The sequence below is a fragment of the Caretta caretta genome, chromosome 5, assembly GCF_965140235.1.
Source record: "Caretta caretta isolate rCarCar2 chromosome 5, rCarCar1.hap1, whole genome shotgun sequence".
NCBI classification, from domain to species: domain Eukaryota; kingdom Metazoa; phylum Chordata; order Testudines; family Cheloniidae; genus Caretta; species Caretta caretta.
In genome coordinates, this window is record NC_134210.1 from 121,974,880 (window position 1) to 122,096,775 (window position 121,896).

Below are 121,896 nucleotides of genomic sequence, written 5' to 3' on the forward strand. Positions count from 1 at the left end.
ACCTTTTAAATGCAGTTTATGTTCTCTGTTGTTTTAATCACATAAAAGGATTGGTGCATCTGTTTGTCTCTGTGGCATCTGGTGTACTGGGGAAGTATTGAAATATTGCTGAAGCATAATTTTGCCGTCCATTGGCAGATTTTCTTAACTGCCATTCATTTGCATCACAGACAGGGTTGGTTCAGGTTTTATTTATGTTTGTGTGTGTGTTTCAGGCAATTGAAAAGGAATTGTAAATTTCACATCTGGCATTAAAATGCCTACGATGACTTAGGATTGGTGGCACATTAGAAACACACTGCAGAATGGAATTTCATAATGTTTGTTGATTGGCTATAAACTTGTTTAAAAGGCAAATCAGAGAATTTGATAAACTATAGCCTGATCTTTGGATTTTGGGAAAGGTTTATAAGATTGATTGATGCTGATTTATGCCCCCATGTCTGGTCCCCCAGGCCACTCTTCTCATTCAGGTTTCTCCTTGGGGCTCATCTCCTCCATAGTGCCCACAACAGGAAAATCATCTCTGATATAAACCATCATAAAAATCAAAACATCCTGGAGTAAGTTACAAGGAGATGTTCAAAGGCATGAAGTGAAATCCAGTGAAGTCAGGTGTCCAAAGCCCATTTGTGCCTTTGAAAATCTCCCCCGGAATCACCACGTGCTCGCCCCCCAACCCAAATGACCATGATCTTGTTGCTTTACCCTTCCTTACCCAATCCCATCTGCACTTGTCATTTCCATGTCTAACATTAGATGGTCCCTGCCCCAAGGGGTTTACAGCCTCTCTGTGCTGTGTGTTGCCTAGCACACCTTTGGGCACCTGTACAATAATAAGATGGGGATAACAGCACAATGTATTTCAGATTTGTGTTTTTCCCCCAAAATTAAATCACCAGGGGATATAAAGTATGAACAACTGCAGCTGAAATGTTTAGACTATGCTGCCTTGGACTTAGAAAGTCCCAGTAAAAAGTCCCCTTTGCTTGCTCAGTTTAGAACCTGCATGAAACATTTACTGAAAACAAGTAACATGAATTTGGAAAGTAGGTCTGGCCCAGAGAGTGACTGTTTGTTCATGATGGTGCAAGGTGCCAAATTTCCTAACCCTAAAAAGGGAACCCCTTGGCCTGTCTCCAGATGGGTACTGCATGAGCGGTGTTAGCACAAGCTTCCTCCTCACACTCCACCAACCCGGTTCTGGAAGGACCATCAGAGCAAAGCGGCTATTTCCATTTCCGTGTTGTTCCGAGCATCACAGCTCACGTTGCCAAGAAGAGTGTCAATGGTGTAGGTGGTTTTTGTGATGCAGACACCTGCTCCTGTCCAGCAGGAAGAACAGTGAAGTCACCAACTAATTTCATGGAGTCTGTTCAGATGCCTTCCAAAGATGACGTTGCCTTTGAAAACTGTCTGAGCATCATACCACATCTAGGTTAATCATAAATGGTATGGCACAAAGACTTTTATAATTTCCCAGCAATGCCGTGACCAGGAATACAGTAGAACCTCAGAGTTACGAACACCTTGGGAATGGAGGTTTGTAATTCTAAACAAAATGTTACAGTTGTTCTTTCAAAAGTTCACAGCTTTGAAACTTTACTATGCAGAAGAAAAATGCTGCCTTTAGCCATCTTCATTTAAATGAAACAAGCACAGAAACAGTTTCCTTACTTTGTCAAATCTTTTTTTTAAATTTCTCCTTATTTTTTAGTAGTTAATGTTTAACACAGCACTATACTGTATTTACTTCTTGTTTGTTTGTTTCTGGTGCTGCCTGATTGCGTACTTCCAGTTCCAAATGAGGCTTGCGGTTGACCAGTCAGTTCGTAACTCTGGTGTTCTTAACTCTGACATTCTACTGTAGAAAGATTTCTAGCTAGGGCAGAGTTCATAATCCCAGAATTATCTGTACCTCTGTGCCTGACCTGCTTCCCCGCCAGCCACAAAAGGCTCTCTTCTAATCTGGAAATCTATTACAGTGACATAGGAAAGACCACAATCCCTGATTGCTAAATGTCATTGTGACCATTGTGCGCTTGGAGGGATCACACTGAGATTGCTCTATCAGGGAAAACTGCAAAGAATGGGGCAGATGATCCCACAAACTGGTGGTTATTCTAGTAATTAGATTCACCAAGCCCAGCCACCAAACAGTTTCTATAATATCTCACTGGTTATCCAGAAGCCAACGACACAGTTCCCTTAAAGCAACCCAGCCTTGAGCTCCCATCCAGACAGCCAAGTCAAATAAGGTGAGGATTACTGAAAGTCTTGTTCATTATGTGTGAAGTTCTACCAATCCCAAGGGATCGGACACATTGCCCACCAGGTCAAGGAATATTTCAGATCTTACCCACATACATGCTTTGCAGCCAATTCTTATTAATTAAACTAAGTTTTATTAAAAAGAAAAGAGAGAGTACTGTGATTAAAAGATCATTAGACATAGTAATATAAATAAAGTTTGTAGGTCAGTTTCATAGTAGAGACAGTGAGCTACCAAGTTGCAAAAAGTTCTTTCCAAAATCAGTTCTTCAGGTTATAGTCCAAATAGGCAGTCCATATAAATTATTCCATGAGAAACAGCAGGGTAATCCAGACTGGCACTGGCGACCTCAGTCATGTGACTCAAGCATCCCCCGTCCACACTTAAGCAGATCTGAGATGTAGGACTGGGGCCCTAGAGTTCTTTTACAGACCTCTGGCAGGCTACTACAGCATCTTGACAGTACTCAACACAGCAGACATTTCTTGAATGAAGAAGAGGTAAATCACATCGTTGCTTTGGAGTAAAAATCCCTGTTTCCTGTGTATACACAGGTAAACTAAACTATCCGTTCAAACTATCAAGGTATTTCAATAGGGCACAGATAATTTAAGCTGAAGGTAATGTAAGTAATATTATTTTCTGCAAGATCTTACATCTTTGACCTTAAGGTTGACTGACCCATCCACAAGCATACTATAAGGTAATTAAGACATGAAAGTGAATGAGCATCCACAAGCTAATGTGGTTGCATGGTTAACATCTAATGAGATTCAAGTAAACACATATGAATGCAATTAGTTCTAATTCTCTAACACAGGTTTGCATTTCAAAGCTTTAAGTCTGTCTAGCATGGCGTTGTTAGCTATTTATAAGGAACGGCCCTAATGACCATTTATCTACTTTTCTAATATGGCTTTAAAAGTTGAATTTGGGTCATTTAGCCTGCTAGTTGTTTGCCCCTTTCTGCTCAGTGTCACAGGCAGCAAATTACACTGAAACTTATGGAAACTGTACCCTGGCATCTGTTATGGTGGGGTGTTGGGTGTTACTGCAGTAGTCTAGATTTGGGGGATATTGATGTAACTCATAAGACTTTATACCATTTTTTACTATCTCCACTAATTCTAGTCGCCAAGATAATGCCTCACTTGAATTTAGAGACAGGGCTGAATTAATCCTCCAGCGCACAAATTTGAGGGGAGTTTGAACTCTGAAATTGGATTTGAATTTTGGTGGCTGTCTCTGAAACAAAGTAACGCAAAAACTCTGCAGCTGCTTGTGGGATACCTGTGGGTGAAATCTGCCAGGCGTGCTGTCACACACCAGGGCTTCTCAAACTTCCTTGGTTTTTAATAAAAAAAAAAAAACAAACCAAAAAACCAGGTGACCCACTGTATCACACTGTTCTTTGCTGTTGCACAGGATTATGGGATTTTGATCATGACAAGAAACAAGGGGTGTGTTTTGGGTGCTGGGGCTTGTGGATGCCAGTGGAGGATGGTGAGGGGAGTAAGCCTGGCCTGATGTGTTGGAGAGAGAGAGCATGCTGGCTGCTTAGATGACATGTGGATGAGGAATTAATGGTTGTGGGATAGAGGGGCTGTCTGGCTGCTGGAATTGGGGAGAGTTGTTGGTTGCTATGTGGAGGGCTACTGGCATAGGGGTCAGGAACTTATGCTGGAGCTCAGCTAGAGTCCACTCTATACATTATGGCCCAAGGTGAGAATGGAAGCCAGGAAATCTCAAGATCTGGTACAGAGACAAACAATGTCTCTTGGACAATGCTTCCAGCTCTCCACTTGTGTAAAGCAGAGGTTAGCTGAAAACCCATGCTTCCCAAGACATCATAGAACGTACTTACTTCCACAACTTTCCACCGATGTAAACCTCCTTTTCCTCAGAATGCAGTATCTTTAACCGGCAAAGCTGTATTTAGTAGTAGCACCCCAAGTATAGCTGAGACCTTCCAGACTTTTCTATGTCTCTGAATTGTTGGCTCTGTTACACCTATAATAAAGAAACCCAACTCACAGGCATGCCAGTGAGCTATGGCAGAAAGTATTAAACTTGAATCACTGAGTTATGATCTGACATTTAGTCACAATAGCTCACATCAATGCTAAAGTTTTACAACAGCCCACACGAGATGCCTCTCACATAGAGAAGATAGAAATAAGGTAACAGGGTAACTACAAACCATTTGTTATTTGCAGCTTATGACGAAGAGGCAATACCTTATTTAAAATACTCTTGCAGTGATGCAAGCATATGCACTGCAGCTATACCAAGCATCTTCTTAAAACACGGTAATGGAGTTTTAGAAAGGAGTGTTGTAATCAGGGTGATCTCAATGGGCTTTAATCTAATTGGGATCCAAGATTATAGCACATGGCCTTAATGAATAGGAGAGTGGAGCTCATATCCTGAGTATCAGATCAAGAGATTAATTTAAAAAGATGTGGCAAAAAAAACCATTAAGCATTAATCATTGGCAAAAGATAGTGAAGAACCGATGGGAACCACAGCACTGTGGCATATGGAATTATTTCAGGGCTATCTTTGGGGCTATCATTTCCTTTTTTAAAAATACCAAATATTCAGCTAAAACTACTTAATTGGAAGGTTAAAGATCAAATTTCTGATTAAATATTTGTCAGTGTAAGAGCACAAACCCACTTAATGGAAGCCTAATTGAGCTAACCTTCAGCTATCATTAGCACCTTACCCAGATCAGACTTGCTTCACTCAGCGTGGCTATTTTTACAACACACAGAAGAGTAAATATGTTGACTCCAGATTCACATGACTGTATCTGGCAGACAATGGTCCTTCTCGGTGGACCTTTTTCAAACTTATTTTTAGTATGTATCTCATCATTTATTTTATATTTTGGCTAAGCAGAATTAAATATAATTTTTCAGGTTTAAAAGGTTAAGAAAACTTCAGAGCAATTTAAAAATGTTCATGAAAGAAAGGCTCCAAAATCAGAAGGGATTTATGAATGTATGGAAAACTGTCCGACAAGGACAAGGGCTAAATTTTGATCTTATTTATCTGCCCCCCCCCCTCGCCCCTCCAAGTTTAGGTGAAGTTTCAGTAGAACAGAAGTGAGAAGCATTTACAGGAGTGAAGAACCGTTGCTCTATCCACCAAAGGAGCTTTATAAAATTCTTGCCAGCTCCAAGTAATTTCTTTTTGGCATACAAGTAAAACAACATTTGTTTTCTCATTATCTAGCCTCATGGTAAAAGACAGATGAGCAGATTTTGTACTTGGTCTAGGAAATGGTCATGCCAGTTATGCAAAGCTGAATTAAAGAGCACATTGCTTCCATCTGATAGACGTTTTAACCTTTGCTATAGTGACTGAAAATTATTTTAGTGTGTCTGGTTGATTTTACCCCTCATACTCATACTTCTACAAAAGGGTAATGTGTGGCTATTCCCTTTGAGATTCGCCACCAGATGCATGGACAGGTGCCAGTCAATTAACCTGTCTCCCCTTGGGAAGCCCCAATGCCACCCAAGGGCAGGGTAGCGGAACCCACAAGGTGAAGGAAATGTCCCCAGAGTAGTGGATGAGCCACACTATTGGGACCACATCCATCTTGAAAAGGCGCAATTGTGCACATGATAAGGTGGGTGCTTCCTTCAACTCGAAGTGGGGTTCTGGCTAGAAGCTGCAGCAGGCCTGTTCGAATGGTCTTGACCTTTGTCTTGCAGTTGGAGTTCTGTAGTCCCTGCTGAGAGAAAACGTGGAGGGCCTATGGCAACCCCTTCCTTCTTTGTTTTGCCTCAGCGTACATGTGGAAGGTCTGTGCTGGATGATCACTCGTCCTGGTGGGGAAGGACCCAGGTGTTCGGTAGCAGCTCAGATGTCCAAGCAGCCCTATTTAGGGGTGGCCTGCTTACCCCAATTCCGGGAAGGCTGTAGAAAAGGTGGCTAAAAAGCTCCCTTCCAACTTCTTCATCTTACCTCACGTGTCTGGAACAACAAGCTGCTAACCCTGAACACAAAGGTGTCTGTTTATGAGGCTTGTCTCCTAAGTACCCTCCTTTCCTGCTGTGAAACTCCAAGCAGGAGCGGAGACTGAACAGCTTCCACCTTTGCTATCTCAGAAAAATCCTTGAAGTCACTTGGGACCAATAGATCACTAACAACAAGATCCTTGAGAGAACTGGCCTGCAGACTATGCAGGCTACGCTGGATACTCCCAGGCTTCGCTGGCAGGGACACATGGAGCATATGCCTCAAGATCCTCCGCCGAAGGCTGTGCTTTATGGCCAACCCAAGGACTGCCGGCAATGCAGACGAAGGACAAAACTCCGATACAAGGTCAAGCAAGGTCTCAGGAAATTCAGCATTCCCACTGACAACTGGGAGAGCTCTGCCCACAACTCGTCAGTCTGGAGAAGCTGGGTGAAGGCTGGTGCAGTTATCACGGAGAGTCATCAGAGAGCCCAGGCTGAGGCCCGCAGGCGAGCCAGGAAGCAGCGTGTGCTCCAATCTCCATCTGGCAAGTGGACCCGTAGCCACCGTGGGAAGGTCTGCCGCTCGCGCATTAGGCTCTTCTCTCACACTACTGTCAAGCACCATTGATTGACTGACTTTGTCGTATTTCCTTTCATCTGTCACAATGTTGGATGGCTATACATACAAAAGGGCAAAAACCATGAGATTTTTCCTTCTTTCAACAGATATTCTATGGATGGAACATGCTTCCAGCCTTGTTGCACTCTGGTTATTCGCAGGAGTAACAGGCCCCAATCCTGTGAATTGCTATGTTCCCACTTCTGCAGTAGAAGTCATGATGATTTCAGGTTGTGCGGCACCTTACATGACCAAGCCTATAGAAACTGGGTAAATATTTATAATCGAGGAATAAACATTTGCATGACAGTAGTGCCTCATCAACAGATCAGGGCCCCATTGTGCTATGTACTGTTCAAACACAACGTGAGAGACAGTCCCTGCCTTGAACTGTTTAAACTTTAAATAGACAGAGAGAGGTGACATGACTTGTCCAAAGTCACATGGGAGGCTAGTGGCAGGTCTCCTGATTCCCAGTCCAGTGCCCTATCCACTGGACCATACTGCCTCTATGTTCCTGATTCTGCACCAATGAAGTCAATGTTAATTTATCTGTTGACTTCAACAGAAGGATGCACGGTTTCTTTCACAGTGCACTCCGGGTCTTTTGGGAGCCTAATCTGTGACAGGCTGTTCAGTGAACTCCCACTGACTTCACTATGAGTTATGGATGCTCCAGCACCTCCCACAGGATTGGGACCATGGTGAAACAAAGCAGAATTTATACACATACTTTATGTAGTATATATTTTCATTCATTTTGTTCTTAATTATCTTCAGTAATGGAAAAGATCTCTAGGGTTTGAGTTAAATTTAAACAAAATGCAAAATGAAGTAACAATAATGCAACAAGAATAATTAAGCTCTTCTGTTCTTAATTAGTGAAGGAACAAATTACCAGCTCCTAATCTGTGGCACAGTAAAGGAGTTCTTATTGAGCTGCTGATGGTTGGAGACTTGTTACTATAAGGGCAGATTTTGAAATGTTTAGAGATCTTTAGTTAAAAAGGTGCTACCAAAATATTGCTATTGCAGGTGTGAACTGATCTGAAAATGTTTACTGCTGCGGGAATTCTGCACCACTGCGCATGCACAGAATTTAAATGTCACCCGCAGATTTCTTTGCTTCCCCACAGAAAAATGACTTTCTGACGGGGAAGCAAAGGGAAGCCACAAGAGCCGTCATGCGACCCTCCCCAGCAATACGTTTTGGGGGCCCAGGGCAGCCAGCAGAGAAGTAAATCACTGTGGGACAGGGGGTGGGACTGGGGAAGACCTGGCTGGTGGCTCCTACCCTGCCCTGGGCTCAGTTGTTAGTCGTGGCTGGGCTGGGGAGGACTGGACTTCCTCTTCCCCTGCACAGCATCCAGGGCCAGGTCAGACCCACCCCCAGATTTCTCCCCCAGCTGCAGGATACTCTGCAAACTCCCTCTCCCTACACCCATCACTCCTTAGCTGCAAGGGGAGGGATCCCTGTACAGGGAACTACTCCCCCATCCGTCCAGCCCCCGTGCATCTAGACCCCCTCATGCCCAGATCCTCCCACAGAGCCTCATCCCACATGCACTTAGAACCCACTCCCATGAGCCCCATTTCCTCTGCGCCTGGACCCCCCACTGAACCCCCTATACCCAGACCCCTGTCAAGCTTTATCCCCCCATACCCAGACATTCTCCCCGCTGAGCCCCAACCACTTTCACATTGATCCCCCTGCAGAGTCCCATTACCATTGCACCCAGAACCCCCCCAACAAGCCTCTGCACATCCAGATCTCCCCCACACCCGGATCCTCCACTGAGCTGCCCGCACCCAGCTTGCCCCACACAGAACCCTCTCAACCCACACCTGAATCCCCCCACACTAAACCCATCCACACTAGGATCCTGTCTTGCTGAGCCTGCCTGCTCACACCTGGTGCATGTGGCATGGAGGGGCAGGGCCCTGGGGTGTTTCTGGGGCAGGCCTGATCTTTGTGCTGTATCAGGATTGGGTGCTGAGTCCATGTCCTGGGGTCGGGAGCTGCATAGTGATCTCCCATCTTTGTGCAGCCTGTGCTCCCCAGTGCCATGCTGGAGCCTCCACATTTATTTGACAAATAAAATTTGCAGAATTTTAAAATATTTTGCCCAGAATTTTTAATTTTTTGGCGCAGAATGCCTGCAGGAGTAGAAAATGCACCACTATCCACAAGCTGAGAATAAAAAGGTTCCCATGTCATTTTCAATTGCAGTTTGCCTCAGCCAGTAGCAACAGACTCCTGAAGTCTGTAATACTTTACATTTTAAAATAACCTCTTTTAGTGCTAAAAAACAGCACAACCAAAATTGGAGATAGTGTGACTAAACATAAAACAACCTGCAAAGAATGGCCAGAAACTATGAAAACAAACAAAAAGATTAATGTACACCCTGATACAGAGTACGGAAGCAAACATCAACCAAAACCAGTCATAACTTGGAAAAACAAGACAACACAGGGCTAAAAACCAAGATCTTTTTATTTCACTAGTTAGCATGATTTTGCTATCATTCTGGAGTGACTACTGAACAGGAACTGAAGTAAAATCAAAAGTACTTGAAACTTTCTTATACAGGAAAAATTCACTAATCCTGAACACATCACAGCAAATTGGCTAATTTTATCCATATCAGGTTACATTAACCAGATGTTACATTAAACAACATGTGATCTTCATGATTCTCCACAGCTGTAAATTATGACAGAAGTATAGACATGAAATAAATTATAGCTGAAGACATGTAGCTCCTTATTTAAAAAAACCCCACAAACCATTAATGTTGCCCAGTTGATTAGCACACTGCACTTATGTCAATGTTTTATAGGTGCATGTAGTATTTTGTAGGTTATTTGCAGTCATCCATAATACCTCCTGAACACATCTGTTTGGTACACACATTTAAGTGCAATTATTCAACTCTAGAACACTTTAAAACTTTTTACTGAAGCTAAACTTACTTTTAATTGATTGAGCTTTCTATTTGGTCATGCAACAGCTGCTTTTTGGTTTTATCTTGTGGGGGATGGGGCTAGTGTTCTCTCACATTCTAAAACAGATTATGGACCTAATTCATTTTCAAATACCAATTTGCTCCTTGAGTAATCCCATTGAAATCAATGGGACCATTCATGGAGTAAAGTTTACTCATTGGAAGGGTATCAGAACACTGTCTGGCCTTAAAAGAATTTTGTTCTTTCATTTGAACTATATATTACTAACTACAACAACGTGCTCCAAGACAGCTGTTATACCAGGTACCCACATTTCTAGGAGGGTTAAAAGCCTTTGGCCTGTACCTAGAGGCTTGGAAATGTCCTTGTGTGTTTTTTCTGACATACACACCTTGGTGAAAGTCCTAAACTGCGCTAAAAGTAATGAAGAAAATCAAGGAATGTCTGAGCGTCTCACTTTCCACTTCAAACGCCAACTGTTCATGTAGTCGTTGGTGTAGGGTGTGCAGATACAGTAAATGGCAGTGCAGTATTGATGTAACAAACAGATTCTAGATTCTCTCTCCTTCTGTCTTCCAGGCAAATGGGGGATGAATGCATTACAGAAGAGACACACTTTCAATCTCTAGGAAAGATGATGCAATCCCCACTCCTGCAGCATCCATGGTAGTCTCATAGGATACTCCTTTGGCCAGTGCAGCTGGAGGTACATGAACTGTGCTGTGGAGATAAGAACTGGTGAGGGAGAAAGGAAAAAAAAATCTAGGTAAACAAATATGCAAATAAGAATTGAAGCACAGAACTTACAGGAGAACTAGTTTCTATTTAGAAGATAAACAGGCAAGAAGGTTTCTATACAGCTCTGAAGATGGGAGGCACTATATAAATGCTAAACTTTCCTACTATTGTATAGTATTAGAAGGAGCGTACTCTAAGCGTGGAAATGTCCTGTAAAGAGCATGGCCCTAGTTTAGCCTTGGCACCGACAGAGCTCAGGTACAAACCCAGTTTACAGGAGTGCTGCAGTCTTGCCACTGAACGTCTATGTCCGTATGGGAAGCCCAATGTCAGGAGTGAGTAACAGATGGAGGTGAGGGAAGTACAGGAAATTCTATTAAGCAAATTTGGGCGAATGCATATTTTAAAGTTATTTTTGAAAAAATAAGGTATATATTCTCTATGGCTGTAAAACACCCCAGAGTTCAAGGTCTCTTCCTGAGCCAGATTTGGAAAGCATTTACTGCCATGGGTGAGAAGTTATTCAGATGAACAGCCCCAGTCAAGTCAATAAGCAGCTTTCAATATGAATTCAAAACCTGGTCCGCTGTCATTCGGTCATTCAGACACCCAAGCCACTCAGCACTTACATGATGATGCTGGCCTACATTAAAAGGGAGCTCTCTCTGGTGTTAGAAGCCACAGAAATAATAACCCAACTGGTGGGATTCCCTCTGACACCATTTCCAGAACCCCTTGTCCAGTTCTGGGAGAACACTTCAGTTCCACTCTGGATTTAGTCACTCGGGTTCCTTTATTTGGCACACAGCAAAGTTATGCTGAGTTGATCAGACTCAAGCATAGGGGATAGGTATACGGGGTACCACACATCCAAATTTACACAAACTCTTCCTTTATGTATATTTACACATCAAATTGCATTTGCAATTCTTTACACTACACACATTTTTGGCTTGGCTTGGTTACTTGCAGCCTGTACAGCATGCTCTGTCCATGTGCTGTTCACATGTTATATTCTGTGTTTATCTTGCCAACAGTCCCTAACATCCAGGTGTTGCTGCTTATTTTAGCTAGCACAGACATCCTCACTCCAGCATATTGTTTGTCAAGCCCCTGTTTACAACTTAACCTTCCTACAAATAACCTTCTCAATTACGCCCACTAAGAAATGACGCAAGTTACTTATGTCAAGCCAGGCCTACACCAACATCAAATGAAGGCTAGCGACAGAAAAAAAAAATCACACAAAACGCTCATTTGCTATATGAAATTAGCCAGCCCTGGTATGCTTTCACTGCTTCTATTGCTGCACGGACAGCAAAATACAAGGGTTACAGCTGTGGCAGACTCTCTCTGCCTCAAGCTGACCTGCTCCGTCTTAGCAGAGAGGAAGGACCAAGCATTCGACGGCAATTGTTGAAAAAACGATTACCTGCCTTTCGTAACTGTTGTTCTTCGAGATGTGTTGCTCGTGTCCATTCCATACTAGGTGTCTGCGCGGCCGTCGGAGATTTTTCCCTTAGTGGTCCCCGTAGGGCCAGCTGTGGTGCCCTCTAGCCTGCTGCATTCACACCGCGGTTTATCAGGCACCGCCGACCCACGCCCTCTCAGTTCCTTCTTGCCGACAACCCCAAGAGAGGGGCAGGAGGGTGGGTAATGGAATGGAGATGAGCCACACATCGTGAAGAACAATTACGAAAGGTAGGTAACCGTTTTTCCTTCTTCGAGTGCTTGCTCATGTCGATTCCATTCGAGGTAGTTCGCCAGCCACATCAATGGAGGCGGCCTCGGAGTTCACCGTCACGCAGCTTGCAGCACAGCTCTGCCGAAGCCAGCGTCGTCTCCCGCCCGCTGGGTCAGCGCGTAGGGCGACGCGAACGTATGGACCGAGGACGAGGTGGCGGCCTCTAGTGCCATGAGCTGTCATGATCACTGGCGGGGGCACTGTTGCCAGCTCGTAGCAATGGCAGATGCACGCCGTGAGTCAAGACGAAATTCTCTGGGCAGACACTGCGCAGCCCTTCATCCTGTCCATGACAGCAACGAACGATTGCGTTGACTTACGGAACGGCCATATTCTATCGACGCAGAAGGCCAGCGCCCGTCTGACGTCCAGCATATGCAGCCTGCACTCCTCATCTGATGCGTGAGGCTTCGGACAGAGGACCAGTAAGTAAATGTCCTGGTCCGTGTGGAACTGGGAAACAACCTTGGGCAGAAAAGCCGGATGTGGGTGCATCTGGACCTTGTCCTTGTAGACGATATAAGGTGGCTCAGACGTGAGTGCCCTGATCTCGGACACCTGCCGGGCCGACGTTATAGCGACTGAGGAGGACACCTTCCAGGAAAGGAGCAGGAGGGAGCAGGAAGCTAGGGGTTCAAAAGGAGGGCCCATGAGCTTTGACAGCACCAGATTCAGGCCCTACGGGGGAACTGGGTCTCGGGTCGAGGCGCTCTAGCCTGTTCAGGAACCACACTGTCCTGGGATGGGCAAAGACTGACTTGCCATGAAACGGAGGGTGGAACACAGAAATGGCAGCCAGGTGTACCTTGACTGAAGACAGCGACAAGCCCTGGAGCTTCAGATGCAGCAAATAGTCCAGGATGTCCTGCAGCGAGGCCTCCTCAGGAAGAACGCTTTTGTCCAAGGTCCAACATGCGAAGCGCTTCCACTTTGCCACCTAGGTGGCCCTGGTGGAAAACTTCCTGCAGCCCAGCAGGACCTGTTGGACTGTCGCGGAGCACTCCCGCTCGTCCGTGCTTAGCCACGGAGCACCCATGCCATCAGGTGCAGCAGATTGCTGTGGTTCTGGGATAGCAGATCCAGTCAGAGAGGTAACTGCAGTGGGTCGGCCACTGAAAGACTCAGCAGCATGCCAAACCAGAGCTGGCAAGGCCGCACCGGGGCTATGAAAATGACCAATGCTTTGTCTTGCTTCACCATTAGCAGGACTCTGTGGATAAGCGGCACTGGCAGGAAGGCGAACAGCAGCGTTCCTGACCACAGGATCAGGAAGTCGTCTGACAGGGAACCCTTGTCCCTGCTGTATTGGGAACAGAACATGCCTTGATGCAAACAGGTCCACCTGGGGGGGTCCCCCACCGTTGGAAGATCAGGCTGCCCACCTCTGGATGGAGGGACCACTCGTGGTGAGAGGAGAAGGCCCTACTGAGGCGATCTGCCAGGACGTTTCTGGCTCCAGGTAGGTGAGCGGCCACCAGGTGGATGGCGTTCTGCACACAAAGGTCCCAGAGGCTGAGTGCCTCTTGACACAGGTCCGAGGATCTGGTGCCGCCCTGCCTGTTGATATAATACATCGTGGCTGTGTTGTCTGTGAGGATCTGCTCCACCTTGCCTTTCAGGTGGGGGCAAAAATGCCTGGCAGGCCAGGCGCATCACCTTGAGCTCTCTGACATTGATCTGAAGAGTTATGTCTTGCTGCATTCAGTGACCTGGGGGGCTGAGCTCGCCCAGGTGGGCTCCCCAGCCCAGATCGGACACGTCCGAGACCAGGGTGAGCAACAGTGAAGGGGACACAAAGGGAACTCCCCGCAGCACTGACTTGGGGTCTAGCCACCAGTTCAAGGATGAGAGGACGCAGTCCGGCACCGTGACCATTCGGTCCAGGGGGTGCCTGCTGGGAAGGTAGACCGTTGCCAGCAACGTTTGCAGGGGTCATAGATGAAGCCAGGCATGCCTGACCACGTATGTGCACGCTGCCATGTGGCCCATCAGGCGCAGGCAAGTGTGGGCTGTGGTGATCGGATGTCTCTTCATGTGAGCTCACATGGAATCAAGAACCACACCGATAAACTCTATGCACTGGACCGGCGTTAACGTGGACTTTTCTGTGTCTATTAACAGGCCCAGATCATGCAGGTGCAGCGTACCAGATTGAGACCTCTCTGCAGCTGTCCCAGAGACCTGCCCTTGATGAGCCAGTCGTCGAGATATGGAAAGATCTGGACCCCGCGACATCTGAGATAAGCAGCTACCAGTGTCACACATTCCGTGAACATCCTGGGGGCCGAGAACAGGCCAAAAGGTAGCGCCGTGAACTGGAAGTGGTGCCCTGCCACGATGAAACACAGGAACCGTCTGTGTCCTGGGACTATGTATACATGGAAGTAAGCATCCTTTAAGTCGAGAACCGCGTACCAGTCCCCCGGATCCAGAGAGGGGATAATGGAGGCCGGGGAGGTCATTCAGAACTTCAACTTCTTGAGAGACCTGTTGAGGCCACGCAGGTCCAGGATGGATCTGAGGCCCCCCTTGGCCTTGGGGATTAGGAAGTATTGGGAGTAGAATCCTCTGCCTTTCATGTCCCGAGGAACTGCCTCTACAGCCCCCAACTGCAGGAGTTTGTCAACCTCCTGGACCAGGAGTTGCTCGTGAGAAGGGTCCCTGAAAAGGGACGGGGAAGCAGGGGGGCGGGAATGAGGGGTACCCAAAAACTGCAGTGTTTTGCCCCAAGCTACTATGTCCAGGACCCAGCGGTCCAAGGTAAGCCGCGACCAGACTGAGCGGTACAGAGGAAAGGCGGTTGAGGAAAGGATGGGCAGGATCTGTCCGGATGACTGGGGCGTCGCTCTCGAACGCACCCTCAAAACGATCGCTTTTAGCCCCCAAGGTTCTTAGCAGGTCCGGGCTGGGCTGGCGAGTGAGAGGAGGTAGGGCGGCGATGGCTAAACCCAGCAGTGTCCCTTCTCCTTGCAGATCCCTGCTGGGCTTGCCAAGGCCGCGATGGGGGCGGAGGCCAGAATGGTTTTCTGGCAGACTGCAGGGTGTGCATGCCCAACCAGCGAAGGGTAGTCTGAATGTGCATCTCCTGGGAGAGGCCTGCTGTTTGGAGCCAAGAGCTGCGTCACATAACCACTGCCGATGCGACCACCCTTGCTGCCGAGTCTGCCACATCCCATGTCATTTGCAGGGAGCATCTGGTTACAGCTGTACCTTCCTCTACCAGAGTGCCAAACCCTTGAGCCTGACCCTGAGGAAGGGAGTCCTGGACCTTCTGGAGGCTCTCCCAGAGGTTAAAATTATAGCAGCCCAGCAGGGACTGATGGTTCGCCACCAGGAATTGTAAACTGGCTGTTGAATACATTTTTCTGCCAAATATATCAAGTTTTTTGGCTTCTTTGTTCTTGGGGCAGAGGCGGTGGGGACCCGCTTGTCCTAATCGTTGGCCGCCAACACCACCAGCAAGCCTGGGGGAGAGTGGGTATACAGGTACTCAAAACCTCTGGCCGGCACAAAGTACTTTTTCTTGGCCCATTTCAGGGTGGGCGGGATGGAGGATGGGATCTGCCACAGATCCTTAGCAATCTTAAGGACCCCGTCATGTACAGGTAGGGCAATCTGGGCAGGTGTGGAAGCAGAGACGACATTGAAAAGGGTGACCTCCTGCTTCGCCATCTCCTGTACTTCCAGGCCCAAGTTCTTAGCCACCCGCCTGAGAAGGGCTTGATGTTCCTTAAAGTTACCCAGGGGGCTGGCCCTGGAAGGTCCTGCAACCGACTCGTCCAGGGAAGAGGCCGTGGCTGCTGGCGGAGGTGCTGAGGGCTTGGCAGCCGCTGGAGAGGGAGGTTGGGGTGTGGGCACTGGATCCTCCACCCTGACCTCAGAGCGAGCTTCCAGTACTGGGTCTGTGGGGCTGTCAATCTCTGCTCCAAAGTGGCTACTGAAGCGTGCTGCAAAGGGGGCACTGCCATCACCAGAATGCCCCATGCTCCCCAATACAGCCTCTGTGTTGGCCACTGGCCTTGCTGCCACTGCGGTACTGTGGACGGCAGAGAAGTTTCTGGTGCCCAATCCCGTTGTGGAGACTGAGGCGATGGGCTGAACTGGGCCTCCATGCCAGAGGAACCACCCTCCAGCAACCAGGCAGGAGCCGTCAATGCCTGGGTTTGCTTGCTGGTCATGGCTACTGGCGAGCGCCAGGAGTACATGACCAGTGGCTATACTGAGGAGAATGGTCCCAGTGCTGGGGAGATCGGTGTCGGGGGGAATGATGCCACGGAGACCGGTAACACAAGGGGGAGGAGTCCCACAGCGCCGGCAACCCAGACCGACACCTAGACGCAGATCGGGAAGAGGGAGAACGATGTCAGTCATAATATGGGAAGCGTCAACCCCGCACTGGGGAATAACGTCTCAGTGGCCTGGGAGAGAGTTTGGGCAACTGATGACATGGTTGTGACCTGCCACAGGATTGCTTATCCAGCGACTGATGGCTCTCCCCGCCCCTGCAGGGATCTTAACGGCTGGCTTGCCCTCTCTGGGAGCCTTAGCCTGGTCCTGTGCACCGGAGACATCACTGGAGCAGGTGGAGACCTGTGCTCTCTCTGCGCCTGGGCTTGGGATGACAACAGTGTAGGCAGGATCGTGGGTCCCATACCACCCACCAGAGCCAGTGACAGACCTTTAAGAGGGCTAATAGCCCCAGTCGCAGAGGCACGCTCGCGCTGCTCCAGAGAAAGCTGGCAGGCAGGCCCGGGTCCTCTACCAGATGACCCCTGGGCCTTCTTGCTCAGTGCCAGCGAGCGCTTCTTCACCTCCGGAGACAGGCTGCGCACGGAGGCCGAAGTACTTGGGCTCGGAAGCCGGGCAGAGAGTGGACTACAACAGGAGGACCCTGAGGCGAACGTCCGTCTCCTTCTGGGTGCGAGGCCGAAAGTTCTTACAGATCCGGCAATGCGCCTTGATGTGTGACTCGCTCAAGCACTTAAGGCAGCTGTCGTGGGAGTCACTCACAGGCATAGGCCTGCCACAGACAGAGCAGGGCTTAAACCTGGGAGCTCTGGGCATGCCTCATTTGTGGCAAAGTCCTTGCTGGGACCTTAGCTATCGGTCAACTAGCATTTAACAACTACTTAACACTAACAACAATCAAACAGAGGCCCGAAGGCCTGAAGTCCAATGGAAGAAACCGCTAGCTCTTGCCAAGCAAGAGAGGCACTCTGATGACCACCACGGGGGTAAGAAGGAACTGAGAGGGCATGTGCCGGCGGCATCTGATATACCGTGGCATGAGCACGGCAGGCTGGAGGGCACCACAGCTGGCCCTACGGGTACCTCTAAGGCAAAAATCTCTGACAGCGCGCCCACCTAGAATGGAATCAACATAAGCAAGCACTCAAAGTAGAAACCTCGTTACTGTGCCCAATCCTAGTGTTTGATTTTCTCCCAGGAGATAGACAATGTAGTAGACAGATACTTACAAAAAGTAGGGATATTTGGTACCCATGAACATGGGGACTGTTATACCCAGAGGTGGGGAGGGTATCCAGGACAGAAGGGATATGGGGTTTCCACTCTCTGTCCCTCTCAGACATTCCTTTGGGAAAGGGCCAGCCTCAACCTCTGCCAGGGGCCTCACGAAAACAGGCTGCTCAGGGAACGTCAGGGGATTCTCCAGCTCCCTTGACCTACTCTGGTCCACTGCCCCGGTGGAGAGACACCTGCTGACTCCTCGTTCTGCCACAACACCGCTTGGGTTGACTCTCTGCTGCAAGTGGCCCCGCTGTCAGAAGGCAGCACAGATCCTGGAAATGATTCTAGCCCAGTTTACCTGGAAGATTGGTTTAGGCCCAACACCCTTTTCCAAAAACATTAAAAAACCTGCAGTGAAGTTCATCATAATGCTTTGCTGCCAAGGGAACGTAGCTATCGCTTTCCTCCTGAAATACTGCCAAGAGCACAGCCAGGCTTTGGAACCTTTGCTGTGGAATTTAGATCACAAGAATCTAATTAAAACGTAGCCAACCCCAAATAATCCCTCTCCCTTCTGCTCCCCATCTCTTTATGAAATGAAACTCTCTCTCATGCCATTCTATTTCTGAATGCCAAATAAGCAGCTTAATTGATCAGAGCGCTGTATCTCACCACACAGAAATCGCCGGCAACTGGCCTCTCATGTGATACAAAGTGAGAAGAATGGCAAATTCCAGAGAGAAAAAGGTTTGGGCAAAGATATATTTAGAGCTACAATTAATTTTTTATTAAGGAGCATTTTATCCATAAACCTCCCCCCGCCCCACAGGATTACAGAACAAAATAATGTGTTTTGCCTTGGACGAAGGGCAGTTTTAACGCTGCTGTACCTGCATGAAAGCCCATCTCCAGCCCATGTTCCAAGCAACCACTTTAACAATCTCCCAAGATTTTACCATAATTTTTGTTCAACCTTTCATTACAGGCCCACCTCTAATAAGCAACTGAGTTTTACTATTCCTTTGGATGGTTCCTTACAACAAAATCAGGATGTTTTTAATGGTGACGGCTGTAGGTGTACCAATAGGCCATAGGTATGGAAGGGGCAGCAGTGTTTCCATGAAGCATGGCTACTTCATTCTCAGAACAGCACCATTTATCTATCCGCCATTCAGCTGACACCGCTCTGATCTTAATCTTTGATGAGAACTGCTTTCCCATTCCCTCTTCTAGTTAGATGAACCCCCATTTTTGCTGATGCTCCCCGCAAAACTTTGAGGATAAACGGGCTTGGGCTTGTACTTTATCAGCTAGTCCGTTCAATGAAAGGATCTCTCACAGCACAGGGAAGGTGGGGAACTCCTCATGTAGCTTCTTACCCCCTGATAAGCCCTAAACAAAGGAGGCTGGTTGAGAAAGACTGGTTGATAAACAAAACATGTATCCCCTCCCCGCCAAGAGAGCTACAAATTTAAGTTAATAGTTAATGTAACATACCGTGCTGCCAAGAAGGACAAGAACAGTATAAGGCAGATAGCAGTGACTGACCCTAATCCAGCAAGAGTCATATGTTGCAGAGTGGGTGATAAATCTGAAAAGAAAACATCAAACAGTTCAAGACAACAAATACCAAAAATGTTACCATGGTGCAGCAGTGTCTTGTGATTCACTACCTAAATCAAAGTTAAACTCTTACTCTGGATTTATTGCTCCATCAAGCAGTAATTGAGCTGAACATCCTATGGCCAGCAGCCAGCTGAAGAAATTAGATTAATGGTATATTTCTCAAAAGAGATTACATTTTCCTGTCTATTACTTTCCTGCTCTCCACCTCCCCTTTTTTTAAAGCTTTTGACAGGCAAAGTAAATCAAGATCCTTTTCCTCTAACATCATCATCTGTTTCAGTCAAAGTCATAAGACTAGGGTGGCTCTGGTGCTAATAACCAATCCGTCATCAAATGGCTCAACTCCTCTCTTCCAAATTCTTGCAATCTGGGTACTATTTCCTTTTTTAGGATGGTAACTACAGCAATATGAACACCTTGGAATCACACCTGGGGAGAACAGACTACTGCAGCATATGAAGAAATCCCTCAAATATTTGTGTTCCTGAGAACTGGGAGAGGAGGGTAAACTAAAAATGGTATGTGTCTGAGGAGAAGAGGAATGAATAATCTGCATATAAATACATAAATGACTGGCCTGCAAAGTTTTCAGTCAGGATAAGAGTAAGCCATTTCCCCATCATGGTATTTCAGAAGAAAGAAGTGTGAAGGAGCGGTCATTTGTTACCAAACTTTTCAGGAGTCAACTCTGTCCAAATGATGCAAATAACTCTGTGCTCTGACTGCATGAGCCACTTCTTATTTTCTAGACATGCACAAGAAACAACAATATGCACCTCATGAATTATGGCCCTGGTGCTGAAAACACTTAGGTGTAGGAGTAATTTTATGCACATGCGCAGTTCCATTTACTCACATGTGTGACTGCAAGGTCAGGGTCTGCAGTCATAGTGTTTACTTGTAGTCATGGAAAATAACTACCAGTGATAATTTCAGAATCAGGGTTTTAAGATCTTATGTGCAGTATTTGATCAGCCTCCATACATGTTCAATTTTGGTCAGAACTTAAGAAAATACATAAACCTTTACTTCATCACAAACCAGTTTTCATATATAAAAATCAAAAATCCATGGAACAGACTAACACGACAAAAAAAAAATCTTTTCACCCCTTTGTATTATTATATTTTAGTTAAAATCACTACATTCTGATTTGATTCAGACCACTTTTAATTATAAGGCTGGAAGCCTATTTCCATCACTACTCTAGCACTCTTTATTACAGCAATTTATCGGATGATAATCAAAGCCTCACTAGAAGGCCTCTGCCAGAGAGAAATCTGGTCTAAATAGCCGTGGTTTTATTGAATGTCTAGATCTTCCTCTGTTTTGCAAATGGAATGAAGAAGCACTCCTTAAAGAACTCAGCTTCTCAAAAATTCTCACAGCCTTTCAAGTTGTACAAGATCCAGGAAGGCCATGGAAGACTGACCTATCTAGGGGGAAGTGGAGTCAGAGTGGAAATACAAGCCCCATTCCCACACACATCTTCCAATTCTCCTTTGCCCCCTCCCAAAGAGAAAAATCCAGCTGCACGCCAGAGGGTTGTAGCAGTATTCTAGGAGTGGACAGAAGACAGAGATATAAGAAAGGGGTAGTTTTCTGTGGTTGCATAGGTATTTTTAGTATTTAGCAGGAACCAGATTTCCATGTCATGGGAAATTCCACAATTTCAAAAAACTGTCCCCATTGTGAAATAGTAGAAAAAGAAGCCATTCTGAAATTTCCCATGAAACAAAATTAAAAAAAAAAAAAGTTTTGGTAGCAGCATTTTGTTTTGATCTTAATCTTTTAAAAATTAATATTTTAATGTAAAAATCTATTAATTTAATTTCAAAAAGTTTGTTTAGAAACAAACAAATAGAAACATTCCAGTCAAAAACGGGACGTTTCAATGTTGCTGAAACACTTCATTTTAGGTTTTTTCCCCTAAACAAAATGTTATCAAAACCAGACAGGTTTTTCTACACATTTTGATTAACACAGAATTTTTCATCAAAAAAACTTTTTGGTGCAAAAGCTCTGCTACCTCTAGTTATTTTGCAGCTCTTACCAACAGGAAAAATACTCTTTCGAAAAACAGGCAGCCGCCACAGCTGCCATATCCCTGAAGCTGGCTGAGTTTCTGAGAGCCAGAGCTGCAGAGGCTATTGCTGGCCTGCAGAGGATCTTAAGTGTGGCAAGAAAGAATTCCTTCAAGAAGAGAAGGGAGAAAAGGTAAAAGTGTCCAAGACAAAAACAAACAAACAAACAAACAAACAAACATATGATGCCCCTGAAAATACAGTATTTTTAGAAATAGAATCATTGTGAAGGGGCCTGACTAAAAGGAAGAAAATGGAAATTTTATCCTGTCTAAAAATTGGGTTTTAGCAGTGTCACTCCAGCAATGAGAGAAGAGCTCTGTGTAAGCTCAAAAGCTTGTCTCTCCCACCAGCAGAAGTCCAATAAAAGATATTACCTCACCCACTTTGTCTCTCTAATATCCGGGGACCAACATGGCTACAACTCTGCATTCTCCAGCAATAATTCTGTCTTACTAGGTACTGACAGACCAAAACCACCAGTCAGAATTTTTGGGATATTTCTGCCTCTTAGATTCTACTCTACACCAGGCATAAAAGCTTTCATACTTCACAAAATATAGTTTTCCCTGGACAAAGCACACCAGAGAAGAATGAGAATTCCAGAGCTTTTGCGACTCATTTAGTTAAATAATTTGTCTGCATCAAAATTCCCTGATTAATCTTCTACCAAGAAGGCAAGTGAGGAACTCAAATCCTCCTCCCTCAATTTCAGAGCGAGAGAAGGAAGAAACAAGTTTGCTTTGCTTTTCTGAATTCCTTTTACCCAAAGAGATTTCTCGTTTGGAGAATCCAGAGACAAGTAAGTATTCTTTTTTCTTCTTTGCTTTTCTCCTTATCAGCACTGGCTGCTTGAGACGCAACAGACAAGAAACAGCCATATCATCAAGTGGCTGGAGGAGGAGGCCTGAATCTCCTCAGGGCAGAGACTGCTTTTACAGGCACTCAAATAACAGGTGATGCCAGTCACCATCTCTCCGTAGCACTTGCTACTAGCCTGCCCTTTCATTCATAGATTCATAGATTCATAGATATTTAGGCCAGAAGGGACCATTATGATCATCTAGTCTGACCTCCTGCACAATGCAGGCCACAGAATTTCACCCACCACTCCTAAAAAAGACCTCACACCTATATCTGTGCTATTGAAGTCCTCAAATTGTAGTTTGAAGACCTCAAGGAGCAGAGAATCCTCCAGCAAGTGACCCGTGCCCCATGCTACAGAGGAAGGCGAAAAACCTCCAGGGCCTTCCAATCTGCCCTGGAGGAAAATTCCTTCCCGACCCCAAATATGGCGATCAGCTAAACCCTGAGCATATGGGCAAGATTCATCAGCCAGATACTACAGAAAATTCTTTCCCGGGTAACTTGGATCTTACCCCATCTAAAAACCCATCACAGGCCATTGGGCCTATTTACCATGAATATTTAATTGCCAAAACCATGTTATCCCATCATACCATCTCCTCCATAAACTTATCGAGTTTAATCTTAAAGCAAGATAGATCTTTTGCCCCCACTACTTCCCTCGGAAGGCTATTCCAAAACTTCACTCCTCTGATGGTTAGAAACCTTCGTCTAATTTCTAATCTAAATTTCCTAGTGGCCAGTTTATATCCATTTGTTCTTGTGTCCACATTGGTACTGAGTTTAAATAATTCCTCTCCCTCTCTGGTATTTATCCCTCTGATATATTTATAGAGAGCAATCATATCTCCCCTCAACCTTCTTTTAGTTAGGCTAAACAAGCCAAGCTCCCTGAGTCTCCTTTCATAAGACAAGTTTTCCATTCCTCGGATCATCCCAGTAGCCCTTCTCTGTACCTGTTCCAGTTTGAATTCATCCTTCTTAAACATGGGAGACCAGAACTGCACACAGTATTCCAGGTGAGGTCTCACCAGTGCCTTATATAATGGTACTAAAACCTCCTTATCCCTACTGGAAATACCTCTCCTGATGCATCCCAAGATGACATTAGCTTTTTTCACAGCCATATCACATTGGCAGCTCATAGTCATCCTATGATCAACCAATACTCCAAGGTCCTTTTCCTCCTCCGTTACTTCTAGTTGATGCGTCCCTAGCTTATAACTAAAATTCTTGTTATTAATCCCTAAATGCATGACCTTACACTTCTCACTATTAAATTTCATCCTATTCCTATTACTCCAGTTTACAAGGTCATCCAGATCCTCCTGTAGGGTATCCCTGTCCTTCTCTAAATTAGCAATACCTCCCAGCTTTGTATCATCTGCAAACTTTATTAGCACACTCCCACTTTTTGTGCCCAGGTCAGTAATAAAAAGATTAAATAAGATTGGTCCCAAAACTGATCCTTGAGGAACTCCACTGATAACCTCCCTCCAACTTGACAGTTCACCTTTCAGTAGGACCCGTTGTAGTCTCCCCTTTAACCAATTCCCTATCCACCTTTCAATTTTCCTATTGATGCCCATCTTATCCAATTTAACTAATAATTCCCCATGTGGCACAGTATCAAACGCCTTACTAAAATCTAAGTAAATTAGATCCACTGCGTTTCCTTTATCTAAAAAATCTGTTACTCTCTCAAAGAAGGAGATCAGGTTGGTTTGGCACGATCTACCTTTTGTAAAACCATGTTGTATTTTGTCCCATTTACCATTGACTTCAATGTCCTTAACTACCTTCTCCTTCAAAATTTTTTCCAAGACCTTGCATACTACAGATGTCAAACTAACAGGCCTATAATTACTTGGATCACTTTTTTTCCCTTTCTTAAAAATAGGAACTATGTTAGCAATTCTCCAATCATACGGTACAACCCCTGAGTTTACAGATTCATTAAAAATTCTTGCTAATGGGCTTGCAATTTCTTGTGCCAATTCTTTTAATATTCTTGGATGAAGATTTCTGGGAGATAGGACTATGAGGATAATTTCCTTGTTTCATACTTTAACGTAAACTGGAGAAACAGGCCAGTTCAGCAGTAACTGTACTGGAGAAACAGTAATTGAAGGGTTCAGATATTTTGAAGAGCAGAAAATACACTATTTTATGTTTCTTGTTTGGTGTTTTCATTTTCACCAGTTTGTTCAGTGCACTAATGTTGTCCAACATAGCCCACCCGTATAGCTGCTGAGAATTCCAGCAATGTTCTCCCCATCTATTGGCCTGAGTAGGAGGTCAGTAGATTGGAGGAGTACAGCAGCTGGAGCAGGCCCATTTGTAAAATGTTTATGGCCTGTCGCGACCCAGTAAATAGTCTGAGGGTGAAGGTCCTGGGGTGGTTTTGGTTGGGCCCTGCCCCCCCCGCCCCAAGCTGGCTGGGCTTGGCTCTCTGCTTCCGGCGATGGAGCCTCCGGGTTGCAGCGCCACGCAGATTTGGCCCCGCCCCCCTGACTGGACCAAATTTGTGTGAGTGGAGTTGTGATCTGGCTCATGGGGTTGCATTGCCACTCACTCAAATTTGGCCTACCTGGACTCCCATCATCATCATGATGGCTGGGCCAAACCTGAGTGGCGCTAGGACCCCAGAGTTTGCAGTGCCTGGAGAAGGGAGGTGAGCCCAGCCAGCCCTGTGGGACAGCAGCTGCCACACGACCCTTTGAAACATTCTGGCGACCCAATTTTGCGTCCTGACCCAGAAGTTGAGAAACCCTGATCTAACCTTTGTAATGCTCCACTGGACTTCATTGCTAGCAGGGAATTAAACAAAAGCCACAGAAATTGTTAGTTTTATGCCAAGATATAGCCAGGCAATGCAACGACAACTTCTGTTTTCTCATTAGATGAAAAACTGCCTTACCTTCAATTTGTGCCCAAACTGCACAAGATTGTGTCCTCACCTGGAAGGGAAAACATAACCAGTGTCACTATTTTCCCAGGAGATGTATTTTATCAACAAGGCTACACCATCAGCAAAGGCATTCAGAAAAGAAACATTTAAATGTATTACAGAGGGAATGGATTCCTATGGTTTTGCTAGATCACCAAGCTTTCCTGAGAAGGCTCCAGGCTATAAAGATAAGATTAAAGAGAAAGGTTTGAGGAAAGTCTAGCTCTCATCTTTTGGACAGAAAAGAATGGATACCTAAAAACCCTACAGGGCGAGGGCTATAAAGTTGCATGGTTAAGCTTTCAAAAAGTTGGGAAATACCAAAGTTAGCGTTGCATTTGCAGTCTTAACTCTGCCCCCTATTCGCATATACAGATTCCTATACAGTGTTTAATTACATGGTCACTCACTGTGTCTCGAATAATATAGTACAGTGTTTTCTCCACCCTTGAATACACATTTAGCACCTTAAAATTTTTAAAGAAACTTTAATACAGTACTTACACTAGTTTAATTTTCACAATGATCCAAACTATCATTATGGACAGACTTTTTATAAATTCTTGTTTAATCAGTTTTCCTCTTTTTTGATGTGTTCTCGTTTCTGTTTTCTTTTTCTGCATCTCACACCCTCAAACATACATATACATTTTAAGTATAGTACTGCTCTATGGTGTATACTTAATATGAAGTATGTTATATTGGCATGGTTTAACATGTACTTTACATATAAATGACTTACATGGACTCTGGTATTTACATATATTTTATTGAAGGTTTTAGACAAAAAAGTATACTATTGCAGTGGATAAATGGTATGTTATCATGTAATTAAAGACTAAGTCATGATGCATCTGCACAAAGGGACAATCTTCGTTTGGGGCTTTATTTTGAGCTTCTATACAACCTCAATGATACTTAATATAGTCTTTGCTATGGGATTTTCTAGCTGTTTAAAAGGATAAAAGATAGGGTAAAGAATGAACAAAAACAGACCTACAGGACTTCACTCTGTATGAGGCAACCTCCCCTAATATCATGCACCTAACAAGGTCCCCTGGGATTGAGCCAAGAGATCCCAATGGAGTCCTTGCTTCAGCCTACCTACTGCCCTTTTCACTATGTAGATAAGTTAGTCATGCACACATAGACAGTATAGCCTTCCACAGCTGTGCACTTTCCATGTTTAGGAGAGAAAACACGAGCAATGTACTGCACATGCGTGCACACCATGAGTTTTTCAAGACCAGTTGTCAGAACAGTTAAAGGCATTTTCCCCTCAATTAGGGTTCCTTATATTCCAAATTTCAACTTTCTACCCCTAGCCATTTTGATGCCTGTGCTACATACTACAAAATACTCTAACTGGAATACCAAATTTACCTCCCTCCCTCGCAGACTTACTGTGGCTTTATTACATATTCACTCCACAAATGCTGAATGATGAAACTGGGGTTGTAGAAGGCTTCATTTATGCTAAAGAAATGAATCCCACATCATTTTAAGCTCCAAGCACTATTATTTTCAAAGTATCTTTCATTTTGGGCCTTGGCAGGTTGAGAGGTATGGAATCCATAAAGCAATCAGTGGAGACTGAAACAGGCACCAGATGGGTTGGAGCTAATTAAATAACACCACTCTCTCACTGAGGAGACATCCAGGGATGGACAATTTGTTCTGCTTAATGGAGGTTTTCATGATAGTGCCAGACAATCTGTAGCTATTTCCCAAGCCCCCTCTCTCTCCAGAATTCCCACTTCTCACCTGCCAAATTTATCATTAGGAAAAATGGTACTCATACATTATCTCAGCTTTCCTAGCTCCTTCCCTGATGCTCTCCCAGCATTCCCTGTTGCGGATCAGGCGGCATGACATTTGGCTAGTGTAAGTGGATGTCCCTCACAGTTCCCTCAGTCTTTCGCATTTCACTCAGCTTGTACAGGTGCATATGTTGCAATTTTATTAAAAGCCATTTTCATTTTTTGGTTCTCATTTGTACAATGCTATGGGGCTTGGGTTTCCAAAACTGTAGGAGAATATTTAAAGGTGACCTGCAAAAGGAAAAGAATGGGATTGTACCCTTTTTGGTTACTTTATGATGTATAAAGAAGACGTGAAAGTTCTGTTTTGTGAAACTTCAGGTCATGTATTACCCGGAATACTCTATGGCCTGGTCTACACTAAAAAAATTACCCATTGCTGACATCCACTGTCAGGAACAAGTAATTTGTCTAGTGTAGACCAGGTGTATGATGCTGAAATGACGACTCCACAAGAACAATAATGTGGAAGTTGAGCAATTTAGGAATTTAGTCACATTATTTAAAATTCTTTGGTCTGGTGTTTGCTTATAACTATTTAATATAAAGTGAGCGCTGTACTCTTTGTACTCTGTGTTGTAATTGAAATCAATATATTTGAAAATGTAGAAAAACATCGACAAATATTCATAATAAATGTCAATTCGTATTTTATTAACAACACTGCGATTAAAACTGCGATTAATCACAAGTAATTTTTTTAATCTTGTGATTAATTTTTTAAATCGCTTGACAGCCCTATTTAACTACAATGACTAATAAATAAAGGCTTCCTTCTCCTCAAATGTTGAAAATTCAACAATCCTGCCCCTTCAATAAAGGTATGAGTGTCAATATACACCCTCTCAATAAGTCTTCCCACAAAACCAGGGGTGCCCAGAGTTGACATCCCCTGTTATTTATAAGGCTAAAATGCAAATAAAACAAAAAACTCCATTAAAGAAGGTCTGGTTATCTTGTAGTGTCACTTGGAAGAACAGAATACCTTAGAGTAAAAGCACTTGACTCAAAAGAAAGAATCATATGTTGATGTTGAGTGACTTTCAGATACTAACACTCCCTATGGCTAAATTATGGCCTCTGTAAATTATAGGCACCTGTAATTACCTACGAATCAGTGGGGTTTGTGCACCCATCCCTTAAGGCAGAAGTTGGCACTAAATCCCTAATCCTTTCCTTTGTTTATATTTCAGCATCCAGAATCGCTTCTGCATTACAATTACTGCAAGCAATTAAAATGTCTACTTCAGGACCTTTCAATTTAAGTTTTATATCATCAACTTCTTGTCTCTGACAATATCATCAAAACAGAACAAAAAGCTAAAAATGTTCCCTGGTTTTCCAATCAAAACTTCTTTCATTCAACAAAGACTCAGAGAAAAGGTTTTTTTTTAAAAAATACCCATTACCTTATTCCATTGGCTTATAATTCTCAGTACCACACAGTAATCTTTCCCCTGCTTTAAGGGAGCATTATAGAATGCCCCATAGTAATGTCGGTCTCCAAGAGAGATCAGCATGTTGTCAGCAACATCCTTGGCCAGGAATTCAGCTGCCACATAACCCTCAGTGGCATTGCTAAAGAAAGTCACAGCAGCCAGGGAATCACAAGTAAATGTGCTTTGCAAGGCCAAGGGAAGCACAATCACTTGATAAAAACTAGAATGAAACAGAAAAGCAACCATCAGCATTCATTTGCATGCACTAAACACCAGAGATAAATCATATTTGCATTTAGTTCTTTATATATTTTGGCCCTTTGTTTAATAGTTTTCAAATCACTAACATCCCAGGTGAACTCTTTCCATGTGTGGGTGAAATAGTTCCCTTTATATATGTGCTATTTATTGCCTTTGTATAAAACAGACTATACATGCCTATTATAAGGCTGATTTTCCAAATTGCACACACAGATTTAACATGATTGGGCATGCTAATTTAGTATTTTCATATAAGAATTGCCAACTATGAATCTCTACAAACTGCCTGTTTGCTCAATTCATCCAACGCACAACTTTCTCCTTGAAGCCAAAGTGGAGCTGAAAGATATTATCAACCTATGAAAAACTATTTGCTCCTGATTTCCCAGAAAGATGCTGTTTCCAGTATCAAGAAAGTGATGAGAGCTCCCATCTATTGGACTTTAATTGGAAACTTGTCCCTTGAGTTCACTAAAAGTTCAGAGTGTGATATCCTCCCATAAAAAAGAGCAACTCTCAGAGTACATGTACTGTACTGTTGCTACACTATCCTTTGGCTCCTGCACTAGGTTTTCGCTTCCAAATATTTCCTGCTTTACTGTAACGTGAGTTCCAGTAACTCGTCTCTCTCATTTCCCAGGCACTTACCACCAGACGTCAGCAGAGTTAAAACTCACTACTCCAAAGAGTATTTATCATTTTTGGTACCCATAAATTAATATGGTGTTGCTGTTTATCAGGATTTGGAGAAAAGACCTTTTTCAACTTCCTCTTGGTTTTCTCTAGTAACCAACTCTAGTAACTGGTTTTCTCTAGTAACTAGAGAATTTCCTGCTAGCTGCATAATGTGGTCTGCACATAAAAATTATAAACTGCTCTGAGTTACACCAATGAATATCTGGGGTAGCTCCACTGAGCCAATGAAGTTACACCAGCATAAATTCAGAGTAATTGAGGACAGAATTGTGGTCCAAAGAGGAGAGATTAAACTGAAGCAAAACTCCAGATCTGAACAATCACAAACTACAGTGAAGATGGGACCTGGATTCAAACATTCTGGTTTGGTCCCAACTCTAATAAAATTATCTAATTGAATACAGTCTAAAATAAACAAACATCTAAATGATCAGTACTTTAAAAATATATTTTGAGAGAATCAGGAGCATGTAAGGAAGGAAAGAAAAAAAAAACCACAGACCTGATAGGTCCATTTCTATCTTCTGCTTTCCGTAGGCTGAGCGCTGGCACAGGACCATGTACTGTTACAAACTCTATTTCTGGGAATGGAGGATCTAAAAAGCAAACAGTATCAGTACTTTAGAAAAGTTTGAGGAATAATCCAAGTCTGAGGGTAGTAAGCGTTTTCTCACACAGCACAGGAACTAAAATGCTAACCCTAAAAGCTAGAGCTGTGCTTTAGATTCAAATCTGAACACAAGATACCTTAAAATGTACAGACGACGTTTTTGGTTAACAAATATTGGAGATGGTTTTTATTTCGATCGAACTGCATATCAGCAGGCTCAACCTGAGAAAGCCAATATGTGCGATCTGAACCTTACTTTTTGTAGACCTTGAATGCCTCCGTCAAATATTTTAAAGCTGTCATCGGAGACTTTCAGCAAGTGCTTTCCTGAACTTTCAAGAGCCCCCTCGACTCCTGGAGAACTCAGAGGGAGGAAAATAAATGCTGTTGCAGTGGCTTTCTTTGATTCCTATTTTGTACCCTCACCTTCCTCTGACATTCAGCACAGTCAAGAGAAGCTTTAATTCAGTTTTCTGCCTGGAGAAAATATTAAGGATTTTTATATTTTTTTAATCCTAGTCAGAATGCACAAGGCCTAAAATGTCTAACCAATCTGAGCTTTGTATTAAATTTCAGATGGGCAGTGTAAAGAGAAAAACAGCTTTAGGGCACTTACCAGTACCTGCCAGGCCTAGCATGTGGCTTGAAGAGTTGCAAATCTGCAAGCCACAAGTGCCTTTAAAGTTGGGGTCTTTGCCACATTGGGCAACTGGTCAGACTGCCCTAATAAGATGTAAAGCCGCAACAATCCAAAATTTAAAATTAGTTTCATTCTCACCCCAGGAAACAGGAGGACTTTATGATGAAGTTCTTCCATATGCAGTATTTGGCAGCCAGGACATTAAGAAAAATGCACGTTGCCAGAACGTTAATGCGTGCCAAAAATAAGTCAACTACCATGCCTGCAGATCATCAAAATTTAACAATCCCTGTGGGAAAAATAAAGCCTTCAGACCACCTTCATAAAGTCGGCAACAATAGCAGCACCTAATGCAGAGCAGCCATTGTGTGGGAAAATTCCTGATCAAGAGTGAAAAGCTGCCACCCCAAATTCAGCGGTTTGCCATTAACATCTATCCCTCTTGGTCTTCAGGTAAATTACTATAAAAACAAACATTCTCCCAGGATTACAGGCCACCAGTTTGAAGCAGTATCCTTCAAACTTCACAGTGACACAAACCTAAAAGTGCCAGTATCTACCCGTCTTCAACTAAACCCCGCTCCAAATACCCCTCTCAGAATCAGTGCTGGGTAGGCCAGGAATTTGGCACTTTACCATGGGTTTCATTTTTATGGCAAGAATATTTGAGCTGGGTCACAGTGTAAGCTGAAAGCCAAAATATAGCAGACAGAACATGTAATAGCATTGCAAGTGAAATAGGAAAACAGCACAGATCTTGAGGCTATACCTCCTGGAAATGACAAGATGGGACACTTGTCCACATCACGTTCAATGGTTTTGGAAGACTCCGCATTCGCACTGTGGCAAATCCTTGATTCCCCATTTGTGCATCAGGTGCACACATCTTCCATGTAATGTCCTAATATGGTTGATGGTCATCCACTGTCTTCGGCAGAGCAAGAAACCAGGTCGTTCAACGGTGCGATCATCTACAAGGTGCTTGTTGTTTATGTCAGAGCCTGCCCATTGTATCCGCCAGGGGTTTTCTGAGTTGAAGCTGGGTGACAGAAGAGCTTCTCCAAGCACCCAGAATGGCCAGCCGGATTTAAGGCAAGCGCAAGATGGGTGAACAAAGCTATCATGGAGTGGGAGTTTTGGATTAGCAAGAACTGTCTTGTACTAGTGCAACATAGCCATCTCTCACCAGATAGTTGGAGAAAGTATGTTTGCGAGGACTGGAATCCAAGGCAGCGGTGTGGCCTTCAGGGTGCCACTTACAAGTCTCAGAGCCACATTTAGTTGGATGTCGTTGAGGTCTGTGTGCGAGCTTCTTCCCCAAACCGGTGCATAGCACTCGGCCATGGAATAAACTAAAGCCAGCGTTGCTGTCCATACCATTTGAGCACCACAGCCCCAGCTCAAACTTGCTAGCTTTTGGATGATATTGATGCAACTCACCTGTTTGTTCTCAAGTAGATATTTCACACAGGAATGGCCTGATTTTTTAAAAAACATTAAGATTCCTAATTTACTTGTCCCTGGTTTAAATCTCAGAGACCTCTGACTTTTTACAGACACAGTTTACAACTGAAGCCTTAGGACTGCACAGACTAATCACTACACGTGTGATGAACAGTGTCACTTTCAGTAGGAATCCTTAAGGTCTTTCTGATTAGCTGATCTTTTGCACTCCACCAATACTATATGACTAGGACAGCACTGCAATTTACTTTACTATACATACTACAGTCATAATGACTCCATTTAAAAAGATATTATTTTCTTTGTGTCTCTTTTTAAATATGCCTCTATTTAAAATGAACATATGCGTATGGCCAGTCAATCATTTAGCTTACCACCCTTTTAGAAATCCTTCATTTGGTGCACTAGAGCAGCCCTGTTTGAGTTTCTCTGCTTTTCTAGAAGCCATTCTCTGCTGATGATAATGCTTTAAAAATAGTGATGCCCCTGAGCAACAAGGTTTGCATCCAGATGGTATCTTTTCTCAAGTTCAGGGAAGTCAAATCAAGGGTTCTAGTTCAGACAATTCTCTGCTGAAATAATGCCATTTTCCTTACTGACATTTCTTGAAAACACATTGTTTGCAAATGTTTATCACAGAATCATAGAATCTTAGGGTTGGAAGAGACCTCAGAATGTTAACTAGTCCAACCCCCTGCTCAAAGCAAGACCAACACCAACTAAATTATCCCAGCCAGGACTTTGTCAAGCAGGCCTTAAAAACCTCAAGGATAGAGATTCCACCACCTCCCTAGGTAACCCATTCCAGTGTTTCACCATCCTCCTAGGGAAACAGTGTTTCCTAATATCCAACCTAGACCTCCCCCATTGCAACTTGAGACCATTGCTTCTCGAGACCATTGCCACCACTGAGAACAGCAGAGCTCCATCCTCTTTGGAAGCCCCCTTCAGGAGTTGAAGGCTGCTATCAAATCCCCCCTTACTCTTCTCTTCTGCAGACTAAACAAGACAAGTTCCCTCAGCCTTTCCTCATAAGTCACATGCCCCAGCCCCCTAATCGTTTTTGCTGCCCTCCTCTGGACTCTCTCCAGTTTGTCCACAGCCATTCTGTACTTGGGGGACCAAAAGTGGACACAATAGTCCAGGTGTGGCCTCACCAGTGCTGAAGAGAGGGGAATAATCACTTCCCTCGATCTGCTGGCAACATTCCTACTAATATGGCCCAATATGCCATTGGCCTTCTTGGCAACAAGGTCACACTGCTGACTCATATCCAGCTTCTTGTTCACTGTAATCCCCAGGTCCATTTCTGCAGAACTGCTGCTTAGCCAGTCAGTCCCCAGCCTGTAGCGGTGCATGGGATTCTTCCTTCCTAAGTGCAGGACTCTGCACTTGTCCTTGTTGAACCTCATCAGATTTCTTTTGGCCCAATCTTCCTATTTGTTTAGTCACTCTGGACCCTATCCCTACACTCCAGCGTATCTACCTCTCCCCGCATCTTAGTGTCATCCGCAAACTTGCTGAGGGTGCAATCCATCCCGTCATCCAGATCATTAATAAAGATGTACAAAACCAGCCCCAGGACTGATCCCTGGGGTACTCCGCTTGATACCAGCTGCCAACTAGACATCGAGATGTTGAGCCCTATCTGTTGAGCCCGACAATCTAGCCAGCTTTCTATCCACCTTATAGTCCATTCAACCAATCCATACTTCTTTAACTTGCTAGCAAGGATACCGTGGGAGACTTTATCAACAGCTTTGCTAAAGTCAAGAAATATCACAACCACAGCTTTTCCCATATCCACAGAGCCAATTATCTCATCACAGAAGACAATCAGGTTGGTCAGACGTGACTTGTCCTTGGTGAATCCATGTTGACTGTTCCTGATCACCTTCCTCTCCTCCAAGTGTTTCAAAATGGAGAGCTTCTCCCACAAGTGAGGGGAAAAATCACAGATTTTGCAATCACTGGTTGCAAATTTTTTTTAAAATTGAAAATCAAGACCGGAAAATCATTTGCATAACAAATGCAGGGGTCCCATGTGTGAAACGCTGGGTAAGGCAGGGTTAGGCTGTGGAGGCCTTAAAAGTGAAGACAAGTAGTTTGTGTCTGATGCAGACAAGAAGGTGAAGCCGGTGGAAAGGTGCAAGAGGGAAGAGATGTAATCAAAGTCACAAGTCAGGAAAATGCTCCAGGCAGCAGAATTTGTCAAGGCCAGAGAGGAGACCATTGAAGCAGTTGAGACATGAAAGTTTTTGATTCCGATGACATCTCTGGTGACCAGATGAGAGTTTTAGTTGTGCGGACAGAGAGGAAAGGTCATATCTTAAGAGATGTTATGCAGGAAGAAATGCAAAGATTTAGGTGTGGCCTGGAAGTGGAGATCTAGAGAGGGCCAAGTCAAAGAAAATGCCCAGGCTATGGGCCCAGACAAAAGGGAGGATGGTGATGGTGTCCTGGAGGACTGGAGAGAATGATTAAGAGTTCTGCTTTGGCCAGGTTGTGTTTAAGATGAAGGTTGGACATCCATGGGGAGATGTCAGAAAAATAAACTGAGATTTTGGTTCGGCCAGGGGGAGACAGGTCAGGCATGCAGAAGTAAATCTTCAAGTTATCAGCATAATGGTGGCAGCTGGAGTTGTATTTGTGAATGTGACTGCCCAGAGACAGGATATAAAAGGAGAAATGGAAGGGGCCAAAAAAAGAGACCTGTAGAAACCCCAAAATTCACTGGAAGGAGATTAAGTTTATATATAGAGGAAGGATTTCACATACAACCTCTCATAGACAATTGCATTGGGCTAGTTTATGGCGCCGATCCTGTCAACAGTTACCCTTGTGCCTAAATTTTATTCATGCAAGCAGTCCCATTATCTTCAATAGGGCTACTCACATATATAAAGTTAAATACATCACACATAAATATTTGCAAGATTGGAGACTAAATTCCTGTCACATAAAAACATACATTTATATTACTGGTTGTCATCAATCCCCCTGCCTGCTTCACTGAAACAGAAAATCATTTCTCTGTAATTCTTGTTGTAACTCATCACCCCCTGGAGGTCTGTCAGGATAGCAGAAATATCAGGGAATATCCACAGTAAATCCACATGTCTCCTACAGTCCCTTCCTCCCTCAGTGGAAGGCGGAAATTTTTAACATTTGAAAAAAGAAAAAGAAATGAAAGATCCCCCAACCATGAGGGGAGTTAGGTGAGTTAGCCTAACTTTATTCCTACTTGCACATGAACGGAACAATGGTAAGCTGTTTTATTTTCCCCTAAGGTTATGGAATTCCATTTGGGATGCAATGTGTGACAAAAACCCAGAATGAGAGGGGCACCACAAAACTATTCATGGAGGAAACATAATGCTGTGGAATTCATTCCCTTAGGGCAAATAACTCTTTCTAGACCTTCAGTTTCATGATTATTCATTTCTGATGTAAATAATTTTTAATAAGAAGAGTGAGGGGTCACTACCTTTGTGCGCCTCAGTCTTCACAGACAAGGTCAGCTCCCAGACTGCTGCGCTGGGCAGCACAATATGGGGGGAGGTGAGAAGCCCTCAGTGGTGAAAGAACAGGTTAAGGACTATTTAGAAAAGCTGGACATGCGCAAGTCCACGGGGCCAGATGCAATGCATCCTAGGGTGCTAAGGGAGTTGGCTGATGTGATTGCAGAGCCATTGGGCTTATTTAGTCTGCAGAAGAGAAGAGTGAGGGGGGGATTTGATAGCAGCCTTCGATTACCTGAAGGGGGGTTCCAAAGAGGATGGAACTCGGCTGTTCTCAGTGGTGGCAGATGACAGAACAAGGAGCAGTGGTCTCAAGTTGCAATGGGGGAGGTCTCGGTTGGATATTAGGAAAAACTATTTCCCTAGGAGGGTGGTGAAGCACTGGAATGGGTTACCTAGGGAGGTGGTGGAATCTCCATCATTAGAGGTTTTTAAGGCCCATTTTGACAAAGCCTGGGATGATTTAGTTGGAGTTAGTTCTGCTTTGAGCCGGGGGTTGGACTAGATGACCTCCTGAGGTCTCTTCCAACCCTAATCTTCTATGATGCATATCCTTGCTGTGGCTTATTCATTTAAGACCAGTATTTCTTAAATTCTTCCTAGCCATTTCTCAAATGCCAGTGAGTGTTTATTAAAAAAAAAAAAAAAAGACATTTCTTCAATTCAGAAATAGTCAGCGACAATGTTTTACCTAGGATATCTTCTTCACGAATGATCTATAAAAGAGAAGAACACATTTGGGACTACACACAATCAGTAACTCTGACAGAGAAATAAGAGACAGTACAACCTTAATAGCCCTTTTTGGGGAGGGGTAATGGAGGGGAGTAGGAGAAACAGTCACAAACTGTCCTTCTTGCCAAAACACAGAAAGCTCACATCATCAATCTTTTAATATTGATTGGGCAATGACTGCTCAACCATTTCTCATGACTCAAGCTCCTATCTTATGTGAGCACATGGTAAGAACTCTTATGCAAGCCGGGAAGGCAGAAAAGGCAGTCTAAGGAGGACACTGCTGGGAATATGAAAGGAACAGAATTTCAATGCTCTATGAACCACTCAATAGAACATCTTTACTGGCCAGGAGACAAGAACAATCACATGCTCATCACAGAATTATTTAAAAAGGAATCTGCTTGCCAGGCTGACTGTGGTAAGGAAAGTAACAAGCTGCTGAATTCCAATTTTTGTGTAAACACACATCCCATTATGGGCATAATGAATCATCTCATTCAGGATATCTGAAGCCAGGGTAGGTTTCCTGACAGACATTCATCAACGCTGTAGATTCTCTCTCTTTTTTCTGTCTGAGCACAAAGCAACCTTTCATTAATAGGGAACTATACGGCACAGGTTCACACTAAATACGCTCTCTACCCTTATTAATTTCCTCCATAGAGGAACATGGTCACCATGGAATGATGTGCCTCTGTAAGAGGGCATCTAGCATTACAGAATCTATGGGCCGGGTCCTCAACTGCAGTAAACTGGAGTAGCTCTATTGAAGTTAATGAGGTATGGGAATTTATACCAGCTGAAGTTGTGATCCTATGTTCTGAAATGTAAATCCATGACTCACCAGGAACATTTGTTAACTGTGGGTAAATTGAGGGCCATACCTTCATAGTCCTGGTCTACAGTAGTACTTTAGGTCGAATTTAGCAGCGTTAAATCTATGTAAACCTGCACCTGTCCACACGATGAAGCCCTTTATTTCGATTTAAAGGACTCTTAAAATCGATTTCCTTACTCCACCCCTGACAAGTGGATTAGCGCTTAAATCGGCCTTTCCAGGTTGAATTTGGGGTACTGTGGACACAATTCGACGGTATTGGCCTCCGGGAGCTATCCCAGAGTGCTCCATTGTGACCGCTCTGGACAGCACTCTCAACTCAGATGCACTGGCCAGGTAGACAGGAAAAGAACTGCGAACTTTTGAATCTCATTTCCTGTTTGGCCAGCGTGGCTAGCTGCAGGTGACCATGCAGAGCTCATCAGCAGAGGTGACCATGATGGAGTCCCAGAATCACAAAAGAGCTCCAGCATGGACTGAACGGGAGGTACGGGATCTGAACTCTGTATGGGGAGAGGAATCCGTGCTATCAGAACTCCGTTCCAGTTTTCGAAATGCCAAAACCTTTGTCAAAATCTCCCAGGTCATGAAGGACAGAGGCCATAACAGGGACCCGAACCAGTGCCGCGTGAAACTTAAGGAGCTGAGGCAAGCCTACCAGAAAACCAGAGAGGCGAATGGCCGCTCCGGGTCAGAGCCCCAAACATGCCGCTTCTATGATGAGCTGCATGCCATTTTAGGGGGTTCAGCCACCACTACCCCAGCCGTGTTGTTTGACGCCTTCAATGGAGATGGAGGCAACACAGAAGCAGGTTTTGGGGATGAAGAAGATGATGATGATGGTTGTAGACAGCTCACAGCAAGCAAGCAGAGAAACCGCTTTTCCCGACCTCCGGTGAGTGTACCTTTTAAAATACTATACATGGTTTAAAGCAAGCATGTGAAAGGATTACTTTGCCCTGGCATTCGCGGCTCTCCTGGATGTACTCCCAAAGCCTTTGCAAAAGGTTTCTGGGGAGGGCAGCCTTATTGTGTCCTTCGTGGTAGGACACTTTACCACTCCAGGCCAGTAATACATACTCGGGAATCATTGTACAACAAAGCATTGCAGTGTATGTTTGCTGGCGTTCAGACAACATCCATTCTTTATCTCTCTGTGTTATCCTCAGGAGAGTGAGATATCATTCATGGTCACCTGATTGAAATAGGGTGCTTTTCTTCAGAGGAGACTCAGAGGAGCCCGTTCCTGGTGGGCTGTTTGCCTGTGGCTGAACAGAAATGTTCCCCGCTGTTAGCCACGGGGAGGGGGTAGGGTTGAGGGGGTAGCCACGCGGTGGGGGGAGGCAAAATGCGACCTTGTAATGAAAGCACATGTGCTATGTATGTAATGTTAACAGCAAGGTTTACCCTGAAAGAGTGTAGCCACTGTTTTATAAAATGTGTCTTTTTAAATACCGCTGTCCCTTTTTTTTTCTCCACCAGCTGCATGTGTTTCAATGATCACAGGATCTTCTCCTTCCCAGAGGCTAGTGAAGATTAGAAAGAAAAAAAAAAACGCACTCGTGATGAAATGTTCTCTGAGCTCATGCTGTCCTCCCACACTGACAGAGCACAGACGAATGCGTGGAGGTAAATAATGTCAGAGTGCAGGAAAGCACAAAACGACCGGGAGGAGAGGTGGCGGGCTGAAGAGAGTAAGTGGCGGGCTGAAGACAGGGCTGAAGCTCAAATGTGGCGGCAGCGTGATGAGAGGAGGCAGGATTCAATGCTGAGGCTGCTGGAGGACCAAACCAGTATGCTCCAGTGTATGGCTGAGCTGCAGCAAAGGCAGCTGGAGCACAGACTGCCACTACAGCCCCTGTGTAACCAACTGCCCTCCTCCCCAAGTTCCATAGCCTCCACACCCAGACGCCCAAGAACGCGGTGGGGGGGCCACCGGCCAACCAGCCACTCCACCACAGAGGAGTGCCCAAAAAAAAAGAAGGCTGGCATTCAATAAATTTTAAAGTTGTAAACTTTTAAAGTGCTGTGTGGCATTTTCCTTCCCTCCTCCACCACCCCTCCTGGGCTACCTTGGTAGTCATCCCCCTATTTGTGTGATGAATGAATAAAGAATGCATGAATGTGAAGCAACAATGACTTTATTGCCTCTGCAAGCGGTGATCGAAGGGAGGAGGGGAGGGTGGTTAGCTTACAGGGAAGTAGAGTGAACCAAGGGGCGGGGGGTTTCATCAAGGAGAAACAAACAGAACTTTCACACCGTAGCCTGGCCAGTCATGAAACTGGTTTTCAAAGCTTCTCTGATGCGTACCGCGCCCTCCTGTGCTCTTCTAACCGCCCTGGTGTCTGGCTGCGCGTAACCAGCAGCCAGGCGATTTGCCTCAACCTCCCACCCCGCCATAAACGTCTCCCCCTTACTCTCACAGATATTGTGGAGCGCACAGCAAGCAGTAATAACAGTGGGAATATTGGTTTCGCTGAGGTCTAAGCGAGTCAGTAAACTGCGCCAGCGCGCCTTTAAACGTCCAAATGCACATTCTACCACCATTCTGCACTTGCTCAGCCTGTAGTTGAACAGCTACTACTGTCCAGGCTGCCTATGTACGGCTTCATGAGCCATGGCATTAAGGGGTAGGCTGGGTCCCCAAGGATACATATAGGCATTTCAACGTCCCCAACAGTTATTTTCTGGTCTGGGAATAAAGTCCCTTCCTGCAGCTTTTGAAACAGACCAGAGTTCCTGAAGATGCGAGCATCATGTACCTTTCCTGGCCATCCCACGTTGATGTTGGTGAAATGTCCCTTGTGATCCACCAGAGCTTGCAGCACTGTTGAAAAGTACCCCTTGCGGTTTATGTACTCGCCGGCTTGGTGCTCCGGTGCCAAGATAGGGATATGGGTTCCGTCTATGGCCCCACCACAGTTAGGGAATCCCATTGCAGCAAAGCCATCCACTATGACCTGCACGTTTCCCAGGGTCACTACCCTTGATATCAGCAGATCTTTGATTGCGTGGGCTACTTGCATCGCAGCAGCCCCCACAGTAGATTTGCCCACTCCAAATTGATTCCCAACTGACCGATAGCTGTCTGGCGTTGCAAGCTTCCATAGGGCTATCGCTACTCGCTTCTCAACTGTGAGGGCTGCTCTCATTTTGGTATTCATGCACTTCAGGGCAGGGGAAAGCAAGTCACAAAGTTCCATGAAAGTGCCCTTACGCATGTGAAAGTTTCGCCGCCACTGGGAATCGTCCCAGACCTGCAACACTATGCGGTCCCACCAGCCTGTGCTTGTTTCCCGAGCCCAGAATCGGCGTTCCACAGAATGAACCTGCCCCATTAGCACCATGATGCATGCATTGGCAGGGCCCATGCTTTGAGAGAAATCTGTGTCCATGTCCTGATCACTCACGTGACCGCGCTGACGTCGCCTCCTCGCTCGGTATTGCTCTGCCAGGTTCTGGTGCTGCATATACTGCTGGATAATGCGTGTTGTGTTTAATGTGCTCCTAATTGCCAAAGTGAGCTGAGCGGCCTCCATGCTTGCCTTGGCATGGCGTCCGCACAGAAAAAAGTCGCGGAACGATTGTCTGCTGTTGCTCTGACAGAGGGAGGGGCGACTGACGACACGGCTTACAGGTTTGGCTTCAGGGAGCTAAAATCAACAAAGGGGGTGGCTTTACATCAAGGAGTATTTCAGGCAGGACTTCACGGAGGGTTCCAATAAGAAATGGTGCACCTAAGTTATTGTTCTTATTGGAACAAGGAGGTTAGTCTGGCCTCTGATTGATACATGGCTAGATTTACCTCGCTGCACCTTCTCTGTGAGTGACTGCAGTGTGACCTAGAGGAATGAGTCCCCTAGACGGGGGAGGGAGGGGAAGCAAATGAGTACAAAACAAATCTGGTCTATTTCTTGTTTTGATCCACTCCATCTATCTTTTGCATCTTTGGCTGGCAGCAGATGGTGCAGAAGGACTGCATGCCATCCACATCTCATGGCTGCCCGGCAGAAGATGATGCAATAGGACTGCTAGCAATCCATATCGCCTGCCTGCTCACCATAAGACGGTTCAATAGGACTGACTGCAGGACTAAAGAGAATGACCTGGTCAAGTCATTCCAAATTTAGTCCCTGCGCCCAGGTCTGCCCAGGCGCTCCTGGCCGACGTGGCCAGGAGCACCTCGGACATGACGATGACGGCTACCAGTCGTACTGTACTGTCTGCTGCCACAAGGCAAGTGGTTGATGCTGCTGTGTAGCAATGCAGTACCATGTCTGCCAGCACCCAGGAGTCATAGGGTGACGGTTACCTGAGCGGGCTCCATGCTTGCCGTGGTATGGCGTCTGCACAGGTAACTCAGGAAAAAAGGCGCGAAACGATTGTCTGCCCTTGCTTTCACGGAGGGGAGGAGGGAACGGGGGCCTGATGATATGTACCCAGAACCACCCGCGACAATGTTTTAGCCCCATCAGGCATTGGGATCTCAACCCAGAATTCCAATGGGCAGCGGAGACTGCGGGAACTGTGGGATAGCTACCCACAGTGCAACACTCCGGAAGTCGACTCTTGCCTCGGTACTGTGGAAGCACTCCGCCGAGTTAATGCACTTAATGCACTTAGAGCATTTTCTGTGGGGACACACACTCCAATATATACAACCGATTTCTAAAAAACCGACTTCTATAAATTTGACCTAATTCCGTAGTGTAGACATACCCTTACACTTCCCCCAAAGAGATCAGCACGCAACCTCAAGCAGCTATAGCACCCGATAACAAAGGTTAGGCCAGTTACAGTACATCCGCAGTAAAACATTTGTTTCAGTCTTTCAGCTTTCTTAGAGCATTTGATCTTCTGAAGTATCTTACATTTATATAGGACTTTTGATCCCAAAGGGCCACAAAGCACTTTAACAAGCTTAAAGTGGCATACAAATTAGGATAACTCCACCACCACCAAAGTACAGCCATCTGAGGGCTTGTCTACATTACTGGCCGGATTGATGGGCAGCAATCAATCCAGTAGGGGTCAATTTATCATGTCTAGTACAGTTTTATTAATCCTAAATTGTGTAATTTTATAAAATTTAAATGTGGGAGGTAAATCGAAAGTGACTCAAACCCCATTACTCTTATAAAAAAGTGAAATGGGCCTTTTAATGAGATCTTGCTTGATAAGCAGACATGACCAAATTTTTATGCCTCTCCACCAAATACCTACAGCCCTGTGCGGATACAAATTTATATCTGTAACCACGGATATCCATTTGTATCCACACAGGGCTCTACAGATACCTCACCCAGGACTATGCTGGCGCATTTATTCAGTACTAACTCAGCTCAAAGAGAAGCATGCCAGGTACCAAATCATCAACACCACCTCATGCAGCACCTGCTAGAAAGTATTCCGTACAGGTCTTCTGAACAAGTAATGAACTGCTCCACTCTTGCATAGCTTGTGAACTCTTACAGGGTGACAATGTAAAGTGGAATGCCTACAGGTTATAACTGTGGGTATTCAAAAGCATCTCAAGCAATCAAATTCCAGGATATGCTTTGTTTTAAAAAGACACATGAACAGATACAACAATTCACTACTTCTGAATGACAGCTAGGCAATTTCCAAGCAAAAAATCGTCCAATAATTGCTGTACTTCGCTAAAGTGATCCAGAACACTGTGTGCCTTACACAAGAACTTTCGCACTCAAGGAAGAGATTTTTTCCCCCCTTCTATGACATCTTAAAAGCTAAGATTTACTATTAATAAAGTACTGAAGTATTAATGATTTGGAAAATACCACATAAACAACTCCCTAGTTCTTCATTGGGCATCCAGCAGATAAACAGCTGCACCTAGTGGCTGAACATAGTTACAAAATTCAAAGAGCTTGCTAGGTTTCATCTGTCTCATCTGTCTGCTGCCAACACCAAAGCTAGTGTTTCACCATGTTGTTGGTATTTTTAAATCTAACCCAGAAGCTTTTCAGCATAGGAACAGTACAAAAATGTCCTAATTTAAACCAGTTTAACTGGAATCAAAATGAGCTCAAAGGCTGAAGATTTTTATTAGTGCAGTTTTCTTTATGGAACAAAAATTCTGGAAGCAAATGACAATTAAAATAAAAGCATAACATGCTCTTTCTCCTCCTCTGCCAACCATGCCATTTTTCTGGAATACCTTTTAATGTCACCATTGGTAGCACTAACTGTCTGTGGTACTCATAGAGCACCTGTTACCATAGTATGAGTACCTCACAATCTTTCAACCCCTGTGAGGCAGGGCAGTGCCATTATCCCCATTGTACAGATAGGGAAGTGAGGCACACAGAGACTAAGTGACTTGCCCAAGGTCATACAGGAAGTCTATGGCAGAGCAGGGGATTGAACTAGGTCTCCAGAGTTCCAGGCTAGAGTCCCAATCACTGGCCCATCCTTCCTCTCCAGTTACCCTGTGATGCTGAACTGACATTTAAAAACACATGACAGCCATTGTCCCGATGCTTTGGGATTTGCTGACTCAACAAGAAACAGCATGAAATCTGTAACAATTAGATTACAGTTTTTGAGCACAAGGCAGGAGTTTTTCAACAATCTACACTGAGACACTAAGTTCAAATCAGTTGTCAATATTGCCATTTAGGCGAAGCACTCACACTCAAGTGGTCATCTTGTTAAAAAAAAAAAAAACAGCAGGACGTACCAATAATTGGAGTTGTCATGGAAACTAACACAGAAAGATCCAAAGCTGCCGTGGAAATATTCACGGTGTAATTGGTGCCTGGGTGCAAATCAAGACACACCTCTGGAGTCTGTCCGTAAATGGTGAGGTTAAAGGCCCTTTCATGAAAGAATTCCTTCTGATACCAACGTCGACCTTGTATGTGAAACTGTAATGAAACAATCACAGTGCTGAAAATGGAAGGCTTTGACACTTCGTCTGGGTTCAATTTGTGGGATACTCTAACTAAACCATTCATCATAAACTTTATGAAGTAGTAATTGACCATATCCTTGTTGAAAATCTACATGTGCATACAAACATACTGTATTAAATTTGTTGAGCGTTACTATAATCAAAACATTTCCAGGTTTTATGAAGACACATCATGCTTGTGGCTAAACTTTAACAACGCTATAACAAAGCTAGTTCTTGCACTTCGTTTCTCTCCCCCCTCGTCCTCTTTTTTTTTTTTTTGGTAAAGGAAGCCCAGCCCCAAACCGGTTGTTTGCCAGCTAACAGAAACCAGCAGCCTACTCATGTATCTTCATTGCAGAAACAGTACATTTACAAAAGCGAACCCACGTGCATGCTGTGCAGTTATCACTTGATCCTGAAAGGTGTTCATTACTATCAGATCCTACTGAAGTCAACATAGGAACAGCCGTACTGGGTCAGACCAATGGTCCATCTATCCCTCTACCCTGTCTTCTGACAGTGGCCACTGCCAGGTGCTTCAGAGGGAATGAACAGAACAGGGCAATCATTGCGTGATCCATCCTATCATCCCCTCCCAGCTTCTGACAGTCAGAGGCTAGGGACACTCAGATCATGTGGTTGCACCGCTGACCACCTTGGCTAATAGCCAATGATTGACCTACCCTTGAAGAACTAATCTAATTTTCTTTTGAACTCTGTGCCTTCACAACATCCCCTGGCAACAAGTTCCACAGGGTGACTGTGCATTGCGAGAAGAAGTATTTCCTTTTGTTTGTTTTAAACCTGTTGCCTGTTAGTTTCATTGGACGACCCCTGATTCTTGTGTTATGAGAAGGAGTAAATAACACTTCCTTATTCACTTTCTCCATACCAGTCAAGATTTTATAGATCGCTATGATATCCTAAGTGGAAAAGTCCCCCAGTCTTTTTAATCCCTCCTCATACGGAAGCTGTTCCATACCCTTAATCATTTTTCAGAGTAGCAGCCGTGTTAGTCTGTATTCGCAAAAAGAAAAGGAGTCCTTGTGGCACCTTAGAGACTAACCAATTTATCTGAGCATAAGCTTTCGTGAGCTACAGCTCACTTTATCAGATGCATAAAGTGGAATGTGTGTATATATAAAATCTGCTCACTGTACTTTCCACTTTATGCATCCGATGAAGTGAGCTGTAGCTCACGAAAGCTTATGCTCAAATAAATTGGTTAGTCTCTAAGGTGCCACAAGTACTCCTTTTCTTTTCTAACCATTTTTGTTGCTCTTCTCTGTGCTTTTTGCAGTTCTAATATATCCTTTTTTAGATGGGGTGATCAGAACTGCATGCAGTATTCAAGGTATGGGCGTACCTGGATTTAAATAGAAGCATTATGACATTTTCTGTTTTATTATCTATCCCTTTCCTAATGGTTCCTAAAATGGTTAGCTTTTTTGACTGCTGGTGCACATTGAGAGGATTTTTTCAAAGAACTATCCACGATTGCAAGATCTCTTTCCTGAGCGGTAATAGCCAATTTGAACCCTCTTTTTTTGGATGCGTAGTTGGGATTATGTTTTCTAATTGGCACAACTTGGCATTTATCAACATTGAATTTCATCTGCAATTTTATTGCCCAGTCACCCAGTTTTGCGAGATCCCTTTGTAATTCTTCGCAGTCTGCTTTGGACTGAACTATATTGAGTAATTTTGTATCGTCTGCAAATTTTGCCACTTCTCTCTCCTTCCAGATCATTTATGAATATGTTGAACAGCACTGGTCCCAGTACAGAACCCTGGGGGGACACCACTATTTACCTCTCTCTCCCCTGAAAATTGGCCATTTATTCCTACCCTTTGTTTCCTGTCTTTTAACCAGTTACTGATCCATGAGAGGATCTTCCCCTTTTCCTTTGCGTGCTTAGTTTGCTTAAGAGCCATTGGTGAGGGACCTTGCCAAAGGCTCTCTGAAAGTCCAGTATGCTACATCCACATGAAATGAGAATGCCCAGTCCCTCACAGAACCAAGTTATAGACAGCTGGGCTTGTACGTATGCTTGTAGTCATGCGTATTTTCCACTGCTCTGGTCTCAAATAGTCGTAATGTTAATAACTCCAAAGAAACAATTTCACACCTATCAATTCTGTTATTTGAGTAAGAAAAAAACAGACTGCATGCTCTGTTTAATTCTCACAGGCCGTCCCTCAGCTAGAGGGATGCAATAAACTCTGGATAATTTCTAACTGCGGGAAACTTTAGATAAAAGCAGCCAGTCCCGGGCCCACCACAGACAGCTTCAGTGGAGGTTCCACAGTGGAGGATACACAAAATATGTATCACTTACTGAATAGATTTCTTTCCTATCAGCGCTCCTTATGCTTCGCCTCCATGTCAAGCAGGTGTCGTTAAGTATCCGCATATTACTGAAGGCTTCCTTTACTGCAGAGAGAGTGAGACAGGGGGAAGCCTCATAACTAAAAACATTTTAAAAAATCTTCCTGTAACATTATTGATCATGACTGGCTTTAAATGATAAGGTCTGAGTCTGTTTTTACTTTAGAGGATCCAGTGTTATTAGGAGGGAGTGGAACCTCATTCCTTTTTGAGTGCCCAAATATTGTAAATCAGGTATAAAATTTTTAAATGAAATTACAGTTATAAAAAAACCAAACATAGTACTAAAGGGAATTTTAAAGCCTCCCCACAAATTAAGGTAAACTTCAGATGCCTAAGGTCCAGGAGAGGATGCACTTTTAAAAGGGCGACTTGGCTCTCTCCTTTTACAATCAAAATAATAGCGGTAAGCAACAGCTTTGGGGAAACAGCGTTTTCCACTCATCAAATATTTCTGTTTTAAAACCTGCTCCCTGCTACGTACAGGCCAAAAAGACACAGACAATAGGAGCAGTTCTCATCAAACCAGTAGGAGGGAAGGATGGGCACCTGGCTTCTTGTCAAATTACACCAGGGCTTTTGTGGCACTTCCAAAAGGAATCGCTATTGACAGTGGTAAATTCTATGTGTGTTACTGCAGAGCTGAAAGTGCCAATTGGCTGTTGCTGTGGTACAAGTGCATTGGTTGCTGGAGATACCTTCCCAGAGGAGCAATGCGGTAGGTACTAGAGTGCAATGGGTATTTTGCTTTCAGCTCATCTCAACTCTTTGCACCACTAATGCAGATGACAAACATTATGAGCCAGATTTTCAAGACTGCTCATCACTCACAAGTGGGGTCATATTTTCAAAGTGCTCAGTACCCAACTATGGGCCACATCTTAAAAACCTGGCCACTTGTGCAAGTGCCTAAGTGAGAGCTGATGGGTGATAAGCAATTTTGAAAATCTGGCTTTACATTTTCATAAAATGTGGAGTTGGGGGCAGAGATTCCTCAAACTACTTATATTCCAAAAAAGCCTCTTCCTTTCCGTGAATAAACAAAATATTAAACATCAAATGTTTCAGGCTTTGATGAGCCAAAAACAACATTCACAAGCTTTGTTTAGGAACTAAGACCTACCTTTCCACTGAAAGAACAGTACTATTCATATAGGTTACATTCCTCAAAAACAGTATCTCAAAAACACTTAGCACATGGAGTATCAGCTTATCAGGAAGGTATTTTAAAATATTCATTACTTCACAGTCACACTCAAAAACACTTAGATTTCTGAGGGTACCATTTGGACAAACAAGGGCAAAGAAATTCCGATACAGTATCCTTAGTGTATACAGTTATGCTTAGCCATTGCAGCACATCCACAATGAAAAAAAATGGTGCACCATTGCAATTCTTAAGCATAAAGATGTGCGTGAAGGGAACAACGCCAGTCGCAGTAGAACCTCAGAGTTACGAACACCTCGGGAATGGAGGTGGTTTGTAACTCTGAACAAAACGTTATGGGGGTTCTTTTAAAAGTTTACAACTGAACATTGACTTAATACAGCTTTGAAATTTTACTATTGTGACAGGGTCGGGCCGGATGGTTACAGGAGAGTGATAGAAGGCTGATATATTAGCCCCAGGTTAAGTAGGTCCCTGTTCCCTGGGTAAGTTAACAGGGAAGGTGGTTTTTGGTTTTTTTTTTGGAAACAGAAAAGAATTTTATTTGTAACACTTACAAAGAATTACCAAAGAAACAAAACAAACTATGCAACAAAACAACGCGAACAGAAGGTATAACACAGCAGCTTTCAGGAGGGAGAAGTGTTCAGGCTAGCCTGGGCCCAGAGCGGGGGGGCTTCGTCGACACTCGTGGTCTTCCACCCTCCTGAGTTACCTGGTGGCCTAGAGCGGGGGGGCTTCCTCGACACTCGTGGTCTTCCACCCCCTCGAGTTACCTAGTGCCGCGCCCAGTGTCACCAATTATCCCTCTTCTGAGAGTGCCCGGCAAGATGGGCATGGCTGCGGGGTGGGCGGTTTACGGGTGGGGGGGGTAGACACTCATGTATTATAGGACCCCTCCTAGATGACAGTAATGATGGTATCCACAGCGGCAACGGCTGGGGCTGGCGTCTCTCGCTCTTCCCCTCAATCAAAGGGTCAGACAGAGGGAACCGGACGGGGTCACCAAGCAGAGAACCCCGGACAGCGCCCACCGTTCCTCGAAGGCGTCAAGGGAGTCGGTGGACGCCGCCCAGAGGAACTCCGCCCGGATACGTGAATGTACTGAGGATCGGAAAACGGCCCTACAATCGCAGGACGCTTCATGGGCCAACCTCCCCTCTCTGGTTTTATAGATGGCTATTTTAGCCAAGGCTAGGAGGAGGTTAACCAGGAGGTCTCGTGATTTTGTGGGGCCACGGATGGGGAGTGTATAGATAAAAAGGTGAGGGGAGAAATGAAGCCAAAAGCGCAATAGAATATTTGTGAGGAGCCGGAAAAGGGGCTGCAATCTGGCACACTCTAGATATATGTGCGCCAGGGTTTCCCTCACATTACAAAAAGGGCAAGTATCCAGGATGGGGGTAAACCGTGTCAGAAACACGCCCGTGCTCACAGCTCCGTGAAGGAGCCGCCAACTGATGTCCCTGATGGGCCTCGGGACCAAGGTGGAATACAGGCTGGCCCACCGAGGTTGCTCACTCTCCAAGGGTGGCAGGAGGTCCCGCCACTTTGTATCAGGGCGGGACACCAGGGTGTGGGCGTGAAGGGTGTGAAGCGTGAGTGTGTATAAATAATTCCGTGGTGCGATTTGAAAACTGACCGTCTGCAGTTCATGCAGCCGGCTTGCAGTGAAAGGGTGAGGGGTTTGTTGGGATCGGCAGGGTAGGGGCCCAATGGAAAGGTCCAGCGGGCCTGGGGTAGAGGTTGGGCGGGGTGCGCCCTCGCGCAAGGCTCGGTTGACATAAGCCTGAGCAGCGGGGGTCAAGGCGGCCTTCACCTCCTGAAGTACGCGCCGGGGGGTACGAGGGCTGGAGAGCCCCATGTGCCGAGCGAGCGTCAGGGGATCCAGCCAGTCTCTCCGATCGTAGTCCAGGAGGTCTCCGACCCTCGTGACTTCCGCCAGGACCAACCTCTGGCGCACTGAGTGGGACTCCGCCACCTGCACACGGAGTTGGGGATTGTGTAGCAGGGGCTCCGTGAGGAGATCTGCTCCCACGGTGGCCGCCACGGACCTGGTCGTTAGAAACAGTTTCCAGGTCCGGAGGAGGTCCTGGTAGAAGACCGGCAGCCCGGAGAGGTCTCGCGGAAAACCTCTCAGACAAAGATAAAAGAGCTGTCAGTCATATCGGAGCCCTTGGAAGCGGTGCAGGAAGGACCTGCACTATAAAGGAGCCTCTGAGGGCCTGGAGGCGGAAAACGCGGACCTGAGTGTACAGACACTTCATGCCCTGCCCTCCTTCCTTCAGGGGTAAATGAAGAACTCCAACAGGGGCCCAGTGCATTCCTGACCAAAAGAACTCTAGAATCAATCTCCAGAGGTGGGTCAGGAAACCCGGGGCCGGGGCGTTGAGCCGGTACCAGAGCATGGACAGGACTAGTTGGTTAAGCACCAGTGCCTTCCCTCGGAGGGAGAGGCATCGGAGTAGCCTCGTCCATTTCCGGATCCGCTCTATCACCCCGCCCTCTAAATTTTGCCAGTTCTCCGGCGGGGAAGGGTGCGTGGCGGAAAGGTAAACGCCGAGATAGAGCAGTGGACCCGCACTCCACCGGATGGTCTGAAGCACGGGTGGGAGGGAGCTTACCTGCCGCCAGTCCCCCACCGCCAAGCCAGAGCACTTGACCCAGTTGACTCGGGCGGAGGAGGCTGCCAAATAGATGGCCTTGCATGCCTCCACTTGTGCCAAGTCGCCCGGGTCCTGGACCACGAGGAGTACGTCATCGGCGTACGCCGACAGGACCAGTCGCAGCTCCGGCTCCCACAGCACCAACCCTGTCAACCTCCTGCAGAGGAGACAGAGGAAAGGCTCGATCGCCAGAGCGTACAGCAGGCCCAAGAGGGGGCACCCCTGCCGCACTTCTCGCCCGAAGCTGACCGGTTCGGTCAGGGTCCAGTTGAGCCTAACCAAACACTCCGCGGAGGCGTACAGCACCTGGAGAAAACACACAAACTGAGGTCCGAATCCAAACGCCTGCAGAGTGCTCAGGAGGTACCCATGGTCTACTCTATCGAACGCCTTCTCCTGATCAAGAGACAGGAGGGCAAACGACAGACCATCTCTCCGCCCGAGTTCCAAAAGGTCTCGGACTAGAAATAGGTTGTCAAAAATGCTGCGACCCGGGACAGTATAGGTCTGGTCTGGGTGGATCACGTCCGCCATCACAGACCCTAGCCGCAGCGAGATTGCTTTCGCTATGATTTTGTAATCCATGCTAAGGAGTGAGACGGGACGCCAGTTTCGTAAATCGCGGAGATCCCCCTTCTTCGGCAACAAGGCGAGCACTGCTCGCCTGCACGACAGAGGGAGGACCCCGCTCTCCAAGGACCCAGCCCAGACAGTGACTAGGTCTGGGCCGAGGATGTCTCAGAACGCGCGGTAAAACTCCACGGTCAGCCCGTCCATGCCCGGAGATTTATTGGTGGGCATGCGATGGAGGGCTTCCGAGAACTCAGCCAGGGTGAGAGGGAGCTCTAGCCGGTCTCGGTCGCCCACGCTGACTGTGGGGAGTTCCTCCCAGAGCACCCCACAAGCTCCAGGATCGGTCGGATCCGGGGAGAAAAGGCTTGTGTGTAGAAGTCACGGGCCCTCCCACACATCTCCTCCGGATCGTGAGGGGGGTGCCGTCTTCCACAAGAAGGCAGGTGACATGTTTCTTGGCCCCCCCTCGTGTTCTCCAGGGCATAGAAGAAGCGGGAGCCGCGGTCCATCTCCCGAAGGAGGCGGATGCAGGACCGAACAAAGGCACCTCGGGCCCGGTGGTCCTCGAGGGCCCGGAGCTCCTCCCGCTTCTCCCGGCACGCTCCGCAGAGGGACGGGTCCTCGGGGTTGGCGGCCAGACGCCTCTCCATCTCTGAGACCTCCCGTTCCAACTGCTCTATCGCCGCATTTCTCCATCGGCTGGTGCCCCGAGTGTAGTCACGGCAGAAGAGCTTGGCGTGCACCTTCCCTAGATCCCACCATCGCCGCACCGAGGGAAAGGCACGCCACTGCTCTCGCCAGGCCAGCCAAAACTCCCGGAAGGACGTCATGAAGCTCTCGTCCTCCAACAGGCTGTTGTTAAAGTGCCAATAGGCCGGCCCCGGTCTCTCTGCATGGAGGGAGACCGTTATGGTGGCTAAATGATGGTCGGAGAATGGGGCCGGCCGAATGGTGGAGGAGTGGGCCTGTGAAAGATGGAAACGGGATAAGTAAATACGGTCCAACCGAGAGTGGTGTGACTGATGGGCCTCCACCCGGACAAAGGTGAACGCGGAAGTGTCATCTGGGTGATGGTCACGTCAGACGTCCACTAGGGAGTGATGTTTGACTATTTCTCGGAGAACGTTCGCGGTGGCTGGGCTTGGCTCGGCCCCTGAGCGGTCCCGCTCCTCGAGGGTGGTGTTAAAGTCTCCTCCCAGGACCAGGCACTCGTGCGAATCTAGGGTGCTGAGGAAGTCGGACACCCGCTGATAGAATTGTGGCCGCTTTGGGCTCGTTTGCGGGGCATAAATGTTAACAAGGTTGACCACAAGCCCCTCCATACGGACTCGAAGGTGCAGCAGGTGGCCCGGCACAGCCTCAGTGACCCCTAGCACCTCGGGCCATAGAGTGGGGGAGAACAGGGTCACCACTCCAGCTTGCCAAGTCGTGAAGTGGCTAAAGTATACTCCGTCCCCCCACTCCAGCCGCCACCTGTCCTCGACGGTCGGGTCCGTATGGGTCTCCTGCAGGAAAGCTACAGAGTACCCCCCTTCCCGAAGGTAAGAGAGCACCTGGGACCTGCGGAGAGCCATTCTACAGCCCCTGGTGTTCAAGGTTGCAATAATAAGAGGTGTCATGCGGAGGGCTGGGGGGGTGGGGGTTTCTTATTGGTGGGGGTGTTCGTGGCCCCCGGCGGGTTGCGCAGCAACCCGTGACCCATCCCGTGGATGAGTAGATCTTTTCGGAAGCTGCGGGCCCGCTCGTAGGCCGCAGCACCACGCTTTCCTTGCCCCCTGCCCTCCTTTATAAGGGCCCTTGTGGCCTGAAGAATTTGATCAAAGTCCCCCCATAGCTGAAGAGCCAGCTGTACCCTATTGCGGGCGCCATGGGTGTGTTCTAGGAACTTCCGTAGTGCATGCCGCAGTTCATGGGGGGGTGGGGTTACGATTTCCGGGGTGTTCCCTGGTGGGGCTCTTAATGCAGCCTCATGGTCCGCTAAGGTGGGTAGGCAGGGTGTGGACCACTGACGGGGCATCTGACAGGCTGGGGTTATTAAATCCATTTCACGCCTTGGGGTGGAAGGGGATGACGGGGGAAAAATTGCAACTCCTAATGGGTCGCGACTAGAAAGTGCAAAGACTGCTCCCTGGGGGGAATCTGCGAAAGGCGGGAAAGAAATAACCCCAGGGGTGGCAATAGCATTGCAGGAGGAGGTGGATTGGGCAGGGACGGGGGTGGGGGTGGGGGCAGAGGCAAGGCTCTGGGCTTCAGGAGGCGAGCAGCTAAAAGAAGGTGCCTCCTGAGCAGAGTCGAGGGTTAAGGGGTAAGGGAGGGGGCTCCCAGTGATGCTAGGCGCTGGCTCTGTGGTGGTCTTGGCGGCCATGGCATCAGGTGGTGGACCACCTTCTGCGGGGCGCTCGCCCGGGAAGGCAATTAGGGAGAGGGAGCATAGGGAAAGGGGGGCTGGGGTGAGGTTGCCCAGAGCGAGGCCAGCCGGCAGTAGATCATCCTCTCCCTGGGTGACCAGGGTCAAATCTAGGGCATCAATCTCCGCATACACGGAGGAGAGGCCAACTCATGCTACCCCGGGGGCCTCTCCTCTAGGGCCCGCCTCAACGGTCGCCTCGGCGTTCGCGGGGGGTTCGGGTGGTATCCGGGCAGAAGGAGCTTCCTCAGGGGTCTCGGAGGGGAGGGGCTCTCGTGGAGGGGGGATTCTGCCCTCCAATGCCAGTCTGTCTTCCCCTCCCGACATCAGCGGATGGATCTCACTCGTGGCCATAGCTGAAGGCTCAGTATCAGTGCTTCCCTTCCTGGTCTTCCGGGGGGCTTCCGCATCGGATGGGTGCAGCGGAGCTCGAGCCTTCCGCTTGCCTCGCTTCCCCTGGACTAGGGTCCAGCCCTCCATAGCGTCGTCTGGGGATTGGTTAGCAGGGGTTGTGTCGGGGGGCGAAGGCGATGATTCAGGGGTTCGGGGGGGTGACGGTGAGGCAGCATGAGGGGCGGGGGGGTTCTCCTTGGGGCGGGCCCTCTCCTATACCCGGTAATATCTTTGCCACACCCTCCTCCATAGGCTCTGCCGAGTTGGTAGTAGCAAGGGTGGGACTCCCTTGCTCGCCTGGGCGTTGTAGGGAAGGTGTGTCTTGGGCCCAGATGGGAGCAGCGGCGGGTCGAGTAGGAGGAGGGTTGGTTTCAGGTGCCGGGCGTCCAGGGGCGTCGGCAACGACGGGGCCGATGTCCTGCCGGGTCTCGGGTGCCCCTCCCCCCTGGGCCAAAGGGCAGTCTCTGTGGACATGCCCCGCTGAGCGGCAGAGGTAGCACCGGGCCTCTCTGGTGGAATAAAAGACCCGATAGCGGGCTCCCTGGTAGGGGACTAGGAAGGACCCCTCGAGCGCCTCTCCGTCACGCGCCGCCGGCGGTGGTAGAAGCTGCACTTGCCGGCGGAACGAGAGGACGTGACGGAGGGTGGGGTCCTTGCAGCCCAACAGGAGAGGGCTGATGACAGAGACAAGTTTCCCCAGCGTGGAGAGAGCGGGTAACAGGGCGGCATTGGGTAAAAAGGGAGGAACGGAGGTGAGGACGAGGCGAACGCCCAGGTCTTCTAGCGGCTCTAGGGGGACAAACACCCCCCCCCACCGCCAGGCCCCTCTCCACTGCCTCCTGGGCGGCAGCCTCCGAAGTTAAGAAAAAAATGACCTTCCCATACATTTTGGAGGCCGCCACGATAGCCGTGGGTCCTACCACCTTCGCCAGCGCCTGCACGTACGTCTCCACGTGGGGCGAGGCGGGCACCAGGAGGCAACGGACACCGTGCCTCCTGGTCAAGGTGGGGAAAGGGGCCCTGGCCGCTGGTGGTGATAGCGGAGGCAGTGGGTGGGCGAGATGATGAGGCGGCAGGCGGGGGGAGCCTGCCACCGCCTGGGCATACGTCCTGGGGGTCGGGGGTGGGACGTTCGCAGAGCTGGTGGAGGGAACAGCAGGGAGGGATGCCATGGTCGATGATGAGGCCACAGCGGTGGGGGCAGCCCCTGCCATGGAGGGCCTAGTGGTTTTAGCGGGGCCCTTTCCTTTCTTCCCGCCCTGGCCTTTCCGGCCAACTGGAGGGGGGTTCCTAGAGTCTGGGGGGGGCGGTGGACGTAGAAGTGGCAGTAATCACCCCGGTGCCTCCTGCTGCCGGTGCCCCAGCGGGGGCGGTGGCAGGTGTTTTGACAGTGGTGGGGGGGGGAGGGCTTGGGGGTTGGGCAGGGGGGTAGGTGGGGGAGGGACAACTGATGTTGTTGGAGGGGCCTCGCCCCTCTCATTCCCCGCCCTTGTGAGCGGGGAGAGACGGGGAGACACCAGAAGGAGGAGGGGGGAGGGGGAAATAGATTAACCGCTCCTCCCTGCCGGGCTGCAGGCGGGGGGGGGGGGGTGGTACCAAATGGATTGGACTGGAAGGGGGAAAAAAACAAAAACCGGGGTCCGGTAATAGGGGCAAACTGTGGAATAAACAATCCGGGGTGGGGGGGTGTGGACCCACGCACGTTTGTCCAAAGTCTCTCGTTTGGTCGGCTGTTATGTCCGGTCCGAAAGGCAAAGTTCAAAGCAAACAGCTGGATTCGAAGGCAGATGGCAGGTTGCCAGCAGGGACGGATGGCGGGGGGCCGTCACAGTTGTAATAATGTTGGGAGGGGCACCGATGGATCGGGGGGCATCTCCGTGCCACACCCCTGTGCCACCACAAACGCAATTAAACCACAGTCAAACTTCCCCCCACTAGAGTATAATTCAAAAAAATTACTCAGTCTTACGGCCCCCTCCACGATGATTTGTAGCTTCCCTGGGTGATTTCTCTGCTCTCCAGCTTGTTGGCTGTGTACCAAGGCTTCCGGCAGGCCGAGAACGTTGCAGAGATAAGAAGAAGAAATTCCAGGCTGACAGCAAAACGGCTGGGTCCGGGGGCTCCACTCCCCCCTCCAGGTAGCAGGTCAGCAATCTTCCCTCCCTCCTCTGGGGATTTCAGCTAAGGCAAATAACTGCGCCCGAGAGCAGGTGTGTGGGGGGGGGTGCTGGCGGCAAGTTGGCAGCTGACCAGCACTCAACGACAGCAAAGAAAAACGGCAAAAAAACAAAACAAAACAAAAAAGCGTCTGGCCCGGTCGGGGGGGGTGGAGGGTGGGGACTAAGGCAGGGTGAAAAAGTAAGAAAAATCCAGGCCAGGGGGCTTTAGGAAAGAATAGAAAGCAGATAGCTGAGGAGCAAGCAAGGGAGGTCCCGTTTCCCAACAGGGAAGGTTCCAGAACAATCAGGAACTTTCTGGAAACAATTAAGACAGACAGGCTGATTAGAACACCTGCAGTCAATCAAGAAGCCGCTAGAATCAATTAAGGCAGGCTAATCAGGGCATCGGGATTTAAAAAGGAGCTCACTTCAGTTTGAGGTGCACGTGTGAGGAGCTGGGAGCAAGAGGCTCTAGGAGCCGAGAGTGAGAACGTGGACTGTTGGAGGACTGAGGTGTACAAGCATTATCAGACACCAGGAGGAAGGTCCTATGGTGAGGATAAAGAAGGTGTTGGGAGGAGGCCAGGGGGAAGTAGCCCAGGGAGTTGTAGCTGTCACACAGCTGTTCCAAGAGGCATTCTAGACAGCTGCATTCCACAGGGCCCTGGGCTGGATCCGGAGTAGAGAGCGGGCCCGGGTTCCCCCCAAACCTCTCAACTCCTGGTCAGACGCAGGAGGAGTCAACCTGGACTGTGAATTCAGAAAAACGGCCAAGCTGACAGCTGCCGTGAATCTCCAAGGCAAGCAAATCCGCCAATAAGTGCAAGACCCACCAAGGTAGAGGAGGAACTTTGTCACACTCTGAAGAAGAAAATAGCTGCTTTTAACCATTTTAATATAAATGAAACAAGCACAGAACCAGTTTTCTTACCTTGTCAAAAAAATTTTAAAACATTCCCTTTATATTTTTGGTAGTCTACGCTTAACACAGTACTGTACTGTATTTGCTTTTTTTCCCCCTTCTGCTGCTGCCTGATTGCAAACTTGCAGTTCCAAATGAGATGTGTGGTTGACTGGTCAGTTCATAACTCTGGTGTTCATAACTCTGAGGTCCTACTGTACCTCCCTTTTGATTACTTATGCCAGGCAGCTTAAAAATATGGCAACAATGTGTGGGTGTACACAAATTTATTGATGTTCAAGTACCACACAAGGTATTTTTGGCCATTTCTGCTACACCCTCAGAAGCTTCTGTTACATCTTTCAGCACACAGGTTAGCTGAATGGGACAAAGAACAATCTAATTCCACAGTGTCCCCAACTGCTGATAGAGAGAAGCCATTGCATAACCACCTGTCCCAGACCTGAGAAAATGTGCAGGAGGGAAAATACATGAGGCTTTTCCCTCCACCTGGCTGCTAAAGATGGCTGAGTGTAACCTCCCTAGAAATAGAGCAGCAGACAAGCTAAATGTTTAATGAGGCCAAAGCATCACAAATTGGTTATCTGGCTTTAGAACACCACTCCCGCTCCACCCCATGACTGATGAACGGCTGCCAGAGAACAGCTCATCCCTCATTAAATATAAGGATATTATCAGCAATGCTCATCTCACTACAGGACTGCATATGGTTGAGCAGCAAAGAGCACTTCCACAAGCAGGCAGATAATCAGTGCAGGGCATGGAAACCAACGAGCTCTCAGCCACAAATTGAAATTATGCCAGTTGGTCTCCCTATACCAGTCCTGCCTAAATCAGAGCCCAAACCTGAGGGGAAGCAGGTTTGCTGAGTCTTTCAGAAAGGCACTGGTACTTGCCACAGCTGTCAGTACACTCCCGAGTCCAGCAAGGGCAGGTGAGAGCACAAGAGAACGTGCTCTCAGGAAAAAAGGGCGTCTTTTCTGAGTTCAGTATTACTCGTGGGATGCTATATCTCAGGGGTGGCCAACCTGTGGCTCCGGAGCCACATGTGGCTCTTCAGAAGTTTATATGTGGCTCCTTGTATAGGCACCGACTATACCCTTCCCCTTTCCCGCCCCCCAGAGCCTCCTGCACGCCACAAAACAGCTGATTGGGAGGTGCGGGGAGGGTGGGGGAGGCGCTGATTGGCGGGGCTGCTGGTGGCTGGGAGGCAGTGGGTGTGGGGAGCTGATGTGGGGGACTGCTGTCATATTACTGTGGCTCTTTGGCAATGTACATTGGTAAATTCTGGCTCCTTCTCAGGCTCAGGTTGGCCACCCCTGCTGTATCTGATAATTTCAAGGGGAAAGGGTCCTATTCTGACTAATTATTCCAAATAATTAACTCTTCTAGTTCTCTTGGAAATGCTAACAGATTTAACACAACCAGAAGACAAGTATACATATGTGGGCTTTCTAGGTGATTTCAGGTCTTACAAAAGTTGTAGGAGTTACTTGCAGGCCACATACCTCCAAACCATGGTGCTAAAAAGCTAAAATCCAGTAGGAATTAGTCACTGTTCATTTTGTCAGTTCTCTCCTTTTCCAAACCAACCTCCCTACTAGAAACCATAACCCTAAAAGCCCCAGGGGGAAGGTCAGGTTATACAGTACCTCTCAGACTCAAACAGATAATCAAGAGAGAAAGGACAAAGGACTGAGTAGACATGGATTCTCTATTCCCAGCTTTGCCATTGACTTGAGTCATTTATTTGCTCAGTGCCTCAGTTTCCCCCTCTAAAATTGAAAATAATGCTGCTCACCTTGCAGGCATTGTATTAGTAGGTTAATGTCTGCAAAGCACTTTGAGCTCCTCAGATGGAAGGCACTATAAAACTATTATCTAACGGATCCTGAATGTTATGAGATGGTTCTGCCGCTCACCTAAAAGTGACAGCAAAGCAGTTTTCTGCCTGCTCCCACTGTATCCCAAGGGATCTGAGATGCTTGGCTTCTCCTTTGAGCCTATATGGTATTAGGATATGGCCATACTCAAGTTTCACATGTAGCCTTTGAAACTTTCAGATTTGTGGGCAGGGTAATGGCTTATGATTAGGCTTTCTGCTGGGGGATGCGTCCCCATAGCTGAGTTCATGCGTCCACACCACCACATTTATACTGGGGCAGCCTTGACTTTTGGGAACTCATTTTTGTATCTGTACAACAGGACTTTCACCTTGGCATTTCAGGGCTAACTCTTCCCAGATGTCCAGTTGTACATGGACGCTTCTGGAGGCCTAGATTTCAGCACATATTTCATCAGTGTCTGGAACACTCAAGGGATGGCTTGTGCTCTGGATTGCACAGGGCTTCATTCAATGTATTATTTTTCCCATTCCAGTGTCCATTTAATTATTTTTCCCCTTGAGACTGGAGTGGAGGAAATACCCAGGAGACTAAAAGGACGGTCTTTTAGAGGGCTAGACTATCATCCAAACCATCAACCATGGAACAGTTCCCCCTACAGCATGATAAAGGTTTCATGGTCAAAAAGCCAATTAAGGGTATGTACACCCAGCACTCAGGAATGAACATCACCCTCTGCTTTTCACGCACTAGCCAGTATCATGGCTACCTTTTACAAGGTAACAGGGTAATAAACTCTGCCACCAAGGACCTTCTTGGCTGCATGGATTCCTTTGCATCCTGCAGAGTTAGATAACTGTCTGCTGGGCCAACTTCCCACTTGCTTGTTGCCCCTGAAAGACCTCAGCCCCTGCCTAATGGTTTCCATTTGCACCTCTGTTTTTCAAAAACATGTCAGTGCATTCTGGGATCCCCTGGCATAAGGTGTCCAGTAACACATCCTGTCCAATTACTACTTTCAAAGATTACCACCCACAGTTCCCCTCAAGTGAAGGGTCTCTTGCCTCTCCATGTGGACACAACTCGAGTCACTCAATACCAGCACCTGGCTTTACTGTGCACTTCAGGATTAAATATTTCCATATTGGTGAGCTAAGTCTTCTACTCTTACTAGACTCCTGGATAGCAAGCTTCAGGCCTTGAGAAGATGGCAGCTTGCTTACTTTCAGATCCATGTTAAGCTTGAAAGGAAATCCGTGCTCCAATGCCCAATGCAAGCTTGTGTCCCCTCCTTACTGAGTTTTGTTTTAAATGCTCTTGTGTCTGCCTTCATCTCTCTTGTTCTTCCCCAACAATATGGTTCACAGGTATTTCAGTGTCATCTGCACCCTTATATCTGGCTATATGGTTCCGGCACCATAATATTGTGGATACAAATATGCAGTTGGAAAAACCCATGGTTTTCAATTCCACTACCATGGAACAAGACATGGCTCAACTGATCTAGGCATGAAAGATGATCATCTTATGTTCCTTGCTCACAGGCATTACGGTGCATTTTGATGTAAACATTGTGCACATTGCTATCTGATCAGACACTGCAGCTGGACTGATCTGGTGAAAGGCAACTGGTCTAAATTCAGGCGTTTATTCCTGTCATCAGGCTCATCTGGCCAACAGTGAGGATAAAGTTCAGGGCCATCACACATGGGTTGCTTGGCTTGTTGCATCCCAAAAGTTTGCACCTCTTGGACCTATTGACTGGGCTGGGATCTACTGGATAGGAAGACCAGTTAAGCACAAAGTTAGTAGTATCTGTGGTGGTTGATCCCGACTGCAGGATGAAGTACTTCCCTCCCATGCCGCTAAAAAGGTTTTTAATCAGTTGGAGAAGCAAGGCTGGGATCTGGTGGGTGTGACCCCATCTCATAGACTTGGCACCAATCCACCGTCCCCATGCTGATAGGGGTCAGCCTATGGGAATTCCCATTTCCTCAGGGTGAGATAGGGCTACAGCTTTGCTTAGCAGCCTGTTGGGAGTGAAGGCCTGATCAGGAGATCCTATATGTGACTGGAAACATTCATTATTGTGAGCACAGAAATTCAGGGGAGGCCAGTAACTGCATTAAAAGTATCTCTCCAAAAACAAGACGAGGGGGTGGGGGGGGAGCCTGATAACAGTCTTCCAATATGTTAAGGGCTGTTATAAAAAGAACTGTGATCAATTGTTCTCCATGACTACTGAATGTAGGGGAAGAAGTAATGGGCTTATTCTTCAGCAAGGGAGACTTAAAAAGTTTTTCCTAATGTCTAACCTAACTATAAGGGTAGTTAAACACTGGATAGGTTACTGAGGGAGGCTGTGGAATCCCCATCATTGGAGGTTTTTAGGAACAAGTTGGACAAACACCCACTAGGGGATTGTCTAGGTTTACTTGGTCCTGCCTCAGTGCAGTGGGCTGGATTTGATCACCTCATGGTCTCTTCCAGCCCTACATTTCTAGATTCCATGATTCCCCCACTTCCCTTTCAAGACAGATGCCTTGTACACCTTTCCTTTGGGGATTATTTTATTTCATTAATGAAATTAAGGCCTTTTTCACCAATTTAAACACTAACACTCAAGTCTGTCCTCACGGACATCGGTCTCCAACAGCAAGACAAAACATGATGTTCAAACAGCTATTTTTTAAAAGGCTTCAGCTCTCTCCAGAGCAGCTTCAAAAGGACTGCTGATGAGGAGAGAGTAAGATGTGAAATTCAGCTTAAAATAACAAAAAATGTTCAACATTTTACCCTGACTTCTTTTTTTGCACTCTGATTGGTATAGTCATATGATGGAAGCCGACATGGCAAACAAGTTCCAAGCTCTGAGCTACAACGTCATGGCCAGAAAATTTTGGTACATCTGCACAGGGATAAAAGACCCATGGCACGGCCGCAGCTGGCCCAGGTCAGCTGACTCAAGCTCATGAGCTCAGGCAGTGGGTCTAAAAATTGCTGTGTGGATATTCGGGCTTGGGATGGACCCTAAGCTTTGGGACCCTCCATCCTCACAACCCTAAGTCAGCTGACCCAGGCCAGCCATGGGGTTTTTATTGCATGGCCTTTTGCTGTGTAGGCATGGCCAGTTGGCAGGTTTCAATCTTTCCACCTTATTTTCTCTTTTCTAAAGATCAAGTGGGGGCACAAGGTATGTTTCTTTATGGGCTTGTCTATGTTGTGCATTAGACGACACCAGAGAGGTATAAATTCTCGTATGCACTAGCATATTCTGCACTAACTGGCCTGTGTATTTGTGCACACTAAAAAGTTCCCGAGCGTGCACTGATCTAGTCTGTAGGGAACTCTTAGTGCACACCAGCAGGGACCACATGGGCCAGTTAGCGTGCAGCACATTGTGTGTGCTAGAATTTACTCTCCTCTGGTGTGGGTTATTGCATCATATAGACAAGCCCCACATCTGCAGAAAGTCTTGGAAGCTTACAAATACTAAAGCCTTCTGAGTTTGCACTGTCCCTCCCCTCACCACACAAATATTTCTCCAAGAGTTAGGTGTGTTAATGCAACAGGCTAAACTTTCCTGTTTCAGTCTCTTGGTGAAAAGGAATGATCCTGTGATTAAAACACAGAGCAAGGAGTAAGGAGATCTCTTCATTATTTTCCAAGTGTTTTGATGCCCCTGATTACACAGTGTTTTATAAGTGCCATGTATGTTCAATAGTAATTATTTACATCAGAAGCACAAGGTTGTAAAGAGTGTGATTTTTGTTCATGGATTTAATCTCATTTAATTTTAAGCTTCCTGGACCATTCACATTTCATTTTAATTTTAGTCTTTGTCCAACATTTGCACCTCACATTTGGGCCTCAAGAGTTTGAGAGGTACAATGTATGAGAAAGCAAGAGAAAATGTTTTCTGATCCACCTAGGGTCCAAAAAATGAAATGAGACTCGCACACTGACTTACTTCTATGAGTTATAAAGGTTCCAAAGCATCATACCTACCTTCTGTCTTAATTGCTATAGTAATTAGGGCTGAGGTCCCCTTAGAGGATGCTGTAGTAATGTTCACCATGTAGTTAGCACCGGAGTTCAGCTCTAAACACACCTCTGGAGTCTCTTCACCTGTTGTGAAGTTAAATATCATTTCACGAGAGAATTCCTTCTGGTACCATCTTCGTCCCAATATACGAAACTGTTGTGGGATTTTTTTTAAAAAATGAGATGATTAAATTAGCAGTGGAATTCCAAAATTTAGAATGCTGGTTCGCTAAAGTCACGGCAGCCTACTTATCTCTGCTTTAATGGGACAGAAGTATGTGCTGAAGAGCTTTGCTGAGCAGAGATGGTTGACTCAGAGCCTTAATTTGTTCCCACCTACTGAAACGATTATTAAAATAATTAGCACTTGTCCTAGGCACTACCACAATACAAATCAGAATAAGCCACTCTCCACCAATGCTAACGCTATTATATCTGCTGTTAATTTTCCTGTACTTTTGCATATTTTTCTCTGCGGTCCACAAAAGCATCAACAGTTGGTGAACAACAGTGAACTAGAAGCTTCCATCTCATCTGACCTGCCTGGTGCAGTGAAATGAATGGCCAGGGTTTGTTTGAGATTAGGGCATGGATGAGGGTGATCTGATGGAGACTCAACATAGACAAGACTGCAGACCCTGTTACGCTTAACTATGCCTTTGTCACCTCCAGACTAAACTACTAAGAAGTGCTCTAAATGAAGCTGTTTGGAAGCTGAATTTAGTGCAAAATGGAACTGCTCAGTTACGTGCAAGAAGCACATTATCCCAGTGGTCTTTAGTTTGCATTCACTGCCTATTACCTGTTCAGTACAGATTCAAGGAATTGGTTTGGACCTGTAAAACCCTGATTTCAGGCAAGACTACTTTGTACACTGCCTCTTCCCCACCTCAGTTGTGAGCAACAAATGCATTCAAGCTAATGGTTCTTGTGGTGTATAAGAGAGGAGGATAGTGGCAGGTCATTTTCCAGGAATGGTCCCCAACTTTGGGATTTATTCCCAGTCTGGTCTGCTAGAGCTGGGAATTTTTAACCATCTGAACATGCTGTAAAAGTCAACTTTTTCTCTGGGCTTTTCACTGGGATATCACCATTGCCTGAATGTGGGAATTATCAGCATCGAATTATTAGTTTAAATTATCCAGGTTGGGCAATTCATTTCTATGCCTTTATATTTCACATTTTATTCTTATTTTTGCATATTTAAATATTTACAGAAGTACCTAGAGCTAAAGACAGGCCCTTTCAAAAAGTCACATAAATAAAATGAATCACACTAAAACAAGTTCTTTCGATTAATCTATTGAACTGGATGAGAGGTTTCAGTATATTCCTTCATTGCTCAAAACAAAAGTTCCCAACATCCGTGTGGGGTAGGAAATATGATCTGGTGCTCAGAGCCATGGACTGGGAATTAGAAGACATGGGTTCTGTTCCTGGCTCTGCCACAAATTTGTTGTGTGACCTTAGACAAGCCACTTTGCCTCTCAGTGACTTCAATGAGACTTAAGCATGTGTATAAGTGCTCTGCTGAATATGGATAATTTCCTGAACCAGAGCCTTAATTTCTTCCCACTTACTAAAATGATTAAAATTATTGTCATATGTTTGTACAGCTCCTAGCACAATGGGGCCCTGGTCCATGACTGGGTCCCCTAGGCACTTCTGCAACACAAAATATACAACAAACGACTCTCTCCCAACACTGTAGTATCTAACGGTACTATACCTGCTGTTAATTTCCCTGTAGCTTTTCATATTTCAACAGAGGTGTGCTCAAGCATTAGGGCCTCAGTCAAAGTTTGGTGAACCCTTTACCCAACCTGATGACGGGGATGTATTTTTTCCCCTCAGTCATTTACCCAGCCTCACTGAAAGTGCTATATGGTTCTTACTAGAATGAAAGAGCAATTTACCCTTTATTCAACACTATAGCAGACCCAGCTAAACAAATCTTCAAAACTGTTCAGCTGCCCAGATTAGTTCCAAAATTCCCCCTCACATGCACACACAGAAATTGTGTCTCACTTACTGTGTATGTTTCCTTTGTCCCAGCTCTTGCAACTTTTCTCTGCCACTTCACGCAGGTTTCATTAAATATGGACACATTGCTGAGCAATTCCTCTTCTGCATGCAGAAAAAGAAACACCGAAGGGAAATTTCTGCTGTTATCTTTACAATAAGCTCTAAGTACCATTCATCTCACCCTCTCTAATGTGCTCTGTGATGTGCCTCTTACAAGGGATAAAATAGGGCATGCAAAAATAGAAGGGATGTTTTAATTCCACTCTGTAGACTCCTGAAGTTATGAATATGAGATCAAAGTGAAGGAGCAAGTACAGCTCTAGAGATTATTTTGCTGAGTACCAATCTGGCAGAGAATGCCATGAATAATGAAAACAAAAACAAAGCTAGTTAGGTTTTGGTTTTTAGTGTATGACAGTTTCACTTCCACTGGCTGGAAAGTCCTGAAAAAGGACATGAAAGTCTATTCGTATCACAAGAAGATGACACTACTTCTATCTAGGCATTTACACCATGCTCATCTAAATGGCATCTTGTTTTAGGATTCTCCATTCACACTTGATCCTTCTTATATTGGTGGCCAACCCAGTATGAACAGGCTTTGGGAAGAAGTCTAGTTCTGCCTTGAGCACTCCGGCTAGTGCAGTATGTATGCCATTTGCATACTATGCTGGAATGAGCAAGTGTTTCTATATTCAGGGTAACGCACTTCACTAATGTGTGGGTGTACATGTAACAACACTGTCCTCTAGAAGCTGGAAAGCAAGAACAAATGTGTCTGATCTATAACTACTGACACCCACCAGAGAGATGCTCTCTGAGCTCAAGCTGCAGAGTGACTATTTTTGGATCTCACAAGACTGACTGGTTTATGGATCTTTAAATTGGTGTATGAAGCAGCTCTACAATATGAGGACTGCATCAGTTAACACAAATTATATGGCAATAAAAAAGGGAAACTGGATTAGGAAATGGTGCATTCCCAACGAACATCTGCAAAAAGGGAAAAAAGAGGCCTATGAAACTTTAAAGAAAACAACTTTTAAGAAATCACTTTAGGAAGGTTCACAGGATGATGTCTAGACTTGAAACAGTGCTTGCGGTCTGGGTTCATTCATTCTTTCATTCTTGATTGTTTTTTAAAGCATCCTTTTTATCTTTCTTCCCACAAGGCTATATACTTAGTGACGCGTTGTTATTAACAGTCACACTTCTACAGCATTGTAAATTCACAGGATATTTTGCATATCATGTAAAAAGATGTTTTATACCCCAAAGAAAATGCAAATCAAAAAGAACAAATCTTCCAGTACTTTGTCAAGCAAATCTCTCACGGCTGTCAATGGGCATTTTGCCAGAATACAGACCGTACGGTATTTATCCCTGATTTAGACAAGACAATTAGATATCCTCTTAATGCCCCTGCACATCTTCCAGTAACTCTGATGGGTTTTGAGAAGGAGCAATAAGAGAGGAACTTACTCCCTTAATGCGAATATTTAAGACTGATTGCCTCGTAGATTTGCTCCTCTACATGTCTTCTTCAAACCTCAAATGTCTCTCATTGGAACAGTCAGAATTCAAACCAAGTAAGCCTGTTATTATACACAGTCACTGCTCTAGAAACTTAACCTACTACTCTTATTATTATAATTTATTTGTATGATTATGGCACCTAGGAACCCCAGGACCAGGACTCCATTGTGATCGGTGCTGTACAAACACAGAACAAAAGTCAGTCTCTGCCCCCGAAGAGTTTACAATTCAAGTAAGAGACAAGAAACACCTGATGCATACCAGACAGACGGAAGAGTACAAGGAAACAATGAGACAATGTTCAGGAGAACAGCACTTACCAGTTGCTGGGAGCATTATGGGGATTTGTAACACAAGCTTGGTAGATGCCTCAGTGATAGTCAGAGTGTAGTTTACACCCAGGTGCAGAGGCAGGCACACCTCTGGGTTCTCTTCCTCTGTGGTGAAGTTAATCATCATTTCATGGGAGGACTTCAACAAGTATCCCTGTTGTTCCTGTATGTGAAACTATCACAGAAATAAACCAAACAAACTTTCAATAAGATCTTCAGAAAAACTCAGAGCTTCACACAGCTGTTTAAAAATCAGGTCAAATTACTAACTTTTTTCACAGCAATTTTTTTTTTTTTTTTTAGGATTATTAAAACTTCCACTAAAATCTTTCAGCCCAAACCTTATTTTTCTTTCCAGCTATCAATAAAAATTACATGTCTCACTCACGAGGTAGGTTTCCTTCACCCCAATTCTTCCAGAACGTCTCCTCCATTTCAAACAGGTATCATTAAATACTGAAACATTGCCGAATCCTTCCTCTTCTACAGAACAGAAGAAAAGAAAAAGTCATAGGCTCTCAAAAAACATTGCCCCTACACTGAGGTACAATTCCTCCTTATTGCATTTAAAAGCTAAACTGATGTTCTTGTTGTTTATAATTGATTATTTGCAGTAGCAGTTAGAAGCTCCTCTGTGCTATGCATGGTACTAACTAACACACTATACGAGGGCGCTCCTGCACTGAAGAGATGACAATCCAAACAGACAAGACAGATGAAGGGCCGGAGGGGAAAGTGAGGCTCTAAGCAGCAAAGTAACAAGGTCACACAGCAGGTCAATGGCAGGGCTGGGTCCCAGACCTGTGCTCTCTCCAGTGGGTCACGTTGCCTCTATAGTCTCTAAATGTTCCCCTCAGACCTGTATGGTGGATTTCAACTCTGATATTCTGCTCTGGTTTTATGCACTTATGTCTCACTATTAAGAATAGGAGAGCCAAGCACACACAGAGAGAACAATGCTGCACCCAAACTACACCTTGCTATTCTAAGTTATTTTTTTTCCCTTAAATGAATTGCATTTTATCTTGTTTTTTAAAATCTTTTTAAAAATATATGTTTATACCAGAAAATATTTTCCAGTAGTATCATCTTCTGCATTCGTATTTGCATTCAATGTACAGTTACCAATACAAAAACACGGCAAGTTTCATTTAAGCAATAAAACACAACACAGACAATGTATTTCTGTACACCTCGGATGATGCCCAACAGTGGAAAACTGAAGTTCTGACCATATACCTCTTGGTCCCTCCCACACAGCTTCCCTCCAGCAACTAACTGGCCTGACCATATCTCATGGTCCTTCCTTTCAAGGCCTACTTGGCCTGACCATACTTTATGGTCCTTCTCTCCAGCAACCATGTCATCTAGATTCCTCTAGAGCTTTGAATCCAGTAAATGTGTTACTCCCCACATTGGCAATCCCTCACCCACTTGACTACAGCCAGAATGAATCAGCCACATGAGCATATTTACTTTGAGCTGCCTTCCCTTAACGCTAACAGCTAGGTATATCAAACAACATGCCACTAACCAACTGTCTTGATTGTTACAGTGACTGGTCTTGAGGGCTCAGGAGACACTACAGTGATGTTCACAGTGTAGTTCATGCCTGCCTGTAGGTCTAGACACAGCTCTGGAGTCTCTTCCTCTGCCGTGAAGTTAAAAACTGCTTCATGAAAAAATGCCTCCTGATGCCGTCTTCGCCCTTGTATGTGAAACTTTTGAAGGAAAAGAAAGCCAAAATTTCAGTTCTATAGCACTTGCTGTGTATTTTATGAATGAGAGTATTGCGGTCAGCATGTGTGTTTTCTGTAACACCATGCAACCACCAGCATATTCTCTCATTTTATCATCTCTCGCCATCCTATCACCTTAACCTACGCAATGCAAATCTCTACTCCACCAACAAGCCCCTACTCTACTCATGGATTCGATTCTGTATTTGCAACTATATTCGTCTTGGCGTATTGATTGCTTTTTTATTATGTTAATCCATTTGTTCCTTATATTCTGTTGCATTAACCATTGTGCAACCCTGTTAACAGATTCTCTGCTATTTTCATTAAGTTGTTGCTCTATTCTCTATCATTTTCACACTGACATGAACCTGCTGGCCTGTTACCAGACACTGTGTGGACACGCAAGGCAACATTCAGCCAGCAGGACTCTGGAGAAAGCGAGCCGGAGTCCATCTGGGAGCAAGAGCTAGAGGCAACAGCCTGGAGCTGACCGTGGAGAGAAGGCCAAGCAGTTTAGGGACTGGCGGGTTGACAGCTGATCTCAGAAGCAGCCTATCACTGGTAAGGGGGCCACCAGTGGTAGCAGTGGATGGTGGATAACCAGGAGTGGGCTGTGGGGATGGACCTGAGCAAGATTACAGGAGCTGGATAAAAGGACTGAACTCTGGCTGGGGGGGATCTGCAGGCTAGTGCATGATTATCTCTGGCAGAGGGGCGACCTGGGGGGAGATTTCCTGAACTAGGCTTGAGGAGCACCAACTTGATGCTCCTGTACTGCACTGCCCTTAGGGGCTTCACTGGGACCTGTTGTGTGTTACAAATAAAAAATGACAAATGTATCTTAAAGCCAGGAGTAACTGCACTGTTTATCTATGGCAAAAAAAAAAAATAATAATAATAATAAAAAGCACATATAAGGCAAAAAATAAAGTCTGCAAGTGTTTACTGAAACCCACCAAAGCCTAATACCTGAAGCACTTGGCGCACCTATGGCTCTTGCACTGAGTGTGTGGTATACCCAGAACACTACCAAACACCTCAGGGACTGGGTGTCGCAGCACTCAAAATGACTCCCTATGTTGGGGTCCATTACAGTATGTTTGTTGCCATATTAATTCATTGGCTTCTGCTTCACAGGAGTCCTCCTGCTGCAAACGTTTCAGTAACTTCACCAAATAATTACTGCCAGAACTCCCATCAAATAATTACGGACTTTGAAGGCCACACTTTCAAGGGGCCCTCTAACACTGGAGCCACTCGTTCTCTGCCTGTGGAGTTTCCGCCCATCTGATCTCCTTTCATCACTGCACTCAAATGAGCACAAAAAGGACACTTTTTGGAAGGAGGAAATAGCGCAAACTGGGGACTACGTGGGAGGAAGTCAACAGAATGCAGTGTGGAAAATACCATTTTCAGCCAAACTGCCAATGTACCAAGGGATAGTCCTGTAATGGAGAAACCCCGATCATCCTGTCTTGCTTACCAAATACACCATCTTCAAGTTGGTTTCTCTAGTGCTCCTTCTCCACTTCACACAGGTTTGATTAAATATAGACACATTCCCAATGGCTGCCTTCACTGTAGGGGGAAGAGGGAAAATGAAAGTCATGCTAGATAAACTGAAAAGATACAGAAATAACAAATAACCAAAGTTAATATACACTACATTTGGAACCTCACCACATTAATTACCAGTGGTGTGTACTGAGGACATGGGAAACTAGCTCAGAAATACAAGCATTTGGGTAAAGAAAATCTCATCATCACAGGGAAAAAAGGCAGGTTAGAAAAAGATAAGTGAAATCAGTCTATAATAATCTACATAGAGAACCAAGGTATAAAAAGAACCATTAATGCAAGTGATGCATAGCCCTGAAACTGAGAGTTTAGGATGGGACCTTTTTCCTCCCTTAAATTCAGATTAGATCTTTGCATGGGGATGCTGTGAAGGCCAAAACTAGAACTGGGTTTAAAAAAAAAAAAAGTTCATGGAGGCTAGGTCCATCAATGGCTATTAGTCAAGATAGTCAGGAAAACAACCCCATGCACTGAATGTCCCTAAGCCTCTGACTGCCAGATGCTGGGACTGGGTTACGGGGACTGGATCACTCAAATTGCCCTGTTTTGTTCATTCCCTCTGAAACATCTGGAATCAGCCACTGTCGGAAGACAGGTTTCAGAGTAGCAGCCGTGTTAGTCTGTATCCACAAAAAGAAAAGGAGGACTTGTGGCACCTTAGAGACTAACAAATAAATCTGTTAGTCTCTAAGGTGCCACAAGTCCTCCTTTTCTTTTTGTCGGAAGACAGGATACTGAGCTAGACACACCACTGGTCTGATCCAGTATGGTCATTCTTATGTTATGTTATCATTGAGCCACACTTCGCTTAGATCATCCAGCATTGAGTTCCACAGGTTAGTTATTCACCGTGTAGTAAAGTGTTTCCTTTTAATTGTTTGCTGCCATTTCACAAAGAATAATTAATTATTCTATTTAAAAAAATGAAATTCCCTGTATTTTAAAGATGCTGGGATGACAGCCCAGGAAATAGTAGTCCTCTCTTTAAGCCACAGACTGGCCTGAGCATAGGACAGCATGAGCAGCAGTAATGCAAGTTTCCCCACCAGTATACTCTTCCCCCCAATAACTCTATAACTAAGGGTATGTCTACACTACAAAATTAGGTCAATTTTATAGAAGTCGATTTTTAGAATTTGATTTTATACAGTTGATTGCGTATGTCCACACAAAGAGCATTAAGTCGGTGGCATGCATCCTCACTACTGTGGCTAGCATCGACTTACGGAGCGGTGCACTGTGGGTAGCTATCCCACAGTTCCCGCAGTCTCCGCTGCCCATTGGAATTCTGAGTTAAGCTCCCAATGCCTGATGGGGAAAAAACCTTGTCACGGGTGGTTATGGGTACATGTCATCAGTCACCCCTCCCTCCATGAAAGCAACGGCAAACAATCATTTCGTGCCTTTTTTCCTGGGTTACCCATGCAGACGCCATACCATGGCAAGCATGGAGCCCGCTCAGCTCACTGTCACCACTGCTGTTGCAGCAGACAGTGCAATAGGACTGGTAGCCATCCTCGTCGGACATGTAGCTTGGCCATCTTCTCTGCCCAGCTCCTAGCAACTTCCAGGGCATGGTATACGGCTCCACTGCTTCTGCTGCAACTCTGCTCTCCTGTGAGCTGGAGGCTTCTGCCTCAGGCTGCTCTCCCAGCCAGCAGCACCGCACGATCGCGCCTACCCCTTGCTCCCACGGCTCATGAAGCCTGGACTTTAGTAAGGAGCAGTACAACTATAGGCTGAGCAAGTGCAGAATGGTGGTAGAATGTGCATTTGGACATTTAAAAGCACGCTGGCGCTGTTAGTCAGACCTCAGTGCAACCAACATTCCCACTGTTATTGCTGCTTGCTGTGTGCTCCATAATATCTGTGAGAGTAAGGGGGAAAACGTTTATGGTGGGGTGGGAGGTTGAGGCAAATTGCCTGGCATCCGATTTTGAGCAGCCAGACACCAGGGCAATTAGAAGAGCACAGCAAGGTGCGCTGCGCATCAGAGAGACTTTGAAAACCAGTTTCATGACTGGCCAGGCTTCGGTGTGACAGTTGTTTGTATTTCTCTTTGATGCAAACCCGCCCCCTTTGTTGATTTTAATTCTCTGTAAGTCAACCACCCTCCCCCCTTCGAAATAAAGTAACTATTGTTTTGAACCCATGCATTCTTTCTTTATTAATTAAAAAAAATGAGATAACTGACAAGGTAGCCCCGGTGGGGTGGGGGAGGAGGGAAGGACAAGGCCACATTGCTTATTGTAGCCACACTAAAAATCGAACTGTTCGAGTGACAGCCTTCTGTTGCTTGGGGCCATCCTCTGGAGTGGAGTGGCTGGGTGCCCGGAGCCTCCCCCCCGCCGCGTTCTTGGGCGTCTGGGTGAGGAGGCTATGGAACATGAGGAGGAGGGTTGGCAGTTATACAGGGGTCTGTGCTCTTGTTGGCTTTCCTGCAGCTCCAACAGACCCTTCATCATGTCCATTTGCTCCCCCAACAGACACTTCATCATGTCCGTTTGCTACCCATTAGCCTCAGCATCACGTCCTGCCTCTGCTCTTCGTGCTCACTTAATTATTTCCTGGCCTCTGCCACTGAATGCCTCCATGCATTAAGCTGTGCCATATCAGCGCGAGAGGACTGCATGAGCTCAGAAAACACGTCATCGCGAGTGCGTTTTTTTCGCCTTCTAATCTGCGATAACCTCAGGGACGGAGATGATAGGGGGAGCGCAGAAACATTCTACGCGCTACGATTCTGGGGGGACTGCATGGTCCACCTGTCCTGCTGAGTTTGCCACGCTGACCAAACAGGAAAATTAAATATGAAAGTTCCCGGGGCTTTTCCTGTGTACCTGGCTAGTGCATCGGAGTTCAAAGTGCTGTCCAGAGCAGTCACAATGGAGCACTCTGGGATAGCTTCCGGAGGCCAATACCGTCGATTTGCGTCCGCACTACCCCAAATTCGACCCAGGAAGGTCAATTTTAGTGCTATTCCGCTCGTCGGGCAGGAGTACAGAAGTCAATTTTAAGAGCCCTTTAAGTCGACAGAATGGGGTTGGTTGCGTGGACGCAGTCATTTTTAAATCTACCTAATGTGGCTAAATTTGACCTAACCCCGTAGTGTAGACCAGGGCTAAGATGGAACAGCAATTTAGTCTCCATGCCTATTCAAGCTTTGGCCTCTTTGCTAAATTGGAGACAAATTTGTCATTCCATGCATTGCAAGGAGGATATCAATCCAAGCAGCAAATCTTGGTCACTACCAACCTCAGCCAGGCTCAAACCAGTGATTTAGAGCTGAAAGGTTCTGCATCCCATTACTACAGATGGTCCAGAATTGGACCCACTTATCTGAACGTCCATTGCCCAACTCCTAGCCCCAGATTTAGAGGTTCAGATAGACGGGTACTGAGATCCTAAGTCCATACCTGGTTTTTGTTTTGACGAAGTAGTTCCCTGAGCCGTGCAGTCCCCTCAATACATTCTTTTATAATTTTGTACATCCCCTTGTTTCTCTCTTATGCAAGAACTTAAACACAAGTGTCTGAATAACCTTTATTATACCAATTTGTTATTTTTATATTCCTCTACTAAATCTCCTCATCCATTTCTTCTTTTCAGATTAAATAATCCCTTCTTTTAAAATCTCTCCTTGTATAGAAGTTACTGCTTTTGTCTGCTCTGAAAACACCCAACCCATTAGCCACGGTCATTTCCCTTTATTGAGCGTTTTCTATTTGTGATGTCTTTTTTAGATAAGGTGACTGAAATTCTCTGAAAAACTAACCAAACATTAGGCAGGAAACCTTTTTATGCAGCTGTATTCAAGTATAATTTTATCCAAAAGATCATAACAAGCCATAGAAAATCCAACCCCTATTCTAATTCAGCAATAAATAACCAAATTGTATATGCTTTCAAAAGACAGTATTTTTCATCTCTTTCTCTTGTATACTGCAGGTGCTCTCTTAATGGCCATCTTGTTTCTGTGCAACTATACAAGAACTGATGTTTAATCAGTGTAAGAAATATACTATCCAGTACCATGCGATACGAAGGCATCTACTCTCTTGTCTAATGTACACTAGGTATGTACTGTGATTAATAAACATAGCAGGCTGTAGCATGTAAGTAAGGACTGAACATGCTTAATATCCACTTCAACTCAAGACTCCCATATGAAATAGGAGAAGTTGAAAGGAATTATTTCCTTTAGTTTAAGAAAAGGAACTTGAACTTGTCCTTAATGTAGAAGGCCACTGGATGACACTGTTGTTCCATAAAATTCAAGTTCAAAAGCAAAGCTGGTACTGTAAACCTCTTAATATCTACTGCATCCAGCCCAACATCCACCTCAAGTGGAAGATTTCGGAAAACAGGAGGTAAAGGGATGGGGACCAGGGCAAGGGCAAGGGCATGGAGGGAAGTGCTGGAGGAGTCAGCGGTCATGAGAGAATGCAGGAAGAGGGAAAAGAGGGGAAGTGTCACAAAGGCTGGTAAAAGTCAGGGAAGGGAGCTGGTTGGAAGAGATAAGAGGGAGAAAAACAAAAGGAAAGAGAAAAATGACCTAAAGATGAAATTGGGAGCTGGAAGAAAAGAAATGGGATGAGAACAAGAGAAACAAAGAAGGAAATGACTCTAAGGCTAGGATCTTATCTATTCATTTTCCAGCACTTATTAAATTCTCTGGCAGAAAGCAGAGAGCTCACTTTAAACCAGCGCACAGGGAGGAACTTTCATACCGAATATGGTCAACCCAGGCATAGGTGCTGGAACTAGGAGTGCTGCCACACCCATGGGTGGTGGGTGGAGCTTCCAGCTCCGCCCCTTTCACCCATGCCCTCCTCATGGCTGGAGCCATGAGACCCCCTGCCTCCCCTCCCACGGCCAGACCCCAAGCCTCCTGCCCCCGCCGCCCAGAGGAGCCCCAGGCTGGACCAGCCGAAGCCCGAGCCGCCCCTGCTCGGAGAAGCCGGGGGCTGGCTGCAGCCATGCCATGCCTCCCCTCCCTGGACCCAACCCACCCACTGCCCAGGGGAAAAGCATCTGTAGAAGACGTTTTGATATGCCCCAGGCAGGTTCTGGGGTGGCTGAGGAGGCGGCATGTGCTACTCAGCCACCCCGGAACTTGCATGGGGCATAATAAAGCAAAAACTTCGCCGCCAAACCCCACAACTGGACCCAAACCCCGCTGAGCCTCCTCTGGCCTATTATACCTGCCACCCATGGCCGCATCCTCTGGCTTGAAGTGGTTTCCATCATACACAGGGTTTACAGTTTGGTTCAATGGCTCTCAGCACCCCCACTATACGAACTGTTCCAGCACCCCTGAACGCAGTGGAAAGGCTGAGTCTTCAGACAGATAAACGTCCACCCTGGGCACATCAGCTTTCTCTCCACTTGCCTACTTTCAACTCAAACACTGCCCGCACCTACAGGGCAAGTATAGTGCCAATGTAACCACCTCAGCTGCCATGCTCCAAGACAGGGGTTCTCAAACGGTGCGTCGGGACCCCAAAGTGGGTTGCAACCCCACCAGGGCTGGTGTTAGCTCTGGGCCCCAGCAAGTCTGAAGCCCATGCCCAAACCGTACCACCCATGGCTCTGGCCCCACAGCCTGGGGTGGCAGGGCTCAGGGGGGCTCAGTCTTCAGTCCCCCCTCCTGGAGTTGTGTAGTAATTTTTGTTGTCAGAAGGGGGTCATGGTGCAATGAAGTTTGAGAACCACTGCTCTAAGGGGACCACTTTTATAGCTGAGGGTAGTTCAGTTTCCCTGATCAATGCAATCCTTGAGTTCTCTGCCTGCTAAGACCATCAATGACACTGCCAACTGGTGCCATTCGTAGTGACTGATGGTTTTGTGATGCAGAGAACAGTCTACCAGGAACATACCTAAGACCACCAGCTCCTTTCATATGTGTCACCAACCAGCCCTCAGATGGTAGCGACTTAGGGCCATGACTGACCTGAGCCAGATCAGAATCTGTGGCTTAGCGGTAAAAGATTCTGTAGCCCATTGCAGTCAGAAACACCTGCACAAAACAAACTCCACTTCCATTACATTCCCTTCTAAAAAATAGCTAAAAGAACATCCATACACTCAATTCACGCATAAAGACAGCTTTCCCTCAGCCACTTCCACACATTCACAGGATTTAGGACAGAGAGGAAAAACAAATACTTTCTTCTCCTTTTCTTCTCTTTTGCTTTTTTCATTGCAGCAACATATGCAAATGATACACAACAGATGCTATCTGCTACTACCTTGTAGAACACACGTTCAGGGAAGATAATCAGAATTACAGCAAACAGTGTTTCAGTGACAGCATCTATCCAAGCTTTTCTAATGCACCTATTACCATAGAACCTAGACACTTTCTTCTCCATAGTTCTCTCCTCTTTTATGGAGTGGGAGGTGTTTATGGACAGTATTTATTTGACAAGGATACAGCCTATATATTCTCCATAACTTTTTATAGTATATTATGGGAAGTGTTTATGAGCATTTTCATGTTTAATTAATTATTGCTTATAAAGTTTCAACAGAACCCTAACTATGAAGCTGCAAGGGGACTTCCACAATTCAGCTTAACTTCTCCCTCCACAAACTAAATGTGCAGATAGCTCACAGACAAATTGCAAAGTTATAGGCAGTCATGTAGGAAGGAACAGAGGGAGAGCTAATGATTTACTACTTCCTTCAGTCTAAAAACGTTACCAGGATACAACAGGGGCAAAGTAATTCATAGGTTGGAGCAAAGTGACCAAAAACAGGAGTAGGAGATGCAATTGTGATCATGTTCACAATGGAAAGATATATTAATTATACAAAAAGTAATGGCGTCAGAATGGACTGGATTAGGTGGGCTGGAACTGCATGGCCTACCATGCCTGGCCTCCCCCCACCTGAAAGAGATTTCTGAATTAAGAATTGATATCTGCAATCAGAAATTCTGTAATTATTAACTTGGTTTCAAACATAAAAAGCTAAAGTAGCCTGCTGAACAAAAAGATAAGACTGTTTTGTTTTTTGTTATAGCTGGATCCTATCTCTTTGATCTAAGAAACAATGGCTCCTATAAAAGCAGATTCCACCTGTGATTTTCCAGGCCACTAAAGGAGTTATCAGATTATCAACTGTCTGGATTTAATGTTTCACATTAGCCCTTTATGAGAACTTGGACCAATCAGATTCTTTTAATCTCTCACTATTATTATTCTAAGGGGGTCGGACTCCCAGAAAGCTGGGGGTGTCGAATCAGTGCCCTCAGGTCTGAGCGACACCTTTTCTAATTAGATTCCGTACTGATGAGAATGAATTATTTATACACAGCTGGGACTAAAAATTAGGTGTGCAGCAAGAGGCTCACAGAAGCATCTGAATAGGAATATGGAAAACTAACCCCTTCGTTGTGGGTTAGAAACCGCTGACAACAGCCTTGCGAAATTGTCATGAAAATAGACCACATTTACACACCAGCCCTTTGCTATAATGATAGAGGCAAACATACAATTAGTGATATTTTACTCAGTCTTTAAAATGTAACTCACCCTGTGACCAGGAATAGACATAGCAGATATTTAAGGATTCCAGCAATCAGGCAAACCCGCAGGTGAGAATGGTGAGAGTAGCTGGGCTGTTAGGGTGCAGCGAGGAGGCCGGGGGAGAGAACACCTACCTGCAGTTTAAGAGGGTGTAGGCTTACAGCTAGGACCAAAGACTTTGCCTGGCTACCAGGGAGCATGTGAGGCCATCAAAAGTGGGTACACAGGAGGAAACTGTGAGGGAAGGAAAGCCTGGTTCAGGGATCAAAGAAGATTCTGATGGTGTCCTATTGCGGGAAGTGACACAGATAGTGAAGCTGTCTCTGTTGGAAGGGAAAATCCAAGGTAAAATGCTGATTATGTTTGACAGATTCCAAAATGGATGACTCATAGGTGATACACAGGCATGGCCACACCAACAGGACAACGCGCTTTTGTCAAATCATAGCAGCCCTGTCAAGGTTCCTCCCCCACTCTGAACTCTAGGGTACAGATGTGGGGACCTGCATGAAAAACCTCCTAAGCTTATCTTTACCAGCTTAGGTCAAAACTTCCCCAAGGTACAAAATATTACACCCGTTATCCTTGGAATGGCCGCTACCACCACCAAACTAATACTGGTTACTGGGGAAGAGCTGTTTGGACGCGTCTTTCCCCCCAAAATACTTCCCAAAACCTTGCACCCCACTTCCTGGACAAGGTTTGGTAAAAAGCCTCACCAATTTGCCTAGGTGACTACAGACCCAGACCCTTGGATCTTAAGAACAATGAACAATCCTCCCAACACTTGCACCCCCCCCTCTCCTGGGAAATGTTGGATAAAAAGCCTCACCAATTTGCATAGGTGACCACAGACCCAAACCCTTGGATCTGAGAACAATGAAAAAGCATTCAGTTTTTTACAAGAAGACTTTTAATAAAAAATAGCAGTAAATAGAAATAAAGAAATCCCCCCTGTAAAATCAGGATGGTAGATATCTTACAGGGTAATTAGATTCAAAAACATAGAGAACCCCTCTAGGCAAAACCTTAAGTTACAAAAAAGATATACAGACAGAAATAGTTATTCTATTCAGCACAATTCTTTTCTCAGCCATTTAAAGAAATCATAATCTAACACATACCTAGCTAGATTACTTACTAAAAGTTCTAAGCCTCCATTCCTGTTCTGTCCCTGGCCAAGACGACTACAGACAGACAACAGACCCTTTGTTCCTCTCCCTCCTCCCAGCTTTTGAAAGTATCTTGTCTCCTCATTGGTCATTTTGGTCAGGTGCCAGCGAGGTTACCTTTAGCTTCTTAACCCTTTACAGGTGAGAGGAGCTTTCCCCTGGCCAGGAGGGATTTCAAAGGGGTTTACCCTTCCCTTTATTTTTATGACACGCCCCCCAAATCTCAGCTAGGGTGAAACACTGGCTGGGATTTCTTCCTGGAGCTCTAGGAAAAACAGAGTTAATAAGACACATGCATCTCTAAATATACTACCAAGTACATAAAGACTAACAATATTTTCCACATCTCAAGGACGATTTTAACCAGTTGATTCTGGGAAACTTTCACGGGAGAGTGCATCAGCCACTTTGTTAGAAGCTCCTGAGATGTGTTGGATGTCGAAATCAAAATCTTGGAGAGCTAAACTCCACCGAAGAAGTTTTTTGTTAGTTTCTTTGACGGTGTGAAGCCACTTTAGTGCAGCATGGTTGGTTTGCAGGTGGAAACGCCGTCCCCAAACATATGGGCGTAGCTTTTCCAGAGCGTAGACAATGGCATAACATTCTTTTTCAGTGACTGACCAGTTGCTTTCCCTTTCAGACAGTTTTTTGCTGAGAAACACTACAGGGTGGAATTCTTGATCAGGTCCTTTCTGCATTAAAACTGCTCCCACACCACGCTCGGATGCATCTGTGGTTACTAGGAACGGTTTGTCAAAGTCTGGGGCCCTTAGTACAGGGTCAGACATGAGTGTCGCTTTAAGCTTGTTAAAGGCCTTCTGACACTTTCCGGTCCACTGAACAGCATTTGGCTGTTTCTTTTTGGTTAGGTCTGTCAGTGGGGCAGCGATTTGGCTGTAGTGCGGTACAAATCGTCTGTAATAACCGGCCAAGCCTAAGAAGGATTGAACCTGTTTCTTTGACTTTGGGACAGGCCACTTTTGGATAGCATCCACTTTGGCCTGTAGGGGGCTGATAGTTCCTTGACCCACCTGGTGTCCAAGGTAAGTCACTCTGTTTAGGCCTATTTGACACTTCTTAGCCTTAACAGTTAGTCCTGCCTCCCTTATGCGCTCAAGGACTTTTTGTAGATGTTCCAGGTGGTCCGCCCAGGAATCCGAAAATATGGCCACATCGTCAAGGTAGGCGACTGCATATTCTCCTAATCCTGCTAGGAGACCATCTACAAGTCTTTGGAAAGTGGCGGGTGCATTTCGCAGCCCGAAAGGGAGTACATTAAATTCATACAACCCGAGATGTGTGGTGAAGGCTGACCTTTCCTTGGCAGATTCATCTAGCGGTACCTGCCAGTACCCCTTGGTTAAGTCCAAGGTAGAGATGAACTGGGCTCGTCCCAGTTTCTCTAATAGTTCATCTGTGCGTGGCACTGGATAGTTGTCTGGGCGAGTTACAGCATTTAGCTTACGGTAGTCCACGCAAAAACGTATTTCCCCATCTGGTTTGGGAACTAGAACCACTGGAGATGCCCATGCACTTTCAGAGGGGCGGATTACACCCATCTGTAACATATCCTGGATCTCCCGTTCTATAGCAGTTTTAGCTTGAGGAGACACCCGGTAAGGTTGGACCCTAATTGGGTGAGCATTACCTGTGTCAATGGAGTGGTATGCCCGTTCAGTCAGTCCTGGGGTGGCTGAGAACGTTGGCGCGTAGCTAGTGCACAGCTCCTGGATCTGCTGTCGCTGCATACGCCCAAGGGTCATGGAGAGGTTCACCTCTTCCACACCACCACCACATTTCCCTTCGTAGTAAACACCTTCAGGCCACTCAGCGTCGTCTCCTCCCTGGGCTGTAAACTGACAAACCTTTAATTCTCTGGAATAAAAGGGCTTTAGAGAATTAATATGGTACACCTTAGGCTTTCGGTTGGAGGTGGGGAATGCTATGAGATAATTAACAGCTCCCAGGCGCTCCTGGACCATGAATGGCCCTTCCCACGATGCTTCCATTTTATGGGCCTGGAGCGCCTTTAAGACCATGACCTGGTCTCCTACTTTGAAGGAACGCTCTCTGGCATGTTTATCATACCAGGCTTTTTGCTCTTTTTGAGCATCCTGTAAGTTTTCTCTAGCAAGGGCTAAAGAGGTTCGGAGGGTGTTTTCTAGGTTGGTTACAAAGTCCAGAATGTTAGTTCCTGGAGACGGTGTAAATCCCTCCCATTGCTGCTTCACCAACTGCAATGGCCCCTTAACCTCACGGCCATATACAAGTTCAAATGGGGAAAACCCTAAACTGGGATGTGGTACAGCTCTGTAGGCAAAGAGCAACTGCTGCAACACTAGGTCCCAATCATTGGAGTGCTCATTTACAAATTTACGTATCATGGCCCCCAAAGTTCCATTAAACTTCTCCACCATGCCATTTGTTTGATGGTGGTAAGGAGTGGCAACCAAGTGATTTACCCCATGAGCTTCCCAAAGGTTTTTCATAGTTCCTGCCAGGAAATTAGTCCCTGCATCTGTGAGGATGTCGGAGGGCCAACCTACCCTGGCAAAAATGTCTGCTAGTGCCTGACACACACTTTTAGCCCTGGTGTTGCTTAGAGCTACTGCTTCCGGCCATCGGGTGGCAAAATCCATGAAAGTCAGTATGTACTGCTTTCCTCTGGGTGTCTTTTTCGGAAAAGGACCCAGAATATCCACAGCTACTCGCTGAAATGGAACTTCAATGATGGGGAGGGGTTGTAGAGGGGCTTTGACCTGGTCTTGGGGTTTTCCCACTCTTTGGCACACCTCACAAGACTGGACATAGGTAGAAACATCCTTGCCCATTCCCTCCCAGTGGAATGACCCCCCCAAACGGTCTTTGGTCCTGTTCACCCCAGCATGGCCACTAGGGTGATCATGGGCTAAGCTCAAGAGCTTGGCCCGGTATTTAGTTGGAACTACCAACTGTCTCTGAGGATGCCAGTCTTCCTGGTGTCCACCAGAAAGAGTTTCCTTGTATAAAAGTCCTCTTTCTATAACAAACCTGGATCGATTAGAAGAGCTGAGAGGCGGTGGGTTGCTCCGTGCCGCCGTCCAAGCTCTCTGGAGGCTTTCATCTGCTTCCTGTTCGGTCTGGAACTGTTCCCTTGATGCTGGAGACATCAGTTCCTCATGGGATTGTGGACCTAGGCTTGGTCCCTCTGGAAGCGATATAGGGGATGGAGCTGTTTCTGTTGACTGTGAACCGCTCTCCGCTGGTGTACTATGTTGGGATTCAGACTCCGGCTGAGCCTCTTGTGTAGGGTTATCGGCTGCTGCCAGTTCAGGTTCAGTGGGGCCCTCTGGTGTTCAGGTTGCAAGTACTGGATTCAGTGCTGGCAATGGGTCTGGTGTTGGTTGTTCGGCTGGTTCCGGTTCTAGGACTGGTTCCGTCTGGGTCTCTGGGACTGGATCCACTACTGCTGTTGCAGACATTGGCCTGGGGTCCAGGTCCATCACCTCTAACTGGGTCCTGATAGAAGTTTCCGGAACAGAGCTAGGCCTCACGGCTTGTTTAGCCTGGCTGCGGGTGACCATTCCCACCCTCTTGGCCTGCTTCACATGATTGGCCAAGTCTTCCCCCAACAGCATGGGGATGGGATAATCATCATAGACTGCAAAAGTCCACATTCCTGACCAGCCCTTGTACTGGACAGGCAACTTGGCTGTAGGCAAATTGAAAGAGTTGGACTTGAAGGGTTGAATCGTCACTTGGATCTCTGGGTTGATTAAATTGGGGTCCACTAAGGAAGCATGGATAGCTGACACTTGTGCTCCGGTGTCCCTCCACGCGGTGACCTTCTTCCCGCCCACACTCACAGTTTCCCTCCGCTCCAAGGGTATCTGGGAGGTATCTGGGCCTGTGGACCTCTGGTGTGATTCCGGTGCAATGAACTGTAATCTGTTGGGGTTCTTGGGGCAGTTGGCCTTTACATGCCCCAGCTCGTTACACTTAAAACATCGTCCAGCTGACGGGTCACTGGGGCGAGGAGGGTTGCTGGAGAACGGGGTGGTGGGACGATAAGGGGTCTGGAGGGTTCTTTGGGAGGTAGGTGGGGCTTTGGGCGGCCCCCGGTAATAGGGTGTGGTCTGGGGTGGTCCCTTCTGGTCTCCGCTCCAACTGCGACCAGTTTTCTTCTTCTCTGCCACCTCCACCCATCTGGCTCCAATCTCTCCTGCCTCGATTACAGTTTTGGGCTTCCCATCTAGGATGTATCTTTCTATTTCCTCAGGAACACCCTCTAAGAATTGTTCCATTTGCATTAGGAAGGGCAAATTTACTGGAGATTCAACACTTGCTCCTGATATCCAGGCATCCCAATGTTTTACAATGTGGTAGGCATGTCGGGTAAATGACATGTCTGGTTTCCACCTTAGGGCTCTGAACCTCCGACGAGACTGCTCGGGTGTTATCCCCATTCTGACTCTCGCCTTGGATTTAAACAGTTCATACTTGTTCATGTGTTCTTTAGGCATTTCAGCTGCCACCTCAGCTAAGGGTCCACTGAGCTGCGGCCTCAGCTCTACCATGTATTGGTCAGTAGAGATGTTGTACCCAAGGCAGGCCCTTTCGAAGTTCTCTAAGAAGGCCTCAGTATCATCACCTGCCTTGTAGGTGGGGAACTTTCTGGGATGGGAAGTGGTACCTGGAGAAGGATTGCTAGGGTTTGTTGGTATATTCTGCTGGGCCTTTATCCTCTCCATCTCCTCCACATGCTTCCTCTCTTTTTCCTTCTCCTCCTCCACATGCTTCCTCTCTTTTTCCCTCTCCTCCTCCACATGCTTCCTTGCCTCCATTTCCCTCTTGTGGGCAGCCTCTTGGTGTTATTCTGCCTCCCTTTCTTGTTCCTTCTTCAGCTGCATGAGTTCTATCTGTCTTTCATGTTCCCTTTGTCTTTCCTCAGCCTGAAATTTGGCTAATTCGAGCTGTAGTCGAGCCGCGGATTTTGCCATTCTAACCTCTCTGTTTTTACTAACTTTACACCCGAGGTTTAGAAATAAACAAACAAAACTTGGCTGTAAAATTTTGCTGTGCTGGAATAGAATACCTATTCTCTGATAGTGATTGTCAGCCTACAGAAAAAGACAATTCCCTTGTCTCTGCTCTGGGCCCAAATTAAAGCAAAAAACCTCCAACTACTTGGAAACCTGCTTACCCAGCCCAAAGAAAAAGCAAATGGGTAGAACACACACCCCCTATTTACTTTTAGGAAGAAAAGAAAAAAAAAAAAAACCTCTGGGTTGGAAGACTGTGAATTTCCCTGCAGGAGTTAAGTACCCTGCCTCCAGGCAAAGAAAACCTGCAATTCACAAGATAATCCCCTTTTGTCTCTGCTTGGCCACAAAGCAGAGAGAAACCAAGCTGCTTTCAGTTTCAAAGCTGCTTTCTGGACTTTCTTTCCAAAGAAAAAAAAATTTCCTTTTTAAAATCTGTATTTCTAGTTCAAAAAATCTCAACTGGATCTCAAATGATTTCAGGTTAATCCCACCGCTGCCACCATGTCAAGGTTCCTCCCCCACTCTGAACTCTAGGGTACAGATGTGGGGACCTGCATGAAAAACCTCCTAAGCTTATCTTTACCAGCTTAGGTCAAAACTTCCCCAAGGTACAAAATATTACACCCGTTATCCTTGGAATGGCCGCTACCACCACCAAACTAATACTGGTTACTGGGGAAGAGCTGTTTGGACGCGTCTTTCCCCCCAAAATACTTCCCAAAACCTTGCACCCCACTTCCTGGACAAGGTTTGGTAAAAAGCCTCACCAATTTGCCTAGGTGACTACAGACCCAGACCCTTGGATCTTAAGAACAATGAACAATCCTCCCAACACTTGCACCCCCCCCTCTCCTGGGAAATGTTGGATAAAAAGCCTCACCAATTTGCATAGGTGACCACAGACCCAAACCCTTGGATCTGAGAACAATGAAAAAGCATTCAGTTTTTTACAAGAAGACTTTTAATAAAAAATAGCAGTAAATAGAAATAAAGAAATCCCCCCTGTAAAATCAGGATGGTAGATATCTTACAGGGTAATTAGATTCAAAAACATAGAGAACCCCTCTAGGCAAAACCTTAAGTTACAAAAAAGATATACAGACAGAAATAGTTATTCTATTCAGCACAATTCTTTTCTCAGCCATTTAAAGAAATCATAATCTAACACATACCTAGCTAGATTACTTACTAAAAGTTCTAAGCCTCCATTCCTGTTCTGTCCCTGGCCAAGACGACTACAGACAGACACAGACCCTTTGTTCCTCTCCCTCCTCCCAGCTTTTGAAAGTATCTTGTCTCCTCATTGGTCATTTTGGTCAGGTGCCAGCGAGGTTACCTTTAGCTTCTTAACCCTTTACAGGTGAGAGAAGCTTTCCCCTGGCCAGGAGGGATTTCAAAGGGGTTTACCCTTCCCTTTATTTTTATGACAAGCCCCTTGCTCTGGCAGGGACAAAGGTTTTTATTTAAGAAACAACCCGTACAAATGAAATGCTTTGTCTCTCTGTTTGAATTCTCACTATTGATAACGCCGGTTAAAGTTTTCCCATTAAAAAAGAGGGTTTAGTAAAAATGTTCACAGGGAAATGTGATTTTTGTCAACATGTTTCAACTTCACATTGTGAAATTTCATAACAAAACAAAAATTTCTGTTCACTTTGAAATTTTTGTTTTAGTTTTCAAAAACTAAAACATTTTTGAAATTTCAAACATTTGTTTTTCCCTTTCTCCCTCTTTTTTGCCACTGAATAGACTAGAAGGAATTATGTCTAGGATTGATTTTTATATGAATCTTTTCCTTTTATATCCTTTTCCCTTTTCTTACTTTGTAACTTTTCTAAACTTCCTCAAATCTGATCATGCTTTCTGCCCTCTACGTGGATACGAGTGTTTTTTCCCCGTGGCAATGTGTCCGTTCCCTTCCGGCACAGTGTTTTATCCTACGTACAATACAGATAGCATGAAGTATTTTTCCCTGAAAGGATCCATCAGACAACTACCCTCTCTCCTGCAAATCCTTCAAAACAAATTTTTGTTTCAATGCCTACAAGAAATGGCATTATTATGTGGCATTTGGTTGCAGCTCATATTTATTTATGTAATAAAACATTTTAAAAAAGAAAAAATATATTTGTTCATAATAATCCCTATATTCTGAGAAATATGCCCTTCTACTCCTCCCTTTGTATGTTGGCTTAGATTGCAAGTTCTCTGTAGCAAGGCCCAATTTCATCTCTGTGTTTGTGCAGTGCCTTGCACAACAGTCCTGAGGCAGGAGTCTATGGGTGATATACCAATATATATTTATCTCTCGTGTATCTGTTTTACTCCCATTCCTGTAATATCTGAGCTTCTCATAAGCTTTAGTGTATTCATCATCACTGCTTCCCCGTAAGGTAAGGAAGTGCTATGATCCCATTTTATAGATTGGAAACTGAGGCACAGAGAGGCTAAGTAATATGTCCGAGATCACAAAGGGAGTCTCTGGCCAAGCAAGGAACTGACCTCAGGTCTCTAAAGTTCCAGGCTAACACCCTAGCCACTGGGCCATCCTTTCTTTCAACATTCCAGACACAAAGGGCCTGTGCCCCGCTTACTGTCCTACGAGACTATGCCACTATTTTGAAAAGTTTTGTCACAAAGTTGCAGTGAAACAATCTGAGGTGCACCTTAAAAGAGACCATTAAAAGGACAGTCAGCTCAAAACTCACATCACTATTATTACCATCAACATCCTAGAGCTCTAAAAATCACAAGAGCAAAGAACAAACTGTATTTCCTCTAGTTTTTCAGTTCACTGTCTGCGCTCCGCAGCGCTTTGCATATGGCGATTTTCTCCTCTGTGTTACTAGTCAGATTTACTTCCTGGTAGCAGGACCTCAGCTTTTTTATGCACTGCTCTGGGAGCCCACACGCACACTTTCCCCTGTACAGGAACAATGAATGTAACAGTGCAGCCAAGGATTCATAGATTTTCATAGATTCTGTCTCAGAGGTTGCTTGCTTTACTGCCAACCAATTACTTCTCATTTTATATACAACTGTTTAATTTATGAATTTCTAAGTTATTATTTCTAAGTTATTATCTAAGATAATATTAATCGTTGTCAAATGAAATGTCTAGCGTTTTGAGACCTACTGATGAAAAGCACCTATGTAAGGGCTAACTATCAATCATCGTTATTATTAAAATTCTGATAAGATCTTATTTTTAGTGGACACTTCACTTAGATTTTGTTTTCTCTGGATAAAGACAAGTAAATTGATTAAGATGGGAGGAATCCATAATTTTTGGATTTATACAAATATCAAATAGTAATGATCAGTACCAGTCTAAGTCCCCCCTAAGCTGCACCGCCGCAAAGCACACTATCAAGGGCCACTCAGACAGGGAGAGGCGTCCCTCCCCCGGCCTAGCCCAGCCCAAACTGCCACAACCAGGCAGAGGCACCCCTCCCTCGGCCCGGCACAGCCCAGCCCTGCCGCGGCTGTGGAGAGGCGGCCCTCCCCCAAGCTGCTGCGGCGAGAGAGAGCTGGAGGGAATCCACTCTCCCCACAGCAATGCTGGGGCAGCCTGCACCCCAAACCCCTCATCCCCAACCCCACCCCAGAGCCCCCACCCCCAGCTGGACCACTCATCCCCACACACCTTAACCCTCTTCCCAAACCCTGAGCCCCCTCCCACACCCCAAACCCGTCATCACCGGTCCCACCCCAGAGCCTTCACCCCCAGCCAGAACCATCACCCCCCCCTGCACCCCAACCCTCTGTCCCAGCCCTGAGCCCCCTCCTACACTCCAATCCCCTCACCTCCATATTGGTGCACATAAACAAAATACACATGCATGTAAAAAATTAGAGGGAACACTGGTACCAGCAGATGCCAAATATGGTCTCTGGATACTCATAACAGCTATCTAGGAGAGAGACGCAGGAGTTCTCTGGGACCAGGGTGAAGGGAGACAGCCAGACCAGAAGGCGTTATGGGGGCGTGTCTTGGTATTGTGACCAGGGTTGCAGAAAGGATATGGTAGCATACCAGGTCTCTGGTGAGCAAGTGACAGGAAGCAATGTAATGGAAAGTCTCTGGGGCTGGGACCGAGGTAGCAGGATGGAATGAAGGAGTGGTATGAAACAGAATGGCAGGAGGGGGGATTCTGAGAACAAGATCATGAGTAGGGCCCTACCAAATTCACGGCCATGAAAAATGTATCAGGGACTGTGAAATCTGGTCTTTTTTGTGCTTTTTACCCTATATTATACAGATTTCATGGGGCACACCAGCATTTCTCAGACTGGAGGTCCTGACCCAAAAGGGAGTTGCAGGAGGGTCACAAGGTTATTTTTGGGGGGGGGTCACAGTATTGCCACCCTTACTTCTGTGCTGCCTTCAGAGCTGGGCTGACGGAGTGCAGCAGCTGTTGGCTGGGCACCCAGCTCTGAAGACAGCACCCCGCCAGCAGCAGCGCAGAAGTGAGGGTGTCAACACTATACCATGTCACCCTTACTTCTGCGCTGCTGCTGGTGACAGCTCTGCCTTCAGAGCTGGGATCCCGGCAGCAGCCGCCGCTCTCCAGTTGCCCAGCTCTGAAGTAAGAGTAGCAGTACCTCAACCCCCACCCCTACAATAACCTCCTTTTTGGGTCAGGAGCCCCACAATTACAACACCGTGAAATTTTAGATTTAAATAGCTGAAATCATGAAATTTATGATTTTTAAAATCTTATGACCGTGAAATTGACCAAAATAGACTGTGAACTCGGCAAGGCCTTAATCATGAGTGAACTCAGCAGCTGATGGTAAGTCACTGGGTGCATGGGCAGGGGGGCAGGACTCCCCACCCTCCAACCACTCCCTCCCAATTCTTCCCAAAGTCTGGAAAAGAACAATAGGAACAGAAGGGACACCTCTTCACAACACACGCACACACACCCTCTCCTCTCCACAAAATGCGTGTGCGCGCACACCCCTCCACAAACCCTTTTACAGAGATTGGAAACAAATACTAATTTTAAAAAGGAGTAACGGAGCAGTTCCATTCTCACTTCGCTTGCAAACTGGGACGACGTTTAACTTCGGCTGCTTGTAACAAATTCAGCGGGTTAAAAATATCCCATTTTTGATTGTCCAAAAAAGCAAAAGGTGAAAGCAGCACTGTGAAGCCCAGCTGAAAGTCGGAGCCATGCAAAGAAGAGGGTGACTGTGCATCCGGAGAGGATGTCCAGGGAGACTGGAAACAAAGTATGCTGGGTGACTTAAACATGGTGGTACATTTCTAACACACATACACACTGTGAATGAAAATGCTTTCTACTCTGTTCCTTCTTGCTCTTTTACTTTTTAAATATTGGTCATCAATCAATGAAAGAGAAAAACAAAGCATTTTAAGTTTTAGTTTAAAATATCCAATGGGTCCTTTCCCCACCCTTCACAAAAGATACATTTTTAGGGCCCTTTGTTTTCAGTTTTTATTTGATGTAATTTTTCCCGGGAATGTATCAGTGTTTATTACCACAATAACAAAAACAGTGCAAAACACTATTAATAATTTTTCTGGCTAAATATTGGGGTTTATTTTGGTGGACAGAAAGATAGGAGAAAAAAGCATCCAGTAAATTAATGCTCTGAATTCCGTTCATCAATGTGGTTTGCTGCGGAACTAAAACCGAACTCAAAACACAACGCCACCTCTGAGTTTAAGAAAACAATAGATCTTTAATCTCCAAATAATACTTTTCATTTGAACAAACAGTTTACTGTTGGAGACTTAGAACTATTAGCCTATAAATATTTACATTTAATAATTGGGCCACACCATTTGCAGCGCATACCCTCAACTTCATCCTTTTCTCCTGTTTATGTTTTTTTAAAACTTTCGAATACTTCCTCGTGTTCTGAAACGTATTCTGACGCAGATTTTCATTTTCTTTCTATTTGAGTGTGTCAAATCTTTAAATCATTATCTGCTAACAGCTTGAAATGTGTATGTGGTGGGGGTGAGATTCATCAGTACGTTCAGATGCACACGCACTTCAGTGCTTGTGTGCGGACCTGTTTGTTTATTGTGTCTATCTTCTAGACTAATACACAGCCTTAGTTCAAAGGCAGCTTTGCGTATACACAGACTAATGTATTACTGTCATACATGTATCTCATGTAACATATTGTATTTTCCTAATAAAACAAGTTATATTTTTATATATTTGAATGATACCAAAATAGAGTGAAAATCAGAAAAAGCAATAATATTTTTTGTAAAACCCGGGAATTTTTTGGTAAAAACTGTTTAAACTGAAAACAAAGGGGCTTATACATTTCATAGTGTCAATAACACTACTTGACATGCATTATTATACTGTACCATTTTCTTGTATGGTTTAAAGTAATGCATCTGAGATATGCAAGTATGGATCAATACACTTTCTGTCCTACCTTATAGCAGCTAGAGTGCAACAAAAGAATCTGTGGAACCCTCTCAACAAGAAGGAAACAGATTGGTGAGGGTGTTATTTCACTCTTTTCCACCTTATTAAAAATAAACCTTTCTAAGTCTTTCCAAACTACTGTGTGTCATATTCTGGGCCCACAAACAATAATTTAGATCTGATGAAGGGCGGAAGAGAGATTTTCACAGAATAAAGCTCAGGTTTGATACTTTCTTCTCCTTATTCTGCTACTAAATAAAAATAAAGTTTTGGTTCTTAGAGTAGCTCACACTCTACCTGTGCAGGTTAAAGTGCTTTTTACCCAAACACCTTCTTCTGTGCAAACTGAAATATTGTTTCCACCAGTATATTCAAATCCCTTCTGACATGAATACTGCACCACACTCCCAGGACTCGAACTGGGATTCGACATTAGCTCAGCATGTTGTATTGGTGGAGGAATGCCACAGTCTACTTCTGCAATGAAAAACAACAGGAAGTTAACATATTCATATTCCTTGGGAAAGAACCCATTTTCAAATAAGTCACTCTACACTAACTTGTGACAAATTTACATTTAATTAAGGGTGATGCTCTTTTCAAAAAGGAGACATAAGGTCCAAGCGCAACTGTATGCCTATATTTGCATATGTAGCGTGACATAATGCACATGCAAATGGCTGATTTGTCATCCGCTCTCTGTCAGTGGATTTGTGCATGTAGATAGAAGGACCAGAATGGGATGACTACACCCAGTGAAAAAGGAGACGGGCCAAAGGATCACACCTTTAGAGTCAATGTAAAGCCAGCTATCGGCAGAAGCTTATCGCTCTGGCCTAATCCTGAGAGATGCTCAGCACCAATGGCTCCCAATAATGTCAGTTATAATTATTTTAACAGAGTTTTTGTATTTAATTACCTCTCTCATTCAATTTAAAAAAATTTGGTAACAGGGATTTCAACAGACTGACAATGCAAATAAAGGGAGCGTCACTGCAATTGCAACAAGAAAAATGGGGGAAAGTGGTTATTTATCAAAGAGCACAGTCTCAAAGGGTATTTCTTAACCTCCCTCTCAGTTCTAATTAGGTTATTCATTCCATGAAGTCCACTTCCCCTTAAGGCAGTTGAAAATGGAAAGAAATAATAGAAATTTTGTAGCTGTGCATGGATTTTTCCTCATTTTAATGGGAATTATTAATTACATGGAACCTTAAGATCATATTCATCTGAAAGGCATCATTACTGAAACAGACATTTCATTTCCTCTGAAAGTCATCAGTAACCTCAAATGAGTGTTAAAACGCGTTAGTGAAATATCTTTAAGCTTTGCATTGTTTCTTTTTTTCTAGCTCAGCCAATGCTATCAGAGCTGTTTCTTTAAAAATTCCCCATTATTCTAATTATCCCTGTGCATTCCAGAGAAAGGCTTTTTTATTTTAAATTCTCTGGAACAACTACTAGGGTTAAATTCTGCCCTTTTGCCTCCCATTGAAAACTCCCACTGGCCAGCTTGCCTGAGGGTGGACTACAGATTCAGGTCCCTTCGCTGTGGATGATCATAGGTAAGATCTTGATCCTGCAAAGATGTATACACCTCATTAACTTTACACACCGTGAGTAGTCGTACGGACGTCAGTGCAACTACCCAAAGCGTGTGAAATTAAGCAAGTATGTACCTCTCTGCAGGATGGAGGCCTGTGAAGCTGTAGCAGTTTCAGTCTTTAGGGAAACCATGCTGACATTATAAGGTAGAAGAACATCATCATCTGCAACAGACAGTAAATAATGGTGCACAATCTTAGAGATGCTTTGTGACACGTCTTTCCCAATGGCACAAAAGAGTGCGATGTTCAATACAAAAGCTGAAGTCTAAAACATCTGTTAATCTTGCTTTATATTACTACAAAGGTAGTCTCTCAATCTAGATGATGCTGCTGATTATAAGCATCTCTTTTTGAGGCAATTCTTTGATAGAGAAAATCCCTCCAGGCTGGCACAAAGGGTCTAGAAGTCTGTTGTGGCTTTTAGTTACAAGTGTACAACACAGGTTGTGATTCTACTGTCCTCATTCTTCTGGGAGTAAAGTTGGCAGGATCAGGCCCATTCAAAAGGTTTCTTTCTGATCTTCTATATGCTAAAAAAAAATTCCTTGGCTTTTAAAATTAAATTTTGCAGGTCATAAATTCATTGGGCAGACTCGGTAGTTTTGCCAATTTCTTTTTAAAATGAAAAATGAAACTAACACAAAGGTAAAAGAAGAATGTGGCCAAGACACCTTGCTGCAAGTTAGCCTGGTGCTTTACATTTTTTAGAACTGCCTTTTGTGCATCATGTAAGCCTGACATCCCACCCTGTGGTGGATTAACACCTACGAAGTAAACTAAAACAGGCTTTTTTTGGCCTTCTACCTATCCTAGTTTCAGGACACAAGTTTTACTCCTGAGGGCATTCTGCACCAAAAAAAAATTAAAATTCAGTGCACAATATTTTTAAATTCTGCAGCGAATTTTATTGGTCAAATAAATGTGGAGGCTCCAGCATGGCATTGGGGAGCACAGGCCACTGGCTACACAGAGGAGGGAGATCACTGTGCAGCTCCCGTCCCCCCACACCACAAGGCACGGATTCAGTGGTGAGGCTGAACCCAACCCTGACACAGTACAAGGACCGTGCCTGCCCCCAAAACACCCCAGAGCCATGCCATTCCATACTAGATGCACCAGGTATGGGCAGGCAGGCTCAGCAAGGCAGGATCCAAGTGTAGAGGGGATCCAGGTGTGGGTTACTTCTCTGTCGGCTGCCCTGGGCACCTGAAATATACTGCTGGGGGGAAGTCACATGACCGCTCTTGTGGCTTCCCTTTGCTTCCCGGTCAGAAAGTCATTTTTCTGTAGGGAAGCAAAGAAATCTGCGGGGTACATAAATTCTGCGCAGGCACAGTGGTGAAGAATTCCCCCAGGAGTAAAGTTTGAAGCTGAATTTAAAACACATCTACAAATAAAAGGCAGAGGTTTTCATTACACTCCTACCTTTACATATTATAGCTGGAATTTCCCAGGATCCATTATAAATACAACGTGACGTATTCCTCCCATTTATGCTGCGGAATCCCTTCTTACATTGGTAGTGCACTGAACTCCCCAGCTGGGAAATGTTGTTCCAAATCATGTCTGTGTTGGGGATTGAAGGAGGTCTGCCACAGTCCGTTACTGAAAAAGATCAAAAACAATTTTCATGAAAAAATGTTTGCTAGTCAGTGTTAAGAAATTAGTTAATGTAGTCACTGAAAGTGAACCCTTAGGAGAATGTGAAATATAAAATCCATTAGGAAAGACAAAACTGTACTGTAAAAATGACATTATGGGATTCTTCTCAATGACTCCTTTTAACCAAAAAACATTTTTTTACTTCTAAACCAAGCAACTGCTAGCCTTGCACATTCAATGTTGGATCTGAAAGTCAACCTGGGTTCTTTCCTTCTAGTTCATAACCACAAACAGTACAGATTCTGCACGTCGCCTTCTGCCTTTGCAACAGGACCCTGCCATTGAAACCACATGAACAAGTCTGTTGATATGTGAGCCAAAAAAGAATCCAGTTTCTTGTCCCACAGCTGTTTAGGTTCTGAAGTCATACCCAGAGCAAAGAGTAGTAAAACAAAATCTTATTTTAGCTGTAATGTCAGCAGATACGGACTTGAGGATATTCAGGAGAAAGATCTATTTCGGAATAAAATTCAATTATTAGTAGGGTTGGAAGGATTAGATTTGTACTGGTAAATGTCAGTAAACGTCAATTTCACTGTACACCCACAAACCGAAGAAAAATATTTCCATCAATAATAATTGATATTCAAAGATAGAAAAAGTAAGAAAAATGCCACTTGAGAACTTAGTAGAGTCAAAATCCAGGGATTCAGACTTTTGAATTAGGTTTGTTACAAACAGACTAGAGCAGTGACTCTCAACCTCTCCAGACTACTGTACCCCCTTCAGGAGTCTAATCTGTCTTGTGTACCCCAAGTTTCACCTCACTTAAAAACTACTTGCTTACAAAATCAGATATATAAATACAAAAGTGTTCACAGCACACTATTACTGAAAAATTCCTTACTTTCTCATTTTTATCATGTGAATTACAAAATAAATCAACTGGAATGTAAATATTGCACTTATTAGATCAGTACAAAGAAGTCACTGTCTGTATGAAATTTTAGTTTATACTGACTTTGCTAGTGCTTTTTATGTAGCCTGTTGTAAAACTAGGCAAATATCTAGATGAGTTGATGTACCCCCGGAAGACCTCTGCGTACCCCCAGGGATACATGTACCACTGATTGAGAACCATTGGACTAGAGAATGAATAGTAAAAACAGGTATGATTTGTTGATTTGAGGATATTTACTTTGTATACTTTGACATGTGATATTAATAATTTGTGTTTTAACAGTGTACAAATCTTTAACTTTTTGAATCTCAACATCTGTCATTAAATAACTGTCTGGCCCTCCCATAACTTCCCAGAGTCATGAACATTTAAATCAATAAAAATCTAAAAAAAACCCAAAAACACTTAAAAAAAAATCAACGTTGACATTATTGTCAAGATTAACTGAATTCTGCCAAGCCTAATTATTAGTCACTTTTCAGAATAAAATCATACTTTACGAAACTCTTGTTTGAATTTGAGATGAAGGGTCTTTAAATCTGATGGAAAAGAACATAAACCTGCACTGAAACATATTTACCTTCACATGCACCAGTGATATTTTCCCATTTCTGAATTATTGTGCATTGTGAAAAATTCTTCTCTCCACTAAAATGAAACCCTTCACTACATTTATAGTACACCATGCTTCCTAGAGTTGTGGAGTTGTCCCAGATCATTTCTGCGTGTGGAATCCACAAAGGTCTGCCACAGTCTATTTCTGAGGGAAAAAAATAGAGAAGTAAAATTGACAATGGAAATAAGCCAAGACTAGTCACAGGGTTTAAAGAAGAGATACTTATTGTTATCATTATTATTAGGGCTATTGATTAATCGCAGTTAACTCATGCGATCAACTCAAAATAATTAATCACACTTAATCACACTTTTAAACAATAGCTGAAACTTATTAAATATTTTTGGATGTTTTTCTAAATTTTCAAATATATTGATTTCTTTTATAACACAGAATACAAAGTGTACAGTGCTCACTTTATATTATTATTATTACAAATATTTGCACTGTAAAAATGATAAACAAAAGAAATACCTTATACAAGTACTGTAGTGCAATCTCTTTATCTATTTAGATTTTTTTTTTGGTTACATAACTGCACTCATAAACAAACCAATGTAAAACTTTAGAGCCTACAAGTCCATTCAGTCCTACTTCTTGTTCAGCCAATCACTAAGACAAACAAGTTTGTTTACATTTATGAGAGATAATGCTGTCTGCTTCTTATTTACAACGTCACCTGAAAGTGAGAAGAGACATTCGCATGGCACTTTTGAAGCCAGCGTTGCAAGATATTTACGTACCAGATATGCTAAACATTCATATGCCCTTTCATGCTTTGGCCACCATTCCGGAAGACATGCTTCCATGCTGATGATGTTCGTTAAAAAAAGAACGTGTTAATTAAATTTGTGACTGAACTCCTTGGGAGAGAATTGCATGTCCCCTGCTCTGTTTTACCTGCATTTCATGTTATAGCAGTCGCAGATGATGACCCAGCACATGTTCGTTTTAAGAACATTTTCACAACGGATTTGACAAAACACAAAGAAGGTACCGATGTGAGATTACTAAAAATAGCTACAGCATTCAACCCAAGGTTTAAGAATCTGCAGTGTCGTCCAAAATCCGAGAGGGATGAGGTGTGGAGCATGCTTTCAGAAGTCTTAAAAGAGCAACACTCAGATGCAAAAACTACAGAACCCAAACCACCAAAAAAGAAAATCAACCTTCTGCTCAGTGGTTTGAGCATTGGCCTGCTAAACCCAGGGTTGTGAATTCAATCCCTGAGGGGGCCATTTAGGAATCTAGGGCAAAAATTGGGGATTGGTCCTGCTTTGAGCAGGGGTTGGATTAGATGACCTTCTGAGGTCCCTTCCAACTCTGATATTCTATATTCTATGAAAAAAGAAAAGGAGTACTTGTGGCACCTTAGAGACTAACCAATTTATTTGAGCATGAGCTTTCGTGAGCTACAGCTCACTTCATCAGATGTATACCGTGGAAACTGCAGCAGACTTTATATACACACAGAGAATATGAAACAATACCTCCTCCCACCCCACTGTCCTGCTGGTAATAGCTTATCTAAAGTAAATCTATTACCAGCAGGACAGTGGGGTGGGAGGAGGTATTGTTTCATATTCTCTGTGTGTATATAAAGTCTGCTGCAGTTTCCACGGTATACATCTGATTAAGTGAGCTGTAGCTCACGAAAGCTCATGCTCAAATAAATTGGTTAGTCTCTAAGGTGCCACAAGTACTCCTTTTCTTTTTGCGAATACAGACTAACACGGCTGTTCCTCTGAAACCTATATTCTATGATTCTGCTGATGACATCTGACTCAGATAATGAAAATGAACATGCGTCGGTCTGCACTGCTTTGGATCGTTATTGAGCAGAACCAGTCATTGACATGAATGCATGTCCTTTGGAATGGTGGCTGAAGCATGAAGGGACATATGAATCTTTAGCGCATCTGGCACGTAAATATCTTGCGACGGCGGCTACAACAATGCCATGTGAATGTCTGTTCTCGCTTTCAGGTGACATTGTAAACAAGAAGCGGGGAGCATTATCTCCTGCAAATTGTAACCAAAATTGTTTGTCTGAGTGACTGGCTGAACAAGAAGTAGGAATGAGTGGACTTGTAGGCTCTAGAGTTTTCCATTGTTATATTTTTGCATGAAGTTATTTTTTGTACATAATTCTACATTTATATGTTCATCTTTCATGATAAAGAGATTATACTACAGTACTTGTATGAGGTGAACTAAAAATACTATTTCTTTTGTTTTTTACAGTGCAAATATTTGTAATAAAAAATAAATATAAAATGGACACTGTACACTTTGTATACTGTGTTGCAATTGAAATCAATATATTTGAAAATGTAGAAAACATCCAAAACATTTAAATAAATGGTATTCTATTTTTGTTTAACAGCGCAATTAACAGCAATTAATATTTTTAATCACTTGACAGCCCTAATTATCATTATTTCTTTGTATTACCACAGTGCTTAAGAGCCCCAGGACCAGGACCTCTCTGTGCTTGGTGCTGTACAGATACAGACAAACAACAGCATCAGCATTTGGGATGCAGGAATGTAGTTTGTACAGTTCCTAGCACACTGGGCCCTAAGCCTCGATTAGGGCTCCTAGGTGCTATTGCAATACACATAATAAGTAGCAATACAGTATTCCACAGTGGACTAGAAATGACAGGACATAGGTGTTGTAATGATGCTCATTTTGTAAAATAACACCTGGTTAAAGAGAGAGAGCTGGTGACTCTATTCCTGTATAATGTCTCTCTAAAGAAAAGCTCACTGTTGTAATGATGATTGTTTTGTTTCTGATATTTACCAAGGATTTGTAAACCTGTTGATTACTCTCTATTTATTTCGGAGGTAAGAAAAAAAACCTATCCCATGATGGAATAACAGGGGAAGGTAAGTAGAACTGCTTTAGACCAGGACAAGAAGAAATCACGTAGGAAAATTTCTATGTGTTATTCAAGCCTCTATGGAGATGATTAGAAAATAAATGTGGTAATAACTTGAAATTGGTTCACTTACTCAGCAATTTTGTGGAGTTTCTAATAAAATTATGGAATTAAAATAATAAAAGAGAAAAGATCAAGTTAATGGAAGAATATAATTTGAAGCTAAAGTACAATGTGAAATCCAGAGTGAATCCAACACTACTATTCAGGATTATGCCTTACTTTGTTAAAAAATGATCGATGCGACGCTATATTAAGAATTAAACCATATTTTTCCTAGGGCTCACAGATGGAGGCAAGGAGAAAGCTTGAATTATTAGTTGAAAAGTGGGCTTAAAGTAATTTTGAAGTTGTAGCCAGAAACAGATAAATAGAAAAATTTGACAAAGTTGAACAACTTACAGTATAAAACCTTTAAGTGAAAATTTTAAAAGAAATATGTAGCAATGGAAAACAACCCCACTAGGATAGTTATCTTTCTGCCTCTACCTTGGAAAGCATGTATATGCTGTGAAACATTAGAATAAGCTTCTCTTCCAGAACTACTGAATTATAAGCAAATATTCAACCTCAGAGCCTTCAGTTTGAGACTACCTTATTGAAGCAGAGTGATGTGTGACACGGATTTTTTTTTAGAAGACTAAGTGAGGATTTGGACAGGAGGAACTATAAGCAAGCCTTGCCTCAAGCCATCCCCTCCCACTGTTATCCGCCATCCCCAGCAAGATTGAAATGTAGAAGTGAGAGAGTGGTGTTTTCTGTCTATGTAATCAATCAAATGCTTTTTAGGCATCTGAACCCTGAATTAAAACAAAGATATTGGGGCAGATTCCAAAAATAGAGGCACTTTTAGACAGTAAGGCTGAAATACTGGCTAAGCACATTCTATTTAGGCATACACTAAACTTGATACCAAAGAACAGAAGAATTAGCCATGCAGAATCAGTTCCATGAGACATTAATCATGCAACTGTGCCAAGTTAAAGATGGAGTAAAGATGATAATTAAGCATAAGGGAATATTAGTTAATAATAAGAATTAATAAAGACCCTCTGAGTGGCTCTATACTGCAATTCTGTCAGATAACTTCTTTTTTGTTTACTCTTGTTTTTCACCTTAATATGAAGTTGACAGGCCACATCCCTCCATTCATAAAAAACAAAGGGCTTTATGGTTTATGTCAAATAATGAATAATAAAATGCTCAAGTAGTTAGTGTTAGCAGCTGACAACAGTCTAGACCTGTGACTTTTAAAAGGATCATAAGTGATAGTAATGCTTAAATTTCTAAACAGTATCAGCATCAGTGTCAGACTGGGCCAGAAGAGTGAGCAATAACCCCAGACTGGAGCTGCAACGCCTTCCAGGTGGCAGCCTACTTAAGAGGGCTGCTGTTGGTCAATCTTAGAGCCTCGAAGGATGTGTCTACGCAGCAATTAAACACCCACAGCTGGCCAGGATCAGCTGACTTGGGCTCCCTGGCCACAGGGCTGTAAAACTGCTGCATATACATGAGAGGAGGGCCCCGGAGCCCAGACTCTGGCCCGAGCCTGTACGTCTACATAGCAATTTTTAGCCTTTTATTCCAGTGCAGATGTACCCTAAGGCTACATCTTAAATGGCAAAGAGGTGTATTCTTACATTGAAGGACTCGTCTCAATGTAAAATTCTAGTGGTGACAAAGCAGAGTTTTATCTTGATGCAGCTACTCAAGTTCATGACCTCAATTAGCTACATCAAGGTAAAACTATGTGCCTTGTCTACCTCCAGTAGGGTTTGACATTGAGATAGCTACTGGAAGGGGAGGAGGGGGTGGAGGAAGAGGAGTTAACAGTGAAGACATAGCGGAAGAGGTGCCAGGATTGGCTAGAGGGAGGCAGGGCGCTTCCCATTAACAGAGTGATGGGTGGAGGTGATAGGATATCAAAGTAATTCCTGGTTTACAACCAGATCTTGCAAACGCTGAGGCATGAGCATAGCTTCACTCACATTGACAAACCTATGTAAATCAATGGGACTACTCACGTGAGTAACTTTACTCACATACATACGCTGTTACAAGATCTGGCTCTAAGCCACATCAGACCCTTAGTTTGTATTAAACCAGAGAAATATTTTCCTGCATCTTCCATTAAAACAGCGTTTATTTTAAATATTTAACTTTAGCAAATCCAAACAAAAACATCAATGTTTAAGTGCCAAAGAATCAAAAAGTGAAATAGACTAGCCTAGTTTCATTACCAAGCCAAACAAAATACAAAAAAAGGAAACAAAAAACAGCAGCAAAAGCAGATTCAGGCCCCGATTTTAATGGTATTTAGGCACTGCTGTGCTCAGCTTTACAAAACTTAACTCATTTGGGAGCCTATATCTCATTTTCAAAAAGGACCTAGGCACTTAGGAATCTAAATTCCATTGATAGTAAGATTTAGACCCTTAAGTACCTAAATCCTTTTGATAATGAAATGTAGGCTCCTAATTCCATTAGCAGTTGTGACACTGAGCGCAGCAACACCTAAATAACTTTAAAAAAAACTGGGCCACAGTGCCAGATCCTAAAAAGGTGTAAATCAGTGTAGATTTCTGGAGCTACAGAGATTTACACCCGTTGAGAAATTGACACTTAGTTTTTAAAGTCGTTTAGTTTTTATATTTTATGGTCTTATAAACAACACACACAAGAAAACTAATTTATGTCTTTTATGTTGTGAGTGTCCTGTAAATGCTGCTAGAGTCTACAGGTGGAATTCTCAACCAGGCAATGGGGAATTCTCATTGATCGTCTCTAAGGTTATGTCTTCACTACCTGCCGGATCGGGCGGGCAGCGATCGATCCAGCGGAGATCGATTTATCGCATCTAGTCTAGATGCAATAAATCGATCCCTGAGCGCTCTCCCGTCGACTTCTGTACTCCAGCTCTGCGAGAGGTGCAGGCGGAGTCGACAAGGGAGCGGCAACAGTCAACTCCCCGCGGTGAAGACACCACAGTAAATCAATCTAAGTATGTCGACTTCAGCTTTGTTATTCACACAGCTGAAGTTGCGTAACTCAGATCGATCCCCCCACTAGTGTAGACCAGGGCTTAGGTGGTGACCGCTACTGCTGGTTATTTCTGAAATAATTTCTATCATCCAGAAATCTGTATGTATATTTTCTTTACCTTTGCACACCAGATCAGCACCTTCCCATTGTCCTTTGGCATTACAAACTGCAGTCTGGTTACCACTTTCCATAACATAACCATGTAGGCAAATATAAGCAACTTCACTTCCATAGGTGGTCCTCCTTAGAGGAGCTGAATGTGCATTCAAGACAGAAGGTGGGACCCCACAATCCACAGCTACAAGCAAAGATGGAAGGGGGGGGGGGGAGAAAAACCACATGAGGTCATTAGAAATGGGAGAACATAAGAGGTTCATGGCTACAGCATGAGGACTTTCCATTTAAAACAAGAATCTAAATGAGTTCACATTTATAGAAACATGCTCTGCTACACATTGTTTGAAGTGTAAAACAACTCCATTGTACTGAATCTGCATTACACAAAGGCATAAAATACAGCAGAAGATGGCACAAAAGAGTCCATCTCTTTGATCCAATGCCCAGCACTTATTTGTTTTTAGCGTAAGCCTTAAAAAAAAAAAGGGGGGGAGGGAGGAGGGAAGGAGACCACCATATTTAGGTTTCCATCTGTTAGAGAGTCCTCATTTCTTCCTAGACGCTCCCACCATGCACAAAAATGCCCCCTACCCTCACAGAACTATGCTGTAATTTGAAATCAATCCTGATCATTAACTCCAAAAGGAAGTTACAGGCTTCCAAGACAAATTACATTCTCATCCACATGTTTAAATCAGAAAAGAACAAAGGACATGTGCCATTTAAAATATCCTGATGTGAAACTTGGTTCTGTGTTTGTACAGCACCTTGCACAATGGAGTACTGGTCTATTACTAGGGCTCCTAGACATTACGGTAATACAAATAATTAGTAATAAAACAATAGCAGTAGCAGCAGCATGAGATCACAGCCTGGTGTGAGATCTGGCGAAGTTGAACTAACACGCACTCTAAAGTCATCATATGAAAATACCAGTACTTTGAAATCTAGTTTTGGAATAAAATGTGTGTATTCTTGGTCTTCCTGAGCAGGAACAGACTGCAAACAGTTGGGGAAATATTTCATACCTGAGATGGTAAGAGAGTCACCTGTGGAGTTGTAAGGGCCTAAAGAATATTTTAAATGGCTCCATTACTAATAAGGAAGAAGCCAGGGCTGCTATTCACAGACTTGCTGATTTGTCTAACAAAAAATTCTTCCTGGCAGTTCAGGAAGGGACAATTGCAATAAAAAAAGATGAAATAGTACATCTTTTCAGATTTTGAACAGTTATGTCAGGAGAAGGCAGCTCTTGCTAGTGAAACTAGCTTTTATCAAGAAATGGACACCACACATTTGTATTCCATGGATAGACTAAATGGAAAACAATTTATTTTGGGGAGGGCAGGAGACAAGTCAGAAACGTACTGGATAAAATCATCTTCTGAGGAAGCGGGAAGGAGCTCAGCTGGCATATGTTAATAGGAGTAATAAGTACATTTTGCACAGAGTTACATGCCATTTATTGCTTTAGGCTCCAACCTGGCAATGAGCACTTTGTGGGTGGCAGGAGAACACCAGCACAGAGCTTCATTGCAGAATCAGGGCCTTAAAATGTATCCTGAAGATATTCAACTCTCTCTCTTATTCAGGTTCTCAGTGATTAGCTCTCAGTTGTTGTAGTGCTAATCTTATTTCAATTGATCCTTAGGCATTAACCCCACCCTGAGCTGGTATTCTGCTAGACTCAAGTAACTGACAAAAAAAAGACTTGAGACTGAAAGCAAGATACAAGATGGGTCAAAAACGCAGTTCAAAGGTGTTAAAAAAGCCAAACGCACTGGCATTTCACTAGAGCTGCCTCCACAAATGGGGATTTCTTTGAGTAGATTGTAATACAGGACCAGCGAATGCCATTTTCTTCTTTTTTGTTGAAGCTCACTCTTTACTTTGCTTTGAAAAAAATTCTGACCGTGATTAAAGATTTCCCATGTGATACCATTGCCTCACTTTTTGTTACTTATAACAATCAAGACCAATTTTATCTTCAATTTCCTGTAGTTCTTTTTCTGTCCTATGAATTACCTTCGGTGTTTATACCTAACCTTTTCCATGTCATTACTGTTAGCATCTTTATTCTTAAGATGCCAACAAGTTGCCCCAGAAAACAAAACGCAGATCAGAAATTGAAACCTGCTGTTTTGAGGTAAAAATCTCACCTACATTAACTGACTTCTTAGGAACTGAGCCTTCTGCTTCCTCCTAGCCGCTGCCAATGAGCACTTCAAGTTTTACATACTCAATGAAAGGATGCCCAAGTTATCCCAGGAAATACAGAATTCTGCATTAGTAAGTAATGATATTTTAGTGTGAAATCTGATGGAGCTGGTTATTCGGTCACCAATGCCAAGTGGAAAAGTTACTGAATTACATGAGATGCCATTTGTTAGCAGGATCTGATGACAGCCCAGTCCCAACAGAAATCTTTTGTAGGAGGTTGCTCATAGTCTTTTTCCATCCTGGAGATAGTGGAGCTATTGGGGGAGATCACAGATGGCCTGACACTCTATTAAGAGCTGCAGGGATGCTGAGAAGAAGCCCCCACATAGCTTAAGAAAAACTGATGGCTTCCCATTAAGTCAATGACACCTTCTCATTTGATAGGCTTTTCCACAGACAAGAACATTTGTGATGCATGTGTGCAAAATGCCACAGAAATCTTGAATACTTTCTGAGCTATAGACCACAGAAGCAGTTATATAGTCAATTAATTTATTTAAGTTATTCAGACAGGGTGCCAGTGAAGTCAACGAGATATGCAGGTGATCAGCACCTCTGAAAATTAGGTGACTTATTGAGGTGCCTAACTTGAAAAACTCAAGTAGGAAATTTTAGCCTAACTCAATACACTACAAGTGTACGCTTAACTGCCAAAGTGTTGCAATACTATGTAAATGAGAGAACTATGCAGTGGCAAGTTAGTTCTGTAATCACTAGCTGTTCACTTCACCTTGGATACATGTGTGCATGACAGTTATATTGAGGACTGCTAGTGTTGTGTGTGTCTGTCTCAGATATGGAGCTGCAATTTTAATTGATACTGGAGAAAAGAAGAAGAGGGAAGACAAAGTAGTATTTATTTCAAGTTCAGATTAATTTCTGTTTATGGCCAAAAAAACCCAAATAAACCCAGAGTAGTTTATTCTTGCATACAGCACAGTAGGTTATCAAATGGCTAATTTATTATTTTATTCCTCTTTCCTAGGCTTATTTTATTCACTTGATCTTATTCACCAGCTATTAATCCCGCTCTTCCTTTCCCCTTGAGGCAATCTGACTATGCAAATAGGATGTGGCAAATTTCTTCTTTACTCAGAAACGAACTAGATCACGTTCCTGGCATTTCACTTCACTGACCTTGCACACTCACCCCACTGCTGAGAGCCTATAGTGATCTATAGCCACTGTCAACCTTATCATCCAAGCATCAATGAGACATGTTGAATTTGCAAAAACAAAAAGAAACACCTAGAGAGGGCTACAACCCAGGAAACTCAGAACTGTAGGTCAGTGCAGGTACCATGATATGGTGATAGATTTGATTGTATCTGTTAGCATGAATAACATCCATAGGCTCTCACCTTTGCACGAAACAGTGTTCCCAGCTGGATGAAAAAATTCTGTTCCATTTTCTGGTCTATATCCTTCCATACAGTAGCAGCTGTAGCTTCCGATAGTGTTCACACATCGTCCCCCGACACCACACAGACCTGACACCTGGCACTCATCTATATCTAGAAACCCAGATCAAACATTACAATCTTTTTAAGTGCTTTTATTTTTAGGGCCCAATCCTGCAATGTACCAAGTGTATCCTAGAAGATGTAAAATGCCCTCAACTCCTGCTAGCCTCACTGGGAGATGCAGGGGCTCATCAACTTCCAGGATGTGCTCAGCACCATAGAAGACTGGGCCCTTACGCACAACAATCTATAACTTTACTATCAGTTTTAGTTACTACATGGCAAACAGACATCATCGTCTCCAGTCTATTTCATACTACTGACCAGGAAATACCCAGCAGTATCTGTATTTTTGATCAATTAAAACTGAACAGTCATTGTGCCATGGAAGTCCACACTTCAGCTGAAGGAGAATATTCCACAGTAAACAAAAAAATAATAAACTGACATGCAAGGAAAAATAGGGAAATGGAAAGAAGGAATATCATCCTATTGTCTTAATTTCTGGTTTCATTTTGCCAGCAAGGCTTTTGTACAAACTGAGCTTTATATCAATAATTCATTTTAACAGAACAAGAATGAGTGTAAGACAGCAGACCACGTAATGGGACTAACTTGCACTAATGAGAGCAAGATATGGTTGCAAGTGTTTGCAAGTTTGGGATGTACATTAGGTGCAGGTGTCCAATAACTACTTTTATGTACTTTCAAAAATAAAATCTTAATGTGATTGCAAAGAAACAGCCATGTTTGTCACAGAAAATAGATTATGAAGCCCCAGATCCCTAGCATGTGAGCCTAGTTGTTGTATTTACCTGTACAATATGTGCCATCATTGGGAATAAATATCTTGTTGTTGTTAGAGGGATGGTATCCTTCAAGACAAATGCAGTAAAAACTTCCATGTGTATTGTGACATGATGTATGCTCGCCACAGATCTTGCTAGCTCCAATCTGGCATTCATCTTTATCTGTAGGTATATTCAAAACACGTCAGAGATTAAAAATCAAATCAAACCTGTCATTGTCAAGCAGTCAGACTTCTCCTTACGAGGTTTTTTTCTAATTTGTTAGCTCTGTAAATAATCACCCGTCAGCTACAGTACTTTGTAACTGTTGTTCTAATACAGGGTATTGTCATGGTCACGGGACGTCACCGGTTCACTTACTGCTCCATCCACGTGTGATACACAATATTAAAAGGGAGTCAATGTGGGCGAGGTAATATCTTTTATTGGCCCAACTTCTGTTGTGGAGAGAGACAAGCTTTCCAGCGGCACAGAGCTCTTCTTCAGGTCTGTACAGATCAAAAGCTTGTCTCCTTCACCAACAGAAGTTGGTCTGATAAAAGATAGTATCCTACCAACCTTGTCTCTCTAATATCCAGGGACCAACAACCCTGCAAGTATTAAAGAGACTGTGCCAACTTAATAATTATATATTGGAAACAAACAACATATGTTATGAACACTACCTATGAATATGAGAACTGGAAGAATTTTAAAAATCATCATCCAAGATGAGAGAACTGGAAAAATCAGTAAAATCCATCTCAATTTTGTTTATAGTCAGTTTCATTTTCTGGTTCTCAGTAAAGTAATGATTGGGATGCTAATGCTGAATGGGAGTATTTGTTTTTAAATTTCCACTGGAATTATTTTTTTAAAAACAATCACGTAAACATTTATAATGTTTAAGGTTTTGTGGGGAAAAAAAATTTTTTTTTTCAAAACAGATTTTGGATCAAGTTTAAGTGGACTGTCTCTGAGTCAAACGTCTTAGAATTTGAAAAAAACACAAGGTAAACGCACTATCACCAGTATTTGTTTGGATAGTATACCAGCTACAAATCATCACTTATTTTAAATGCAATTGATGAAATCCAGCCCAACATTCCCCACCCCTGCCACTGTTAACAGTTTTGAAAAAAGCATCTGTCGGCATTCTTGGTTTTGGAGTGACTGTCAGGTATGAACATAGGTCTCAGACTAAGAACTTGGTGCCATCATCCAGGACCAAATATTTTGATAAGAGCTTGTCTACACTGCTTGTTCACGTTTGGCAACCCAGAGTTTAAACCTACAGCACTTTAGCCTGCTGCACATTCCCTGGCCTTGTCGACCATGCTGCCACACCCAGAAAGTTCCCCAGTGCACTTTGACTGCAGTGCCAAAATGCACTGCGGAACATTTAGTGCCTTGTAGCAGAGTCCACCCAGGCACTCGGTGGGGGGCCGGCCAGAGCGTTGTAGATTCATACATCTGGCTTGCTGCGCAGCAACAGACCATATAGACAAGCCCTAAGATTGTTAGCAATTGCACACATTCACAAATCATAGCCTACCTTGACAATGAGTCCTCCCATTACCCACAAATCCATAGTTACAGATGCAGACGTTTTTGCCTTCTTTTTGCTGACACGTGGCGTTAGCATGGCAAGTGGCACAGACATCTGGGACTGAACTATTTGTTGCAGCTTAAAGAAAATAAAGATAGTTTCAAAAAAATGCCAAAAATTTAGTTTGTGGATCAGCTCAGTGCACAGGGAAGGCAGCATTTAGAGTTTAATAAATAGATGAAACTTTAGATTGAATCCTTTGAATTGAAATCAAGTCCCATATCATACCCTGGTTTGAAGCAAAACTTCAGCCCATTATAAACAGCCCAGACTAAGGAAACTGGGAGAAACGAAAATGAACTGAACATCACAGCACAAGGAACATGGCATTATGTAGTCATTGCTAAATGAGACTAGTTAGCACAATCCAGTTAATAATGTTTATGAGTTTCAAATTTAAACCAAGTTGTGCAAACCAGTCGTGTTACACAATTAATCCACAGAGTTGTATTACTTTTTGTTTCAGAAGGTGGAAAAGTTAACCAGGGGCACAGTCATTTTAGACTTGATTCTGACTAACAAGGAAGGATTGGTTACCAATCTGAAGATTGACGGCAATTTGGGTGAAAGTGATAATAAAACGACAGATTTCATGAACTAAGGAAAGAAAGGAGTGAGAGCAGCAAAATAAGAACAAAGGACTTCAAAAAAACTGACTTTAACAAACTCAGAGAACTGGTAGGTAAGGTAGACGTTGAAGAGAGCTGGCAGATCTCAGAGACAATATTGAAGGCAAACTATCCCGATGGGAAGGAAAGATAGTAAGAGGGCAATATGGATTCACCGGCAGCTCCTTAATAACCTGAAAAATCAAAAAGAAATCCTAAAAAAAAGTGGAAACACAGAGAAATAGCTATGGAGTGCAAAAAAATATTACAAGCATATAGGAACAAAATCAGAAAGGATAAGGTACAAAATGAGTTACGCCTAGTTGGGAACATAAAAGGCAATGAGAAGAGGTTTTATAAACAGATTAGGAGAAAGAGAAAGACAAAGGAAAATACAAGTCGGTCTTTTACTTAGTGGGGAAGGAGAACTAGTAACGGATGAACCCGAAGGCTAAGTTGTTTAACACCTATTTTACTTCCATCTTCACTAAAAAAGTAAATTGTGACCAGATACTTAACACAATATTAACAATAAGGGGGAAGAAATATACGCCAAAATAGGAAAAGAGCAGGTTAAAGAATATTTAAGTAAATTAGATGTATACAAGTCAGCAGGGTCTGATGAAATTTACCACAGGATACGTAAGAAAATAGCTGAAGCAATCTCGGAACGATTACATACCACCCACCATACTGGGTCAGACCAAAGGTCCTTCTAGCCCAGTATCCTGTCTTCCGACAGTGGCCACTGACAGGTGCCCCAGGGGGAATGAACAGAACAGGTAACCACCGAGTGATCTATCCCCCGTCGCCCATTCCCAGCTTCTGGCAAACAGAGACTAGGGACACCATCCCTGCCCTTCCTGGCTAATAGCCATTGATGGACCTGTCCTCTATGAATTTATCTAGTTCTTTTTTTAACACTGTTATAGCCTTGGCCTTCACAACATCCCTTGGCAATAAGTTCCACAGGTTGACTGTGCATTGTGTGAAGAAATACTTCCTTTTGTTTGTTTTAAACCTGCTGCCTACTAATTTCATTTGGTGACCCCTAGTTCTTGTAGGCCATGCGGTAAATAACACTTCCTTATTTATTTTCTCCACACCAGTCATCATTTTATAGACCGCAATCACACCCCCCCTTAGTCGTCTCTTTTCCAAGCTGAAAAGTCCCAGTCTTATTAATCTCTCCTCATATAGAAGCTGTTCCACACCCCTAATCATTTTTGTTTCCCTTTACTGAACCTTTTCCAATTCCAATAAATCTTTTTTGAGATGGGGCGACCACAGTGCACGCAATAGTCAAGATGTGGACGCACCATGGATTTATAGAGAGGCAATATGATATTTTCTGTCTTATTCTATCCCTTTCATAATGATTCCCAACATTCTGTTCGCTTTTTCGACTGCCGCTGCATACTGAGTGGATGTTTTCAGAGAACTATTCACAATGACTCCAAGATCTCTCTCTGTTGAGTGGTAACAGCTAATTTAGACCCCATCATTTTATATGTATAGTTGGGATTTCATTTTCCAATGTGCATTACTTTGCATTTATCAACACTGAATTTCATCTGCCATTTAGTTGTCCGGTCACCTAGCTTGAGAGTTCCCTTTGTAGCTCTTCACAGTCTGATTTGGACTTCGCTAACCTTTAACAGCTATTATCTTTGAGGATTCATGGAGGATGGGTGAGGTCCCAGAGAACTGGAGGAGGGCAAAAAAGGGAACAAAGCGGTCCTGGGGAATTACAGACCAGTCAGCCTAATTTCAATATCTGGAAAAAGGAGGTTACTTACCTGCACTGTAACTGATGTTCTTTGAGATGTGTACTCTCTATACATATTCCACGGTGCACATGCGAGAGAGAATTTTCTAGTCAGCTGTATTCCTCAGGGTGGCCCATTTGTCTCTTCCTCCCTCGCGTAACCATGGAACCGCCCTGACGCACCTAGTTCCTTCAGTACCACTTGTGACATCCAGACTCCGAAGTGGCAGGGATGGTGGGTGGATCCGACAGAAGCAGAGCCTTTCGGGCAGGGTAACAGAAGCAAATGCTGCCATGATACGCAGAGTGCTGAAGAGAGCCCTGAAGGGCAACACCTGGCAACAGTAGCGGCTGTGGTCTAACAGAATCCTCCAAAAGTGCCTGTGTACCAGGTGAATCACAGTGTGGAAGTACATATCCTTGAGGTCAAGAGCAGCATACCAGGCTTTCTGATCCAAGGAGGGAAATGATGGACCCAAGGGAAACCGACTTGAACTTGAGCTTCTTGACAGACGTTCAGTCCTCAGAGGGGTCCAGTACTGGTCAAAGCCTCCTCCCGCACCCTCAAGCCAGTTTACTTAGGGCTAAGAAAGTAATGTGAATAGAACCCTCTTCACCTCTATGGAGAGGGAATGTTCTCTATAGCACTGAAAGTGAGGATGGTCTGCACCTCCTGTCAAAGCAAATTCTTGGGAAAAGTCCCTGAAGGGGATGTGGAGGAGGGATAGTTAGGGGGAAGGAAGAGAAACACAATGGTGTAAACTCTCTGGGCCACCTCCAGGGCCCAATGGTCTGAGGTGAAACTAGACCAGGCCTGTTGGAAGGTGCCAGATGGTTGCTAAATAGAGGGGAGGTCTGAAATCGCAGGCACAGTGGTGTGCTGTCCACAGACACGATGTCAGCTGCCCGGTCAGCACCAATGCAGAGTGGTGCGACTAGGAAGTAGATCCTGTGGCAGGATTCCTCCCTGAGGATCTCTGCCGGCAGCTGCATGGCTCAGGCTGTGTGAAATGTGAGAACGGCCGTTGGTGCTGCTGCTAAGAGTGGAACCTGAAGTGCCTCCTTTGGGAGCCTGTGGCAAACATCCCTAATGATCTGAGGGTGGATGAAGAGTCTTGTAGGGACTTCATTACCTCACATCTCCTCTCGTGAAAGAGTGAGCAGCCCTCAACGGATAAGTCTTCAATTGTTGCCTGCAGCTCTCTAGTGATGGCTGCTTGGTGATTGCTGTTGCCTTTGCCCCGGAAGCCATATCTGTGGCATCCAGTGCTGCTGGTAGAACTGTTCTAGCTACCACGTGCCCCTCCACAAGAATCATCTGGAACTGGAACTTGCCCCTGCAGTCCTGTGGTATCTTGTCAATAAATTATTACAACACCTTTCAGTTGATGTAATCATAGTTTACTAGGACTGCCTGATAACTGGAGAGCCTCATCTGAAGGCTTACCGTAGAGTATGCCTTTTCGCTGAGCAAGACAAGGCATTTAATCTCCTTGCCCTTTGAAGTCAACTTCTGGTGGCCCTGGCGAGTTCTCTTGTTAGCCACCACCACCACCAGGGACCCCAGTGCTGGGTGGGACTAGAACTGTTCAGATCCAATCACTGGGGTCTGGTCCCTCCTATCTGCTCATTTCAGTGTTGTTGCCACTGACGCTGAAGCCTGCTAGAGGACACTTTTAGATTCCAAAAGGCCCTCACTGATTGAGATTGCAACATGCCCTGAAACTGACAAGCGTAAAGTGTCCAGGCATTTGTGCGGCATGTTTCGCAGCCCCTCTATGGATATCTCCAAGGCTCCTGCCACCCACCTCATGAGGTCACGGAAAATCTTATAGTCCTTGGGTGTAGTGGTCGACCGGTCCGGTGCCAAACTATTGGCCAGGACTTTGTCATCTCCGGACAGGATCACACTCTGGTCATCTTGAGCCAGCACAGTGGCTGCTGAATCCTGGCTGCACGCACAAATCCACAGCAGAGATGAATCCAGTGCTTGGTGCAGTGACGACATTCTGCGCCTTGTGGGCTGGGCCAGGATAAAATTGCAGCCCCCATAGGGGCCACGTGCGCCACATGCTATAATCACAGGGTGCAAGGGTCCATAGCAGTGGGAATCACTGGTATCAGCACTGGGTCAAACCTGTGCCATCCTGCATCCTCGGTCATGGGTAGGTACTCCAAGTCCCCTTTGGAGACCCTGAGAATGCCGAGTCCTGGGACCTGCCTGGGAAAGACTGACCGCTGCCCTGGAAAACGGATGATGAGAAGGCAGAGTTTTCTGATGGGGTGGTTCTCACTCCGTAAGTGTACAGGGGGCTTGATCAGAGAGCAGGAAGGAAGCCTCAGAGTGACCATGGCTCTCACAGCTGAAAGATTGCCAGTACTATGATCCAAAGAGGGGGAGCACATACCAGGTGATGCCACAGGGACTGTCCGGGCACTGGAGTCGGAGGTAATCAGGCAGCCAGTCCTGGAGTGAGGCTCCTACTGGTACCACCTCAGACAGTGACTGCTCCCTGCCTCAATACCAAAAGGCTAACATGGACACTGCTGTGATGTATGTGACCTCCCTTACGGTGGGGTCTGCTAGCCTGGTACCGGCTTCAGTACTCAGGGAGCTTCTCTGAAGCTTTGGGGGCACCTTTAACATTCAACAGCCTGGTAGTCCTCTGTAGCCTTGCAGCCAGGTCCCAGGAGGGCGAGCTTCACCTCTTCTCTTTGGAGGCGTTGCACTCAGAGTCCAACTTGTCCTTATGCTTCCCAGAAGAGGAAGCTACTGGCATAAGTGACCGCTTAGCCACTGCAGACGCCAAGGCTGACCTCGATTGCTAGTAGTCTCCCAAGGGCCCTCACTCTTGGAATGTGGGGTCAGAGTCCAGCCTCATGCCTGCTCCACCAGGAGTTCCAATAGTTCATGGGTTAGGGACCCAATCTTATGGGGGTCCAGGGGCTTCTGTATACATTATTTAGGTTAATCTTTCTATCTACCCAACGGGACTCAGTGCTCAGTCTAGAAGGTACCATCAGAGATGCTTAGTTTTGCAGTTCTCAAACTGTGGATTTGTGTCTCCAGAGATAACATTCTTGTTAGCAGAAAAAAATGTTTTAAAATAAATAATAAATATATAGAGGTGAGAAATAACAGACCTCAACCCTACTGTCCCTCTGCAAATTTGTGTGTACACAGAGCCAATTCCTTACCTCTCTCTAAAAGTGAAAAGTTTCAAAAAGTTCAGTGAATAGAAGATTGTTGGGGGTGGAATAGATCTGGCCAAGGAGAAGAAGTCTGGAGATAAATGTAATGTTTAAGAAAAGTTTTGTAAATGTCTGCCACTGGATGTTCACTAAACCTGTCGTGTCACTATAGCAAGCTTCTCATGTCCACTAGCTCCTAGCTAGCGGAGTTCATTTGCCTGAACATACAGACACTTCTTTGACCATAAATAGGGAAAAATATGAACTCAGAAAAATACTCCAAATAGTCCCTCTTAGCCCTCTCTAGCTGCATGGTGGCTTAAGCTTCTTCTGAAGATCCAGAGTGTTTTATTCATCTGTTATGTGTTGTGTGTATTACAGAAGCACCTCATAACATTACTGTTTAGTGGCTCGTATTCGAAAATTCTACTGGGCTACTTGCTCAGGACAAGTCATTTTCTTTTGACAGGTCAATAAACTGTTTTCCCCCCACTATCATCGTGGTACAGAACAGAGGTTAGTCAATTTCTGTTTCAGTTTTGCAAGAGTGAGCTAAATCATGGCATTGTATTCTGTGTGAGGTTCTGAACAATACCATAATGAAGACTTTTATACAGCTTCAGCATGAGTTTGACTTGCCTGAACATCAGACTGACAAAAGCTCCTTTACTACAGTAAAATAAAAATGTAAAACAGCTCCTGAAGATCATCCAGTCTGTTCTATACTAAATCAATTAGGCAAGATTCTTCATGAGACCTCTAATACCTCTATGGCATCACACAACCCCCAACACAGAACGCAACACAAGCCTGAAGGATCTTTCTGACAGTGATTCAGTATGACTATATCATATGCAGATGGGTAATTTTAAAAATATATTTTCTATGATATCTTGATGGACCTTCATTCCAGGGCACGGAAGTTTAATAGTATCCACCATATACACTGGGATCTGAGTCTCCTGTACATGCTGTCATGAAAACCTACTCCACAGAATTAGCAGGGAAGCTCAAAGGAATTATATTTGCTCACATCTGTGACAAACCCCTTTGAATTCTAGTTGTGTTCTAATCTAGGCAATACCGCCCAACTTTCTGGGCTTCCGATTACAGCCCTTCGATGGTCACTTAGTTCTATTCTGACAGGCAACAGACTATACTGACTACATGAAAGTCCTAGATCATATCAAGTACTGATTCCCTTATAGAGTTAGCAACACTTGCAAAATATACCTGTGACGGGTTTGGTGACAGAGATCCCCTTGGGACTGTGACCTGATGTGCTGAAATTACCTCGGAGCCTGTTTTCCCTGCCAGCTTAGGACTCCAGAACCCTGCCTTGTTGAGCCAGACACGCTAGCCTGCTGCAACACAGACTCAGGGTCTGGGTAATACAAGATTATATTTTATTCTCCTAACTCCAGACATAGAAATAATACATGCAAACAAAAAGGATGAACACACTCAGTAGATTATAAGCTTTGTAATGATACCTTACAAGAAACCTTTTGCATAAAGCATATTCCAGTAAAACCTTTTGCATAAAGCATATTCTACATTTATAAGCATATTTTCATAAAGCATATGGAGTGCAATGTCACAATACCTTTTTGAGAGCCAGTAAACTGCAGGTCTAAGTATAGATCTAATAGCCCATATATGCAGACCAAAAGCAGAAAACTTTCCACATGGTTAACCATCACCTTTACACTGAATAGGTTATACCAGCCATTAGCACGTAAGCAGCTCCCATACGAACCTACAGTACTTTGTGTTGCTGACCAACTCTGAATGGACTAGTACATTAGCTCAATCTCATAGTATTTCCTTTTTGTGATTATTTTCTTTCCTCCTTTCCTACATTCTGCCTATTTATTTTTTGTTTCTCAGGCATGCCTATACATACCTTCAAAAGGGTGTTCTAACAACATAACATATACGTTGTAATATTCTTAAATCTTCATTTGAATGTAGATGGCCGGAATGTTTGTTACACTATATATATTTCTGTATACTGAATATGTAAATATTTATTATAAATGTTGTTCATAAAAATAACTTTAAGAATACTGCCCTTAGGAAAATGGCTTGTAATAAAACCATTCCAGAAATGTGGTCATAACTTCTGAATCATCTAGATGGCTCAGAGGTACAGGACATATACTATTTATCATAATTCAATATGAACTTTATATATATTAGAACCTAGAATTGTGTAATTCGTTCCCATACCTTTTCTTTTATTCATAACAATTTTGCTTTGTGTTTCTCTTTTTTGCATGACTTGTTCAATATATTTTGCATGACTTGTTCAAAATTGAATTGGTTTTCTATTTGATTAAAATCATAACAAACAGGTTGTACAGACACATATAGTTCATGTATACACACGTTTAACATTTTTAAAATAACTCCTGAGGAGTGCAGAAGTTGACATTTTCTCAAGATACTGTTAATACACTGAAAGCTTAATTATATTTACTTATTAGATACATGAGATTAATTTTGCTGTTAGGGATGGTATAGTTCTTATGAAAGGATGAACTGAATGTGTAGTTAAGTAATTTCAAACATCTCTTATTAAGTTTTCTGTGTATTTCTGAGTACAGTTTCTAAACATATAAAGATAGCTACAAGGGGAAGGCAGATGGAAAAATGTAACCATTTTTTCAAGTGTTTTCTACACTGCAATATCATGACATACAAAAAGTGCAGTGTTTTGTTTTTTTTACCCAGTGCATTTCAAGAACATTTTAAATTCTTTTGAAATACCACAAAATTCCTACTTCTAAGATGCTGCCTTTATTTAAAAAAAAAAACTTAACTAAATAATTTAACTAAATGAGCACGGGAAGCAAAAACATATTAATGTGCATTAGAAAACTAAATTAAGTTAGAAACAGCTATAGCAAAACCTAACCCATAACATCTCAATCTGCTGATAAGAAACAGGGAGTTTTTTCCTCTGTTTGCTGTCACAGTAGATAAAACTGCTTATTTTCTCATTCTCTGTATCAAATAATAAAGTTTTATCACTTGCTCACCCCTTACAATGTCCATATACACTCTCAGAAAAAAAAAATCACCTTTCCACTTCAATCTAGTCAATGACCTCCATTGAAAGCCGCTAGATACAGAACTTAATCCAGTCCCCACTGAAGTCAATAAGAAGATTCCCATTGGCTTCAGCGGGAGCTAGATCAGGACCATAAAGATCTGGAACACAATCATATCAACAAAATATACTTGAACATCATTAGGAGACCACCTCCCATGAACATATACAATTAGCTGTCCTAAGGTGAAACATATACAGTTCACTATATATATTTAAAAAAAAAATCAAGGAAGTACTGCTATGAAACACATTACAAACTAGAACACATGTCTATTGATGTTCATTTATTGCCCATCTCTGAAAAGAGGTGTACTTCACCACATGGAATGAAGAACCTCACAAGGACTGGGAACATGGTTTTAAAGTAACACAGCTCTCTTCACACTTTAAAAACTACGGAGGCTTTTCAATGGTCTGTACTGAAACCCCGGAGTCCAGGCTGTTCAAAAGTCATAGATCAGGCAAACTGAAAACCTGGAACAGCCACTACACTCAGAAAAATGTAAAGATGGGCCAAGTATAGACCAGGTGTAAGGACATGCCCTTGATGGAATTAGGACTATTTACACCAGGCCTGACTTTGGCCCTGTGTTGTAATACATAATTACACATAGCAGATGGCCTCTATATGCATTTTCATTGTTTTGAAATAAATCCTTTATTGTCAATGTCCCAAGTCCTCCAATTCAAATATCCATCCCTAGGTTAATTTATCTAAGACCACTTTCTTCTGGAAGGGGAAATCTGGCCACCCCACTTCACCTTTCTCAACTGTCTGTATCACGTGAACAGCATAGTACAAGTTGTTTTATCTTCAGTAGAACTATCATTCCATTAAAAGCTTTGTATTAGCATTGCAGTCAATGCTGAGAAATTTCTCATGTAAATATCATAACATTTGAGTTTTAGCTGCAGGAATCCTAGTAACCTCAGCTGTCCTCCATGCAGGAGTAAGTTCCGAAAGGAACTGTGGTTACCAAAAACATCCTTGATACAAATGGAAACATTTCAATGCCGAAAAATGTTAGCACAAAGCTATTATTATTTTTCTTCTAAAACAAAGAAAAAGACAATGGAATCAGAAGTATGTAGAGCCAGCACAACCAATTCAAAATTATAACTGTGACATCAGAAAGTAACACACATGCTTTCATGGCTGAGAGTGAAAGTCCTACTAAAGGAGCCAACAGAAAGACAATGAGTTGGAAACAATGAGTGAAGGAGAAAAATTAGGTCTCTTTCCCCTAAATAAATATCCTAACTTAGTTTTAAAAAACAACATCCTTTTACTTGTAGTGAAACCACCTGAAAACTGTTGCCTGCAGCTTTTTGTGGAAGTGGGGAGAGAATATTAATAGGTCCTGCCATACTAGAGCAAAGCAGTGGTCCATCTCATCTAGCATCCCGTCTCCAGCAGTGCTCAGTACCAGATGCTTCAGAAAAAGATGTAAGAAACCCTAAAGTGAGCAATTACAGAATTCTTTCGGGTGGGGCGGGGGGGGAGGGGAGGAATTTCTTCTTAACTTTCTTGGCTAGAAGGGGTCTTCGGCCATGAAGCGTGAAGGTTTATATCCCTGTCAAACTTTGGGGGTTATTTATTTTGATAACCCTATTTAACATATATGCAGAGGTGCTCATTACCCATATAAGTATACAGGGTTTTTGTTTTTTTTTTAATATTGCTAAGCTATTTCAGAAGATTCCTTCATCCCCCTCTCTCTCCCAAAAAGTAATTAAAAGGGAGTTACGGGTTTTTTTTAAATATGCAACTGAAATGAAGATTTGCCTGACACTGAAAAAATATTTTCGTACAAAAACAGAATTTACACTTATCTTGATTATGACTGTTGTCTATTACCCAAGTAAGGGGCTAAGTGCATTAAGATCTATGGTTGAAGAAAGCAGCTGAGCATTGTTATTACAATACCACCAGCCTGTGTCTTCACTAGCTTGGTGGGGATTCTATTATTTGACCTCATCCTCTCCACCACATAAACTCTCACAAACAACCACGGCAAGCTGAACAAGCAATGTACATGTTAGAAATGCTCTGGGGGCAGAGGAATAATTATAGTTAAGAGTTTCAGAGTAGAAGCCGTGTTAGTCTGTATTCGCAAAAAGGAGTACTTGTGGCACCTTAGAGACTAACCAATTTATTTGAGCATAAGCTTTTGTGAGCTGTAGTTAAGAGTTGTGATCGAAAGTTTGGAAGTAGTTTCATTTCTTATGACCACAACTTTGTGTATGAATGCCTGACAAACACAGGAGGGAGAGTCTCTTTTTATACTTAACTTATACAAACGTTAGTAATCACGACCATATAGAGTATTAGGCAAATTAAACTGAGTCGTGCGGTGTGTATACAAGTGTATAGTTGTTACGAAGAGCATGAATAACAAGCATATATATCTGGAGCATGTATACCATGACCTACGCAGTGCGTACGAAGATTGGGGGTGGGGGGACGACTGAATAGAGATGTGTATGAGGTTGTATATCAAGGGAGGTGGTGTATCAATGAGGTTTCTACAGGGTTGAGTAGGGGCTATGTATAGGGTGTGTGGAAGGATTTTCATTGAGGGGAAAGGGCCTATGGTTGAGTCGGCGGTATATATCATAGAATCATAGAATATAAGGGTTGGAAGGGACCCCAGAAGGTCATCTAGTCCAACCCCCTGCTCGAAGCAGGACCAATTCCCAGTTAAATCATCCCAGCCAGGGCTTTGTCAAGCCTGACCTTAAAAACCTCTAAGGAAGGAGATTCTACCACCTCCCTAGGTAACGCATTCCAGTGTTTCACCACCCTCTTAGTGAAAAAGTTTTTCCTAATATCCAATCTAAACCTCCCCCACTGCAACTTGAGACCATTACTCCTCGTTCTGTCATCTGCTACCATTGAGAACAGTCTAGAGCCATCCTCTTTGGAACCCCCTTTCAGGTAGTTGAAAGCAGCTATCAAATCCCCCCTCATTCTTCTCTTCTGCAGGCTGAACAATCCCAGCTCCCTCAGCCTCTCCTCATAACTCATGTGTTCCAGACCCCTAATCATTTTTGTTGCCCTTCGGAGGGGCAGAGGGGCTGGAAGAGTGTGTCTATTGAGGGAAGAATCTATAGGGTAGGTATGAAATGGATCCCAAAAGGGCAGGGAAAGAGAGAGGTGGGTGTGCATTGGAGAGTTCAGAGGGGCCCAGAGGACATGGGTAACAGCAGGGGTAGGTGTGCACCGGGAAGCCCCGTAGGGGGCGGGCCCAGGACGGGGGGGGGCGCGCGCGGGGGAGCCCCGTAGGGGGCGGGCCCAGGACGGGGGGGGCGCGCGCGGGGGAGCCCAGAGCCCCCTCCCCGGCTCCCCGCCCCACTTACCCCGCTGCCCCTGCGCAGGGCGGGCGGCGTGCAGCCGGAGCAGCCAGAGCAGCAGGAGCAGCCGCCGCAGGGGGAGGCGGAGGCGCCGCGGCCGCCGGGCTGCGAGGCCGCCGCCCGCTGCGGTGCCCGGCGGGCTCATGTCCCTCCCGGCCGCTCCCCGCACGGCCCGCGGGCGGCGGGAGTCCTGCTGCGCCCGGCCGCGCTCTCCCGGGCGTGCGCTACACCGGCCCATATAAGGCGGCCCCGCCCGGGGCCCGCCCACACCCCGACCCGCCTGCCCCACCTCAGCCGGCCCCGCAGCCCACCGCCCGGCCCCACAGCTTCTGTGCCCGACCCCCAGCCCTCACCTCGCCTCCCACCTCGGCGGGCTCCCCGGCCCCCCCAGCCCTCGCCCCCCAACGGCTCCTCTGCCTCCCCCTCTCCGCCCCCCAGCCCTCACATCTGCACCTCGAGGGCTGCTGTGCCATCCCCCCTCAGCCCTCACCCCCCACCACCCCATGGCTCCTCGGCTTCCCCGCCCCCCCCATGGCTCCTCTGCCTGCCCACCCCAGCCCTCACATCTGCACCTCTAGGGCTGCTGTGCCATCCCCCCCACCCCAGCCCTCACCACCCCATGGCTCCTCTGCCTCCCCACCGCAGCCCTCACATCTGCCCGCCCAGGGCTGCTCTGCCCACCCCATCCCTCACATCCCCGGCTCTAGGGCTCCTCTGCTCCCCCAGCCCTCCACACCCTCACCTCTAGGACTCCTCTGCCCCCCAACACACTTCTCCTTTCCACCTCCTCTCCAGCCCCCCATAGGCCTCTTTCCTCCCTGACCCCGCCCACCCCAGCACCCAAATACAGCAGCTCCCACAACGCTCACCGTCCTGGCTTCCCTCCACCCCTTTCCCTGCTGCATGGCCTGTGGCCCAGTGTGGCACAAATGGCCCAGCTGATAAGGGCTATATTTGGACTGACTGGTGTCCTTTCAAAGGGATTATTTGTTACTGTCACAGGCAGGGGGGTTGAGAATAATGCTTGTTTTATGTACAATTGTAGACAGCAGGTCATTGCACCAGTTAGACTGTCTGGCTTTGGCTTCTGTCACCCCTTCCGCAGATGATGCTGGAAACCGCATACATCGTCATTGACATAGGGGAGCTACATAATGCAAAAGGCCCCAGAACGTTCCAGAGAGAGGGCTAGCACAGAATGACTGTTACGGGAATGGCAGGTCTCATATTTTCGGCCCCAATTCAGCAAAGCACTGAAGCCTATGCTTAAGTGTTTTGAGACTTATGTGCATGCTACTTCAGTTGAGCTTAAGCACACACTTAACTCCAGGCATTTGCCTTGGTGAAATGGGGTCTTACTTTGTAAAACATTCAGTGTCAGTCAGTCTTATTAAGTGGATCACTCACAATTTATTACTTTAAAAATACTTACAATAAACTTATTTTTCTGGGTTCTTTCAGCTCAAAACACAACCTCTGTATTAAATTAGCTGGTACCCACGAAATTCACTAGTTGATGGAATTGTCAGAGACAAAAGTCACACTTCCTCCTTCTCAAGCTCCTTTAGACCCTCTTGTTCAGCATGAATCCATAGGTCTTAAGGACACTTTCTAAAAATTTCCCACTGATGCTAATATAATTGTGGGAATTTTTTAGTACCCTTCCCTGTTTTATAGTCCTTTGGCCTAAAACATACCTAAAACTTGTTTTGCACCTCTACAAGATACTGGCTTTCCAATGCTACCTACCATCAGCAATGCTGAAGAAAAGGCAGCCTGAGTTGGGAAGTTATATAACAGATGTAGGAACTCTGCTTTTGTCCACTAACTTTCTTAAAGGAGTTGCTCAAATTCTAAACACTTTACTGTTAAAGCATCTGAACAAAGCCAATGTCATCAAATCTACCATTACTTTTCAGTTCAAGTGACATAACCTAGCTCCAGTCTCCGCTCTGCTCTCACAACCAAATATTTTTGTAATAGTGAAGACTGCATTTCAATTGAACCCAAATTGTTCGAAGAAAATCCAGTTTTCCAAAACAAACAGGCTGTTTATTGGTTTGATTTACTGCTGAATGTCTGTAAATATAGAAAGAAAGAAATAGAAAGAAATAAAAGAAAAGGAGCTCTTGTGGCATCTTAGAGACTAACAAATTTATTTGAGCATCAGCTTTCATGAGCTAATATAGTAGTAATACAAAATTGTGTAACATGTTGACTTAATTATTGAAACGGTCAATAAGCTGTTGATATTCCATTGTATAGGATCACATTCTGCTGCCCTTACCTCACCTTGAATAGTACCTTACCTCCCTGGGACTAGTTGCAGAATAAGGTGCTACTCAAGTTGTGAGTCTGACAATCAGGCCCATCATTATGTTTTAACATAAGCTCCCTGAGAGGTGACAATGTTTTCTGCATTTTGTACAGTGCTGAGCAATATATCTGCATAATAAATACTGAAAACCATTGAAAACATTCACAAAAAGAAAAGGAGTACTTGTGGCACCTTAGAGACTAACCAATTTATTTGAGCATAAGCTTTCCTGAGCTACAGCTCACTTCATCGGATGCATACTGTATGCATCCGATGAAGTGAGCTGTAGCTCACGAAAGCTCATGCTCAAATAAATTGGTTAGTCTCTAAGGTGCCACAAGTACTCCTTTTCTTTTTGCGAATACAGACTAACACGGCT

At 44.7% G+C, this 121,896-nt stretch overlaps 2 protein-coding genes across 7 annotated transcripts; one reads left to right on the forward strand and one right to left on the reverse strand.

Moving 5' to 3' along the window:
- Positions 1-9,344: 9,344 nt before the first annotated feature.
- On the reverse strand, positions 9,345-119,445 carry SUSD1 (sushi domain containing 1). Of its 6 annotated transcripts, none has more exons than XM_075128846.1 (22): positions 119,207-119,445; positions 107,107-107,238; positions 105,579-105,734; positions 104,662-104,814; positions 101,082-101,261; positions 94,939-95,118; positions 93,221-93,400; positions 91,868-91,957; positions 90,486-90,665; positions 69,944-70,038; positions 68,253-68,439; positions 67,107-67,201; positions 66,707-66,893; positions 64,858-64,952; positions 62,790-62,979; positions 46,600-46,694; positions 44,045-44,231; positions 30,032-30,125; positions 28,543-28,792; positions 25,284-25,323; positions 19,284-19,377; positions 9,345-10,555 (listed from the first exon to the last, which is right to left on the reverse strand). In XM_075128846.1, the coding sequence occupies exons 1-22, from the start codon at positions 119,436-119,438 to the stop codon at positions 10,435-10,437; spliced, it is 3,213 nt and encodes a 1,070-aa protein (XP_074984947.1). In that variant the 5' UTR covers positions 119,439-119,445; the 3' UTR covers positions 9,345-10,434. The 6 variants fall into 6 exon arrangements, with proteins under 6 accessions (XP_074984947.1, XP_074984946.1, XP_074984948.1 ...); XM_075128845.1 differs by having other exon boundaries at positions 9,345-10,570; XM_075128847.1 differs by lacking the exon at positions 101,082-101,261 and having other exon boundaries at positions 9,345-10,570.
- On the forward strand, positions 36,336-39,462 carry LOC142072227 (zinc finger and SCAN domain-containing protein 32-like). Its single transcript, XM_075128850.1, has 2 exons — positions 36,336-38,235; positions 38,823-39,462. Exons 1-2 carry the CDS (start codon positions 37,750-37,752, stop codon positions 38,838-38,840), a joined length of 504 nt encoding a protein of 167 aa, XP_074984951.1. The 5' UTR covers positions 36,336-37,749; the 3' UTR covers positions 38,841-39,462.
- Positions 119,446-121,896: the final 2,451 nt, after the last annotated feature.

Excerpts from the sequence above, each read along its gene's own strand:
- LOC142072227 (XM_075128850.1), top strand. The coding sequence starts at position 37,750 with ATGCAGAGCTCATCAGCAGAGGTGACCATGATGGAGTCCCAGAATCAC.
- SUSD1 (XM_075128845.1), bottom strand. The coding sequence starts at position 119,438 with ATGGGCCGGTGTAGCGCACGCCCGGGAGAGCGCGGCCGGGCGCAGCAG. Across the intron at positions 105,735-107,106 it reads TGGGAGGACTCATTGTCAAG|ATAAAGATGAATGCCAGATT; the intron begins GTAGGCTATGAT and ends ATATACCTACAG. Across the intron at positions 67,202-68,252 it reads TGTAACAATCAAGACAGTTG|AAGAGGAAGGATTCGGCAAT; the intron begins GTTAGTGGCATG and ends TCTGTTCTGTAG.